This window comes from Bidens hawaiensis, unplaced genomic scaffold, assembly GCF_021521415.1.
Source record: "Bidens hawaiensis isolate Kalapana, Puna unplaced genomic scaffold, B.hawaiensis_p1.1 tig00000702_1, whole genome shotgun sequence".
NCBI lineage: Eukaryota > Viridiplantae > Streptophyta > Magnoliopsida > Asterales > Asteraceae > Bidens > Bidens hawaiensis.
The window spans coordinates 2,383,514-2,527,692 of NW_027491042.1; the positions used below are offsets into that span (position 1 = coordinate 2,383,514).

The 144,179-nt window shown below is 37.7% G+C and overlaps 3 protein-coding genes and 1 long non-coding RNA gene across 7 annotated transcripts; 1 reads left to right on the forward strand and 3 right to left on the reverse strand.

Annotated features, from left to right (window-relative positions):
* Nucleotides 1–12,410: 12,410 nt before the first annotated feature.
* LOC143533058 (uncharacterized) lies at nucleotides 12,411–77,193 on the reverse strand. 2 transcript variants are annotated; one of them, XR_013135290.1, is made up of 4 exons: nucleotides 77,150–77,193; nucleotides 77,013–77,066; nucleotides 76,339–76,595; nucleotides 12,411–12,426 (listed from the first exon to the last, which is right to left on the reverse strand). It is a non-coding gene; the product is annotated as an uncharacterized LOC143533058 (long non-coding RNA). The 2 variants fall into 2 exon arrangements; XR_013135289.1 differs by having other exon boundaries at nucleotides 76,339–77,066.
* A 26,460-nt stretch (nucleotides 77,194–103,653) lies between these two features.
* On the forward strand, nucleotides 103,654–105,042 carry LOC143533090 (ras-related protein RABA5e-like). The gene is made up of 2 exons (XM_077027965.1): nucleotides 103,654–104,031; nucleotides 104,624–105,042. Exons 1-2 carry the CDS (start codon nucleotides 103,698–103,700, stop codon nucleotides 104,944–104,946), a joined length of 657 nt encoding a protein of 218 aa, XP_076884080.1. The 5' UTR covers nucleotides 103,654–103,697; the 3' UTR covers nucleotides 104,947–105,042.
* A 492-nt stretch (nucleotides 105,043–105,534) lies between these two features.
* Nucleotides 105,535–113,185, reverse strand: LOC143533069 (DNA topoisomerase 3-beta-like). Of its 3 annotated transcripts, XM_077027940.1 has the most exons (14): nucleotides 112,983–113,185; nucleotides 112,809–112,865; nucleotides 112,369–112,472; nucleotides 112,158–112,251; nucleotides 111,555–111,654; nucleotides 111,225–111,465; nucleotides 110,443–110,605; nucleotides 110,249–110,368; nucleotides 109,700–109,779; nucleotides 108,753–109,031; nucleotides 108,511–108,679; nucleotides 106,922–107,050; nucleotides 106,388–106,780; nucleotides 105,535–106,287 (listed from the first exon to the last, which is right to left on the reverse strand). In XM_077027940.1, exons 1-14 carry the CDS (start codon nucleotides 113,001–113,003, stop codon nucleotides 105,643–105,645), a joined length of 2,595 nt encoding a protein of 864 aa, XP_076884055.1. In that variant the 5' UTR covers nucleotides 113,004–113,185; the 3' UTR covers nucleotides 105,535–105,642. The 3 variants fall into 3 exon arrangements, with proteins under 3 accessions (XP_076884055.1, XP_076884063.1, XP_076884071.1); XM_077027948.1 differs by lacking the exon at nucleotides 112,983–113,185 and having other exon boundaries at nucleotides 105,536–106,287; nucleotides 112,158–112,246; nucleotides 112,809–112,866; XM_077027956.1 differs by lacking the exons at nucleotides 112,158–112,251; nucleotides 112,369–112,472 and having other exon boundaries at nucleotides 105,536–106,287.
* Nucleotides 113,186–115,769: 2,584 nt separating this feature from the next.
* Nucleotides 115,770–129,414, reverse strand: LOC143533100 (putative UDP-N-acetylglucosamine--peptide N-acetylglucosaminyltransferase SEC). The gene is made up of 28 exons (XM_077027973.1): nucleotides 128,997–129,414; nucleotides 128,270–128,415; nucleotides 128,090–128,188; nucleotides 127,938–127,988; nucleotides 126,567–126,683; nucleotides 126,427–126,483; nucleotides 126,215–126,334; nucleotides 126,033–126,095; nucleotides 125,863–125,941; nucleotides 125,670–125,779; nucleotides 125,537–125,590; nucleotides 125,352–125,419; nucleotides 125,164–125,266; nucleotides 124,869–125,071; nucleotides 124,701–124,797; nucleotides 119,416–119,487; nucleotides 119,231–119,307; nucleotides 119,032–119,148; nucleotides 118,866–118,950; nucleotides 118,611–118,778; nucleotides 118,424–118,534; nucleotides 118,232–118,318; nucleotides 118,009–118,136; nucleotides 117,841–117,923; nucleotides 117,643–117,748; nucleotides 117,053–117,199; nucleotides 116,840–116,960; nucleotides 115,770–116,757 (listed from the first exon to the last, which is right to left on the reverse strand). The coding sequence occupies exons 1-28, from the start codon at nucleotides 129,178–129,180 to the stop codon at nucleotides 116,644–116,646; spliced, it is 2,967 nt and encodes a 988-aa protein (XP_076884088.1). The 5' UTR covers nucleotides 129,181–129,414; the 3' UTR covers nucleotides 115,770–116,643.
* Nucleotides 129,415–144,179: the final 14,765 nt, after the last annotated feature.

The following is a 144,179-nucleotide window of genomic DNA, read 5'->3' on the forward strand; positions in this document are numbered from 1 at the left end:
ACATCGACGGTCCACTTAAAGAAGTTTTGGAGGTATTAACCCTCCAAACTTTTTAAATAAGAAATTAAGGAAACAAGATCTGGCCAAGACCTTCACAAAACTAGGCCTTGTAAATAAATGTTATATATATATATATATATATATAGAAAACCACGGGGGCGTGCTTTCAAAAGCACGGTCCCGTGTCTAAAAATGCGGGCCGGCATCTACGCTGCAAAAATCTCAGTCAGACTGGTTTGTAACAGAATTGTCAGAGCGAAAACACGGGGGCGTGCTTCCAAAAACACGGTACCGTGCTCGGTTTGCTGTTTGGTTATAAAAGGCACCCTGTGTCATTGCATTTATTGCACAAACCAAAACCAAAACCCAAACCAAAAACCTCTGAAAATTCAGCATGCCAACTGAGATGAGTGAAGCAATCCCCGTTTCCCGACATCCGAGAAACGATGCCCGCCATGTTTCCAAAACCGATCTTCTCTTGAAACTTTAAGAAGTCGTGAAAGAACTCACCGAATCCTTGCTGAGATGCGTCTCGTCCAACTCACCGAATCAGTGGAAAACATGAAAATGGAACTCCGAGACATCAATGAACAACTCCAGTTTCAAGTTCTCGGTTTCACGTATTTTCCACCACCAGGACCATTCGGAGGAGGAGAGCCTTTCGGGGAACTCTAGGAAACTTAACTTTCTGTTTTCATGTATAAACAAGTGCATTAAGCACAATGTGTTAGGACTTCGGGCTTAACCCGATTATTTTCTTTTCTTAGGAAACCCGTGCTTATCCCGTAATTGTTCTAGGACCTTTATTTAATGAAAAGTAATTTTTAGATGACCAAACTTCCAAATTATCACAATAAACGTCATTCTAAAAATTCCGGATCTTGAATCATGCTGAAAATTAAAAGGAAATTCACTGTGACAAAAAGCACGGGCCGTGCTTTCCTAAGCACGAGGCCGTGGTCACCCCAGAATCTTCAGCATGATATGCGCTGACTCCGTACAATTCTCTGACTCAGAAACCTTTATTCCTCTAGCAACACGGGGCCGTGCTTTTAAAAGCACGGGGCCGTGTTCAACTTTTCAGTCTCTATATAATGCATGCATAAATTCACTATTTCGTTTACACCAAACACAAACTACCTAAATGGAAAGAAAACGGGTTGAATGGAGGCCAGTGAAAAAGGGGAAACAACATGAATCCTCCTACCTTGAGGAAGAAGTCATGAGACTCCAATGCATCGTAAGAGATCAAGTTGAGAGCAACATGCAAACCGAGGCTCGAGTAGTCGAGTTAATTAACAAAGTCAACCTGCTTAGGTTCGAGAACTTCCGTGTTGTGGATGACCACCACAAAGATGTGACTTCCAAACTTAACTTTCTCTACCGAGAAATCGTTACGCTTAACAAAAAGCTTGACGAACTTTTGGAAGCCAAACGAGCACCACCACACATCCAGGACTTGTTCGGAAGTGGTGGCCGTTGAAGTTCTAACTTTGTTTCGCGTTGAAGTTGTTCCCGCTAGTACTATGTGTTAGGATCCGAGAGTTGTTGTTGTACTTTTCATTTCATCTATATTTAATTATGTCTTTAGTTTTATGTTTTAATGAAATCTAGGATTTTTAATTACCAAGTTAAAGTAACCAGAAAATAAAAACCAGCTAACCAGTTCGACAAATAAACAAAATTTAAATAACACTGTCTGCAACAAGCAGCACGGTACCATGCTTCTAAAAGCACGGGGCCGTGTTTTTGGTCACAGGGCAGTTACGAGTTTTAACGTAATAAAATAACTTTCTCCAACCACCAAACCTAATATTCAATGCGTTCTGAACCGAAAAACCGCCGACCTTCAAATATTTTGCTAATTTCTTCATCAAATCTTCGATTCTAAACCTAAGGTATGTTAATTTAACAATTTCATTGTTCAAATTCATCATTTTATGTTTAGTTTAACCCAAAAATCGCCCAATTCGACCGAATCGGGTCAAAACCCGAAGAGGATATGGGTTAATTTGCTTGCATATGATGAATAGACTGTTGAATGTTTAATGGTTAGGGTTTAATTGAAAGGGACAATTCGGGTTTTGGGTGTTAGCATAAATACCCGACACACCATTAAACACAATTAATATAATCGGTTAGAAACGAGGGTTCGAGTCTGAGTAAGTTAGAAATCAATATTAAAAACACGAGCCGTGCCCAAAACAACACGAGTCGTGGTCAACCAAAAAGTCAAACATCAAAGAAAACTGGACCAGAGGCACCAGCACGGGGCTGTGCTTCTGAAAGCACGCCGCCGTGCTTTTCTCTCTGTTTCAGCAAATTGAAAATTTTTCACGAATTTTGACTAAATTGGGTGTAAATTGCAGATGGCTGAGTATGGAGAAGAAGTTCATGCATGCCTAGTCTTCGGAAACCGCAAGATAAAGGACCGACAGGCAAACACGAGATTAACTTATCTCAAAAACAGGTATCCAGAAGCCAACTTCCATGCGTGTGAAGAAACTCTGAGACACGTCAACCAATGGGACCGTTATCAGAACATTGTGAAGGGACCTTGGAGACGGGTTTTGGACCAAACGGGGGATTCAGTGACGGAACTTACAAAGGAATTCCTGGCCTCGTTCAATATGAAGAAGAAAAAGTTTGACATGTGGGATAACGAGGCAATCGAATTCCAATGTGGGGGTGTATGGCATAAAACTTCTGTCACCCAACTAGGAGTTGATTTGGGAATTTACACGACCGAGGAAACTGACTCAGACATCTGGTTCGTGGCTAAAACAATATTTACAGATGAAGGTGATGATGATGAAGCTGAAGCAGGTGCCATAAGGGAAGAAGCTTGGGAACAATTGAGTTATGGAACAACAGAGTATAGACCGGGCGTTTCAAAAAGCACAGCACTGCGTGACCCGCTCATGAGGTACATCCACCATTTGCTGAGTCACACCATCACAGCTCGAGGACATAGTGAAGGGTTGTCAACCTGAGGGATCTTTGGGCATTGTACTGCATGAAAAACGAAATACAATGCAATATCACTATGCTATTTTGCAAACTTTTCATGTCACATGCTACTGCCCGAGGAAATACCCCGATCTTCGGTGGTCTCTAGATCTACAACCTCTACAGGGCTTATGGTTCAGACACAGAAGGAACTCCAAGCCCAGACCCGATAGCTCTCAACCTTGATTACTGTGAAAGCATGCAGATGATTCAGCAAATCAGCCCAGGTGTGTGGATATTTTGTGATAAGAACAACCAAGTTTGGGACCCAGAAGACCCGACAGAGATGATGATACAGGATGTGCATGAGAGACGACAATCACCACCCAGACAACAGCGCCGCCGAAGTTACCATCAGAGAGGAGGCCCATCTTCATCAGGGACCGGCCCCAGTTCGTCACACGATAGTCGATACTCTTTCGAGGGTATATATGGACTTATTGATCAATTCTCAGCTAACACTACCGCCTCATTTAACAGGATTACAGAGCAGAAGGCTGCCTCAGATGCACAGTGAGCAGTCGAATATGCAGAGACGAGGCGAGAGATTGATCGTTTGGGCTATCGCATGGACAGGCAGTGGGGACCATTTGACCCGGACACGGGTAACTGATGACTGGCGACACTGGTAGGTCAGGCACGGGCATGGGTTGGTAGTACTTTATGAACTTATTATGTGTGTTTTGAACAATTTACTTTCCGTCTTACTTGTTTGTTTGTTTTTATGTTGGTTTGGATACTTTTATGGACGTGGGTGCCAAAGACATTATGTTAGGTACTAATTCAGCCCGATAGGGCAAGGGATGGATGATTCCATACCCAATTTTCAGCAGTTTATGCTTGGTTGTTTGTGGATGTTTGCAGTTTTATATTATACAGGTACAAAAACAGGAAAACGGTCGAAAAACAGGGGACGCTCTGTCGAAATTTCGTTAAGCCGTAGGGAAGTAACTTTCCATTTTTACCCATAATACTCAATGAGAATTTTTATATTTTCATGAATTTTGTCACATTGAGGACAATGTGGGATTCAAGTGTGGGGAGGGAAATTACTTGACCAATTGTTTGTCCAACTAATTATAAAAATTCTCTAAAACAAATATTTTTGCAGCAAACAAAGATTATTCAAAACCTGAAAAGAAAACCAAGAAAAATTTTTGCAAATAACCAATCATTAAGTGAAAAAAGTAAAAAGAAGTTTTGTAATATTGAGAATAAATTTATGCAAAATATGGCGTTAATACCTAATTCCTCCGTTACTATGAGATAAACCTCATGCCATATAAATATTTTTTTCGGAAGCTTTGAGTGAGTCATATGTTTCGTGTGATTTAGAAATTGTCGCAATTATTCATTTCAAGACCTCATGAAGCGTTGTATAAGGAAGAAGGTAATATTTACACAATTCCATCAAACCCATTATCAAATTACAAAACCCAAAAACCCGATAACTTTATCCATTTTCACCAGTAAAATACAACATTGGTCTTTTACCGGCAGACCCTAAATAACTGGAAATGCATTCTTTCGATTTCAATTTCCTTTGCTGCATACACTTCACAAAACCTAGGTTACCTACATAACTTATGGAGAGAATCTTTCTCTTTAGCAATGAGGTGAGGAAAAAGTGGCGCCAATACGAACAAAGGCCACCATTCTGTGGAATTTCCAAAAACGCAATGAAGAGAAGAGCAAAAAGATATGAACGATGCTTAGGTTGCGGAAACTGGTCCCACGAAGGAAGATGTAGAAAAAGTCAAACTCAGTCTCAGCATGAATATACCGAACTAATGTGGGTTGGGGCTATTAGGCTCAAATCCGAACGATCCATTAAAGTTGGAAGTTATATTCAGAACAGGATTGAGGAAGAATTAATCCACATCCTCGATAAATGCATTCTTTCGATTTCAATTTTCTTTGTTGCATACACTTCACAAAACCTAGGTTGCCTCCAGAACTTAGGGAGAGAATCTTTCTCTTTACAATGAGGTGAGGAAAAAGTGGCGCTAATACGAATAAAGGCCACCATTCTGTGGAATTTTCAAAAACGCAATGAAGAGAAGAGCAAAAAGATATGAACGATGCTTAGGTTGCGGAAACTGGTCCCACGAAGGAAGATGTAGAAAAAGTCAAACTCAGTCTCAGCATGAATATACCAAACTAATGTGGGTGGGGGCTATTAGGCTCAAAGCCGAACGATCCATTAGAGTTGGAAGTTATATTCAGAACAGGATTGAGGAAGAATTAATCCACATCCTCGATAAAATTGGTCTTGACGATCTGACCTTAAAAGAGTCATTAGGTATATAAAAAAACCTCGGAAAAAGGGAGAAGACATCCTAAGACTCCCGACAATCTTGGATTAAAAAAGCGTGAGGCGAACAAAAGCGAAGAGGTCCTCAGCCGAGGCGAAAAAAGAAAAGCGACCGTATTTAAAAAAATATTTAATTATTTATAAGCTACATATTATATACAAACTGCATTATAATATATATTTAACGTCTAAAACATCAACATATATGTGTCCTAAAATTCCAAAAGTAGTGTAGTACAATTTTTCAAGTGCCACATTACTCGCCCAAAATATCAAAGTAGCATAAAAACAAGTTATCGAGTATCAAATTACTCAGAATTGTTTTCAAAATAACACTACTCAAAAGTGTTTCAACTTTCAATAGTTTATTGTCAAATATGAAAAGTCTAGAAATGAATAATTATAAAGGTTATGTCGAAAATGGGCTAACCGGTCGCTTTTTGTACATAAAGCCTTCACCTCTTCGCCTTTTGCTTCGCACAAAAGCGCAAAAAGCGTTCACTTTTTTAACAGGCTTCGCCTTGGGTAGGCAAAAGCGTTGAGGTGCTCGCCTTAGGTCGCTTCTCGCCTCACCTCGCCTTGAGCGTGCTTTTTTAAACCAAGCTGACAATTAGTGAAAGTTGTATTTACCATCCTCATTAACCCTTGAACCGCCACAAAATACCAATTCCTACTCACACTAAACCAAAACCCTTTTACCTTATGATCTATGCAACCCTTCAAAAGGTGGAGATTTGAACTTGTTACAAGCTTATTTATCACAGGTTGCATTTTAGCTAAGAGTGTTCACATACATCACAAGTATGAACAGATATAAAACCGAGTGTGAGTTAACATTGTGAGAACGTGACATTTTGCATAAACGGAAGCTCATATAAACAAAAGTTCTCTCTTATTTATCACTAACATAAAGATTGGTTATTTTGTTTCGTCTTCTTGGAGCTCACTTAAGGGATAGCTATAATCTAAATTTGGTGTTTTTAGAGGATATTTATAAGAAGATTGCTTGAGGACAAGAAATGTTCAAGTGTGGGGATGTTTGATGTACATAAAAATATACATCTTTTCGGCATCAAATAATCTCTAAAAACTGCAATTTCTATCTAATAACATAACATAAAAGGCTACTTATCATAATAAAACATAATTTCAGGTGAAACCAAGCCCCAAACGAAGAAACAAGCAAAAAGCCGAAGAAAAACAGAAGAAAACATAAGAAAACAATGAAACACGCCCCCATGCCTCAAGAAACACGCCCCCATGCTTCTAACACAAGAAAAGACAAAATCTGGAAGCAAAAGCACGGGGCCGTGAACGAGAATACAGAAAAGACAAAGAAGAATTGAGCACATGTCACTAAAAAACACGGGGCCATGCCTACCAACCATGGGGCCGTTGCCACCTCACAGAAAAGACAAAACAAATCTGGCACATGTCATAAAAATGCACGGGGGCGTGCTCATCAAGCACGGGGCCGTGCCTCACTATCCAGATTGCCTATAAATAGTTGCTCATGTTGCACTCATTTGGTGTGCATTGAAAAGAATTCAATCCGGTTTTCTTTTATAAAAACACACACTAACACTCACATAGAAGATTTAGTGAAGAGTTTGAAGACTTGGAGGTCATCACCATCAACCATCATCATCATCTATCATCACCATCATTAAGAAGGAAGATTCATCTACATTTGGTTAGATTGTTCTAAGTTTAATCATGTATTTGTTATCATCATTCATCTTAATGTTTATCATCATGCTCATTATTAGCTAAACTCCTTTTACCATCTAAAATCTATGAAGAAGCTTTGTTTTACTTGATAATTATATAAAACGTGTGGTGTAGTCTAGTAAAGTACATGGTTATATTACAATTATCTTTTGATGAGAAATGTTTCACCATCTTAAATCACTAATTCAAAGTTGGTGTTGTCAATTCTATTGGCAATCGTTCATGATCGATTCATGTTCTTGAAAGATAGAAATACTTTGATACATTAACGAAACATGGATCCTTATATTGTACTTAGATATGATGAGATATAAGTTATGATGTATTTTTCTAAGTCTTGGTAATCCGAAAATAGCTTTGCTTAGGATATCATTTTATTTAAAGAAATCATATGTTAACGGAATGTGTAATTATAACCTACATAAATCAACCAAGGGGAGGTTGTGTGACTAAACTACAACCACCCAAAGTTTTTAGAATTGGTATTTGAGAAATCGGAGTCAATCCTAATTTTTCTACTTTACGAAACTACTTGCCAACTTAAATTGACATCATTGACGTGGCGTGACATTAGGAAATGGTGGACTTTAAAATGCGCACGTTAAATCCTTAGTGCCAAAGATGCTCACTTAAGGTTTAAGGAGCTATCTATCATATATTTCTACGGCAAGTTTATCACATGTTTACATATTAATTATCAATGCTAAAATGGAGTGGATTCTTGATCTTAGATGGTAACCTTCGCATAATTGAACAACTCATTTAGAATCTCTTGTCTTGGTCACCTATATATTATATATAAGTATTTATATTTTATAAAAAGTTCAAAAATTAACCCCAAAATGATTAAAACCTCTGATTGAAGTAAAACAACGATTTATTATTAGAAACATTTGTGTCCACGGATCCATACTTTGTTCTTACCAATACTATTCTACATATACGATGGGTACACTTGCCTATTTTGTGTGTGTTTAGTCTTTGTAGATATCACTTTTATAAATTTAAAACACGATCTTGTGCAAAAGTTAAATCATCCCATCCTTTTATATTTTATACCACACGCACGCACGCATCACGTGACACATCTAAGATCTTTCCTGACCAATATGTGTCGCGTTACGCGAAGAATGATTCCTTCACCCTTCGTGATATTGGTGCTGGAGTTCGATATGGTTCGTGCTGGAGGTGGTGGTGGTTGGTGCCAGTGGTTGTGGTGAATGTGGGCGGTGGATGGTGGTAGTGGGTGGTGTTTAGTATGATTGAGGATATGTAACCCATGAGACGATGACGTTGCTATCCTGTGACAACTGCCAATTTTCAAGTTAACTTCGTTAACTAAACCCAGTTAAATCTTGTTGACTATGTCTGTAAACCCATTTAGTTCTGTTAACTACGTCAATGAACTTTCATGCATGTAGTGTCATGTATGCATGCATTGAGTTAGTGGTGTTGTGGGTGACCTACGTAAGAGTAACTAGTTGTTGGTAACTAGAATAATAAACTTGTCACACATGTTATAATAAACATGATATGTTACATGTATAATATATGATAGATATAATTGTGTTACATGCTTAATATGCTACATGATTAGTTATTATATACTTATATTTTATTGTAAGAGAGTTGAATAATTGAAATAATACAACATATGATGTGTTACATGACAAGTAACTAAATGAACTATTAACCTTAGGTTAAACAATTACTTAGAAATGCTTTTAAAGATTGTAACATGCCACACTTAAATAAAATGAAATAACCTAAAATTTAATTAAATTAATTATAACTTAATGGGTGTGCAAATGAGTGTGTAATGATAAGGGGGGTTATGACTCTTCTTTCCTTTCATCTCTCTCTTGGCCGTCCACTTCACAACACACACATACACTTTCATTTTTTCTAAGACACTCTCAAAGTTAATAAGAAGTTTGGTGATTCTTGGAAGCAAGGGTGTAGGATTTGGAATCAAGCAATAGGTAAATATTGTTTAGTACATATTCTTATTTATATTTTGATTTTTATTCATGAAAACCTAGTATCCAAGGATGATCAATGTTGGTTGTTTAAAAGGAACTTGTATTTCGTTGTAAAAGAAAAGATGAAACTCTTTTGTATATATAAAAGTTATTTTATAATTTGGAATAATATTGGAAATCATGAATTTTGATTATATAAAATGTATCCTTGATGATTTAAGATCATAAGGATAAGAATCATGATTTTTGTGAGTTTTGGTTTGGATCTGCTTATTGACAGATTCTATGTTTTAGATTGTAGATTGTATAACTTGTATATAAGATGGTGTTTTTGATTTATTTTTGATACTATGATTAAGTACTTTGAGTCTAGTTTTCAAAAAGTTAGAAATCATAATTTTTGGACTTTGTTTGACTAGTTTTTATTAATTTACAAAATTAGGTTGCAATCCTGATTGAAAGAGATATTTTGTGAGCTGTGTTGTAAATTGTATAACTTGAGATGGAAAATAGATAATGATGTAATTCCACTTCTGAAAGGTCATAATTGAAGTAGAAATCTAATCCAATTGGTCTGAATCAATTGGATAAATATGGAATTTTTGGTAAATATTTTTATACTGTTGTGTTGAAATAGAGATTGAAAATATGTTGCTGGTGTGTGAATTTTTTGTACATTTGTGAGTATTGAAAAATTTTAAGAAACATATATATTGTACGTAATACTTGAAATTAGATGTGAGAATTATTTGGTAATTTAATTATAAGTTTTGGTTGGTTGTAAAAATCAGTATTGATGATTGAAAACTTGTTACATGATTAGCATATTGTTTAGTAAAAATAATTATAATTTGTAATAGAATGGTTGTAGTAAATTGAATTTTGAGTTTATTGGTTAACTTGGAACTATTTGACTAAGTGTTTGGTCTTACTTGAGAATTATTGAAAGTGGTAAAACTTGGACTTAGTCATAGGATTGTATGAAAAGTGACTACGTGCACATAACATGATTTGTTGTTAAGTTGTAACTAGGAATATCATGTAACTATTGTAAGTCTAGCTAATTAGTCAAAAGCCACCAACGGGCAGTCGGTCAACATTTTGGAACGTTGGTCAACATTTTGGTCAACGGTTAACAAAACTCAATTTTTAGTCTTCGGTCATCGAGACTTGGACTTTTTAGTCAACGGTCAACAATTTGGACCTTTTGATCAAAAGTCAAACAAAAAGTCAAACTTTGGTCAAAGTCAACAAAAGTCAAAATTTGGTCAAAGTCAACAAAAAGTCAAACTTTGGTCAAACCTTAAATAAATAATTGAATTGTTTGGATACTAAGGGTTCTAGGAATCACTTAGCAAATACTTATAGTAGTTGTATGATTTAGGCACTAGAACAACTTTGACTTAAGCAGTTGACTTTCAATTTGAACTGCATTCGAGGTGATTTTCATTGCCCCTCTTTTTACTTACTCTTTTTGGTAGAGAAAGCATGCAACATACAAACTTTTTGGATAATTGTAGACATTTTAATACCTCATGTGTATATAGTGAACATAAACTGAAGTCCCCCATACACATTGGACTGTTAACAATTGTGCATTGGCTGGGTAATGAAAGGTAATACTACTGGGTTTGATGAACCCCCTAGGGGCTCTCGGGTGAGGGAGTCGCCGGGCGTCTCATTTACTAGAAACACACTAGTCTTATATTAGACTCCGTGGGTGGCAAACAAACTAACAAGTCAGCCTCGGTCACAATGGAACTTACACTAATGTAACATGATCGCTAGCCTAATTAACTAGCGGCATTACTAATGCATACATTATCCATGCTTTATTATTTACATTGTTTACTTACTAAATGGTTTGTTTGACAAACTTGTTTTTAACTCTGAAATTGTTTCCCCAAATATGGGACAATAAAGTTTATTTAAAATATTTAGAAGTTGTTTATTGTAACTAATGATTGAGATCCTGGTTTTTCACGCGCCTCGTGATAAAACCCCACACGTGGAAATTGAGGGTGTGACATATCCCGTATGATGACCCTGATGATTGGCCCAATTATGATGATGATGATGCTAATATAATGATACCCACATGAATACATGGATATGACAACTCGTGTTGGTGGTGATTATCCTAATGATGCTGATAACCTCTATGGTACAGTTTGCTTAAGCTAATCCATACGATGGAGACTATAGCTTGTATGATGATTATGATGTCTATGATGATGATCACACATATATATGATGATGATCGATGATAGGTACCTATATGAAAATACGTCACACAGACACACACACACACAGATTATATATATTGTTGATGATGATGATGACGGTGACACCGATGTTTAATGATATGTAACCCGTATGATCGACGACGACCATGATAACATATACGCTGATCATACTGATGGTAGCCCATACGATTGATGATGTCGTTTGATGACGACAACAATTCATAAGATGGTGCCGACAGTGATCGCTAATATTGGGTGTTTTGTTTACGATAACCCATACGATTTTGATCACTGTCGGTATAACACATAATAATGATGATAATTTTACGATGTTGATCATCAGCATAACACATATGGTGATGATGATAACCTAAAAGATGATAATGACGACGACAATGATGATGATTCCCATAATTAAGATGATGATGATGATTTTTATAGCCCATATATATATATATATATATATACATATATATATATATATATATATATATATATATATATCGGGATGACGATACGATAATGCCTTAGCTAGCCGTGTAGTATATACTATATATAAAACATGTCACCCATTGGTCACATCCAATAAACTGACAAATAGTGCGATCTCGATATCTATAAACCTAGCTTATAGGTCTTATGGTCCGTGGGTGCTATAGAACATTTTAACCCATGTCATGTGTTATAAGCTATATTATGTAACGTTTTTATGTAACTTTGTGTATAATATTATATATATGTTAAATTTAGGTATTGTTTTTTCTAGGGTTGACAATGTGGTTCATGTTATATTTTTATTTATTTCTAGTTAAGGTTTAATATAAAGTTTAAACAATCTAGTGAAAACTCTAGAAACTCATTCTTAACAACATATATTTAATTAAAGTTTGAATCATGTGGTTCACAATTAAAGTTAATAAAAAATGTAAAAGGAATCTTAACATTTTCTCTCCTGAAAAACATGTTTTAAAAGTTTAATATTATTGTAAATTTTATAAACTTTTTCCATTTTTTCATTAAATAATTTCATTGTCCTACATATAAAATAAAAAATCCAAACCCACGATTTTTTCAACACCCTTTTATGAACTTCATAAAACCCCTTTCCAACATACTTGATAAAACTTTTTCCAACTTCATAACCCTAAATCGAGAATCTAAATACCGGGTCAACAAATTGAATCTCATACCAACATACTTCGCTGTAATTGTACGTTACAAGCTTTCTGGTAATAAGAATTTAATTAATTTATTTTCTAATTTTAGTGTTTAGTTTTCATCTTATTTCACCTGTTATAGAGTTTGTTGTTGTATAATATCGATCAACATCTTCTAAACCTGAATATTTGTAATTCGTATTTACTATGATTGATGTATTCAATGATATTCGTAAACATCGCTTATCCTGGTTAATTTGTTCTGAACATACATACTCGTCTGACATAAAAATGCCACGTCTCAATAATGGAGTTAAGTTTCTGGTAGATATCGACAGCGATTCCATGAGTAGGATGGTATGTTATCAACAATTTTTTTTTTGATGAAACATTTTATAGTTTTGCAACATATACATTCTATGTACATTTTTTGTGTTACTTATAGCTCATTCCTAAAGCTGGTCAACCAATGTTTGTTGACATTAAATTGAATACCGACTTTTGTTTGATTTATGATCAAAGTGGTAGAACATGTTCTATAGATATAATCAAAGTACTTGATGACTTTTATTTTGGAACTGGTTGGACTGAAATAATCAGAGCATGATGTATAGAAGCTGGAACATATGTTGTATTTGAGCTTAAGTCAACATCTATGTTGAATATGTTTACTTTCAAAAGAAACGTAAATGATCAATCCGGTACTATGTTATGCATTCCAGTCAGAAACCGACACGTCCATTACTTGGTAAGTTTTAATTTCTGTTTTTAATGATTGTTTCCAAATTCAAATGTCTATTAATTAACATGTTTAACGGGATTTCCCTGAGTGGTACGTGATTCAAGAATTTGGTGAAAATTACATGAATTTTCTTTTCGATCTTATTGCTCGGTTTCATGTTATTGGGATGGAATGGGTTATAAGCTAGAGAATGGATGGAATGAGGTTTTTAAACAAACCAACTTGAAAGGTGGTTCGTTTGTTGTGTTTGAAATCATATAAGATATTACATTTCATATTAATGTCTTTCATGAAAATGACATAAAATTTATCCTTCCTGGTCCAAATCAACTGTTTCTCAACTATCAATTAAGCATTCAAGGTAGTTCCTAAAACCCAATTCATCTTGATGAGTAAAATGATGACTCTAAAATCTTATTCCACGTGAACGTCACCAAGAAATTGGTAAATTGGTTTTTAAATTTCTTTTTTATTTACAAGTATATTTGTTTAAATTTTAACAGTATCATCTTAACTTTATTATATATTTGAAATTTGCTTTTCACAGCGTTTTCCGTGTCACATTGCTACCAAGATTGATGTCTATGATGAAATGCTAATCACTTTGGTCAATCCCGAAGGTCGTAAAAAAATGAAACTTCATGGTGAAGTGTCGAATCTGAACTTCAGATATTATTTACTAAAATGGAATGATTTCAAGGAGGCAAATGAATTACAGATTGGTGATAAATGCATATTTGAATATGACTTCAATGAAGGTACTTTGTTAGTTTCAAAAGTTGATTAGTGCAAGAATGCGCGTTGTGTTTGGTGACTTTTGGAACATTTGTGATTTGGTGACTTTGGGAACTATTTGTATGGTTTATTTTCATGTTTAGATGGTTGTATTGATACATATTTTAGTTTATTGTTTTGAATGTTGGTTGGTTAGTGTTTAAATGCTTACTTTTATAGGTTCTTGTAACATCTATTTTGTTATTCACTCACACTAACATTTTCAGAAAGATAATAAAAATGTATTCATGTGACAAAAACGTGAAGAACATGGTGAAAACAAGGATGTGTCTTGAAAAAGGCAGAGTACGGGTGACGTTTGTTTCTCTCTTCTTTTGTTTCATGGGATGTATTGTAATGGTGCTTTTTCTATGAAAACTTTTAGTGAATGGTAATTATGGAGTGTCTTAAAACAAATCGTTAAAACAAAAAACAATTTGTTAAAAACGCTTGTGATGCCCTTATCTAAATCGTAAACAACACTTTGTTAAATCTAAAAATAAAAAAAAAACACTTTGTAAACGAATAGGTTAAAATATGTTATATATTTGTTGAAACGAGTCTATTACGCTTGTAACACGCTTATGTACAAAAACATATATAAATATTCTAATACGCTAGTAACACGCTTATGTACAAAATCAATTATTGAATAATTGATGTTTTTTGATTAATTGGAAACAAGAATAAAAGTCTATTACGCTTGTAACACGCTTATGTACGAAAACATATATAAATTTTCTAATACGCTAGTAACACGCTTATGTACAAAATCAGTTGTGTGTGTGTGTATATATATATAGAAAAGAGTTAAAAATAAAAAAAATAGTTTCCTAAGAATGGTAAGAAGGGCATAAAATTTGAAGTTTGGAAACTATGTAGCCCAAATTCTAGATCCTAGGAAACTATTGGACATTTTGAAAATTAACAATCACATCTACTAGATCTTAAATCCAATGGTTTAGATCGATTCTTACTCTTCCTAGAAAACTATCTTTTTTTAACTTTAACCTACCCATATATATATACATACTAGTGGAAGTACCCGCGCGTTGCGGCGGGGACTCAACGAAGATTCAATGTCCTGCATGTACCTTTTTGTTAGAAATGCAACAATATATCGCAGTAAACGTACTAATTAAGTAACTATTACACCCTTTGTTTTTTCCATATGGTATTGTTAGACAATTTTAGGCCCAGTTTGTATGTATACCAGTGGATATGATTTAAGAATTTGTCAAATTGTGCATATTGTAATAAAAGACCGCATGCTAGCATAACGTGTAGCATACAATGAGTTAAAAAAATATACACTTTTAGTGCTTTTTTGTGACCTGACTATTATTACAATTAGAACTACAAAGGTATGACACTATTGCTAGAACCTTTTCTAATGAAATTTGCTTTGGCAGTTCAAAAAATAAAATCATACAGCAGTTTAAAATATCCAATGGAAATTTTCACTTACAGATAGAGTATTAAAGATTGCCTTTATTCAAATGATACAATAAACCAAAGAATTAATGAATAACAAACAAAACTCAGTAATCAAGAAATGCCGTCTACTCATGTAAATCTAGCATGCTACAGGTTCTTTTTGTTCCTTTTTTTCTTTGGTAGGCCTTGTTTAGAGTTATAGGAAGCAGATGAATCAGATTCTCGATTTGAATAAAGATTATCCATACAAGATGTATACTATATTATGCTAATATTCAACATTATAATTATATATATAAACAAAAAAATACATTAATAAGGTAACTCAGATAATTCCAACAGAGAACTGATTATCAACTAACAGAGCAACATATGCTATGAATTTGTGAAACATTATATTAATATTAACAAGTTTGAGACCAACGACTGATGACAGGTTTGTTGGTTAAAAGTTAACCGACAGCTACCATCACAAGACCCGAAAACGCACACATTACATGATTACCACTGAACTGATTTCACATAAAACTTGCTACAAAATTGCTTTCTATGAATAAGGAGAATCGGCTAAAATTCACTTGGTACTATTCACCTTTTGGTTCATGGCGTCATGATAGTAGAGTAATACACACATGGGTTGGACCAAGAATGCTAAGGATGCACCAGAAGATTATATTGCCCACCTGCATTAAAGTTTCGTAATTAGACCTCAATTCATGGTCAACGAGAAGACGATAAGTCGATAATTAGATAGAAACAATATGAGATACCATTGAGTTTTGAAACTTGTTCTGCAAGTAATTCGTCAGTAAAGGTTGGTAAATGGTTGAGTGAGTGACAGTTTTAACTCGTTTTGACTTACACAAAATAACCCACCCCACTCATTTTGCTAGGCACGGTTTTAGGTGCTGATATTACATATAACTGACGCATGAAGCGAAAAAAAGGAAGGAAGAGCATTACCTGAATCATAATCCTGATTAAGGCCCCAAATTTGAAAATGTGGCAGGGAACAGCAATACAAAGCTTTAAAAAATAGAAAACAAAATAAAAAAAAATATCCATTGTAAACGTAATGTGGCTAAAGTAAAAGACTAAATAGATGAAATGTACCTCATGGAACACATCAGACATGAAAAATGCAATCAAGATGGCAGAACCATGAATCCAAGGGACGGCACAAAGTTAATTATATATTATGAAAAACAATTATATAAAAAAATATGTATTAGCATGTTACAGTAATAAAAGATGATTTGTTTTCTGCATTAATATGATAAAGGAATAAGTAGAAGTCAAACAACAAATCATATTTTCATTTCTCAATTTCTAAAACAAGCGCATTAAATTACTAATCTACATGCGAGTAATACATTCTTATAAAATTCACCATCATGCTTAACTATATGATAAAAAAAAAGAATAAAACCAAGAAATATACGACTTTTCCATTACCATTCCCGAAAGCAAGATTAGTCCTGTGGTGTACCCACCCAACTGAACACACACTATCATTAATCCCTAAATCACACCATTTTCTTACCTGTATTTGCATTGAACTTTCATAATCATCAAGATTCAATACTGATCTATGTATAAAATTTAATCAAGTTTAAAATTAATCTTACAACAACAAGCATTCCACATCCAACACATTGTGAGAAGACCATTCAACAAGGTTTGATAAAAATCATCTTGCAGTGAAGGAACATCCAAAACCTAAAAATAATCCCCCAAAATTAAAATCACAATTTAATAACCAATTATCTATAAATTAGTAATAATTAATCAAAATATATGAAAAATGTTAACCTTACAATTAAAGAGATCTGGGGACTTTTCTCAGAGCTTTGACCGGTCTTTGACTGACCTCAGGTGACTGATCATCACACTAAAGGAGACAACAAATGCAAACTATATCTAGTCACACTCTTAAACCGGAAAATATTCCAATTAACCGGCATATTATTGACCAGACAACTCTCCTTATAAGGCGTACTGAGTGCAGCACCAAACCTTAGATGAGTTGTGGTTCATAAACACCAAATTCAGCCCCAAGTTCATGTCATCAAATCAGAAGAAGGTGAAGGATGTGGGTAAGTCTTGGAAGATGGATAAGTCTTGGATGTCAGTAGGCGACAGGTGCAGTTAAACATATAAAGATGGTGTTAAGGCATTTCCAGATTATGCAGTTCGTAATTTCAAGGAGACATCACCACCAATTTCTATTTCATGTCCATGTGTTCAGTGTGTGAACCACGTATCTCTTAGTGTAGATGATGTAGAACATATCTTGTACAGCTTTGGAATTGATAAAACTTATACTACTTGGATAAAACATGGAGAAGCCGACACCAACATTCCAACTAATGTTAATAATATTGGGTTTGCCTGCACCAGCATTCCAACTAATTATGATAATAATACTGAATTTGTTGACACCAACATTCCAACAGATGCCTGTGAAATTGTAGAAATGGTAAATTCTACAAAAGACAATTTCAAAGGCGACACGAAGTATCTACAGTTTCTATAACTACTTGTTGACGCTGAGAATCCCCTGTATAAAGGATGTCCTGACTTCACCAAGTTTTCTGCACTAGTACAACTACTCAACTTGAAGAGCAAGCACGCGGTATCTCATAAGTTCTTTGATGAAATTCTGAAATTGTTGAAAAAGATGCTACCTGCAGATAAGGAAATGGTAAATAAGATGTATGAGGGCAAAAGGATGATGAAGGCAATGGGCTCAGGATACGAAAAGATACATGTGTGTATCAATGACTTCATTATTTACTATAAAGATTACAAGGATTTGGAAGCATGTCCAGTTTGTAACAAGTCAAGGTGGAAGGTGGATGAGAAGACTAACAAAACTTACATAAACACGCCCACTAAGGTACTGTGGTACTTTCCCATTCTTCCACGATTTAAACGCCTCTTTCAATCGAGTACCAATAAACCCAGTGTTTTACACCACCCATCAGATTCACCAGCATGGAAAGCCATAGATGACAGGTACTCCGATACCATCAAAAGCGATCAGAGAAATCTTCGTCTAGTGATTTGCACTGATGGGGTCGACGTACACAGAGGCCACAGAAACCATGGTGTGTGGCCTGTTTTAGCAGTCATTTACAACCTTCCACCTTGGATGTGTATGAAAAGAAAGTTCATCATGCTTTCCTTATTAATATCCAGAATGCCAGGAAACAATATTGATGTGTTTTTACAGCCTTTAATTGACGATCTAGCATCTTTATTTGAGGTGGGGGAGCCAACATATGATGCATATAAACAAGAAATGTTTACAATACATGTAGTTATGTTATGGACAATTATGATTACCCTGCTCTTGGTACACTACGTGTGTTCGAATTTATCACACAAAGAAGCAGAGTTTTGCATCCCACCAAAGGTATCTATCACATGACCACCCTTTTAGAAAACAAACAAAGACGTTCAACGGAAAAGAAGAGATGAGAACCGCTAAAGAGCCTATGACAGGGGAAGAGATATACGACGAGGTCAAAAACATTAAGATGAATGGGGAAAGGGATCAGAATCTCTAAGTGGGAGTAAGAGAAAAAGGGATAACACAACGATGCAGCCACATTGGAAGAAGTTCAACATATGGTACTAAAGACTCAGCTATTGGAAGCATTTTCTTGTCCAACATTGTATTGATTTGATGCATGTTGAAAAGAATGTGGCAGAGAGTATTGTTGAGACGTTGCTGAACATTCCCGGTAGGACAAAAGACGGATTGGCAAAAGGAAACAATACAGAACTGCATGCAGCATGCTTCACATTATCAGCATAAGAAAAGGACATGTTTCTTGAAACATTGTATAAACTGAAGGCTCCACTAGGGTATTGTTCTAACTTCTCTTGTTTGGTGAATCTTAAAGAAAAGAAGCTACAAGGCCTTAAATCACATGATTATCACACGTTTATGCAACAGTTTCTGCCCCTTGCAATACGGTCCATCATGCCAGAACCAATGAGAAATGCTATAATCAGGCTTTGTTTTTTTTTCTCAAGTCAATTTGTAGCAAAGAAATCATTGTAGAAGAGCTTGATAAGATGCAGGAAGAGCAAATAGTTACACTGTGCATGCTGGAGAAGTACTTGCCTCCATCATTTTTTGATGTCATGGTTCACTTAATAGTGCACCTTGTCAGAGAGATAAAATTATGTGGGCAACCATGATTTCGTTGGAAGTATCCATTTGAAAGGTGTATGAAGGTTATCGAAGGGAATGTGCGAAACAAAACTTATCCAGAAGGATGCATTGCTGAGGAGAACATTGCGGAAGAAACAATCGAGTTTCTCAGCGATAACAAAAAAACATCAAGAGTATTGTTGGTATTCCACATGATAAGCATGATGATAATGGGGAGACAATTCCTGTCACAGGCGCTAAATCAGTTGAAGTTTCTCCTGATCTCTTTAAGAGAGCACATTTCTATGTGCTGCAAAATACGCACGAAATAGCGACGTATATCAAGTAAGTATTACTAACATATATACACTAAATTATATATATATATATTAATTCACAATATATTATACTCCTACTTGTAGACAACACAAGACCTCTTTGAAAAACCAAATGCTTGGTAAGCGACAAGCATTGCTGGAGAAGGAGCATACCTTAAAGTTTGGTGACTGGTTACGCGAAAAGGTAGATCAATTTATTAAGTCTTTTACAATTTTTAAAAATATTTATAGTTTCTGCAATGTAGGTGAATCTAATCCTTGTAATGAAATTCAGGTTGAAAGAGAGCTAGCGGTCTCCCCAGGTTCTATATTGGAAACCGTAAATTGGATTGCACATAAAGCACACCGCAACGTATACAAATACGACTCATACAACATCAACGGTTTTGCATGTTGTACAAAGTCTCATGATGGTAGAGTTTAACAGAACATCGGGGTTGGTGTAGAGGCGGATGACATGCACATCAAAAAAGACGTGGTGACCTATGGACAAAACTTTTATTTTTGGGTTTGCAAGGGATATGGGTCCTACATTATCATACTAAAAGAATTCCGGCCTTCATTTGCCGATGGGTTGACCGTAAACATGTCAAACATGATATTCTTGGTTACACGTCGGTCGACCTAAACAAATTTGGCCATAAGGATTATCCGTTCATATTGGCCTCACAAGCACGCTAGGTGTTTTATGTTCAAGATCAGCTGGATAGAAAAAAATCATGTTGTCCTCATGACTCCACCCAAGAATTATAGACATTCGTATGACGAGGTCGATGAGGAATTTAGTACGGTAATTTTCTCTCATGAGGTAATAGATTGCCATGTGTACAACCAAATCAACTGCTTCGTAATGAGTAACCGGATGATTACTTGAGACCCGGGGAAAAGCCTACAACTACTCGTAATGGAGATTGAACCCTGCATAGAACTGTTGTTTCAAAACCAACAGTTCTGTCTATTGTTACAGAACTGCTAGTGAGGTCGTTGATCATCAGAGAAGATGTGCAATGAGTGTTGTTTTTACAGAGCACCTGCAAAGAACTGCTGGTTACAATAACTGAGGGTTACATATATAAGAACTTCTTGTAAATTATATATAAAAGTTTGAAAAAAAATAACTGAGGGTTCCGGAAGACATATTATGGCAATGTACACTGATGTCGGGGTTGTCGACCAACATTTTATTTTCAAACCCAGCAGTTGTGTACATTGATACAGTAGTTTGTTCGCCTAGTTAGATGCCAATAATGTTTAAATTTAGTTGTGATACATGATATCGCCATTCTTTACTTTGTACTTATTAATTCAAACTAAAGAAATATTGGCTGTTTTTAAAACTATTACTACTTATACAAGCCGGTTTGTTGAATTCATTTCATCTTCTGGCTTTTTTGGTCAATTGGTGTCAAGTTCAAATAGAAGTGAAGGTCTATTTCATTTGGTTAAGTTCAAACAGACATTAACTAAATAAACACATTCAAACATCAAGTGTAATGTTGAATCCAAATAAGCAAGAAATATAAAATACAACATCATATTGTCTAGGTTTGTTCATGGTTAGGTTCAAAACCGCGAAAAACCCTCCCAAAGCGGCCATCAGTGATAGTCATCATTTCTTCGCCTGATGGTTTTGTTTCTTGCACAACCTCTATTTGTTTATATTGCTCTTCTGTTTCTAATTCAACATACTTTTCAACAGCTGGTTTTCCAGCAAAACATTATCAACTCATTTTATAAAAAAAAGACCATTATGCCCTTATTTTCACTAACCTGCGTACCTAAATTGTACCCTCCATACTCAAATCTTTGACCAAAGCATCTGTGGGTCTTAGACTTTGAAGAAGCCTTTGAATAAATAAAATTCAGTTTTGAAAAAACCCTTCCAAACTCAATGCCATCACCAGTAACCTAATTTAAGATATGGTGATAACATCGAGTTTTGGAATGGATTTTATCAAACTTTAAGATCTTTGGGAAGTTTAAGATCCGTGGAAACCTTAGATGTTTTCTGCTTGGCCAAGTTTGGAATTCACATAACATATATATAAGCCTAATAAATTTCAGTCAGGAGTTTTATTGCAGCCGTTAAAGTCTCAGTTGTTTTATAGTTGGTTGTTGAGTAACTGCATACTACCTATCAAAATGGTTTCCACACGTTTTGGAAACGCTCACAAGCTAATTAATTACATTTATACCTACTACCTGTCAAAAATCTTGGAAATATATTTATGTAATGATAACCTACATTAAAGTTAATTACAATAAAAAAAACTATATCTCACGCTTGTAGTACGCTTTAAATAAACTATATCTTACTAGATAGGCTACAAATCAACTTAACTACATTAAATTACTGGCTCAACTACCAAAAATTAAATTTTAGGTCTATGAATTGTAACATCTATTTTGTTATTCACTCACACTAACATCTATTTTAAAGTTAATTAAAAAAACTATATCTCACGCTTGTAGTACGCTTTAAATAAAACATTACATTTATAGTTAATACTTAAATTACATTACATTATAAAAAACTAACACATAGCATCAGATTCCAGTTCTGAATCTACATCAGTTTAATAAAAGTTCTATTAATATATATATATATATATGTGTGTGTGTGTGTGTGTGTGTGCGTATAGGATCAGGATCATGAGAAAACCTTTTTGAAATTGAGAACTATGAGAACCATTTTAGACCACAAAAAACCCAAAAATAAAAAAAAATCATAAAATAAAAAAAACACAAAAATCAAAAAAGTAAAAAAACTAAAATTTTTATTTTATCATCCCGGTTTCATAAAAAAAACTCGGTTTGGCTAAATTATATACACATATGTATAATATATACATATATACATTTACATGTTTTTTTTGTACACATATGTATAATTTAATATAAATGATACTATACATATGTGTATATTACGTAACTAAAGATTATATAAAATTATACATATGTGTATATTACGACGTTTTTTTAGTTTTTTTTTTATTTTTTTAATGAAACCTGAATGAAATATAAGAATTTTGGTTTTTTTATTTTCTTAAAATTTTTATTATTTTTTGTTTTATGATTTTTTTAAATATTTTTTAAAGGTGTTTTTAATGGTCCAAAATGGTTCTCAAAGTTCTCAATTTGCAACGAGTTCTCTTAGGATCCTTACTGTGTGTGGGTGTGTGTATATATATATATATATATATATATATATATATAAATGACAGGCTCGTTTAGGCTCGTGAGCCGGCTCGAGCTCGATAACTAAAGCTCGGGCTCGGGCTCGGGCTCATTTTTTAAACGAGCTGTAACATCTCGAAATTTCCAAGAATAATATTTAATGTATTATTCGTTAACAATGGAAAAGTTTACTAGAATTGGTAGAGAAATGATGACGTAATAATAAGGTGGTTCAAGTAGGCTAAGTAGATGGAATTAATTATGGACCAAAAAGGAAAGATGGGCCTTAGGCCCATGGGCTTAAGGGAGTATAAATACCCCTTAAACCCTAATCCTTTCCATTATTATCTATCACTACACCAAAGCCTACACCTTGAGAAACACACACACCATCCTTTAACCCGAGCCTAGATTCAAAGTTGAAAACCGGAGCTTGTTGGTGCTAGATCGTCGTGTCGACCTAAACAACATCAAGACTAGCTCATGTTTGTAGAACGAATCGTTTAAAGTACGTTTATATTTAGAAATCGTTCATATAGGTTCGGTTTGGTTTGGGAAATCATAGATCTGTGTTAGTATGATTATAACGAATCTAATGAAACAAACCTTACTGAATTTGATTAGCATTTGATAGGTTATTTGTTAACATAATATAACCCGTAACTAGATGCACAAATCGCACCCCTTAAACATGAATGTTTGGCCGATTTGATGGTTAGGGTTTGTAGGCGCTGCATAGACGATTCCGATGATACCAAAATCATGATATTTCGTTAAGAATTGAAGGTTTAATTGCAGATCTAAGATATGTTGACTGTTATTTTTCTTGACGATTTTGACTTTGACCCTTGAGTCAAAGTCTGGATAAGAACTAGATGATTTGTTATAATTAAGATAACGAATCAGGTAGTTCGTTACTCGCCCATTCGTTCTGTCAAGATAACGAATTAGCTACCCAGTTCGTTATGATTCAAATAACGAATCAAGCGATTCGTTACTTGCCATTCGTCATAATTCAGATAACGAATTAAGTTGTGTCTGGGTAACGAATCAGATGAAGATAAGGTAACGAATCAGTTAGCGAATCAGACTCAATTCGTTATAATTGAGATAACGAACTAGGCCATTCGTTATAGCGAATGAAGGAGGATTTGGTAACGAATTAGACAGTGAATTGATAACGAATTAGCCAACGAATTAGGCTTAATTCGTTATAGAAAATGAGTTAACGAGTTAGATAGTAATTAAAAATCTTAATGGAGAATGTGTTAAGACAGTTACTGTAATTAAAAATCTTAAGACAGCTCGACCCCAGCCAGGGGCTCTGCCCCTTGGACCCTGCTAGGGGCTGCCGCCTCTAGAACCCCGCTGTCAGGGGCGCTGCCCATGAACCCCCGTTCGTTGAGGGTAATAGTTTAACTAGAAACACGATATGAAAAGTGATAGTGATCAGTACGCATAATTGTTATATAGTTAGCCGTGCACAGCCAAAGAAAGGAGTAACCATTAACGGAAGAAGTAACCGAGTTCAGGTGAGTTTCTAGCCCCACTTCCTTGTTATGTTTTCGGGGTTGTGTGCATACTTGATGTGACAGTTAATACACTTAACTTAAATGGTAAGTGTATGCCATGTATGATATATGTGTTAGATACGATTGATTGCTTGTCGGTACGTGAACGATCTTCGGATATTGCATGTACCTTTAGGTTATAAATACAGATATGGATATTGTATGTAATGCAGGGATGATTACTTGTCGATATGTGAACGATCTTCGGATATTGCATATATTGCCAAGAATAGCGATGATTGTCTCCTTATATGGATATTAAATGATAACTTATATATAGAGTTCCCTCTACTGATAATACATAGAGTGTTCCTTAAATGGAAAGCATAGTATTCCTTTAATGGAAAGCCCTGTGTTCCTTTGATGGAAAGCATAGTGTTCCTTTAATGGAAATCATAGTGTTTCTTTAATGGAAAGCATAGTGTTCCTTCTATGTAAGTATATAGGATGTTCCTTCTATGAAGAATATATATAGAGAGTGTCCTCATATGGAGAATATAAATAGTAGGGTAATAGTAATAGTTCTTTTAATATATATTATGTGAGGTCCTCTTATGGATATTTATACAAGGTTAAGATATATATATATATATATATATATATATGTGTGTGTGTGTGTGTGTGTAAGATATGTGTATGTATTGTATGTCGCTTGATTAAATAGAACTCGCTCAGCGTAGCTAACTTTTAGTATGCACGCAGGTATATATGCTTATCGAGAAGGCATGAGGATGACACATGGCATGGATTGAAAGGCTGGCATCTGAAGATGGAAGAAACGATGTTTCAAATTGATATTTTATGTTATGGTTTTAAAGAAAAGATTAATTGTTTTGTAATAAAAGGTTAAAGTTTTATATTCCGCGAAAGTTTTAATAAACTCTGATTTGTAGAATTGTGTTTATGAGTAAATCTGAAAGTGAGGCACTGGGAACAGGGCCTTACAAGTTGGTATATGAGCAAAGTTTGAGAGATTTAAGCATCCTACATGCTTAGACTCGAACAGAGATTGGGATTTCAGTGAGAAAAGAAAGAAGATGCTGGTTCAAGATAGCCATGTGTCACTCAAGCAAGCTCAGTAACAGTATGGTATATAGTTAATAAATGATAATGTTAGATTAATTGTTAAAGAAAGAGCATGTGACTGATAGGGATAGGATTTACTGATTGTTTGATTGATTATCTGTTTAAAAGTAGAAACTAGCACAAGTGAAATCATAAAGGGAAGTATATAGAACCTGAGGAGTAATGCAAATAGTTAATTACACTTGGCCACTGTCATTAACTTCTTACCTTACGAATCATGTGCTAAATAATTCCTAGAGTGATGACGTTTGTGTTTTCCATTTAGAATACGATGGCTGGAGCAAGAAGGTTTGTTGGGAAATGAGGTCATACTGGACGTCCTTGTGGGCCACGTGTTGCCCGGTAACCTTCTAAGAAACCAGTTACTACCACGAGGAGGGAGAAAAGTGAAACTCTGCAAGGACCAAGCAACGATGAAGGGTATCAGCTGGATCATGTTACGTTGTAGCTGCTGCAGCGAAGAAATTTCGTCCTGACAAGTCTGCGGAAAGCTATGCAAGGGCCACTGAGGGTACAGGGGAAGACAGTAAGAAAGTTGATGGTAATAAGGGAGGGGCAAAAGGAACCAAACGATCAGCAGATGTCGGGGAGCATGCAGGGAGGAAGGCACATAAGGGGGCAAACAAGGAAACATGCAAAGTGTCCAGAAAGATGCACGGTGGTGAGTGCAGATGGGGTAAGGGTACCATCGCTTGTCTTAAGTGTGGTAAAGCTCATGGTGGAGAGTGCAGGCTTGGATCGAATGCCTGTTACAAGTGTGGAGAGGTGGGGCATTATGCTCCAGAATGCACTGCAAGGCCCGCGTGTTACAAATGCGGTAAAACTGGTCACATGGCAAGAGAGTGCAAAGGAACGTAGGCGAGATGTGCGAAAGGGATATGAGCATCGGCCGAAGGAAAACCGCAGAGAGGAGCGCTTGATGAAGGAATAATTGCTTAGACAATAGTTTAATTTTGTTTTCAGTATGATTGCCTAAGAACTTGTTTTGCGTTAAAGTTTAAAACTTATGCTTATATATGACGTGTAATATAGCGATTTTGGTTATGAATGATTATTTATATTATGATAAAATGTCGTACTAGACAATGGTGTTAAATGGTAGGATGAGCATCGTAATAGACACCGTTGTGTTTTTTTTCCTTTTAGAATACGATGGCTGGATCTAGGGCAGTTGTTGGAGTAGGAGGCCGCACGGGACGTCGTGGCAGGCCTCGTCGTGTCCAACGACCTTCGGTAGAAACAGCTTCTAACACCGGAGCTGAAGGAAGCGCAGCTGGAAGAAACCCTGAGAACAACGAAGGAGTTCAACTCGATCCCTTAATCCAAGCAACTATTGTCCAAGAAGTAGCCACAACTGTGAAGAATATGAACCCGGAGAGGTCTGCTGGAGATCATGAAAGAACCGTTGAAAGGGAGGAAGGAGATGGTAGGAAAGATGATGAAGGAGAGAGGGAGGCTTCGAGCGTAGTGAGGTCTGTGAAGGCTGATGACAGAAAGAGGGGCCTAGGTGGGTGCAACTATAAGTCCTTCAAAGGCTGTGACCCGCCGAAACTGACTGGTTTGAGAGACGCAATCGCTACTCTTCAATGGATAACTGCCATGGATAAAATTATCCGAATCAGCGAGTGTCGTCCCGACCAAGCTGTCGGTTATGCCATCAAATCGTTTGAGGAGGAGGCGATGTATTGGTGGGAAAGTGTGGAACAGAGAAAGACCCGGGATGAGATTAAGGCCCTGAGGTGGGAGGATCTGAAAGAGCTGGTGATGAAGAGGTTCTGCGCTGATACCGAAGTTGAAAGAGTGGAGATGAAGTTTCTGAACTAGAAAGCGGGAAAGATGACACAACGGGAGTATACTACTGAATTCAACAGCATGTCTAGGTTGGTACCTGACATGGTGAACACCGAAGCTAAAAGGATCAAGTGTTACGTAAGGGGACTTCCACGGAATGTTCGCACTTTGGTTAAGTCTAGTAAGCCCGCACCATTTGACTTGGCCGTGGAATTGGCCGAGATGATTTATGAGGACCTTGCCATCTGTGAAGAGGAGAAGATGGAACCAAAGAAAAAGGACCCAACCCCAGAACCAAATGAAGCCAATGAGGTGGATCCACGTAAGAAGAAGGCAAGGCAGGAGGAGTTCACCGCTTGTGAAAATGTGGGAAGAGACACACGGGAGAGTGCAGAATGGGATTAGGTGTTTGCTACAGGTGTGGAAGAGCAGGACATTCCTCTTGGGAATGTAATGATTACCACAGGTGTCACAACTGTGGAGGACGTGGGCACCTAGCAAGGGATTGCACGAAGCCGAAGGAAGGACATGAAGCAGAGAAGAGTGCTTGAGGTTTAACAGTTTCCTCCGTATGCTTAGAAAATCCGTTCAAGAAGGCTAGATGCTAGCCAAAAGTATTAAATCTATGTGTAACTTATTGATGACTCGATGCGTGTTGTTTTATGTTGATGTTTAGACTGGTGTTTATTAATTATGGTACGAATTGTCTGAATGCATGTTAGTCATAATAAATTGTTGTGTTGTGATAAAGTGTCGACTTAGGCTTTAGCATTAATATGATATAAGACAAAGCCCCTTGAAGATCGAGACGAGACTTGGTACATCGAGGGCCTCATGGACAAGCTGCCGTAATAGCTAAAACATATGAACACCACTCGATGACTACAATTCAGGAGTAAGAAGGAAAACCCAGAAAGCAAAGACGATTAGGAAGTGTTCCTTTCACAAGGAATAAGCTAGGTTTCGGGGGACGAAACCTCTTTAAGGAGGGAAGACTTATAACATCCCGAAATTTCCAAGAATAATATTTAATGTATTATTCGTTAACAATGGAAAAGTTTACTAGAATTGGTAGAGAAATGATGACGTAATAATAAGGTGGTTCAAGTAGGATAAGTAGATGTAATTAATTATGGACCAAAAAGGAAAGATGGGCCTTAGGCCCATGGGCTTAAGGGAGTATAAATACCCCTAAACCCTAATCCTTTCCATTATTATCTATCACTACACCATAGCCTACACCTTGAGAAACACACACACCATCCTTTAACCCGAGCCTAGATTCAAAATTGAAAACCGGAGCTTGTTGGTGCTAGATCATCGTGTCAACCTAAACAACATCAAGACCAGCTCGTGTTTGTAGAACGAATCGTTTAAGGTACGTTTATATTTAGAAATCGTTCATATAGGTTCGGTTTGGTTTGGGAAATCATAGATCTGTGTTAGTATGATTAAAACGAATCTAATGAAACAAACCTTACTGAATTTGATTAGCATTTGATAGGTTAATTGTTAACATAATATAACCCGTAACTAGATGCACAAATCGCACCCCTTAAACATGGATGTTTGGCCGATTTGATGGTTAGGGTTTGTAGGCGCTGCATAGACGATTCCGATGATACCAAAATCATGATATTTCGTTAAGAACTGAAGGTTTAATTGCAGATCTAAGATATGTTGACTGTTATTGTTCTTGACGATTTTGACTTTGACCCTTGAGTCAAAGTCTGGATAAGAACTAGATGATTTGTTATAATTAAGATAACGAATCAGGTAGTTCGTTACTCGCCCATTCGTTCTGTCAAGATAACGAATTAGCTACCCAGTTCGTTATGATTCAAATAACGAATCAAGCGATTCGTTACTTGCCATTCGTCATAATTCAGATAACGAATTAAGTTGTGTCTGGGTAACGAATCAGATGAAGATAAGGTAACGAATCAGTTAGCGAATCAGACTCAATTCGTTATAATTGAGATAACGAACTAGGCCATTCGTTATAGCGAATGAAGGAGGATTTGGTAACGAATTAGACAGTGAATTGATAACGAATTAGCCAAAAATTATGCTTAATTCGTTATAGAAAATGAGTTAATGAGTTAGATAGTAATTAAAAATCCTAATGGAGAAGTATATAGGATGTTCCTTCTATGAAGAATATATATATAGAGTGTCCTCCTATGGAGAATATAAATAGTAGGGTAATAGTAATAGTTCTTTTAATATATATTATGTGACGTCCTCTTATGGATATTTATACAAGGTTAAGATATATATATATATATATATATATATATATATATATATATATATATATATATATGTGTGTGTGTATGTAAGATATGTGTATGTATTGTATGTCGCCTGATTAAATAGAACACACTCAGCGTAGCTGAATTTTAGTATGCACGTAGGTATATATGCTTATCGAGAAGGCATGAGGATGACACATGGCATGGATTGAAAGGCTGGCATCTGAAGATGGAAGAAACGATGTTTTAAATTGATATTTTATGTTATGGTTTTAAAGAAAAGATTAATTGTTTTGTAATAAACGGTTAAAGTTTTATATTCCGCGAAAGTTTTAATAAACTCTGATTTGTAGAACTGTGTTTATGAGTATATCCGACGTTAAAGTGAGGCACCGGGAACGGGGCCTTACACGAGCTTTCTTTTAGGCTCGAGCTCGGGCTCGTGATCGTTTAAGCTCGGATCAATCGAGCTTTTTCACGAGGCAGCTTCGAGTAGCTCGCGTCGTTTGCGCCCCTAGTGTATTTCATTTGGTTAAGTTCAAACGTACAGATATTAACTAAATACACACATTCAAACATCATCAACATATATACAATACATGCATGCAACATCATCAACACAGTTAATAGGATAACCAAAAAATATTAATTATATTTATAGTTAATAATTAATTTACATGCATTAAAATATTAATATAAAAAAACTACTTACTAATTATTACTAAATAAGTCCTACCATCAGATTCCATATCTGAATCTATCATCTAATCATTCTCTTTTGGAGTACGAGAGGGCATGATCCTCTCCCACATGCCGTCTGAGGTGTAGGTGGAGTCCTTTAACCTTTGTAGGTGAAGTTGCACCTCAGTACAGAATGTCCCATAAGCGGACACAACCTTGAAGTCCTTGATTCCGTTCAACCCGATCCATGCGACCTCGATGCCCCGGGCTTCCATCACAATGTTGAAATAGTCAACAGTGGTGTACCCAAAAACCTAACCATTCGGTAAGTTTTTGATACTTGAAGGATAGAGGGTTGACATAGTCAACATACCTCACCCTTTGATTCTTCCGGACGGAGCCGAAATCAAAGTGGAAAACAAGGGTGAAGAAGGTGGGGTCGTAGTAGATAGGTGGAGCCTCACCCTTTTTTCGTACAATACAATTTGCTGGCACCATAATAGTTTCGGAAATCGATCGGAAACCGTGAAGAAGATGGTGAAGAAGGCGATGAGGTCGATTGTGATTTGCTGGAATATTGGAGGCGATGTGGAGGAAATCGGAAACCGTGACTGGTATTTAAACACCATCGGAAACCTGTACATCTCCCTGACAATTTGAAATTGGCGGCACAAGGAAACTTGAAAGACAATGATTACTTGGCCACTAGTCAATTCACCGTGTTGCCAATAATTAAGTTTGGACACACTAAAAATATTTAATTATAATCATTTATCACTTATAGCCACACATAATAAGTGTATCCGTGACAATAAAAAACTTAGGAAAAATAAAAATAAACTACTACACAACCTCGTATAAGTGGCCAAATGTTTTAAGGTTTTAGCTACATTACTAATAAATACAATGGTTGTGCGTCATATTCGCTACATTATTAAAAATGTGGCTAGAAAATGTGATATTAGGTCACAGTGTCACACAACGTAATATAAGTAGGTATATCTTTTACCTTTCAGACACATCTCTTATCAATAAAATAGCTATTCGTCACATTTGGCCACACTATTAAAACATATTGCTAATTAAGTGTCACAGTTTTCCCTTAGAGTGTGGCTAATACATGTGGTTTTGGTCACATGTATCAAAAATCAAACAAACTATGACTGTAGGTCACATTTAGCACACATTTTTATAATGTGGCTAGCTTATGTCACATTTTTTTTTCAAAATGTGGCGAAAAGTACTTGAGTCGGTATAGAATGGTCACATAAAGAAAACATGCGTGGCCAAAACTCTTTGGAATGTTTTCAAACGCGGTCAAAGAACTTTTAGCCATACACTTAAGCCGAAGTGTGGCAAATCGTCTAGACCACATGTGTGGCTAAAAGGCGTTTTTCACTTAGTGGTTAAAACATGAAAAAATGGATATAAAATATATTCAAAGAATTCATAACGTAAACGCATTGAATACATCTATTTTATCAGCAAAACGAACAGTCCATTACCATGGAAACAAGTTCCACTCAGCAAGAAGCTAAAACCAACAAAACACAATATAAAGCAACGGTTGTTTGCCTAGTCTACTACATCCAACCTTAGTAATTCTTCAGACAACCAATAACTTCAAGTGTTTCTGGATCACATGAACATAGGCGTTTTATGGGTCGGGTCATGATAAGCTCAACTTTCATTTCCTTCTCATGGTTGTTGAACAATGATTTTATCGCCCTCTTAATTAAATTTCATGGACAAAAAGTGTTGAAAAATAAACTTTTGGTACACATACCGAATATTTTTTGTGAACTGTACGATGTAATTTTTAGAAAATGTTATATCGACAACCGGTATCGTATGTGTATCATACTTAATCGTGTAACAAAATTAATCGTATAATACTGAATTTTATTGAAAATGTAGAACCACCATTAAAAAAAACTAAAACCTACAAATGTTTAACATTAAATTTCCGTTAATGTTGACTACAATACGAGTGCGCAATAAACCAAAACAACATTAAATAAAATTAAAATTAAATGAAATGAATAAAGAAAACAGTACTACAGAAATAAAAGAAATGCAATATAAAATGGGTGTTGACTGAGGATATTCCTTATAAAGAGGTCACATGAGACAGAGTTTTCGCCACCTTGGTGAACACCGTCTGTCTCCTAGAGAACAATAGCAGAAGCGATACGTACTACCGGGATTAACCTGGCACCCGAACTAAACCTGGATATTGAGCGTGCGATGGATACACATGAACCGAAATATATTGTGGTGCGTGGTGTGGTGATGTATGTGTGTTGAAAGTTGTATACTTCCTCTTTCCACACACTATCTGTTACAGCCATAACCTATGATATGTCATCGAAACATGTCACACACTCCACTGAGGTAGGTTATGGCGTTTTCTAATGCTACCAAGTTTGTCTTGTCCAAGAAGAATATAACCATATTAGCTAACCTCCTTACAAATTTGTTATTCTATAAATATGGGACAAACCATTTTCCATTTCACCAATGTGGAAGAAACCCATTTTTCGTAGTACACATTCTTAATCACATATTTAGTGTCTCGATATCGCATTCACCCATATTCTTTGGGCTTGTTAATATTATGTTTATTTAGCCCAAAAATTCCAACAATAAATGCTATATACACATTCATACAATACTTTCCAACAAATTTGTAGTATATTTGGATGATGTCGATATTTAGTTTTAGTTTAGGAGGTTACATGAAGTTCTTTCTCGAATCACCATATTTAGAGACAACAAAAGAAAAATAAAAAAGTTTATACATACAAATTTGTTGCACTCACAGTCGATAAACATTGTGTAATCGTGATCGATGTTATATGTAAAGTGCAACTATTAAAATCATGAAGCCGTTTTAGGTAAAATTAATTTTAGTACTAATAATGTGTAGAAGAAGGTTCAACATCAGATTGCGAAAGACAATAGATTAAAATAAAAAAAATTAAACAGAGTTGTGTTTAATATTGAATTAAAAGTATTTAAAAATATATTTCTTTAATAAAAAGACAAACTAAAATTATTTTTCAAATATTAAAAGGGTTTTATTTTGTTATAAAAAATATAGCTCATCCAATTAAACTATTAATGAGAAAAATTTTATTAAATGTATACTCTTTTGATAAATAATTTAAAACTAACACTAACTTTGTCAACTTTTCCCTCCAAAAATATTTTGAGAAAAAAACTATATTATTCAATAACAAATGTTGAAGAAATCAATTAATATCGTTGACAAAATATTTCTCATGTCTACAATGTTATAAATTTCATGTATTCTTATTTGAAGGCCATACCACACTCTTAATATTGGACACTCTTTAGTTTGAAGATGGAGAAAAGCATCATGTCTTTTATCATTATTTACATCATACGTTCAAACATTATGACTTGTATTGCTACTCGACCCGAGGAACAGTGCAAGGAGTATGGTAATATTTTATTGAAACCTACCTATTTTCTTCATTTAATATGTATACAACTTTATATACTCAATAGTTTTGTTAATTTATTTTTGTTGACAACCAGGTGTTGATTTGTGTGGTTATTCTAAAGATCATGTAACATATCACACATTTGCAACGCAGATTGTGTTAGTATTGTGCCACAAGGTCAAGATATAACAAACCAATTATGTTAGGGCACTATTTGTATTTGTTGCGCCACAGGAGAAGGATGTCCCAATATTTAAGTAGCTACTAAAAAAGATAAAATAATATAAATTATTATAGTGTTTGTGTTTGAAATGGTGAAAACAATAAGTCTTTCTTAACGTATAATTATCAGAAATTCTTAATGATATTGTCCAACAAGAATGTGAGTCACTTGTTATCACTTTCTTAGAACCAATTTGCGTATATTACAATTGGCAATTTACATGCATTCACTTCCTGTAAGGCCTCGTTACCGGTGTCCTACATTGGACGTTGGATTTACTCATAAACACAGTTTTAAATATCAGAGTTAATTAAAACTTTACGCGGAATATAAAACTTTCATTAAACCTTCATAACATTTCATGGCTTGCCTTAAACCAACATCTTGTCTTTCATTTTATAAACATTAAACATAAAAACATCATAAGTCTCCAGATGCCAGCCTCTTATTTTTCTGTCATGTATCCCGCTCAAGCTAGCTGTCTCATTCTACTCACCTGTGTGCATACTAAAAGTCAGCTACGCTGAGTGAGTTCTAGTTAATCATACAACATACAACACATACATACTTACATACTTACATTCATACTTTCATATTTTTATTTCATACTTACTTAACTTCATATCTTACGTTATAAAGAGCATTACGCCCTACTTCCTTGAGTTTATTAGGGCTCGGTCCCTCTTACCTCGAGTATTATTAGGGCTCGGTCCCTCTTACCTCGAGTATTATTAGGGCCCGGTTCCCTCTTGCCTCGAATATTAGTAGGGTTCGGTTCCCTCTTCGTTACCATACAACCATACCTTTCCTCGAATATTATTAGGGTTCGGTTCCCTCTTCGCTACCATACAACCATACATTTCCTCGAATGTTATTAGGGTTCGGTTCCCTCTTCGCTACCATACAACCATACCTTTCCTCGAATATTATTAGGGTTCGGTTCCCTCTTCGATACCATACAACCATACATCATTTCACATTCATACATACATCATACATACATTATTCATAACCTTACAACCTATCAGTACGCGCAATATCCGAAGATCGTTCACGTATTGACGAGCAATCATTTATACCTTTCACATAATCACATAAGGCATACATATATCACTTAGGATAAATGTATTAACAAACACATCGAGTATGCACACAGCCCCAAAAACATAACATAAAACGGGGCTAGAAACTCACCCGGATCCTGTTGCGTTCACCGTTAATCATTATCCCCTTCTTTAATTGTGCACGGCTAACTGTTATATAGATATCCTCGTTAATTAAGCGTATAATTAATTTAGTCGGTATTTTAATTAACTAATGTATTTTCTAAGTTGGGCTTGTTTGTTTAGTTTATGATGATGGACTGGCTGCTTTAGATTGGACATGGGCTTTACATCTAGGCTAGGTCAAACCCGCTGTCCAGTATGGCTTCTGGGCCAACTAGGAATCAGGCCCAAAGTCCACCACAGGACACTAGATGTCCGAGAACTCAAGAACAGAGAACTCAGCAATGAACTACTGGCCGAGAACTCAGGTTTGACCGAAATCTCATGTTTGACCGACAACTCAACGTGACCGAGAACTCACATGGCCGAGAACTTGACTGAAAACCATCAGTCTTGACTGAGAACCCTTGGTTTGACCGAGAACTCTCAGCTTTGACCGAGAACCCTCAAGTCAGATGTTATCAGCTCGTCTTTCTTATCTTTTCGTTTCATCCTTAGCCTAGTAGGTCCATATCATGAATTTTAACCACCATTCCTAACCGTTTAACACCCATTAACCCCACGGCTTCAAGATCTAACCCGTTTTAGTCCTAAAGTTTAAACCTTTATAGTGTTAAAACGTCATAGGCTAGTTCTAGGGTTTATCTATGAGCCGTATATTGCCATAAGCCCACCAAGTTCATTTTAATCATCAAGTTTGCCACTTTATCACATAATAAGGTCCGATTCACTATCCTACTAAGTTTCATGCAAAACCGACTTCGTTTACCCGTTCTTTCACAAACCGAACACTACTCGTTTTACCCGAAACGAACTAAATAACCCGTTTACTATCAAGTTCATTATTTTATAAATAATCATGACCTGATCTATCATCCTACCAATTTTCATGTAAATCCGTTCATGAAAAGTAAGCCTTTTTAACAAAAACGTACATTTGAGGTTTTTGTCTAAAATCACTCGAGAGGCTCAAAACCATATCAAACGAACTCCGATTTGAGTGATATAAGCGGCCACGGAACCTTCATGTCCAGATATACAAACCCAACAGCTCACCTTCGCCAGAAAACGCCGCTACATTCGCCGGAACAGCTGAACAGTCGCCGGAATCTTCACTTTAGAGCTGCTATGGTTTTTCTGATAAAAACGGGACTTCCCGACTTCTGATCGAAGATCTTTTCGGTGGAAAACTTCATTTATATTTCATGAATACTCGATTAAAATTTGAGACCGATCCGACGGTTAGATCTCCGAGAATCTTCGTGTGTTGGTGGGTATCATCTATTTTGGTAAAACAGGTGAAATTAAGTTTTTTTTTTGTTTTTTTTTTTTTTTTTGAAGTTTTGAGTACTGAAATGTCCATCTAGTAGATGATCTGCGTGAAAACATGAGACATGTTGAATTAGGCCATTTCTTAAATAATCGTGTAGGATTATTAGGGGTGATGACTGATGATTGCAACCTAGTTACCTATAAAAAACAAGATTATGTTTCATCTCTAATAGATAAAATTTCGAATATTAGCTCAAATGAAAAATGAGGTTGAATGGTAAAAGTTGGGGTAGGGTGTATTTATGCATAAACTCATAACAATTAAATCTTTATTGATATGCCATAAATTTTTAAAAACAAATATAAGGAATTACCCGTTAACCAAGATGTTATATCGTGATTCAATAGGCGATTTATATATGTTCATAAAAGAACATATATATAATTTATTTGTCAACAGAGTTCTTTAAATTATAACTTTTAAACAATTAAATAAAGTATTAAAAATTTGCTAAAATAATAAGTACAGTCTGAAACCAAATTAATAAGGATTACCTAAAATGTAAACTCAGCTAATCGCCTTGGTTCGTCTCGGCTTTAACACGAACCATAGATCAAACATGACAACCAAGAATACAAAAACTGTGGTCAAGTTAAACTCGACCTTGAATTTTCTAGTGCGTGTCGGTTATTGTAGTGTTCACATACTCCACAAACCTACAACATATGAATTATCAATATTATGAGCAAACATATATTGTTAATGTGAAATAACTAACCCTTCGAAAGCACATTCAAGACGGGTTAAAAGTCTCAATGAATCCACAAAACGTAGTTCACCAGCAACTAAGGGTGTTCAAAACCGGATATCCGAAGTTTCGGATATCCGAACTTTGGATATTCGGACCATTCGGATAGTGGATTTCACTATTCGAATCTGAATCTGAAATTTCGGATATCAGAACGGATAGTGAATCGGATATCCGAAGTTTGAAAAAAAATTGTTAAATATAAACTCATAAGATGCCAATAATCCAAGTTTTTCAATTCAACAAACTAACTACAAATTGTTCAAAATACAAAAACATTAAGAAAATAACACAAAATCGATCGTTCATAACCACAATTCATTGTTCAAATTAAAGAATTGTGAATGGAGAGACGGAGATGGTAACGGACGACGATCGTCGAGATGTGAGATGAGGGCTGGAGCCTAGAGAAGGTGACGGATGATGGTGTTCGGAACGAGGACGTTTCATGGAGTTGTGGTGGCTGGTGGGAGACTAGGAGTATGGAAGGATGGTAACAGAGAGCAAATGTGGGTGGAGGTAGCCGCTAGATGTAGGTCCTCTTTGGATGGACCTAACAACTTTACTCGGATAAATCCGTGTTGTTAGCTAGCGAAAATCACTAACAACACTCGGATCTCAGATCTTAGTTTGTAAGAAACAAAAAGAAAAAAGGTAGAAAATGGAGGTTTGGTAGAGAGAGAATTCTCTTTATTTCCAAGTGGTGTTTTTGAATTATGAAGAGTTATGAAGGGTTGTGGAGAAATGGGTTAAGTGACCTTTTATATAGGTTCCTCATTTCTCTAACTTTTACATTTCGTCTTACAAAATAAACGTATTGAGGTATGTAATACGCCGACTAAAAGGAAATATAAAGACATACACAATCCTAAAACTAATATAGAATATTGGCCGTACACTAGAATAGTAGATCCGTGGCATGTGGTTTATGTTTGTTTACAAACAAAATTAGGGTTTCATCATATATTATTGTGGTATATAATTTAAAACTAAAAAATATTAAATTAATATTTCGGATAGTTCGGATATCCGAACTATCCGAAAAATCCCAAAAATACTATCCGAATCCGAATCCGAATTTTCGGATATCCGGGGTTCGTCCGAAATGTCGGATAGTTCAAATACAGATGGTCGGATAATTTGGATTTGATTTCGGATTTTTGTAACACCCCTACCAGCAATTGTCGAGATATGAAGAATAATATATAGAAATTATCTTATTAATTAATTATCACATATTAAAAAGAGCAAATTTTAATATTTAGAAGATATCAAGACTTTTAGCCTCTCTTTCAACGGCTGCTTTGAGTTAATACCAATACCATCTTTAGATTACCCGATTTTCCCCAATATTGTTCTTGTTCTGAAGCTAATAAAAGCCTTATCTATATATAATAACAGTACGTCAATTTATACTTTTAGCATACATTTACTAATAAAAAAAATAACCAAATGTATACATTTCAAGTTCTTTATGCTCCGTTCCATAAACTCAGATTGTTCTCACTTAAGAGAAACAAAATAGACCATATTAAACCAAAAATTACTGAAACAGAAGAAACTAAGTTAACTTGACAATAAAACATGATTAAATACTCCCTCCGTTCCATTATAAGTGTCCACATTTCATTTTTTATTTGTCCCATTACAAGTACTCACTTTCAAAATTTATTAGTCAATTTTCAAATTTACCTTTAAACACACACAACTAATATTAATAAACAATATTGATGGACCTACTTTTCAAGGGCATTATTGTCATTTGGTAAGAAAAAAAGTAATCATTCACTCCACCTTAAACTTTATGTTTTTCAAACTTTGACACTTTTAATGGGACGGAGGGAGTATCAAGTTAACAACCACAATAAACAATCAAACAATCGATGTTGCTTACCTTGAGCCATTCACCTTTGAAGCATTGAGCCATTTGTTTGGACCATGTATCATGAAGATATGAACGGTCAAATTCCAAGGTCTACCAAAAGTCGGGTTGCTGCTCTTCTTGAGGATAGTAAGCCACTTTTATCCAGTGGTCAATGAGTATGTGATATGCGTGTTAGTTTCAAGAAGAAGAAGCCATTGATCAATAATATTTGAAAAAATTGTCATTCTTTTCGATGTGACTGACTTGACGGAACATTTCAGGATTAAGTTTGTTTAAAGGGCATTGTGTTATATAGTGTTTTGCAATTTTCATTTTTCTTGAAGTTGATGCTATTGTTTCCTTTGTATTTTATCAATAATCTTTCAAGAATTCAGTAACACAATAAACAGTGTATCACCATTAATTGCAAATTAACGGTTAATCTAACCCTAATCTCATAAGTTAGTTACAGTTTCACCATCAGCACATTAAGTCGCTCTAAAAAGAAATTCATCACCGCTAATCCAAATTAAGTTGCTCTAAAAAATAAAAAATAAACCATTACAACTAATTGCTGAAATTACAAACTATGAAATCAGGTATACAGTTGATACGAATTGGAATTTTGAAATGTGAATTTCAGTCGAAATTAATTATCTGGATAATGGCAATTGAAGAACGATATTGGAGGTTAAAGGAACGAAAATTGGGAGGTTAAATAGGGGTTGCGACCTCATAGGTGTAGGGATTGAAACGCAAGGTAGGGTTATAAAGCGACGTTGGTGGTTCGCGTTCATCTTGATGCGTCTGAATGCTTGCTTGGACTGTCTTATTACGTAACGTCACCAAAGTGAAATTGATGTTCGCCGGCATAAGATCGGTAACATGCATTAGGTCTTCGCCGAAGCATTAATATGCATTTAATTTAACGGTGTCCTAAGGAGAGAGAATCAGGGAGTTGAAAGGTTGCCTATTTGTATTATAATGTAATATATATAACTAGGTTATTAACCTGTGTACGACACGGGTGGAAATATAGAAATCGTCTAACACATGTAATTTAACAGGACAACATAAGTTGTAATATATTTTTTGGGACGATAACATGATATTTAGTCATAAATAAATAATACTAGTAAGAAAACAAATGATTGTCAAACACAAAGTTAAACCAAATAACATTCAAAGTATAATGTTTAGAAACATAATTGAAAGTTGAAAATGTAAAATTTATAAGCTATAAACCCATGTGATACACGGGTTGAGTAAAAAATATTCTAAAACTTAAAACGTTTGATAATAAATAATTACATTTTATTTATATTTGAATATTTTACATTTTCAATTATGTATTGATGTTACATTTGCAATTTATAAACGTATAGATGCATATTTAAATTTGAAGAAAATAAATACTATATAGTCATGCCATACTCTTAGAAGGTAGAAAAGGAAATAGAATGAAATTTCCTAAATGAAATATAGATTAATTTATATCGTATCATTACGTGTGTGTGTTGGGGAGGGAGTGGATCTTTTATAAAGTGGAGTTGTGCATGTGCAACATGATGTCAAAATGAATCTTTAGTTTTACCGATAGCAAGGCCACCATTTGCAAAAGTGTTTTACAAACAGACTTTGTACCTAACATCAACTCAGAATAATAAAAATTTACATTAGGATTAACAACATGCATAATGTCAAAGGTTGAGTTGACCCGATACACATAAAATCTAGCTTTATTATTTAGAACTTACATTGTTACATTATATTGTACGGAGTAACATTTTTGTGAATAAAATGATTTGTGGAGTTAGCACAATTATTATGCATTGGAGATAAAAACATGGGTCAATCAATTTATCTGAGGTCCAAATACCACATCTAATAATAATGTTTCTCAATTCTCATCATTTGAGCTTCACTGAGAAACACAATTTGGACAAAATTCAGAGTGTGTTGTAGAACAAAACTTATTAACAAAAGAAATATCTCAAATGTCAAATCCTAGTTATTGGTGAAAAACCAAAAGAAGGAAGCAAGTAGACAAAAACCCTAAGATTAGTATTGACTTCTTCTCCATAAAACCTTGGACAAATATATCCCTTTTACAAAAAGTTGGAAATATAATCAATATATTAGTATTGAATGAGAATTATATGATATAAAATTTCACCCCTCTCAATAACATCCAAGAATGAGAGTGTGTGTTACCGCAACAATATAACAAATGTTTTCATATTTTATTCTTTTGAACTATTGTAAGAAAATAGTTTATATACGCTAAAAACGATAGCAAGATAACCAGAGTGGCTCTTATAATTACTCATTTGGCCCAATTTCCCTCTAGGGTTAAAAGAAAAAAAATCCGCTCAAGGTTAAGGTAGACCATACACATTACTTTTAGCCTATTTAAACGCCCTATTTGAGGTGGAATTGGTCAAGTCAACTTACAGTTTTAGAGATCCCTGCTAACAAAGTCTGGTAAACTAAGAACACAATTCCAACCTAAGTCCCTACTTCAAAATATAGTACCTAATTAAACTAATTAACTCCACCATGAGCCATAACATAGACATTCATGTGCTAACTACAAATTAAGGAACAAAAGGACTGGGATTGGTACATCATAGTAAGATTCAACAAATAAATTGGTTGCAACAGTAATATTCAATACATTCATTCCTGTTGTAAAAAAACAAAGTAACTAAATTATTGATAGTAATGCACAACAACAGATGTCACAAAAAGGAATGAAATGTCAAGTTTGATCTTAAATTACAGCCCGTTTTGTAGTCATATTTACACACAACATAAGTACACAGCCTAAATTTAGGTTGATGATCACGAAACAGTTCGAATATACTAACCTGCCAAGGCTGTTGATCGCAAAACTCCCAGATGAACGCAAATTGTAAATAAGGTACGATAAAGAGACTCGTTATATGTAAACATTAAATCAACTTGTCACCTATTACAAACAAAAATCAACCAATAATCAACAATAGTGCATTTGAATAACCTTGAGATCGAGTTGTAGAAAGTATGAGGGATATACCAAGGGTTTGACGACCCGATTGAATGGTTTTGGTAGCATGGTTATGACGTGTACGATAAGTGAGTCGTTGCACCATATCCGGACCAGCGTAAAGGAAGATAATCATATACTGTAAATATATAATACACATAAACGGTTACACTCATTGCGATTTAAATTATATATATATGATTAAATACAATTAACAAAATATAAAAGGAAAAAAATAATAAAACTAATAATAATAATAATAAAATATGTACATATTAAGATGAAATCATCAATCCCAGTGCCCTAAACCATGTAAATGAGAAAATACAAATCTATACAAAAAAAATAAATAAATAAAAAAAGTAACTGCTATAAAGATCAACCTTTTGAATAAGAAATAACTTTGAACTTCATCATCATAATTTTTGCATCACGGCCATTCATAAACACCAATACTCTTAGGAGCATAAGAAACCATATAATCAATGAGACGGTGTTCATACCTATAGTTACAAAAAGTTGATGGTAAAGAAATGAGAATTAGTAATTTTGTGATACAAATAAAATTGAATACTTTAGCTACTCACCATATTTCAACATCCTCAAACTTTGAGTTCCACATGGCTTCATAGGCTTATTGAGATATGTCCTTGAATCTTTATAAAAAGCAAACGAATATATCAATTAGTAATTTCAAATATTAGTAACTGAGTATGTAACATATTAGCAATTTCATAAAGTTATGAACATATGATGAAATTTCATCACAAGTGACTTGTGTTTTTTTAACCAAATAAACCATCAGGTCAAACCAAAATGTGTTTCATCTGTCTAAAATAAATAAATTAAAATAAAAATGCATAGAATAGAGCAATAAAACAAATTAGTTCTTAAAACTCAGTATAGAAAAAGCATTACCTACCAAAGACATAACTTGGAATATGTAACTTAACGAAACTTTGTGTCTGTGAATGGTCTAAGTTCCTGAAAGTTTAAACGCTTGGATAATAAATTAAAAAATACAAATAATCAAAATATAAAAAGCCTTTACTGAAAGAACATAAACAAATGAATACACATTAAAGAACGAACGTGTTATTAGATGTTCACCAACATAAATGAACAAACACGACCTTACCGAACAGAAAGAATGAAGCCTGTGTTATGTTCGCTCGTGTTCGTTCTTTAAAATAGTCCTCCGACATGAAAAACAAAAAGACCGCAAATTTTGTAAACGATAATTATGATGTCATGATTGGCATTCTTTTAATTAAATAACTTTACTTTGTATAACCTACCTTTTGAGATATGTCTTATTAAATCTTCCATTAACTTTTCAATCGTTGTTCGAAACATCCAAACCGTTGAACATGGTAATGTTTGATGCTTCCATGTTGTTGTGTAACAAATAAAAAATTTAAGCAAAGATTCAAGAATCAGTAAATAACATTTAGATGAGTGAAAAGAAATATTTATGCGTATGAAAGAAAATGAAAAACCTTGACAATGATAAAAATATGAAACGAAGACTAAGTAAGTGAGAAGTGTGTGAATATCTTTATTCTGGTGATAGTATATATAGATAAACAGTATTTGTTACAAAGTTTGAATTGTTAAAAAAAAAAATTCTAAATACAGTTAATTTAGGGAATACAATCAGGGATTTCATAATTAGTATTGATATCAACTTATTTTGGTACTACTATTTTGCTACTACTAAATATAGTAAAAGTAAAGAATATATTAGGGATTTGTATTTGTATAATAACCGATTAATAAATATAGTAAATTTGCATATGTAATTAGGGATTTATTTATAACCAAATCATAATAACTCATAAGTCATAGCTGATATAATTCATGTTTACAAAATTAGAAATTAAGTTGACTACGAATTCAAATTTCGAATTTGAAAAGTTGTTAGGTATTATTAATGATATGAATCAATACAAATCAAAATAATATCATTGTAATTTGGAATCAATTAAACATTAAAAATTTAACAAATACCAAAATTAAAAATTGGAAACAATGATACATTAAAAATTTAACAATGAAATATTATGTAATTGAAATTGAAATCTGCAATGACACATTATGAAGTATAAATTAACTAATAACCATAAACTAATAACCATAGGAAACATAGGACTTATAAATTATAAATATCAAGTAACATTAAAAATTAAGATTAACAATATAAAATACTAACCTAGGTAAATTACACATACCTTAACGAATAATATAAAATACTAACCTAGGTAAATTAAACATAATATCCTAACAATATAATATACTGACCGGAAAAAAAAAATCGATTGACGGCAGGGCAACCGTCTTGGAAGATCTGATTAACAATCGACATGGATCTATCATTGTCCGATTGAGATGAAGAATCGTCCGATTGAACTATCATTGTCCGATTATGATGAAGAATCGTCCGATTGAACTATCATTGTCCAATTGTGATGAAGAATTATCATTGTCCACAATCGCCCTTACTTAGACGGAAGACGGTGTAAATTGAATATGTCGGATGCAGAACTATCATTGTCCGACTGAGATGAAAAATTATCATTTTCCGATTAAGATGCAGAATTATCATTATCCGATTGAACTGAGAAATAATAGTCGATGGTTGATTTTGTTGATTAGATAAGGTTGAGTATGAAAAAAGGGTGTAATACGGTGGAAAGGATTGAAACCTAAAAACCGGAAATATATTGAATATTAAATTAAATGAATACATTAACTATTTTAAGTATTAGGAATATAATTTATTTTTGATTTATTTAAATTATAAGAAAAATAGAGAAGTGGAGGATATTTTTGAAAGGATAGAAAATCGTCCAATAGGCAAAGGTCATGTGACGGCAACCTCATTTGTTTTAATATATAGTAGGATTCGAACACAATTTTAGTACATTGTAGTTATTAACCCGTTTTGATAAATTTATTAACTTGACTTTTTTTTATGAAAAAATATTTAATTTATCATTGAATATTTGTATTAGTTATAATATAATATTGTGTGTATCAACTACATATTAAATATTTTGAAATCCTTTATTATTCTTTCGAATATTTGATCAAATATTAGTTAAACTACAAATATTTATTTATTTTCATAAATTCCTTGTTTTCCTATTATGAAACACTCACATTAATAAATTCGTTGTATGATATTCTTAAACAACTAGTTTGATCCTCCCGTGTTACGGGGGTTTATTCAAGTTTTTGTTTTTAATAGTTTTGCTATTTTATGATGATTTATTTTATTTTTTAACATAGGTTTGTTTTAATTTAATACATATATATTACTTTGATATTATATTTTTAGCGTTTGGGTTTTTTCAATTGAGATGTGTAGGTTTTTTATATTATTAACGAACAAACATAAATGAACATGAGCATGTTGAATTTTTAAAATGAACAAACATAAGCACAAATATTTGTCCAATGAAAAGGGGACGTTGATGTAGTTGACGATGGTAGGTAGTATCGGAAGTTAACCGGCGATGGAGATGATAAGACAACAACAGAGAACATATAAAGGATATAAATTAAATTAGGGCTTAATGATGAATGTGTGTAAAGACCTACCAAGGATCTAGCCGCGTCGATACATCGATTAAACAATCCGAACATGAATACTTTAAATACGGTTTATTGATAAATAATGAATAAATTGCATAATAAGTTACGGAGAGCATAATAACTTAGATCTAGGATCTCACACCTCTCATATGTGTGATCTCACTTAATTATGAGCATGGAACCACCTATTTATAGGCCATATGCTCCATTCGTTAAGTTAACTCTAATTCGTTATGCCTCCATAACGAATTAGACTCCATTCGTCAACATTCCATGACGAATGGTAATAACTTAACGAACTAGCCCAGATTACTAACGAATGGACCTCATTCGTTATACAAACCATAGAGAATGGGCCATTTACAATAAATATTCAATCTAGAATAAGTATAACTTATTCGAATGCTACGGACAACAAAACGGTGCACTAACAGACACCCCCTTTTCCGTAGCTATCGAATACTTTAACCTTGAATACTTTAACTGCAAATCACCAGTCAAAAAACGTGCACTAACACTAATAAATGAGATCTTATAACCCATTTGAGGGCTATTAAGGTTTGGTAAGACTTATAACCTGTGGAAATTATTCTTTGATGATTAAGAGGTTCTTTCGCAAATAAATGAGATGTTATAACCCGCTTAAGGGTTATCTGGGTTTGGTGAGACCCATGACTCGCAAAAATTAGTGTTTGATTATGAAAAGTTTCACAAATAATTGAGATGTTATTACCCATTTAAAAACTATCCAGGTTTGGTGAGACCCATACCCGCGAATTCGGGTCAAATGCATGAGAAGCCTACATTTAGAAATCAAGCAATCCGGTGACTCTAGAGAATGTGGGGAACAACCTGAGAGCGACACGTAGAATTTCATGATAGGCAATTATATAGACAGGTAGATAATGCAATGATTGTCATTATTATTGATAGTAATATTTATACTCATCGATATCTATTTGATTTACGACCACTAATTATTTTAATTACAAAGACATTAAATATTTATCACAATTAAATGTTGATATTTAGTCAATTTTGATAACACTAACGGTCTTTGACATCTCTAAATTCAAATTATTGATAGAATCACAATTTCATATAAACTACAACTACAAAGTTATTTAAACAATCAAAATTTTCTAAAAATATGTAACTCCAAATTTAATATAACACCAAATATATATCATAATTTTCTTATCTAGTCAACTACAAATTTGTTTATTAACAAGATTAAGTATCTCTTTCATATTCCGACCGCCTTCATCATCTATTTCTTCAATTTAATGTAAACAATTTTGATCCAGAAGATACAAGGGGGAACTGGAACTTTGGCTGAAACATATTGTTACATCTTATATTTTCTTACAATTTTTTTTACATATTCAATTTCTATCATTTTGTTAAATATGATTACTAAGATATGTTTGTTATATTGGTCTAAGATATGAATAATGAATTTTGAATGAATGGTTAACTAAACATGTATAGAGATAGGAGAGTGTTTGCATGAATGAAAAATCATCTTGCAATTGAAAGCAAAAATATTAAAAGAACATTAAAACAGTAAATTAAGATGAAAATGATTTAAAGTCTAATAAACATTGAATACGTTAAGTTAAGTTATTATTTGTTATATTTAATAAAACCATGCATAAAACATGGGTCGCAAGCTAATATCTTATTAAAACAACAAAAAAACTTGTTCAAAAAATATCCTAAAAAGTAAGTTAATAACCCTAAAATCTTACCTATTAATGCAAAACGGCATGGAAATCCCATCAACTATGCAAATGTTAGGATGAGATTTTATTTAAGTTTTCGGTCAATGAAAAACTAAAAAAATATCTAGAAAACATATCATAAATGATAACATTTTCCATCATTAATAATTTAACATTTAAAGACTTTGTTTGAAAATTAATAGTTTTAATCTTTTTTATGTAATCTTAAAAATAATTCAAGTCATCATTCACTTTTGACTAAATCTATGAAATTAATTACTACCATACAAAGTCATTAAATCAAAAATATTTCACATTAATTAACCCTTTTCTTATAAGAACCTGAAGAGGTAGGTCCAAGCAGAGCCCAGTTGGACCGCAAGACTCACCTTAAACAGGGACGTCTGCGCAGAAACCAACTGGATCCACAGGACCAACCATGCTCAGAGACATGACGTCCTTACGCGCAGTACGCAAGCTGGTCCCGCAGGAAATGCCTCTCAATGGTGAAGGACTCCGCCTGTCCCCGCAGCCTCGGATACAAGCCATTAGGGAAGGCCACCCGCGCAGCAAGGCTACACGCACAAGGCACTTAGCTCTCAATCGTTCAGTGTCACCTGAAGGAATGAGCGAAGCCGGGAACAATCCCGCACAAGGGCGGGAGGGGGAATACTTCCGCCCAAATAAGCCAGTCCGTACGATACGGGAAGATCTTCTGTACTGTACCTGACGAGGTATGGGAAAAAGATCCGACTAAAGATACGACAGCTTATGGACAACAGTATGGCGAGCAGCATGCTCCTACACTGTATGTCACTATTAGCCGCTGCCTACTCACCAACTCCTGTCATACCACGTGCGTAGCCGGCAGTTGGTGGAAAAGGAATAGTATACAGCAGGCCTGGTCGCTATCAGCCGCTACCTACCCACCAACTACCAGCAGGGCACGTGCGTAGGCTACTGTTGGTGAACAGGAACACTGTTGCAGCCGGCCATACCTCCTTGGAAACCTACCTTCGGCTATAAATACCACAAATGGTATGACCATCTCATCTTATCATATCTTATCACATTATCATCATATTATACCTGATATCTGCTCTAGCAATCTCTTAATATACTTTTATATTTAAAGAGCAATCTAGTCTGATTCTCACGCCGGAGGGTGGTCACAAGGAGGAACCCCCCCCCCTTCTCAGTGACGAGCTCACGGTGTCTGTTTTGCAGGTTATCAGAAGAACCATCTTCAAAGGGTCTAACCCCTCGTGGGAAACATCTATCTAACCCCCAGGTTACCCGTAATCTGCCAGGGGTCCGGTTGGTGTTTCTTCATTGGCGCCATCCGTGCATAAAGCTAGAACTACATTTTTCTCCAGTTTTTTTCAAACTTCTACAAAGATGGTTAGAGAAATTCCGGTAACCACAACCCCAGCTACTGGGGGAATACCGGTAACACAGTTTTTACAAACACTACCCCGGTTACCCAAGCCGGGGCAAGTGAAGTAAATTTTACGAACACTACCCCAGTTACTCATGTTGGGGCAAGTGCAGTAAATGATCGCCTACTGGGATCCACTGATACCCAGGTTGAGAGACGAAGACTCCCCCGCCAAACTCTCGATGAAGTCAAGGCATGGGCGGAAGCACGACAAAAGGAATTCCAGGCCGAGTTGAACGAACGCTTGCGTTCCGTACAACAGGCCGACGAATTCGAATACTGGGAGGATGACTCGGAGGAATCCGACTCCGACGCGAACCCTCGCCATAGGGCAAAAGGGAAGCGTAAGGAAATGGAATCCCAACCGAAAAGGCATTTTGGACAAGCCTTCAAACCAAAAACCACAGATGGAAGTCCACGAGACTTCTCCAAAACGTTCAGACCAAACGTTGCAAATGCAGGAACGTCCAAGTTTGCAAGGGACATTGCGGAAGCAATCGCCCCAAAGAGTGCCAAACAAATGCCTAACATAGGCACATATGACGGTATATCTGATCCAGACGATCATTTGAACAGGTTCATAGCGGGGGCAACCGTCAGCAATTGGACGGAACCCACGTGGTGCTACATGTTCCAAATGACGCTTGTTGGGGCTGCTAGAGCTTGGTTTGATCGTCTCCCGGTCAACCACATCTACGACTGGGCAGACTTCCAGCAGAAGTTTGGCCAACACTTCAGCCAGCAACGGAAGTATACCGAGGAGCAATGGACAATCCTCAAATGCATACGAGAAGAAGATGAATCTCTGCCAAACTTCATCACTCGCTTCAACTCAAAGAAGCTAAGTTTGGGCAATATCAGTGAAGATCTTGTTCGCGCTGCCTTCATCCAGGGCGCACATGACCCAGAGCTCATCCGCACCCTAACGGGTAAAGATGGCATGCCATCCACATGGGATGCCATCATGACAGCAGCAAAACGCTATGCGGAAACGGAGAAGCAACTGGGTAGAGATCTCCCACAGAGCACAAACCTCTACACTCAGAAGACGAGAGAAGACAATGTCCTCACCGCCCGATTAAATAAAAAGCGGAAGCTAGGCATTTGGCAGTCAAGGGTAAACTTTGACACCTCATCCGGCTTGCAACATCGATTGGGCGGAAAGGATAATGTACAGCCGCACCGAAACTCCAGATGGACGCCACTCACCAAAAGCGTCACTGAGATATTCGCCACTGAAGAGCTCCCGTGGCCAAAGCCTCCAATAATCCGACATCGTCACGATGCTGATCGGAGCAAATACTGTGACTTTCACAAGACAAAAGGCCACAACACTGAAGAATGCATAGACGTAAAAGACATGGTTGAAGCATTCGTCAGAGATGGGACGCTCGCGCACCTCGTGGCGCAATAAAGGCTGAGCAGGCGGGTGCGTGTAGAACCCCAGCTGGGGAAAACACGAATAAAAATTCCAGCTTCAATATCGAGACTACATGCTGCGTAAAGAACGAGATCCCGAACCAGGTGCGTATCGGCTCGATGGCACTCCCATCCCAACAACATGGAAGGGAGCTCATTTACACAGTTTGCATGTAAATCAATTCCAATTTGTAAAGAAAAGGCCAAGAGCCACTTCTAATGGAAATGATTCTCTTTAGAACATCGAAGCTGATGATTTTACTTTTCCGAACACTAATATGACGATATTCACATCATGTGAAGTCGTTGCGTGGGAAGGCGGTTCTACCCGCACAAACCCAATAATGTGAAAAAAACCTTCACGCAGGTCAGTTGAAGGAGAGGTTCAGCACCCAAAAATGAAAGTGCCGGTCTATCCGCACGAATCATAATGGGGAAACTGAACAATAACCTATCAACAACCGCGCGTCGAACGGTTAAACTATGCAACACTGGTAACGGCATTCACATTACGTGAAGTCGTTGCGTGGGAAGGCGGTCCTACCCGCACAAACCCAATAACAGGAAAAAACCTTCACGCAGGTCAGTTGAAGGAGAAAGGTTCAGCACCCATAAATGAAAGTGTCGGTCTATCCGCACGAATCATAATAAGGAAACTGAACACTAACCTATTGACAACCGCGCGTCGAACGGTTCAAAACAAAATTCTCAAAAGGATGAGGAAAACCTACACGCAGGTCAGATATGGGTAAAGTTTTGCCATCCTACTAAGTGCAAGTGACGGTTCTACCCGCGCAATCACGAAAGAGGAAGCAAAACTTCACACCTATTATCAACCACGTTCAAAGGTTAACTTATCCTCAAAGGATGAGGAAAACCTACACGCAGGTCAGATATGGGTAAAGTTTTGCCATCCTACTAAGTGCAAGTGACGGTTCTACCCGCACAATCACGAAAGAGGAAGCAAAACTTCACACCTATTATCAACCACGTTCAAAGGTTAACTTATCCTCAAAGGATGAGAAAAACCTACACGCAGGTCAGATATGGGTAAAGTTTTGCCATCCTACTAAGTGCAAGTGACGGTTCTACCCGCACAATCACGAAAGAGGAAGCAAAACTTCACACCTATTATCAACCACGTTCAAAGGTTAACTTATCCTCAAAAGATGAGGAAAACCTACACGCAGGTCAGATGAAGGTTAAAGTTTAGCCATCCTACTAAGTGCAAGTGACGGTTCTACCCGCACAATCACGAAAGAGGAAGCAAAACTTTAACCCATTATCAACCACGTTCAACAGGTTAACTTATTCTACACTTGGAAAATTGCTAATTTAAACTAAGTATGCAAGTCATAAGTTTATAAAGCAAGAAACCCAAAGAAGGAAGTAACAATCTTATACGCAAAAAGATTTGTATTTCACAAACGAATTATTACAAGAATGGCCGGGTAACTACCCGCCTGCGAAAAGAAAATAAATACATCTGTACAAGACTATCCTAGCAATGGGAAGGGATCTTCAGGATCAAGCTTCAGGGCCGCTTCCACTTGGACCCGCTCCATCAGAAGAACGGGGCGGTTCGAGGAAGGCTTTAAGGATAGCTAACCCATCATCAGCAGCAGCTACTTGGTTCACCTTCTCCACCACTGGATGCGGGAAGGCGGCGTATTGATTTACTGCTTGGTCGTATATGGCTTCAGTATCAACATTGTACAAAGGGAAGTTGGAAGGCGGGAAGCCTTTCTCAACGAACCCTAGACCAAGCAGGAAGCCGGCCCGTTCCCCATCCTCGTGAGAAGTGTTGAGGGCTGCGCTCATGGCATCATCGTAAGTAGTCTCTGAGAAGACCCGATGCACAACCTACAAAGAAAATATACAAGTGTCAAACACCTTTTCTATGTACAAAGGAAAGCGTGAAGACGCAAAGCTAAACATACCTGAGGCAACGCTTCTCGAAGAAGCCATTCCTTGGCAACCAGAGCTTCTTGGAGGGCGGCTTGAGCTTGGGTACGGGCGCGTTCGGCTTCGCTTTTGTTAAGGTTGGCAAGTAGCACTTCCTTTGCAGCAGCCTCTTCAACGCCCTCAAGCTTCCGCTCGGTGTGATCAAGCACGCCCCTCTGGTCCAGGATCTCTTGAAGCTTCTTGGCATCCTCCATCGCCAAGGCATCATGAGCACGTTGGAGAGCCTCCAATTTGGCCTTGAGCTCCTCGTTCTCCACGCGTAAAGGCTCAGCAACGGCTTCAGCCTTGGTGGCCCTCTCGGTTGCGTTCCTCGCAGTCTCCTTAGCCAGCCGAAGCTGTTCGTTAACAGCTTGGGCAGCCTTGGAGCGGGCCTCGAGTCGCGCTTGAACCTCAACCTCGAGGGCCTTGAAGGCCTTCTCCTTCTCCGCAGCAGCAGAGGCCAACTTTTGGTTCTCCCGAAGAGCCCGCGCTTGAGATACTTCCTTGGCGCGAGCTGCTTTTAACTTGTCGTTTTCACGACAAAGCAGCTCGACGCGCGGCTGCATCCGGGCCTGGAGAACCCGAAGCTCATTGGTTAGCCTACCCTCCTGGTAGCTAGCCATGGCTTCCCCCAACGCACCATGGGGAGCAGCGTGGCGAGCCCATTCCACGCACTCCACAGGGGTACGAAGGGTTGTTCCTCGGCGTATGTTCCATCGCGGAACATACACTTCATTGGAATCCGACACTGCAAAAACAAAAAAGCAGTTAGGAAAAGATGATAAAAAATAAGTGAAAAAGGGCCAAAGGAACCCTACGCACCTGTAGGGTCTATAACAGGCCGATAGCCGCCGAACCCATCACCTGAACCCAAAGGAAACCCATCCAAAAGGTCAGGCAGATGGGAAGGTGGCAAAGATTGGCGAGTACTCCCATGCGTACCTGATGGGCCGGCGATCGGTGCCGGTGGCGGGGGCATGGTGGCAGCCGCCGCAGTCGCTGCCGCAGAATCCCGCAGCAATCGTAACCGCCGGCTCGGTGAAAGATGCTGTAAAAATCGCACTTACCACCGGCGGTGACGTCATCTTGGCTGGAACAGTCGGATCAAGGGACTGAGCAACTGATCCAGCGGAAGCAGGCGCAGGCGCCTGGGTCGTCGCCTCAGGTAGGCTGACCGAGCCTACCGTCATCGGCTGAGAGGTACTCCTCTGCGCTCCACCCTGGAATGCGTCAACATCCACGCCTGCACAAGAAGTGTTAATAAATTTATGAAGTATGATAAATCTACAAAAACAAGGATGTTTGTACTTACGGGTTTTCTTGAGCCTGAACGTACGGACGGGCGGGGACGAGCCCGATGGAGCCGGTCTCTTGATGCCGGTCACCGTCGTCGTCAATGGTTCTCCGGAGGTAACAGTCGTAGCCTCCGGAACAGTGGTCTTCTCACCACCGGGGTTCCCCGCCACCTCTTCACTATCTGACTCGGTGTCAGATAGGAGCACCGGATCAGCTGTGGAGGCCACCTTCTCCTTCCCTTTCCCACCGGCAGCCTTCCTCTTCCGCACCAGCGGAGGACCATCTGCGGATTCCTCAGAAGAAGACAGGATGTCAGGAATTCCAGCAGCGGGTACAGCATTCAGGGGTTGAGGATAGAGTATCGCCTTACCTGGCCGCCGTTGGCTCAGGATCTCGTGGCCCAGCGGATAGACCTCCACAAACCGATCCGCCGTTTGCTCCAGGATGGGCAACTCATTCTCTTCTAGAGCACGAGTGCCCACCCGCACGGGACCGTCAGCTTCCCGCGGGTACAGGAGCGACTCCAAATCGTTCCCCTCTGAAAAGAAAAACAGTTAGAAGACAAACTCATATCAGCAAGAAAGACAAGACATACCATAAGGAATAGAGTTCAAACCGTATTCGAGAAGGATGGGAAACCGGGACGCATCCTTCCATACCCGGCTCATCCCCAGCATCACCATCCCGGACTCCGCAAACCGGTAAACCGGAGATTGGACCCGGGATATCTTCGCGAACCATTCCGCTTCCTGGTAGCTGGAAGCATGAAGGCTCGGAAGCGCTTGCCCCTTCTTGAACTTCATGGCAATAGGGATGGCACGGGCAGAAACGTAGAAGAACTCCCGCTTCCACGATCGGAGACTGCGCTCGGTCACGCAGATCTTCAAACCCTTAATACGGGTTGTCAAGGTGTACCACCCCTGGATGCACCTCCAAGTGTAGAAGGTCATCAGGCGGTCCACATAGGGCTCAATACCCAGAATCCGGCACACCCACTCGAAGTGCCGGATCTTGGCAATCGCCATCGGATGCAACTCGGTTAGGTGCACACCGTGCCTCTCCAGGACACGGTACACAAACTTTGTCAATGGGAACCTAAGGTTCCCATAAACAAAGAATGCAGCATATACCCCGATCTTGCCACTGGGGGCATCGTACACAGTCTGGTGGGGTTCAGGAAACTCAGGCTCAAGAGACTCAAGCATGAATTTCCTAACGACATACTGGTACTGATCGACAGGTAGAGCACACTGGCACTCGCCAGCAGTACTCCTATCGTCGGCTACAGCTTCAGCATCATGGGAAGACATATTGCAGAGGAAGAAGAAAACGATTTCGGGAAAATGCTTGCCTGAAAAGGAGAGTATTTGCCGGAAATCGCTAACAAGAAGAGAAGGGTGAAAGTGTGGATTACAAAGAACCCTCTCCCCCTTTATATAGTAATCGCAATTAATGCGGTGAATTTAATGCGGAGGAGAGAGAAATCGAAGGTGCAATGAAACTATGACACGTGGCAAAAAGCAAGCTGGAAACAGCTGTTGAAAGGACGTGTGCCAGTAATTTCGCGGCCACGCGCCCGAAAATCGCGCCCACGCGCCTGAAAAGCGTCTGGAATGACCATGTACTGTCACGTCACCATAACTTCCTGCACGTCCTGACACAGTCAGAAGAAACCGCCGCACGACGTTTCAGAGGTTTGGACTGTTCCTATCTTTCCACCAACCCTTCGAATTTCAAAATTCAAATTTTGAAAATATTAAAAAGTAAGCGGGAAAATACCCCTTACATTGGCAAACAAGTAACCGTAAGACGGATGCGGGTACAGTGTAAAGGCAAAACCCTTCACGTACCTAGCACCCGCAGGGAATTGAAGCCAAGTAAAACCTTGGCAAACAAGTAACCGTAAGACGGATGCGGGTACAGTGTAAAGGCAAAACCCTTCACGTACCTAGCACCCGCAGGGAATTGAAGCCAAGTAAAACCTTGGCAAACAAGTAACCGTAAGACGGATGCGGGTACAGTGTAAAGGCAAAACCCTTCACGTACCTAGCACCCGCAGGGAATTGAAGCCAAGTAAAACATTGGCTAACAAGTAACCGTAAGACGGATGCGAGTACAGTGTAAAGGCAAAACCCTTCACGTACCTAGCACCCGCAGGGAATTGAAGCCAAGTAAAACCTTGGCAAACAAGCAACCGTAAGACGGATGCGAGTACAGTGTAAAGGCAAAACCCTTCACATACCTAGCACCCGCAGGGAATTGAAGCCAAATATTCCTCGGCAACCAAGTAACTATAAGACGGGTGCGGGTACAGTGTAAAGGCAAAACCCTTCACATACCTAGCACCCGCAGGGAATTGACGCCAGGAATACCTTGGAAGTAAAGTAACCGTAAGACGAGCGCTGGTACAGTGTTAAGGCAAAACCCTTCACATACCTAGCGCTCCGCTGGGAATTGAAACCAAGAAGGATCTTCTGGGCAATGCTTGCGGAAACGGAAATAACATCCCCGCATAGCGGGAACGTCGAGAACTACGTTGTTTGAAGCTCCAGGATGGAATTGGTGGTTTTAACATAATTGATCACTATGTTCAAAACTACCAAAACCTCATGGAGAGTCCACACAAGTGGGACTCAACGCTCCTGACTTGCGAGGAGGTTACAGACCTACCCGCATCATACCCAAAGACCAAGCAGGAAACTCGGGAATTTCTGCAAGTGACAAGGACTTCCACGGGAAGAATCCCCATGGAAAACCTTAAAAAACCCTTTTCAAAACCCTATGCTTAAGTCCAAAAGTTCACCTCACTTTATTAAACACGCATGAGAAGAACATTGGACTGGGGGGACTTGAAGAGGTAGGTCCAAGCAGAGCCCAGTTGGACCCGCAAGACTCACCTTAAACAGGGACGTCTGCGCAGAAACCAACTGGATCCGCAGGACCAACCATGCTCAGAGACGTGACGTCCTTACGCGCAGTACGCAAGCTGGTCCCGCAGGAAATGCCTCCCAATGGTGAAGGACTCCGCCTGTCCCCGCAGCCTCGGATACAAGCCATTAGGGAAGGCCACCCGCGCAGCAAGGCTACACGCACAAGACACTTAGCTCTCAATCGTTCAGTGTCACCTGAAGGAATGAGCGAAGCCGGGAACAATCCCGCACAAGGGCGGGAGGGGGAATACTCCCGCCCAAATAAGCCAGTCCGTACGATACGGGAAGATCTTCTGTACTGTACCTGACGAGGTATGGGAAAAAGATCCGACTAAAGATACGACAGCTTATGGACAACAGTATGGCGAGCAGCATGCTCCTACACTGTATGTCACTATTAGCCGCTGCCTACTCACCAACTCCTGTCATACCACGTGCGTAGCCGGCAGTTGGTGGAAAAGGAATAGTATACAGCAGGCCTGGTCGCTATCAGCCGCTACCTACCCACCAACTACCAGCAGGGCACGTGCGTAGGCTACTGTTGGTGAACAGGAACACTGTTGCAGCCGGCCATACCTCCTTGGAAACCTACCTTCGGCTATAAATACCACAAATGGTATGACCATCTCATCTTATCATATCTTATCACATTATCATCATATTATACCTGATATCTGCTCTAGCAATCTCTTAATATACTTTTATATTTAAAGAGCAATCTAGTCTGATTCTCACGCCGGAGGGTGGTCACAAGGAGGAACCCCCCCCCCCCCCTTCTCAGTGACGAGCTCACGGTGTCTGTTTTGCAGGTTATCAGAAGAACCATCTTCAAAGGGTCTAACCCCTCGTGGGAAACATCTATCTAACCCCCAGGTTACCCGTAATCTGCCAGGGGTCCGGTTGGTGTTTCTTCAGAACCAATATCAAATCATTGAAAACCACATACAAATTTCTCCGATTGCATTGCCTCTTTGCCAAAATTGTTGCCATGCCAAGAACCGAAGTGAAGCTTGCTTTCATTGAGAATAGAAAGGCACGAAAAAGCTCATTCATGAAAAGAAAGTAAAGTCTGAAGAAGAAGGTACGTGAGATGTGCATATTATTCGACGTCGAAGCATGTGTTATCTTGTTTTACCCTTATGAAGCTAAGCTCGAGTTGTGCCCGATAACATGAATGTTTTCCAAAATGTGTTGGAACAGTTCTAGAACAAGACTACCTTAGAAAAGAACAAGATTATGTTGAATCCGGAGAGCTACCTCAAGGAAAGGATTAACAAGGCCAAGGAGCAGCTCAACAAGCAAAAGATGGCGAACCGGGAGCTTGTGATGGACAATATGATGTCAAAATGGTTGAGTGGTAAAGTCTCAGTAGCTGACTTGAACTCAACAGATTTGAAAGAACTTGTGTCCTTTACTCGTTTTAAGGTCTCTGAAATTGATGAGAGGATTGAGCTTCACACAAAAGGTGACGTCCCTACAACACACGCCCCACCACAATCAGAGCAGCCACACCCACCAGAAGTAGTTGGTGCTACCAACTCCGGTAATAATATGGCGGTAGAAGGAACAGACATAGAGCCCTATGTACCGGTGATGAAGAACACTAAAGCTTTGGATGATCCGGAAAATACGGATTGGTACCCACCTGGCTGGTAAGAGGTTGATGGTTTGGATCTAGTGCCAAGGCTTGACATGATGAAATCATTTCCTAAAGTTCCTAATTCTTCATGGCCTGACACATGTTTCCCTAAATAAGGTTGATTCTATCGTTGTATGAGGGTTTCCATTATAGAAACCGGCTTCTTGGTCATGAAAGATTTGGATTTCTTGATATCATTTTTCATTCCGTTTTTCTTTTCCTTGTTCATGTTGATTTTATTGGCTTATTATTTTATGTTTGTTATTCTTTTTACTAGATTATCTATTGGGAAATCTATTGTTGTCATACTTTGATATATTAGTTCATGCTACATTTTGTAATCTTAGAATTCAATTGAAGTATTGTTTATTTTTTGTGCATTAATGAATACTTTCTTTTTGGGAAGTTTAGTTAAAGATACCTTTTCTTTATTAAAAGGCAAACGAAGAAATTCATTAATTATAAAAAACCATTACACATACAACCAATGGCCTAGCAAGAAACTAGACTCAACCACCCACAAAATAGACCTTAACACCCGATTACAACTATTCTCGCCCGACCCGGTTACACTTTGAACAAACACCAATCCTCCCACAATAATGAAGTTTCACCCGATCTATGTTTTATCCAAAGGTAACCAAGCGTCTTGATTTCCCCCACTATGCTTTCCACCATAACCGGTTTGCCATTAAAAACCAAATCATTTCTTGCATTCCAAAGACACCAAATCGACCCTAAACAAATAGCATGAAAAATCTTTGCTTTACGCTTTGGAAAATTAGTAAGTTTATACAAATCCAAAAGATCATGAATGTCGAGAGCAAAGATGCTTGGAATCCTACACCATGACGAAATCGCCTGCCACACCAAATGTGCCACCCCGCAAGACACGAAAAGGTGTTCGACCGACTCATCCATATCACCACAAATCGGACAAGAAACCGAACCCACATCAATGTTTCTCTTGGCCAACAATGTCATTACTGGTATCCTCTCCAACTCAATTCTCCAAGCCAAAATTTCTACCTTTCTCGGGACCCAATTATTCCATACGAACCTGTAGTTTGGAGTCGATTGTGTTAACTCTTGGATCTTCTGTTTCAACCCAGCCACAGAAAAATCACTTGAATCATTAATGGACCAGCATGTCCTATCTAAACCATCCCCAAGCTACACATTTTGACAAACCTGGAGCAACAAAAACAATTCATTTATCTCTTGTATAGACCCCAGTCTACGCCTCCAATCCCAAACACCGCATAACTCCCCATTCACCATCACAAGTCTGTCTGCCACACAACATTCCTTATATTGTTCCAACCTAAACAGTAAAGGAAATGTGTTGCATAACATCTCCTCACCAATCCATAAATTAAGCCAAAATAGGGACTTTTTCCCATCTTTAATCATCATTTTCATCATATAATCCATCTTAATTCCTATTAAGCTTAATTCATCCGCGGTTTTTTTACCATTTTCCACGGGCCCGGTAAAGATAACTTAATAGGAATAGGCTGCCATGCTCTCGAAGTGTGATGGATTGACCAAATTACCCTTCTCCATAACCCCTCACGTTCCCCATTAAACCGCCACCACCACCTAGCAAGAAGTGCCGAGTTTATATCCCGAAGTGAACCGAAACCTAACCCGCCATATTCTTTAGGAGCCATTACTCGTTCCCATGCGACCCAATTTATCTTCATTTTGTCCTCTGTTCCGCCCAAAAAAAACACCCTTTTTAATCTCTCAAGTTTTTTAATAACTCCATCCGGAGCCCGGAAGAGTGAGAAATAGTAGGTGGGTAGCGAGTTCATGACCGACTTCAATGCAACTGTCCGACCACCAAACGATAATGTTTTCGCCCTCCACGTCGACAACCTTTTCTGGAACAACTCCACCAGTGGGTCCCAAGATTTAATTAGATTCATGTTCCCCCCTATTTGGAGACCAAGGTACTAAAAAGGAAAACTTCCAACACGACATCGGAACATATCAGCCATTTCTTGTTTTTCCACCTGGTTCACACACGTACCAAAAACCTCGCATTTAGCAAGATTAATTTTCAGACCGGACACTAAATAAAATCATCTGAGAAGCCGACACAGATTACACGCATTTTCCCCAACCCATTCTCCAACGAAGACAACATCATCAGCATAAACCAAGTGTGATAACATCGGCCCATTCCAACCACATTGCAAACCCCGGAAAATACCCTCATCCGTCGCCCTTTTCATGACCCCAGATAAAGCCTCCACAGCTATAATAAAAAGAAACGGCGATAACACCTTGTCTTAGACCCCGGGAACAGGAAAATTCCGGTGTATGAGATCCATTGACCAGAACTGATGACCGACCCGACGAAAGGATTGCCAAAACCCACTTCCTCCACAAAATAGGGAAATTCATTTGACTCAAAATCGAATCAAGAAATCCCCAATTTAAGGAATCATACGCCTTCTCTATGTCCGCTCTGAAAATCATTCCCCGTTTTTTTGACTTACGCAACCAAGCCACCAACTCATTTAGCATCAACGGCCCATCCAATATACTCCTTTTTGAAAGAAATGTTGTTTGTTTATCTGAAATCAGCTTCCCGATAACCGTTTTTAGACGCCTTACCAACACTTTCGATATGACTTTATTAATACACCCAATAAGGCTAATCGGTCTAAAATTTCCTAAACTTGTCGGATCTTTTACTTTTGGTATAAGTGAAATAAAAGATGACAAACACCCGTTACTAACCGAACCGGTATTAAAGAATTCTGTAAATAGTTTTACAAAATCATCCTCAAAACATCTCCAAAACCTTTTCAAAAATTTAAAATTAAATCCATCAGGTCCCAGTGCTCGGTCTCCATCACAGTCCCAAACCGCGTACTTTATTTCCAATCTAGTAAATGGTTTTACCAACGCCTCCGCCTCTCCCGTATCTAACACCGCAAGCCCCGGACAACAAAGGGTAGGTCTCGAGTATAGAGGTTCCTTAAATTTTTCAGCAAAAAAATTAAATGCTAAATCCTTCAAAACTGTTGGGTTATCCATCCAAACACCATCAATATACAAACCATGTAACCTATTATTTATTATATTAGCGTTTAGAATACCATGGAAATAACTTGAGTTTTCATCCCCTTCCATCACCCATCGGACCCTTGATTTTTGTTGAATATCTTTAATTCTAATAAACTCAAATTCCTCCACAGCCCTCATACAACGGCCCCGTTCCTCCAATTCTTCTTGCAACAATTGTCTAGACTCAGCCTCAGCCTCAAGCAAGTGTAATTTTTGTTTTTTTTCACGTAAATCTCCTTCTCTAATTTTATTATATATTGCCAACCATCTTTTAATTTTGGACTTAAGCCACCTCAGCTTTGTAGACACAGCAAGATCAGCGGGACCTGAGAACCTAAAGTTACCACATTCGGCCTCAACAAACTCCACAAATCCAGGAAACTTCAACCATGAATTGAAAAAACGGAATGGATAATGCCCACCATTCACAACTATCGAAGTTAAAAGAATTGGCTTATGGTCCGAGCAGCCCTTAGCCAACGCCGTTAGGGACGCCGAGGGCCACCCACTCATGAACTCACGGCAAACCAGAATTCGATCCAACTTACTTAATTTATCCCCACGATCGGATACATAAGTGAACATACCTCCCCCCATTTGATACTCCACCAAACCCGCCTGTTCTATAAAATGGTTAAACGCGGCTGCATTTGATGCACAAAACTCTGAGTTGCGCCTTTCCGAAGAGGCCCAGACCTCATTGAAGTCCCCTAAACTATCCACATACCAGGTAAAACACCTATAATACAAAGCAGCGTATACCACAATGCTCGCCGTTCTACTGCATCATTTGGGGCATAGATATTCACCACATTAATCATAGTGGTCGAGGATTTAATTACCCCACTCACCACCAGGAACCTACGATTTCTAATGATCCCTGTTTTATTGAAAAAAGATGGGTCCCAAACAGATAACAGGCCACCTGATCTCCCAACCGCACCAACCGACTCGAACTCGAAGAGAGACCGACCCCAAAAACGGCTTACCCTGTTACTTTTTAACTCACCCAGCTTAGTCTCTTGAACTACAACGAAATGCGCCCCATGACTAGTTTTCAGTCTGCGAATCCAATTCTCTATTTTTATTTCACCCGCCCCTCGACAATTAATGGAGATTATATTCATTGGATAACCGTGTTCTCACCTTCGCCTAATACAATCTCTCTTAGTTGCTACATATGGTTACCAACGTCGGCCCCGAATTTTAGACCAACCTCCAATGTCTTTGCCACTTCGTCCTCAACCGGATCAATAGATCCCGTTTCTTGGCCAACAACCCCCACCTCTGTCCCATGAGAATCAGAGGAGAAGGTCCCCGTGAAACGATTCTAACACCTGGCGGAAATGCTCTAAACTTGGAGCCAACTGAACAAGAATGAGCTCTTCTAAGGAAAGAATCTCTGATTATGTGTCTCCCTCTCATAGTAGTGTCTGGTAAATTCCTCTTAGAGTTTTTAGGTCTTGGAATATCACTGATAGTTCGTGAAGAAGAAGAAGTATGACCAGGTAAGGTATTAAAGTCTGGTACTTTATGAAGAGACCCAGAACTTGAAGCCACAGCCCAATAAACCATCAGACCCACCAATTGATGGTACACATACTACTGGAATAGATCCACCTTCCTTTAAAAGGCAATCTGAGAATAAGGCAGGCCATTACCACTAGGTCCAACTTCATTAGGCCCAGCACCACGAACAGTTATGTGCTTTACTTTTCCTTAAGTCAGTTTGACTTAGCCTCTGCCCTCTGGATATATCAGACACAACTTTTGTTTTACCTTGCTTTGGAGCAGAGGTCTGTGCACCAGGTGAGCCGTCGACATGAGGAATAACCATATAATTTATGTTCGATAAGTCAACGCAATCTGTCGGACCAGTTTTCGAGACAGCATCATCACCACCGGAGTCATCAGGATCAGAACGTACAGCCGGAATTTCTGCCGAATCTACAATTGGCGAACTCTCCCTGAACACTGGTGCCCACTCCTCTTGTTACCCAAACCTGGAAGACAACACCTTTGCATCTTACCTCAAAATTCTGATTGATGAACTTGAGATGGTTCACCAAGACACATGCCCTCCCATACGAAATGTTCTTACCTCAAAATTCTGATTGATGAACTTGAGATGGTTCACCAAGACACATGCCCTCCCATACGAAATGTTCTTATCCTCATCCGAATATCTTTATCCAAGCGATTCGAACAAATGATTTATCCCACCACCTCGCCCAAGTGAACCATTTAGACCAGCGATCCTTGTCGTTAAGAAGAAATTTTCCACCATCTTCTTTGCTTTGAAATTGCACAAGAACATTGAGCCCTCCTAAATATCTTGTTTTACAATTAAAGAGCCCATCTATTTTCATCAAAGAGAAAATGTTTGATAGAGTATTGACGTTCTTAACCTCACCCACCACACATAAGTCTAGCCAAGCAGGAGGTTTAGGGGAAACAGAATCCGGAATGCAAATGACATTGTCACTTACCTTCTTCACCATGGGTTTCCCACATTGTGCACCCACGAGTCCGCCTCTCACAACATCTGCAAAGGTTCTCCCATTTGACTCGGAAGTTTTGAACACTGGTGGGCGAGTGTTCGTGTCGCCCGAGTGACAATCTCTGACCGAGCTAGTAGAATGCCCTTGAGGTTTTGCCCCTGTACCCACTTCTATCCTTCGGTAAAACTTTGAAAGATTAGACACCAAAGTTGTATTGCCAAGACAAATTCCATTGAGTTGTTCTTCCAATGCCAGAGGATCCTTTATATTGCGAAATCTGGCGAATCCAAAGGTACCCCAGTGATGTTTTTCTTTTTACAAGGTAGACATCCACAAGCCTACCCAAAATCAGTAGCTTGAACCAGATTCTTTTAGAAGTAAACCCATGTGGGATGTTGGTAATGTAGTAGTTTGAAAAATTTCGATTGAAGCTATCGCCATACTCCGAGTGGTTGAACCCATTAGGTGTCTTACTCCGCCCCTGAACAGTTAGTTCCCCAGTGAAGAGTTAGGTCCCAGCAGAGCCCAGTTGGACCCACAGGACTCACCTTGAAGAGAGACGTCTACGCAGAAACCAACTGGATCCGCAGGACCCACCATGCTCAGAGACGTGAAGTCCTTACGCTCAGTACGCAAACTGTTCCCGCAGGAAATGCCTCCCAATGGTGAAGTACTCCGCCTGTTCCCGCAGCTGCGGATACAAGCCATCAGGGAAGGCCACCCGCGCAGCAAGGCTACACGCACAAGGCACTTAGCTCTCAATAATTCAGTAGTCACCTGAAGGAATGAGCAAAGCCGGGAACAATCCCGCACAAAGGCGGGAGGGGGAATACTCCCGCCCAAATGAGCCAGTCCGTACGATACTGGAAGATCTTTTGTACTGTACCTGACGAGGTATGGGCAAAAGATCTGACCAGAGATACGACAGCCCATTGACAACAGTATGGCGAGCAGCATGCTCTTGTACTGTATGTCACTATTAGCCGCTACCTACTCACCAACTCCTGTCATACCACGTGCATAGCCTGCAGTTGGTGGAAAAGGAATAGTACACAGCAGGCCTGGTCACTGTCAGCCGCTGCCTACCCACCAACTACCAGCATGGCACGTGCGTAGGCCACAGTTGGTAGAACAGGAATACTATTCAACCGGCTATACCCTCTTGGAAACCTACCTTCGGCTATAAATACTCCAAATGGTATGATCATCTCATTTGATCTTGTATCTTATATCTTATACCTGATATCTGCTCTAGCAATCTCTTAATATACACTTATATTCAAGAGCAATCTAGTCTGATTCTCACGCCGGAGGGTGGTCACAAGGAGGTACCCCCCCCCCTTCTCAGTGACGAGCTCACGGTGTCTGTTTTCCAGGTTATCAGAAGAACCATCTTTGCCGGGTCTAACCCCTCGTGGGAAACATCTATTTAACCCCCAGATTATCCGTAATCTGCCTGGGGTCGATTAGTGTTTTCTTCATTGGCGCCATCCGTGCATAAAAGCTAGAACTTCATTTCTTTTCAGTTTTTTCAAACTTCTGGAAAGATGGTTAAAGAAACTCCGGTAACCACAACCCCAGCTACTGAGGGGAATACCGGCGACTACACAGTTTTTACGAACACTACCCCGGTTACCCAAACCGGGGCAAGTGCAGTAAATTTTACGAACACTACCCCAGTTACCCAAGCTGGGGCAAGTGCAGTAAATAATCGCTCACTGGGATTCACCGATACCCAGTTAGAGAGACAACGAACGAGGCTCCCCTGCCAAACACTCGATGAAGTTAAAGCGTGGGCGGAAGCACGTCAAAAAGAATTCCAAGCTGAGTTGGATGAACGCTTACGTTCACTCCAACAGCCTGAGGAATTCGGAGAGTACTGGGACAATGATTCGGAGGAATCCGATAGTGACGCAAACCCTCGTCATAGGGCGAAAGGGAAGCGTAAGGAAACGGACTCCCAACCGAGAAGGCGTTTTGGAGAAACCTTCAAACCAAAAAACGCAGGTGGAAACCCACGTGACTTCTCCAAAACATTTACACCAACTGCTGCAAAGGCGGGAACGTCCAAATTTGCAAGGGACATTGCGGAAGCAATCGTCCCGAAAAGTGCCAAACAGATGTCCAACATCGGCACTTACGATGGTATATCTGATCCGGACGATCATTTGAACAAGTTCATAGCGGGGGCAACCGTCAGTAGTTGGACGGAACCTACGTGGTGTTACATGTTCCAAATGACGCTTGTTGGGGCAGCTAGAGCGTGGTTCGATCGTCTACCGGTCCACCACATCTACGATTGGGAAGACTTCCAGCAGAAATTTAGCCAACACTTCAGCCAACAAAGAAAGTATACCGAAGAGTAATGGACAATCCTCAAATGCATTCGAGAGGAAGATGAATCTTTGCCAGACTTCATCACTCGCTTCAACTCAAAGAAGCTAAGTCTGGGTAATATTAGCGAAGATCTTGTTCGCGCTGCTTTCATCCAGGGCGCGAACGACCCAGAGCTCATCCGCACCTTAACGGGTAAAGATGGCATGCCATCCACATGGGATGCCATCATGACAGCAGCTAAACGCTTTGCGGAAACGGAGAAGCAACTGGGTAGAGACCTCCCCCAGAGCACAAACCTCTACACCCAGAAAACAAGAGAAGACAACGTCCTTACCGCCCGACTAAACAAAAAGCGGAGGCTAGGCATTTGGCAGTCAAGGGTAAACTTTGACACCTCATCCGGCTTGCAACATCGGTTAGGCGGTAGGGATAACGTACAGTCGAACCAGAACTCCAGATGGACGCCACTCACCAAAAGCGTCACCGAGATATTCGCCACTGAGGAGCTCCCATGGCCAAAGGCTCCAATAATCCGACATCGTCACAATGCTGATCGGAGCAAATACTGTGACTTTCACAGGACAAAAGGCCACAACACTGAAGAATGCACAGACGTAAAGGACATCGTCGAAGCATTTGTCAGAGATGGGACGCTCGCACACCTCGTAGCGTAACGAACGCTGAGCAGGCTGATGCGTGTAGAACCCCAGCTGGGGAAAACACGAATAAAATTGCAGCTTCAATGCCGGAGACTACATACTGCGTAAACAACGAGATCCCGAACCAGGTGCATATTGGCTCGATGGCACTCCCATCCCGACAACATGGAAGGGAGCTCAATTACACAGTTTGCATGTAGATCAATTCCAAATTTGTAAAGAAAATGCCCAGAGCCACTTCTAATGGAAATGATTCTCCTTAGAACATCGACGCTGATGATTTTACATTTATACTTATGAACTTTCCACACGGATATGCCGGTCTTCACTGCATACATAAGTGTGAAAAAAAGTCGTTGCGTGGGGAAGGCGGCAAAACCCGCATAAACCCAAAAACGGCAAACCTTCACGCAGGTCAGTTAAAGGTAAAGTTCAGTCATCCCACTAATTGAAAGTGCTAGTCTATCCGCACGAATCATGATAGAGGAAACTGAACACTAACCTATTAACAACCGCGCGTCGAACGGTTAATTTATTCAACACTGATGCCGGTATTCACCGCATACTTACGTGGAAAGTCGTTGCGTGGGGAAGGCGGCAAAACCCGCATAAACCCAAAAAACGGCAAACCTTCACGCAGGTCAGTCATAGGTAAACTTTGGTCATCCCACTAAATGAAAGTGCCGGTCCTAACCGCACAAATCATGATAGAGGAAACCGAACTAACCTATTGACAACCGCGCGTCGAACGGTTAACTTATTCAAAATACTTAGAAAATTTTTAACAGAAGGATGAGGAAAACCTCCACGCAGGTCAGATGTAGGTAAAGTTTAGCCATCCTACTAAGTGCAAGTGACGGTCTTACCCGCACAATCACGAACGAGGAAGCAAAACTTCAACCTATTATCTACCACGTTCAAAGGTTAACTTATTCTAAACACTTAGAAAATTTCAAAGGAAAAGATGAGGAAAACTTCCACGCAGGTCAGATATAGGTAAAGTTTAGCCATCCTACTAAGTGCAAGTGACGGTCTTATCCGCACATTCATAAAAGAGGACGCAAAACTTTAACTTACTATCTACCACGTTGAAAAGTTAAATTATCTAAGTACTAAAGAAATTACTAAGTTAAATCAGAATATGCGTGAAATAAACAAGGCAAGGGATTGGCAAATAATCTTTATTCCATCGAAATTCAAATATTACAAAGATTGCTGGGTACATACCCGCATACAAAAGAAGCTATACAAAAATAAAAATCTACTCTAATGGTGGAAAGGGATCTTCAGGATCAAGCTTCAGGACCACTTCCACTTGGACCCGCACCATCAGTAGAGTGTGGCGGTTCAAGGAAAGCTTTAAGGATAGCTAGCCCATCATCAGCAGCGGCAACTTCGTTTACCTTCTCCACCACCGGATGCGGGAAGGCGGCATACTGATTCACTGCTTGGTCATATACAGCTTCAGTATCCACATCAAATAAAGGGAAGTTGGAAGGCGGGATGCCTTTCTCAACGAACCCTACACCAAGCAGGAAGCCGGCCTTTTCCCCATCCTCATGAGAAGCGTTGAGTGCTGCGCTCATAGCATCGTCATAAGACGTATCCGTGAAGACCCGATGCACAACCTACAAAAAGAAAAAATACAAGTATCAAAACCTTTTCTATTTACAAAGAAAAGCGTAAAGACATTATGAAGTTAAGCTTACCTGAGACAACGCTTCTCGAAGAAGCCATTCCTTGGCAACCAGAGCCTCTTGGAGGGCGGCTTGAGCTTGGTTACGGGCGCGTTCGGCTTCGCTTTTATTGAGGTTGGCAAGCAACACTTCCTTTGCAGCAGCCTCTTCAACGCCCTTTAGCTTCCGCTCAGTGTGGTCAAGCACGCCCCTCTGGTCCAAGATCTCTTGGAGCTTCTTGGCGTCTTCCATCGCCAAGGCATCATGAGCCTGTTGGAGCGCCTCTAGTTTGGCTTTAAGTTCCTTATCCTCGAGGCGTAGAGGCTCAGCAACAGCTTCAGCCTTGGTGGCCCTCTCGGTTGCGTTCCGTGCAGTTTCCTTAGCCAGCCGAAGCTGTTCGTTAACAGCTTGGGCAGCCTTGGAACGGGCCTCGAGACGGGCCTGAACATCAACCTCAAGGGCCTTGAAGGCCTTCTCCTTCTCCGCAGCCACTGCGGTAAGCCTCTTGTTCTCCTCCCGGACAGCCCGCGCCTGAGCTACTTCTTGAATACGAGCTGCTTTTAACTTGTCGTTTTCACGACAAAGCAGCTCGACGCGCGGCTGCATCTGGGCCAGGAGAATCCGAAGCTCATTGGTTAGCCTACCCTCCTGGTAGCTAGCTATTGCTTCCCCCAACGCACCACTGGGAGCTGCGTGACGAGCCCACTCCACGCACTCCAAAGGCGTGCGAAGGGTTGTTCCTCGGCGGATGTTCCATCGTGGAACATACACTTCATTGGAATCCGACACTGCAAAAAACAAAAAGCAGTTAGGAAAAGATGATATAAAAAAAAAGAGGCCAAAAGAACCCTACGCACCTGTAGGGTCGACAACAGGCCGATAGCCGCCAAACCCATCACCTGAACCCAAGGGAAATCCATCCAAGAGGTTAGGCAGATGGGAAGGGGGCAGAGGTTGGCAAGAAGCCCCAAGCATACCTGAAGGATCGGCCGTAGCTGCCGACGTCGGAGGAGGCATAGACGCCGCCGCGGTAGTAGAAACCAACGGAGGTGAACTCACCGTAGGTGAACTCACAACCGTGGTCGCCGCTGCGGAGGAATCCGCAGAAACAGTCACCGCCGGCTCAGTGAAAGATTCAGTAAATATGGCACTGACAGCCGGCGGTGATGTCATCGCAGTTGGAACAGTTGGCTCAACTGGGTGAGCAACTGAACCAACTGAAGCAGGCGCAGCCGCCTGGGTCATCGCCTCAGGTAGGTTGACCAAACCTACCTTCATGGGTCCGGAGGTGCTCCTCCCCGCTCCACCCTGGAATGCGGTAGCATCCACGCCTGCACAAAGAAGATATAAGTATAATGGCGGAAAGATATGAAATTAAAAAGTAAAGGAAGTTTGTACTTACGGGTTTTCTTGAGCCTAAAAGTGCGAACAGGCGGGGACGAACCCGATGGAGCCGGCCTCTTCACGCTGCTCACCGTCGTTGTCCTGGGCTGCTCGGAGGTGACGGTCGTCTCAGCCTCCGGAGCAGTGGTCTTATCACCACCAGGGTTCCCCGCCACCTCCTCGCTCTCAGTCTCTGAATCAGACCGAGGCACCGGATCGGCAGTGGAGGCAACCTTCGCCTTCCCCTTCCCGCCGGCAGCCTTCTTCTTCCGCACCAACGGAGGACCATCTGCGGATTCCTCATCAGAAGATGACAAAATTAGAGGAATTCCAGCAGAGGTTTCAGCATTGAGAGGTCGAGGGTTGAATAACGCCTTACCTGGCCGCGTGGCGCTCAGAATAGGGTGGCCTGGCGGGTAGACCTCCACAAACAGATCCCTCGTTTGCTCCAAGATGGGCAACTCGTTCTCATCGAGAGCACGAGTACCCATCCGAGCGGGACCATCACTCTCCCGCGGCTGCAGGAGAGACTGCAAATCGTTTCCCTCTGAAAATAAACAGGAAAGAAGTTATAAGTGATTCTAAATCAACAAAAAGAAATGAAGCATACCGTAAGGGACAGAGTTCAAACCGTATTCAAGGACGATCGGGATCTTTTGCGCCTCCGCATCCTTCCACACCCGGTTCATCCCGAGCATCACCATCCCGGACTCCGCAAAGCGGTAAACCGGAGATTGGACTCGGGAAATCTTTGAAAACCATTCCGCCTCCTGGTAGTTGGAGGCGTGAAGGCTGGGGAGTGCTTGCCCATTCTTGAACTTCATGGCAAGGGGGATGGCGCGAGCGGAGATATAAAAGAACTCCCGCTTCCATGAACGAAGACTGCGCTCGGTTGCGCAAATCTTCAAACCCTTGATCCGGGTTATCAGAGTATACCACCCCTGGGTGCACCTCCAAGAGTAGAAGGTCATCAGGCGGTCGACGAAGGGCTCAACGCCCAGAATCCGGCACACCCACTCGAAGTGGCGAATCTTCGCGATCGCCATCGGGTGTACCTCGGTCAGGTGTACACCGTGCCTCTCCAGAACACGGTACACAAACTTCGTCAAGGGGAACCTAAGATTCCCATAGACAAAGAATGCGGCATATACCCCGATCTTGCCTCTGGGGGCATCATACACCGTCTGGTGAGGTTCAGGAAACTCTGGCTCGAAAGACTCGAGCATGAACTTCCTGACGATGTACTAATATAGATCGACAGGCAGAGCACACTGGCACTCACCAGCAGTACTCTTGTCATCCTTGTCGGACGTGGATGACGGGTTCTCGGTGTACACCCCAGCCTCCTCGGCTGTAGCCTCAAGATAGCGAGCAGAAGACATCTTGCAGGTATGAAAGAAGAGAACGATTTCAAGAGAATGCTCGACTGAAAAGGTGAGTATTCGCCGGAAATCGTTTTGAAGATGAAGAGAAAAGTGAAAGTGTGGATTACAAAGGACCCTCTCCCCCTTTATATACTAATCGCAATCAATGCGATGAATTTAATGCGGAAGAGAGAGAAATCGCAAGTGCAATGAAACTATGACACGTGGCAAAGAGTAAGCTGGCAACAGCTGTTGAAATGACGCGTGCCATTAATTTCGCGGCCACGCGCCCGAAAAATCGCGCCCACGCGCCTGAAAAAGCGTCTGGAATGACCATGTACTGTCACGTCACCATAACTTCCTGCACATCCTGACACAGTCAGAAGAAACCGTCGGACGACGTTTCAACAGTTTGGACTGTTCTTATCCTTTCACCAACTCTTCGAATTTCAAAATTTCAAAAAGATTCAAAAGTAAGCGGGAAAATACCCCTTACCTTGGCAACCAAGTAACTGTAAGACAGGTGCGAGTACAGTGTTAAGGCAAAACCCTTCACATACTTAGCACCTGCAGGGAATTGAAGCCAAGAATACCTCAGCGACCAAGTAACTATAAGACGGGTGCGGGTACAGTGTTAAGGCAAAAACCCTTCACATACTTAGCACCCGCAGGGAATTGACGCCAGGAATACCTTGGAAGTAAAGTAACCGTAAGACGAGTGCAGGTACAGTGTCAAGGCAAAACACTTCACATACCTAGCACTCCGCAGTGAATTGAAACCAAGAAGGATCTTCTGGGCAATGCTTGCGGAAACGGGAATAACATCCCCGCATAGCGGGAACGTCGAGAACTACATTGTTTGAAGCTTCAAGATGGAATTGGTGGTTTTAACATAATTGATCACTATGTTCAAAACTACCAAAACCTCATGGAGAATCCACACAAGTGTGACTCAACGCTCCTGACTTGCGACGAGGTTACAGACCTACCCGCATCATACCCAAAGATCAAGCAGGAAAGTCGGGAATTTCTGCAAGTGACATAAGGACTTCCGCGGGAAGAATCCCCATGGAAAACCTTAAAACTAAACCCTTTTCAAAAACCCTTTGCTTAAGTCCAAAAGTTCACCTCACTTATTAAACACTCATGAGAAGAACATTGGACTGGGGGGACTTGAAGAGGTAGGTCCCAGCAGAGCCCAGTTGGACCCACAGGATCACCTTGAAGAGAGACGTCTGCGCAGAAACCAACTGGATCCGCAGGACCCACCATGCTCAGAGACGTGACGTCCTTACGCGCAGTACGCAAACTGTTCCCGCAGAAAATGCCTCCCAATGGTGAAGTACTCCGCCTATTCCCGCAGCTGCGGATACAAGCCATCAGGGAAGGCCACCCGCTCAGCAAGGCTACACGCACAAGGCACTTAGCTCTCAATAATTCAGTAGTCACCTGAAGGAATGAGCAAAGCCGGGAACAATCCCGCACAAAGGCGGGAGGGGGAATACTCCCGCCCAAATGAGCCAGTCCGTACGATACTGGAAGATCTTTTGTACTGTACCTGACGAGGTATGGGCAAAAGATCTGACCAGAGATACGACAGCCCATTGACAACAGTATGGCGAGCAGCATGCTCTTGTACTGTATGTGATTAGCCGCTACCTACTCACCAACTCCTGTCATACCACGTGCATAGCCTGCAGTTGGTGGAAAAGGAATAGTACACAGCAGGTCTGGTCACTGTCAGCCGCTGCCTACCCACCAACTACCAGCATGGCACGTGCGTAGGCCACAGTTGGTAGAACAGGAATACTATTCAACCGGCTATACCCTCTTGGAAACCTACCTTCGGCTATAAATACCCCAAATGGTATGATCATCTCATCTGATCTTGTATCTTATATCTTATACCTGATATCTGCTCTAGCAATCTCTTAATATACACTTATATTCAAGAGCAATCTAGTCTGATTCTCACGCCGGAGGGTGGTCACAAGGAGGTACCCCCCCCCCCTTCTCAGTGACGAGCTCACGGTGTCTGTTTTGCAGGTTATCAGAAGAACCATCTTTGCCGGGTCTAACCCCTCGTGGGAAACATCTATTTAACCCCCAGATTATCCGTAATCTGCCTGGGGTCGATTAGTGTTTCTTCACCCAGCCTTCATCTTCGTCTCTCACCATCTCAACTCCAGCTATCTCAACTCCAGTTAGTTAAAGATACCTAACACTATTCGATGAATCTAAATGTATATAAAAAAGTTTTGTATTTCTATTAAAAAAGAGTTCACTTTTGACAACGTGTAAAAATCAAAGTTATGGACTTAGTTAAAGATATAAAAAAAATTGGAATTTCAAATTGCAGCTATAAAAAAATTACATGCTAAGTATATATGTTAATTAAGTAGAATTGCAAGCATAGAAAGAAACAAAAATCAAGTATAATATGAACTTCAAATTTCAAATGTGTATTATTGAATATATCATAATCAAAAGTGACCGTTAGCAATCCGAGGAAGAAAATATTTCAAATACGTAATTCTAAGGAATGAAGCTTAAGTTTTCACAGAAAAATAACATATGATATTTGATTGTATGATCTCTATGAGAAAAATCACACAATTTGATCATTGACTAAGCATTGCATTGTCACCGTAGGCTTTGTAAATTGGTGTGGATCTATATCAATTGCTAAATTTCGACACTTCAGATACTGTGGATTTTTTGCGCACATAATTTTTCTATAACTATGATACCTAACAGGGACGGACCTTCAACAAATGATAATTGTGTTGCCGCATGACTTAAATGTCATGGTTCAGTTCCATTAAAACAAATCAAAAGCTGCAATCAATTGCTATCGGTTATCTTTTGTGGTATAAGTATGGCCAATGTTTCATTGCATTTCTTCAACCCCCCACAATTGCAAAAAGCATGTATGTATTTCAGGTCTCAATTTTTATTTATTATTTATTTTTTAAGCTTGTAATTCGTTCAACAGGAATTTGAGGTCTTGCTATCCAATTAGTTACAAACATAACTTTCACTTTTCTTGCTAAAGGTCATTAGACTCATATAATTGTCATAACTTCACACCCGATTTTCATTCAATCTCATTAACAAGGAATTTATGTGTTCCCAGCTCGCTTGTAAAAAATCCATGTTAGCATAATCGAATGAAAATGTATGATTATGTGATCGAGATTCCTTTTGAAATTGAAAGTTAAAAGTATAAATGGTTAAATTGTAAATATTAATTATTATTTGTAAATAGACATTAGATTATTATATTTGAATATTCCCTATAAATACTATTTTTGATATTTTGGGTCAAGTTATTATACAAAGAGAAATAAAAATGAGAATGATGAGAAGCCATAATTAATTGACATGTGTCAAGTAGAGACCAAAGGAAAAAAGGTATAGAGGTAATTGTACACATTTTCTCTCTCCACATGCAAGACACATGTTAATACCCCCATCATTTTATAACTTTTTCATATGATTTTTTTTAAATAAAATTCACCATAATAACAAGCGTTTTTTTACCTTTAATATGAGTATAATTTTGTTATATAAGACTAAAAAATAATTTACATCATTGTGTCTTTTTACTTACCATTGTGGCTTTTTGTTCATTATTGTGTTTTTTCGTCATTGTGTCTTTCAACTGATTATTGTGTTTTTTTTAATACTAAAAACACCGTTGTGTAATACTAATATGTAAATGTAATGAAAAATACCAACAAATTATCTAATACTAAACACAATGATGAATACATATTACACATTAACATGAAACGTAAAACACAATAATGGATACATATAACACAATGACCTGAAACGTAAGACACAATGGTAAAATACATATAGCACAATGACGTGAAACGTAAGACACAATGGTAAAATACATATAACACAATGACCTTATACGTAAGACACAATGGTAAATACATATAACACAATGACCTTAAATGTAAGACAAAATGGTAAATACATATAACACAATGATCTTAAACGTAAGACACAATGATAAATATATAACACAATGACCTTAAACGTAAGACACAATGGTAAATACATATAACACAATGACCTTAAATGTAAGACAAAATGGTAAATACATATAACACAATGATCTTAAACGTAAGACACAATGATAAATACATAACACAATGAATTGAAACGTAAGACACAATGGTAAATACATACAACACAATGACCTTAAACGTAAGACACAATGGTAAATACATATAACACAATGACCTTAAACGTAAGACACAATGGTAAATACATATAACACAATGACCATAAACGTAAAACACAATGGAATCTACATATTACACAATGGCTTGAACGTAATACACAATCAACATAAAGCAAATGTTGAGCACAAAGACACAGTGACGTAATCTTTATTTTAATTTTTATCTTTAATATGAGTATCAGTTGAAAAACACAATGACCAAAATATATAACACAATGCATAGAAAAACCCAATTAAAAAACACAATAGACAACCAAATAACACAATACAAAAAAAAACCCACAAACTTTTTTTTATTTTTATATAACAATATGATATTAATATTAAAGATAAAAAACGCTCGTTATTTTGGTAAAAAAAATTCTAAAAAAACGTCGTATGAAAAAGTTATAGACGTTTTAAAATGGTGGGGGAATTGACATGTGTCTTGCATGCGAAGAGAGAAAGTCTTCATAAATGAGTTATTACCTTCATGCCCTTCTCATCTATTTTTATTTAATTTTTATTCTTAAATTAATCTCCACCATTCAAATATAAGATCAATTGATTAGATTTCTTCTCACCCTTCTCATTTTTGTTATTCTTTACATCTAAAAGTCTAATTTAGAACCCACGAACCGTTAATATATTTGGCTTCAATAGGGAGAATTTTGACGCTACTAGAAACACAAATGAAAAGAAAAAACATATAACACAAAAGAAAACCTAAAAATCAATAACTACATAAACGAAAAACCCAACCAGTATACATCTAAAAGTCTAATTTAGAACCCACAAACCGTTAATATATTTGGCTTCAATAGGGAGAGAATTTTGACGCTACTCGAAACACAAATGAAAAGAAAAAATATATAACACAAAAGAAAACCTAAAAATCAATAACTACATAAACGAAAAACGAATGAACAAACACGGGGGAAACGATCGCAACATTAGTTTGACAAAATAGCCATAGCCTTCTTCTGAACACCCATTGCCCCACCTGCTGCTTTCCAGCCCTAGATGTGAAAAAACATGCACAAATAAACTAAATATCAAGGCATACGAAATTAAAAGCTCACTAATTACAACAAACAACATTCAAAAAACAATAATTACAAAATAAGGAAGTTAATGCTACAAACTTGGGTTATTAGTAGGGATGCTCACGATTCGGTTTGAAACCGCGAAGTCGCCCGAACCTGTCATCGGTTTGGCTTCATGGTTGGTTTTCTTAACTTGTGGTCATCGGTTTTAAAATGTTCAAACCGTAACAAACGGTTTTGTTTATGGTTTAAACTGGAAACCATAAGAAACCGTCACTAATGGTTTCCATAAACACCATTAGTTATTAGGTTATGCAACTTTTAAAAGCTACCAAACGGTTGCTATATTTGCCAATAAACTACAGTAAAACACACTTTAAAATAGACTACCTTTTGTTTAGGAGAATTTGAAACACCAACCACCAATCAATTGTAATGTATCACCTAATCGAATCATACAAATATGTTAACTTACATTAAGAACAAAATATAGCCACAAAACAGACGAAATAAAGAAAAAAAATTACCTTGAAAGTTTCTGTAACAGTTAAAAGCGCTTAAACAAAGGACCAGCAAAGTAAAATTAACCCATATAAAGATTAGTTTACCAGAAATCAACTATTTCTACTTCTCATTACTAAAAATATGTTTCTAATTAGATTATTTGTAAAGTGTATAGCATAGCAGTTACTTCAATGAAGGACCTGGAAAGTAAAATTTAGCTTAAACATTTGTATGCAATCTCAAAAAGCATGAAAGATAGCAAAAATCTCATAAAACAAATCGATGTTACTTTGAAAAGCATGTACACAATAATTCACGCCTAAAAATCAGTTTGGAGAATTCTAAAACCCAGGATTAATCCTAATTTGCAAATGTGTTACAGGTTTAAGGCTATTCACTTAAAAACAGTTGGATACCGGTAACTAACAACACATAAAGATTGTCATAAGTCATGCAACACTAACAAAACAACAATCAAAACACCTAATAAGACACCGACATATATGAACAACCTAAAAACAACATAATACCTTTCATATACACAGGATCCACTAACAGAGAGTTCAAAAGATCTACATAATCAACCAATCATCAACCCCAACCATGGATTCAGCTATACTACTAATGCTTTAATTGGGGACTTTGGTGAGCAGCAAATAAATAGTTAAAAAGCCCACCAGAGCACTGAACAACCACACAACCTCCACAGGTGGTTCGCGACCACCACTCCGGCGCCGCCAAGGGTTCTGAATCGGAACCCGACAACGATAGATGGCGGGTCCGAAAACGGAAAATGCACAGGCCATTTAGGGTTCATAAAATAAAGACGACATCGGCCACGGTCACGAAATCATCACACACCAAGAGCTTCAAATCGGCACGTGTAAAGGAACACACTATAAATGTAACCCAGAAAACATGTAAGGTATGATACAATGAGCATTGAAATTAAAAGCAAAAGGAATATAAAACCAATCGATTCATATGTTACAACCAATTCAAGCTTCCAATTAGGGGCCCAAATAATTTCAAGATCAAAGATCTTGACTAACTTGCACATCTACTGATTACCTTATAAAATTCAACAACAAAATAACAAAAGGTGTACAAAAGTCAAAATTAATAAGTCTATAAAGTCAAAGATCAACATAGAACTACATATGCATGAACTTGTGTTGAGGTTTTGAGTTTTGACAGAAAAGAACCCCACCTTGTTCGCTATCTCCAATTGCAAAAGTAAAGTACTATATTAATTTTGCAAAAGTAGCTCAAAGAATGCGGAGTAAACTCGATTGGGAACATCGGCTCCGCCGCCGCGATGGAAACCACCGGTGGTGACAGGCGCCGATCTCCGCCATTGCTGTCGCCTAGGGTTCCAAAATGAAACCATCACGGCATCGCAGTCGCCTAGGGTTTCCAAAATGGAACCCGGCAACATACGATTCGGATACGCGACAGTCAAAATCAGAGAGATTTCCGTCATCCCGATACACCTCCTGTTGGAATACCGTATGCCCGAGACACATAATTAGGTTAATGTGGCTAGCCGTGTTTGATCCAAGTCGGGTTATACCCAATAACGAGTTAGACACACACCAATTATGTATTTGTTGAGATATAATCTATAAAACAAATACAGAACACGACACATTCAGAAATCGGGTTTCTGAATAATTACTTGAAAGTGTTAAATAAATTAATTGGTTAATTTATTTATTCAAATAATTATTATTGGAATGATTATTTAGACATGTGTTCTTTTATAAAATGATTTATAAAAGATGGGGTGTTTATATATTTTATAAAGTATAAAATATATCATTTAAACATGAGTCACACACACACTCCATAAACTTGGTCAAAGTTGGTAAAGTTTTGTTGGAGATTGAGTAAAGTTTACTTGACCAAAAATGAACCTAACCATAGATTTGATTGAGATATGATCTCATATATATAAGAATGGTTCAACACACTTTCAAATATATACCACTCTCTTTCCTTCTTGTTTTTGGTTCGGCCGAAGTCAAGAAACAAAAGAGGTTCGAGTCTTGGTTTCTCGTGTTCAAGCTTCCTAACATAGCTCGGTGTGTGTTGGAGGCTCGGGGGATCTTCCGTTTGAGGATTTTCCCTTTGAAAGTCTAGCATCAACATCATCATCTTCTTCAACCATCAACTACATCTCTTAAGGAGTTAAGAATGTAAGTTTTACAAGCTTTGATAGTTTAGTTTTTCCGTATTATTTGATCCTTGCCTCGGGTTTCTAATATATAGATTATTGGTAATCTTATGACATGAATAAACTAGGTTGTTCATGAACACATATCATATAAACTTGTAATATATATATATATATATATATATATATATATATATACATATGGATACATATGTTTAAGTTTGTGATTTTCACGCTTCCGCCTTAATTAATGACTAGTTAAATGGTTAACTAAGTTTAAAATATCCATAGAAACCCAACAATTGGCATCAAGAGCCGGGATACGGGAAACTAAGCTTCGGGTTTTCGGTTTTATATTTTCCCTTTGAAAGATTTTATACAAAAAATTAACATGCATAATTTTTGTATTTAATCTTGTTATATTTTTGGCTTTGTTCAAAAAAAAAATAAATAAAACCGAGCAAATGGGCCGAAGCCCAATTCGGGAGTTATTGGGCCGAAGCCCACCTCATTTGGTTAATGGGTTAACCGGTAAAGGGGAAGAAAGTTAAGTGGGGCCGAAGCCCATGAGACTTTCTTATGGGCCGAAGCCCAAGAACAAGTTATTGGGTCAAGCCCAAATGGGTTGGGCTAGGCCCGATAAGGTCAAAGGGTTTTGGAACGGGATCCTAAAACATAACGGGTTATGTTTGTTATTTATTAAAACTAGACCGAGCCGTAGACCAAAATGGATGTTTGTTTGTGGTTGATGATTGTAATTGTAATTAATTATTCAAGTTTCGTTTTGTAATAATTAATTAGGGTCAGTTTTGTAATTTTGTAATTATTTATTCATATGGGTATGTAATAAATAGATTATTTGTAATATCTTTATTTTATAGAATAAAAAATGTATTAGGACATTTGGTTTTGTAAAATTAAAGAAGATTGCAAAATTGGAAGTTTGGGCCTTATTGGGCCGGGTATGGTGATAATGGGCCTCACAAGCCCATTAAGGGGATTCAAGCCCAAAAGGACCTAAGCCCACCAATTGAGCCCAAATGGAAGCTTATAGAAGCTAAGGCCCAAGTTCAAGCCCAATGGATTACAACGGGGTTGAAGAAGATGCTTGACGCATTTGGATGCGGGATCAAGTGGGAGCTACAACATCCATGTGTCGTGTGTCTCTTAGGATCGGACTTAAGACACACACTTGTTTCGGCTAACAAGTGTGGTCTAACTTAGTGGCTCGTGTCTAGTATAATTGTGTATGCTTGTTAATTGATTGTTTGATTATGTGGTTGTTAGATATTAGGATATCAACTTCGTCACATAGAATTAATTAACAAAGCATAAAACGGGTTCTAACAATTATCGGTAATCACGTGACACGTAGTTTAATAAAATGGATTTATTAACTAGCCGTCTCACGCCCATAATAAAATGGTTTTATTATAAATTAGAATTTTGAAAATGGTTTCAAAATAATCATGTTACTAAATGCATGTTAGAACATGATTTAAAGTTTTACAACTAGAATTATTAAAACTAAAAATCCCTTTTAAAATTAAGGATAACAAGTTAAACACCATCCTTTTGTATAACGCTTAACATATTAGTAAGCTCTTAGTGGGAAAAAGGTCACCTAACCGCATAGAGTAAATTAATATGTTGAGGTAATATTGGCATATAAATGGGAAAAAGGTCACCTAACCATTTGTATGTTGATATTACAAGTTGATACAAGTAGGACGACTCAAATTAGAACCATGTGAAGAGGGTCACCCAAGCATGGGGTATAATAGGTGTTGATGGGATAAACATGCCGACACGAAATATGATTTCGAACCGGTCCCATAAACTCTAGAAGTTGCAAAAGGGTTTGCAATTGTTATGAATAACTACCTTGATAAACCGACAATGGGAAAAAGGTCACCTAACCGGAGTCGGGTTTATCGTTGGATTCTAGATTTTAATTATTAATTATATTTGGTATATATAAAAGGGTATTAATAATTAAAATAAGTAAAACACTAAAATGAACTTAATTAAAATTCTGCAGATGGCCGCACACGTCGACGACAACATAATCCCTAACGTCCAAAATGTATCTCTCCGATCTATTCTCGCTAAAGACCGTCTTAACCACAATAACTTTTCGGATTGGTTCCGAAATTTAAGGATTGTTCTAAAACAAGAAAAATTATATCATGTTTTGGAAACACCTATCCCCAACGAACCGGAAGAGGGAAGTGAGGTCGAATACATGAATTGGGTCCAACACACGGAAGATTCCATTCAAGTGTCATGCCTCATGTTGGCGACTATGGTTCCCGAAATCCAAAAGGATTTCGAAAACCATAATGCGTACGACATGATTACTCAACTTAAGGAAATGTTCCTTAAGCAATCGAGGGTTGAAAGGTTCGAAACGGTTCGAGCCTTGCATGCATGTAGAATGGATGATAATCAACCAGTTTCAACTTATGTACTTAAGATGAAAAGTTACATTGATCGCCTCGCCAAGCTCAATTGTCCCATCTCAAAAGAGTTAGCAACGGATTTGATCCTTAACTCTTTGTCGAAAAGGTTCGACACTTTCGTGTTAAATTATAACATGAACGGGTGGGACAAAAACATTGGAGAACTTCACTTAATGCTTAAAACAGCCGAGGCGAGCATGGGTAAAAGGGTTTTACCCGTGTTTGCGATCAATGAAGGTGGATCCAAGAATCGATCTCAGCCCAATCCTAAGGCTAAGGTAGCAAAAAGAAAGGGTCCTCCTGTGCATCTTAAGGGTAAGGGCAAGGCACCGGTTATGGCAAAGAAACAAAAGGTTGTGGAACCGAGGGGTCATAAGGATGATCCTTGTTTTGGTTGTGGGGAGACCGGACATTGGAAACGCAATTGCCCGGTCTACCTAAAGGAGCTAAGAGACAAGAGGAATGCGGGGCATGCCTCGGGTAATGTCTTTATGATTAATATTGAGCTAAATCTTATTTCTTCTAACACATGGGTATTGGATACCGGATGTGGAACTTACATTTGCAATTGGTTGCAGGGGTTCAAAAGGAATGAAGACTTAAAGAAGGGCGAAGTGAGTCTTTTCATGGGCAACGGTGCAAGGGTGCACGTGGTCGCTAGAGGAGACTTCACTTTATCGCTTCCAAGTGGTTTGGAAGTTGTTTTGAGGAATGTTTTGTATGCTCCTAGTTTGACTAGGAACATTATTTCCGTGCACCTTATTAGACAATGTAATTTTGACTTTAAATTTGTAAAATCAGAAATGCATGTATCATCTAATGGTATCTTTTATTTTAAAGCTGTACCAAACAACGGTATTTATGAATTGGTTCATGATAATACCTCAAATAGCTCATTATATCAAACTTCCACCAAAAGACTCAAAAAGGATTTGAGTGATTCCTACATTTGGCATTGTCGCCTTGACACATAAACAAGAATCGTGTAAATACTCTCCAAAAGAATGGTCTTTTGAAAACAAACGAGTTAGGTTCGTTTGATGAGTGTGAATCTTGTATTCAAGGCAAGATGACCAAAGAGCCTTTCAAAGGTACAAATGAAAGGGCTAAGGACTTGTTAGGTATCATACATACGGATGTATGCGGACCTCTCAAGCCCACTAGTAGGAATAGTGAAAGGTACTTCATTACCTTTACCGACGATTTTAGTCGATATGGGTATGTGTATCTAATGAAACACAAACATGAAGCCTTTGAAATGTTCAAGGAATTTCAAAATGAAGTACAAAATCAGCTCGACCGAACAATCAAGGTACTCCGCTCCGATAGAGGAGGCGAATACCTAAGTGATGCTTTTCAAAGTCATCTTAGAGATTGTGGAATTGTTTCACAGCTCACTCCTCCTGGTACTCCTCAACATAACGGAGTATCCGAGAGGAGGAATCGAACACTGTTGGACATGGTTCGATCAATGATGGCACGAAGCTCCTACCACCATCATTTTGGGGATATGCACTACTTACAGCAGCTCGTATTTTGAATATGGCCCCGACCAAAAAGGTGGATCGAACACCCTATGAAGTGTGGCATGGAAAGGTTCCATCCCTTTCATATTTAAGGGTATGGGGATGCAAAGTTTATGTTAAACGTGACACCCCAAATAAGCTTGAGGCTCGATCCATCAAGTGTATCTTCATAGGATACCCAAAGGATGATATAGGATATATATTCTATGATCCTAGTGAACAAAGAGTGTTTGCTTCACGCAAAGGATACTTCTTAGAAACTAAGTTCCTTATGGAAGGACCTAGTGAAAAGAGAGTGGAACTTGAAGAGGTTCAAGAATCACTGGATGATACACAGTTGGTCGATACTAGCTTTCAACACGAGGATGTTGAAGGTGATCAAATGGTTGATCACACACGTTGCTCGCAGATCTAGTAGGGTTAGTCAACCTCCCGAGAGATATGGATTTCTCGTGGATGATTGCTACTTGGTCGATTCGGATGAACCGATCTCCTACAAAGATGCTATGTCACAACCTGATTGTGAAAAATGGCTTGAAGCCATGAGCGCCGTGATGCAATCCATGCACGATAACCAAGTTTGGGAATTGGTTGATCGTCCACTTAACTCCAAACTGGTTGGATGTAAGTGGGTCTTCAAGAAGAAGACCGATATGCATGGAAATCTAGATACTTACAAAGCACGACTTGCAGCAAAAGGTTTCACACAAACTCAAGGGATTGATTATGATGAAACCTTCTCGCCGGTCGCGATGCTTAAGTCGATCAGGATATTATTTGCCATTGCAGCTCATTTTGATTATGAAATATGGCAGATGGATGTCAAGACCGCTTTTCTTAATGGATATCTTGAGGAAGATGTCCATATGGTTCAGCCTGAAGGTTTTGTCGATCCATCTAATCCTGACAAAGTATGTAAGTTAAGGAAATCAATCTACGGGTTGAAACAAGCATCACGGATGTGGAATCATCGTTTTAATGAAGAAATCAAAGCGTTTGGTTTCGTCCAAAACGGTGATGAGGCGTGTGTGTATAAATGGGCTAGTGGGAGTATAGTCATGTTCCTTATTTTGTATGTCGATGATATACTTTTATTTGGAAATGATATACCAAGTATGGAAAACGTTAAAGCGTGGTTAAGTAGTCGTTTCTCAATTAAGGATCTTGGAGAAGCGACATATATCTTGGGAATAAAAGTCTATAGGGATAGACAAAGGAAATTGATCGGAATCAATCAAAGTGCGTACATTGATAAAATCCTGAAAAGGTTCAGGATGGAAAACTCTAAGAAAGGTTTGGTACCTATTCCTAGAGGAACCGTGTTAAGCTCATCCCAAAGTCCTAGCTCTAAGGAAGAGCAGGATAGGATGAAGCATGTTCCTTATGCTTCGGCAATAGGATCTATTATGTATGCAATGATGTGCACTAGACCGGACGTCTCGTATGCTTTAAGCATAACGAGTAGATACCAGCACAACCCAGGTGACAGTCATTGGATGGCTGTCAAGAATATATTAAAATACCTTAGAAGGACTAAGGATATGTTTTTAATATATGGGTCTGGTGAGGAGGAACTCGTCGTAAAGGGTTACGTGGATGCGAGTTTCCAAACTGACCGAGATGATTCTCGGTCACAGTCGGGATATGTCTTCATTTTGAATGGAGGCGCTGTCTCTTGGAAGAGTTCGAAGCAGGATGTTGTCGCGTTATCCACTACAGAATCTGAGTACATCGCCGCTTCAATGGCAGCCCAAGAGGCTGCATGGATGAAAAAGTTCATCATGGATCTAGGGATTATCTCTACCATTCAGGAGCCCCTAGAGATATTCTGTGACATTGAGGGTGCTATTGCACAGATCAAGGAGCCTCGTGCTCATCAGAAAACGAGGCACATTGAGCGCAGATTCAACTACATAAGGGATGAAGTTGAAAAGGGAAAGATATGTATTCATAAAGTTCATACCGATCAAAATATTGCGGACCCACTCACGAAGCTCCTCGATAGGCCAAAGCATGAGGGTCATGTTTGTGCATTAGGACTTCGGTATTCTAGTGAGTGGATTTAATCTGTGTTTAGTGTTTGTATAAGAACGAATGTAATGGGTATCTCATGAAAATTAATTATGTTTTAATTATTCAATGAGTTATGTTCTATATTTGCATGTTTAATCCATGAATGACTTATGTTGTTCTAAACGTCCGTAGTCGATCATACTTGTGGGAACAAGTATGAAGGTAAGACTATTATGAACCCGGATTGGTTGATATTCATGTGATGAATATAGGGCATAGGTTTGCCACCAAAGTTCATAGATATTTGTGGGATACAAATATTGGACTGACCCGCTCTCAAGGATCACTGCATAGAGTTAGTGTAATTGATCATAAGTAATCCTTGAGTAAAGGCGAGTATCATTGTGTCCTTTGACCTAAGATGCATATTGGATCTGGTTTTTCATCAAGTCTGATAACTTAACTCTCTTCTTTGTTATTTCGGTAACACGATAACGTGTAAGAAAGAGCTCAGATATCATACGAGATCCTCTTATGTGTTGAGAGTTTAGATGTCTAAGGCCTGTTAAGTTAAATCATTGAGAGAATGATCACTCTGTGTCTCTTCGATTTGACAGGACATCTAGTAACAAAGGGATGTAATGATAAGACTTACCTATATCATATCAAGTATGGACTTGAAGGGGATGATGTTATTGAATGGCACTTAGTCAAACACACTAGGGATGGTGACCTGTTGTTAGGCGGTATTCACCATTAGCAATAACTTCTCATGAGTCTCGTGCAAGTGGGAGATTGTTGGAATACCGTATGCCCGAGACACATAATTAGGTTAATGTGGCTAGCCGTGTTTGATCCAAGTCGGGTTATACCCAATAACGAGTTAGACACACACCAATTATGTATTTGTTGAGATATAATCTATAAAACAAATACAGAACACGACACATTCAGAAATCGGGTTTCTGAATAATTACTTGAAAGTGTTAAATAAATTAATTGGTTAATTTATTTATTCAAATAATTATTATTGGAATGATTATTTAGACATGTGTTCTTTTATAAAATGGTTTATAAAAGATGGGGTGTTTATATATTTTATAAAGTATAAAATATATCATTTAAACATGAGTCACACACACACTCCATACACTTGGTCAAAGTTGGTAAAGTTTTGTTGGAGATTGAGTAAAGTTTACTTGACCAAAAATGAACCTAACCATAGATTTGATTTAGATATGATCTCATATATATAAGAATGGTTCAACACACTTTCAAATATATACCACTCTCTTTCCTTCTTGTTTTTGGTTCGGCCGAAGTCAAGAAACAAAAGAGGTTCGAGTCTTGGTTTCTCGTGTTCAAGCTTCCTAACATAGCTCGGTGTGTGTTGGAGGCTCGGGGGATCTTCCGTTTGAGGATTTTCCCTTTGAAAGTCTAGCATCAACATCATCATCTTCTTCAACCATCAACTATATCTCTTAAGGAGTTAAGAATGTAAGTTTTACAAGCTTTGATAGTTTAGTTTTTCCGTATTATTTGATCCTTGCCTCGGGTTTCTAATATATAGATTATTGGTAATCTTATGACATGAATAAACTAGGTTGTTCATGAACACATATCATATAAACTTGTAATATATATATATATATATATATATATATATATATACATATGGATACATATGTTTAAGTTTGTGATTTTCACGCTTCCGCCTTAATTAATGACTAGTTAAATGGTTAACTAAGTTTAAAATATCCATAGAAACCCAACACCTCCACCATAAACAACCACATTTCACCGGTGGCCGATGATCTCTCAAACAATATAGAGATAATCCGGTAGGTAAAATATATACAGTCATACAGAGAGAAAATGGTGTTAGAGCATTCTCATCCCACCCCTCTTTTTATGTTAAGGGGTGTTTTTATAATTTAGTGAGTGATTTAGGGTATTGTGAGTGAAAGTTTTTATATTTTAGAGATAGCAGTGATTTTTCTGTATATTTGAAAAGTTACTGTTCACCCCCTATAATTTTTTAATATATTTTGAAAGTGGTTGTGAGTGAAGGAAAGAGAAAAGGTAATGATAAAAGGTATAAAAAGTATTATTTAATTGAAATGGAGAGAGAAAATATAGTGAGTTTTAGTGTAATTTTTGGTTTAGGGATAGAAGGTGGGATGAGAATGCTCTTATAGAGAGAGTAGCGGTGGTATCGGTATATACAAATTTACAATATAGAGATAATCCGGTAGGTAAAATGATTATTGTGTGATATAAGTAAATTTATGTTAAGTTTTAATTGAAGAAGAGGCACGTGTAAGGTAACAAGGTATACGTGGAGCATGCTAAGATTGTAAGAAAAGTTACAGCTTCTTGTATAATTAAGGTGTTGTTTGTTTTTGAAGATAAAAATTGTTTGCAATCTGATTTTCATCTGATTTTATGTCTGCAACTGAAGATGCGGTCTGAAGATCTGCAATCTGAAAATATAATATTGTTTGTTTTATAAACTGGATATTGTCTGCATAATGAGTGGAAGGGTGGTGTACGAACTATAGAAGTGGGTGGTGGTAGGCAACTGTGGTAGGCGGTGAACGGTGGTGGTGGACAGTGGGTAGTGTCGGTGAACGGTGGTGGTGCACAGTCGGTAATGGCGATGGACGGTGGTGGTGGACAGTGGGTGGTGGTGATGTACGGTTTTTGTGGGTGGTGGAAGGTGGTGGTGGTGATGGGGGGTGGTGGTGGTGGTGGTAGATGGTGGTAGTGGCGGCGGACGGTGGGTAGTGGCGATGGATGGTGGTGGTGGACAGTGGGTGGTGGTAATGGACGGTTTTGGTGGGTGGTGGACGGTGGTAGTTGACGGTGATGGCGTCCGACAGTGGGTGGTGGTGGTGGTGATGAACGGTTGTGGTGGGTGGTGGACGGTGGTGATTGGTGGTGGTTGTGATGGATGGTGGTGGTGATGAGTGGTGGTGGTGGTGGCGGACGATGGGTAGTGGTGGTGGATGCTGGTAGTGGCGGGGGACGGTGGGTAGTGGCGGTGGATGGTGGTGGACGGTGGCAGTGGGGGATGGTGTTGGCGGCGTACGGTGGGTGGTGGTGGCGGACGGTGGTGGGAGGAGTGGATGAGAGGGTGGCTTCAAAGGGATAAGAGTATGATTTTTTTGCGAAGATGTTTTAAGCAATATTTCTTTGTTTTTCTTTTAAGATGAAAGAAGATAACTTAAGATCAGTTTTAAGAAAAAAAAACAAACAGTCTTCAAGGGTAATGTCTGCGCGCGTGCAGACATTAGCTCCCTTGAAGATGTTTGAAGAAAAAACAAACACCCCCTAAGTTAACTAAGGTTGTGTTTGTTTTTGCTTATAAGGTCTGCAATGAGCCTATGTTTGCGGACGTGCAGACATATGCTCCTGAAGACTGTTTGTTTTTTAAAAAAAAAGATCTGAAAACTGCTTTTATGGTCTTAAAAAACATCTTCACACTTCTTAACATCACCAAGTACCAACACCCAATGTCCAACACCACCACCACCCACCGTCCAACACCACCACCACCACCATCCACCGTCCGCCGCCACCACCACCCACCACTGCCACCACCCACCGTCCACCACAACCACTACCCACCATCTGCCGCCACCACCACCGTTCGCCACCACCACCGTCAACCACTCACCACCACCACCGTTAACCACCCACCACCACCACCAACCATCACCACCACCACCCTGTCGGCCACAACCGCCGTCCACTACCACCACCACCCACCTTCCGTCGCCACCACCATCCACCACCACCCGCCATCCGCCGCCACCACCACCACCACCCCCGTAGGCCACAACCACTGTCCACCACCACCCACCTTCTGCCGCCACCACCATCTACTGCCACCACCCCGCTACCACCACCACCACCCGCCACAACCACCCGCCACCACCGTTCATCATCACCACCTCCCATTGTCAGCCACCATCACCGTCCACCACCCACCATCCACCGTTCACCGCCTACCACAATCATCTACCACCACCCACTTCCATAGTTCGTACACCACTACCAATTATTTTAGCAGTCTACAAATGTTAAATGACTTTTATCTACTGTAATGTATATGATAGGTAACTAATTTTCAGCTTATGCAGACAATATCCAGTTTATAAAACAAACACTATTATATTTTCAGATTGCAGTCCTTTAGACCACATCTTCAGTTACAGACATTAAATCAGATGAAATCAGATTGCAGACAATTTTTGTCTTCAAAAACAAACATCACCTAAATGTATAACTCTGAAGCAACATGTTACAATCGTAACAATAAAATTATACACAAAGGACTTGCACCAAAGTTGTAAATTAATATATATAATAATTTCAAGCAAAAACTAATCGTGCAAAAACCAAAAATATATACCAATTCACCAATTAAAGTCTAAACCAATTATTATTCAAAGTGACAATATCAACCAATTAAAAAAAACTGAAATTATTAACACCTCGGATCAATCTCATATTTACATTCTTAAAGCCCATTGCAGTGGCATGGCTAATACGGTCTTCCAATGCGATCTTCACAAGCTCTCTTACGATGGCGCCAAATACTAACCGGGTTGCTCTAGACACAAGTTTATGTTTCTTCTTTATCTTTCCATCATTGGAACCCTTATTGTCAGACCGGCTGTCCTCACCTGCACAAAATTATATTAACTTTCATTATACATAAATTTTCAAATTGATTTTATTTCAAAAGTAAAACCAAAACCTAAACCAAAACCAAAAAAATCAATTTTTAAAATTTAAACTTACTTGAGCTATCAGTTTGGGATCCTTCAGAACTTGATATATTATAGCATGCAGGCTTATTTTTTCTTACAGGAGAAACACTCGTAGATTCTGGGAAAATTCCTAAAATAATTAAAAAGATATCTTAAAAAGCTAAATCCATAAACCAAACCCGGGAACGCTTCCAATTAGAAATTCCACTTGTAGCAGACTTTGGTTTACGCACCAAGATGTGTTTTTCTTTGAGTCCACTCCCCCACCCCCGGGCACTAAATCATATAACGAAACTTTGCAAAACGACGATTGTCTGTACTTTTTGTAATCCCTAAAGTAATTAGAATATTTTATTGAAAGATCTATGTGAAGGAATAATGTTTTAGCCTTAGCTATCTAATCATTGACTAAAAACCGAATTAACTGAAACCCATTCTATATTTACACCCGATTCCATACGACATGCAGGACAGCAACAAAAGCACATAAATAGTGCGATCAAGAAAGTCATGCGGTTTCAAAAGACAAAATCGAGTGATTTAAGAGGCGCCTAGTTTCTTATTGGTTTAAACATTTTAATATTGTTCCATTTAGAAAAAAAAGGGAATAACTGAAACCGATTGTTTTGTCAAAAACTTTTAACCAAAAAATTCGGGTACAATGGTTATGGTTATTCGATCATCGGGTTAATGGGCGCCAATTCATCTTACCCACTAACTTCAATACCATCGGCTAACTTAATTCGAAAGTTTGGTTTTCGGATCAGCTTACTAGAGTCGTCGTCGCAATTTTCCAAATTTGGCATTCGCCTGTTTTAATGACTTCTATAAGCTTTCGGGTGATTCTCAACAAAAACAATCTTCGTTCCTCTTTTATCACCTAAACAGATTGAAAGAACATTACAAATGAAATTTGATTTTATTAGAAACAAAAAACAAAACCGAACCAAAAAACAATTTTTAAAATTTGAACTTACTTAAGCTATCAGTTTGATATCCTTCAGAACTTGATATTTTATAACCTGCAGGCTTATTCTTTCTTACAGGAGAAACAATCGCAGATTTTGGGCAAATGCCTAAAATAATTAAAAAGATATATTAACAAGATAAATCCCAAAACCCGACCCAAGAACACATCCAATTAGAAACTCTCTGACTTTGGTTTTACGCACCTAGATGCGTTTTTCTTTGAGCCCCCCCCCCCCCCCCAACTAAATCATTTAACGAAACTTCGCAAAACGATGACTATCTGTACTTTTTGTAATCCGTAAAGTAATTAGAATATTTTATTGAAAGATCTATGTAAAGGAATAATGTTTTAGCCTTAGCTATCTGATCATTGACTAAAAACCGAATTACTAAAACCCATTCTATATTTACACCCGATTCAAGACGACATGCAGGAGGGTAACAAAAGCACATAAATAGGGAGATCTACAAAGTCACACGGTTTCAAAAGAAAAAATCGAGTGACATAAGAGGCGCCAAATTTCTAGTTGGTTTAAGCATTTATAATATTGTTCCATTTAGAAAAAAAAGGGAATAACTGAAACCGATTGTTTTGTCAAAAACTTTTAACTAAAAAATTTGGGTACAATGGTTATGGTTATTCGATCGTCGGGTTAATGGGCCCCCAATTCATCTTACCCACTAACGTCAATACCATTGGCTAACTTGATTTGAAAGTTTGGTTTTCGGATCAGCTTACTTGAGTTGTCGCCGTCGCGATTTTCCAAATTTGGCATTCGCTTGTTTTTATGACTTCTATAAGCTTTCGGGTGATTCTTAACATAAACAATCTTCTTTCCTCTATTATCACCTAAACAGATTGAAAGAACATTACAAATGAAATTTTATTTTATTAGAAACGGAAAACAAAACCGAACCAAAAAACCAATTTTTGAAATTTAAACTTACTTGAGCTATCAGTTTGGTATTGTAAGGCCTCGGTTCCGGTACCCTACTTTTAACGTTGGATTTACTCATAAACACAGTTCTAAACATCAGAGTTAAATAAACACACTTACTTTCCTTATGATTTTATCATGGTTTTTATGCTTATTTATTTATTTTATGAAAGTATTTGGGGCTAAGTGCAATAATTTACAAAGTTTAAATGTTAATTGTAGGTTTATGAAAGATGGTGAAAAAAGAGTTAATTTGGAAGATTCTAGAGGTCTTGTTGGTCAAGTTTTGAAGCTACAACTCAAGGCCCAACCCAAGCCCACAAGTTAGAAGCCTTGTATAATATTATATTAAGATAATTAATTGAGTTTCCAGCCATAATTCAGCGAAGAAACCCGAAAATAATAAAACCCTAGCCTCTTCACTAGTTCCGATCGGAACAGCAGCAGCCAAAGAAGAAGAAAAAAAAGAAAGTTAGGCGGCGGCTGTGGAGGCTGTGGCGGCTGGAGAGGAAGAGGAACATCAAGGGGCATCTTGGTACAGCAGCTAGGCATCTTATACATCATAAATCTCAGCCATACTCTATAGTAAAACACATCTTTAAACTTTACTTTTTGTTCAAGAACCCTAACTTTGTTGAATCGGTCTTTTGCTTTGGATTGTTTTGCAAGTAATTGATAGTTTGACTTGTGATTGCTTGTGTTTGAATCTTGAATGAATTTGATCATGTTTAAGTTGATGTCTGTGATGTTTTTCTTAAGTATACATGGCTGTCCAAAATCTATGAGTAGCTAAACTTGCTTGTTCTGCCTAGGATAGATGATTGTTGAGTAGTTTAGACTTGTATAATGGATTGTTAATGTTCAAGACTTGAATTATTGATGTAAAGTTTAACTAAACCATAAATTAGATTGTGTGTGATGGCTGTGTTTTATGTTTTATTACTTATAATCCTCTTGCATTAATTAATTGAATTAGTTTTGATTAATTGATTGCTTGTTAGACTCTTGACTTGGTGTTTAGGGTTTATTTGCGGGGTGTACAACCGTAGGGATAAGTGGGTAATATAAATCATCTAAAATAAGTTAAAATACACCTTCTTTGAGACCGAGAGGTGATAAGAAGTAATATTGTCTCATTGCTTTTACTTGTTAGAATTAAGACCGCGCGAGAGCGGGTTTTTGTCTTGTCGAGTTTGAGTGTTTATGTGCAGTGTTTATGTGCAATTAGTTGGTTTAATTTGGGTTAAGTTAAATTGTTCATCTATCCTTGGTGACATAGTATTTGTCTCCATTAGGATAGTGTGTCGGTGAGACCGAGAGGTGAGTCGACAATTGAACACGTTAATAATTGTTTTTCCGGTTTATTCTTTAAAATCAACTAAGATAAGTTAGAGATTGTTAGAGAGACTGAGAGGTAATTTGACTTTCTTAAACAAGTTTTAGTTGTGTCATCTTTTATAACCGGTGTCATGAATATTTTCAATCCGTTGTCTTGTTATTTCTATCAACATGATTCGTTCCTAGGTAGACGTCTTTATATATTGAATTTAAACCAAAGTTTTCAAAGTTTTGTCAAAAGTTTTCATTTAATTAAGTTAAGTAGTTAAATTAAATTCTAAAATAAATCAATTAAATATTTTGGTGAGTCTTGGTTAGAGTTTAGTAATTATAAACGTTTTCACATGTCTTCGAGTTCGATATCCGGACTTTCCTCATCTGTGCTCTACGCGACCGGTACACTTGCCGTTTGTGTGAACTAGGATAGATTGTTTGGTTTTTAAAGCTTAGTTGCGACTTGTGTTTTATTTATATATATATTTTCGCACATCACGGAATATTAAAACTTTCGTAAAACATCACATGTAACTTCTTAAACATGTCTTAGCAAACTTTCTTATTTTTTTTCAAATTAAACATAATAAACATAAAAAAACATCTTGAGTCTTCGGATGCCAGTCTCTTATTCATCTGCCATGTGCCCTGCTCAAGCCAGTTGTCTCGTTCTACGCACCTGCGTGCATACCAAAGGTCAGCTACGCTAAGTGAGTTCTAGTTAATCAAGTAACATACAATACTTTCACATGCTTACATGCATACGTATCAGAAGATACATATCCATACTTAACCAGTTACCTTTCTATCATACATACTATAACTTACCTCAGTCCACCGAGAGTATGTTCATAGTCCGCCGTCTATACCTATATTCAAGGTCGTGAACACGTAAAAGGTCCGCAGTCCTTACCTATGTTCACCATTCATGGTACGTGCAAGGTCCGCAGTCCTTCCCTATACCTTCCTACATAAACAACATGTACAAGGTCCGCAGTCCTTCCCTATGTTGCAACCTAATTCATAGCACGTATGAGGTCCGCATTCCTCCCCTATACTACCACAATACAATTACAACACGTATAAGGTCCGCAGTCCTTTCCTATGTTGGTTCCTATCTGAAGTACGTATAAGGCCCACAGTCCTTATCTACGCTTTCATTTATCATCTATAACCCGTATAAGGCCCACAGTCCTTAACTACGCCATCACATGCCACGTCTATGTCCAACAGAAGTTAGAGGGATTTGCCATCCTAACTTACTATGTCAGACGTAGAACTCACATACTATTCATGCATCTGCTTACACACACTTCACATATACAATAATTACATTATAGCATACGAACACTCTAGGCGTTCTTCACATCATTTATTTAACAATCATACTCCTTGACGATACGTACAATATCAGAAGATCGTTCACGTATCGACAGGCATTCGTTCATTACATTCATACCTTCTATCACATATACCGTATATAGCATACACCTGCCACTTAAGTTAAGTGTATTAATCATTCATATTGAGTATGCACATAACCCCAAAAACATAACAAGGAAAATGGGGCTAGAAACTCACATGTCTCCGGTTTCGTTCTGATTTAATAGTGATTCCTTTCTTCAATTGAGCACGGCTAACTGTACATCAATTACACGTATCAATTTCCTAATCCTATACTCTTTAGGTTGCACCAGAAATGGTTAAGTCTGGTCTATTCTAATAGCATTATATTTGAATATCTTGTATTCGAATGGTATTAAAATATTCTAATGATCACATTGTAATCTAATGATCACATTATATTCTAATGATCACATTTTAATCTAATGATCACATTGTAATCTAATTATCATATTGTATTCTAATGAGTCAATTATAATTGAATGGTTCATTGTAATTGAATGATCCATTGTAATTGAATGAGTCATTGTAATTGAATGATCCATTGTATTTAATGAGTCATTATAATTGAATGAGTCATTGTAATCGAATGATCCATTGTAATTGAATGAGTCATGGTAATTGAATGAGTCATTTTAATTGAAATGATCCAGTGTAATTGAATGAGTCATTGTAATTGAATGATCCATTGTATTCGAATTTAAGATTGTAATCAAGTCTATCATTGTAATCGAGTAAGAGCATTGTAATCGAATCCTTGCATTGTAATCGAATTCCAACAGTGTAATCGAATATAAGTTTGTATTCGAACGAGCTGAATCTGTTTGGCCTTTTTATCACTCTTATCATTACATTTCATGACCTTAACACCCTATTATGGTTCGGTATTAACCCATAAATGTTTCCCTAACCGTTTTCGGCCAAAATTTGACCTGTGCAACCATAAAGCTTGGACCTTTATGGTTTAAAACGTCCAAAGGCTAGATCTAGGGTTTCTTTATGAGTCATATATATTCGTGAGTTCGTTAAATCCATTTTTAACATCAAGTTTGAAACTTTATGGTTTATCTAGACCCGATCTACTCTAGGTTTAAGTTTCATGACCATCCGTTCATAAAAACGTAATCTTTAAGATAAAGAACATACCTTTAACCGTTGGTTATGTAATGGTTAGCTTCGATTATGAACAAAGATCTTGTATCTTGCTTGTATATCAAATATCTAACAATATATAGCTTGGTTTGGGTCTTGGATTCCTTCTTCTAGCTCACGATCGCATAAGGAAAGTTATGTGTGTGTTTTAGAGTGTGTAGGAAGGCTATGGTGTAGAGATGGATAAGAATGGAAAGGATTAGGGTTTAAGGGGTATTTATACTCCCTTAAGCCCATGGACCTAAGGCTCATATTTCCTTTTTGGTCCATAATTAATTTCACCTAATAGCCTACTTATCTTTCCATCTCTATTATTTTATTTCTTTATTATTTCTCTATTAATTCGAGTAACTATTACGCCATATATAAATAATATTTTAAAATTTATTCTTTGAAATTTCGTGATGTTACAGGTATCCTTCACAACTTGATATTTTATAACTTGCAGGCTTATTCTTTCTTACACGAGAAACACTCGCGGATTTTGGGCAAATGCCTAAAATAATTAAAAAGATGTATTAACAAGCTAAATCTCGAAACCCAACCCGAGAACACATCCAATTACAAACTCCACTTGCAGCAAACTTTGGTTTTACGCACCTAGATGTGTTTTTCTTTGAGCCCCCCCCCCCCCCCCCGCGCACTAAATCATATAACGAAACTTCACAAAACGACGATTGTCTGTACTTTTTGTAATCCCTAAAGTAATTAGAATATTTTATTGAAAGATCTATGTGAAGGAATAATATTTTAGCCTTAGCTATCTAATCATTGACTAAAAACCGAATTAACTGAAACCCATTCTATATTTACACCCGATTCCAGACGACTTGCAGGAGGGCAACAAAAGCACATAAATAGGGAGATCTAGAAAGTCACGCGGTTTCAAAGGACAAAATCGAGTGATTTAAGAGGCGCCTAGTTTCTTGTTGGTTTAAATATTTTAATATGATTCCATTTAGAAAGAAAAGGAAATAACCGAAACCGATTGTTTTCTCAAAAACGTTTAACCAAAAAATTCGGGTACAACGGTTCTGGTTAATTGATCATCGGGTTAATGGGCCCCAATTCATCCTACACACTAACTTCAATACCATCGGCTAACTTAATTCGAAAGTTTGGTTTTCGGATCAGCTTACTTAAGTCATCTTCGTCGCGATTTTCCAAATTTGGCGTTCGCTTGTTTTAATGACTTGTATATATTATAACCTGCAAGCTTATTCTTTCTTACAGGAGAAACAGTCGCACATTATGGGCAAATGCATAAAATAATTAAAAAGATATATTAACAAGCTAAATCCCGAAACCCGACCCGAGAACGCATCCAATTAGAAACTCCACTTACTTGTATCTTACTTTAGTTTTACGCAGCCAGTTGCGTTTTTCTTTGAGCCTCCCCTTTAATTATATAACGAAACTTCGCAGCACCTCGATTTTTTGTAGTTTTTGTAACCACTTACTAATTAGAATATTTTATTGAAAGAATTATATTTAAATGAATAATGTTTTAGCCTTAGTTATCTAATCATTTACGGAAAACCGAATTAACTTAAACCCATTCTAGATTTACAACCGACATGCAGGAGAGCAACAAAACCACGTAAATAGTGCGATCTAGAAGGTCACGCGGTTTCAAAAGACAAAATCGAGTGGTTTAAGAGGCGCCTAGTTTCTTATTGGTTTAAACATTTTAATATTGTTCCATTTAGAAAAAAAAGGGAATAACCGAAACCAATTGTTTTGTCAAAAACTTTTAACCAAAAAATTCGGGTATAACGGTTCTGGGTATTCGATCATCGGGTTAATGGGCCCCCAATTCATTTTACACACTAACTTCAATACCATCGGCTAACTTAATTCGAAAGTTTGGTTTTCAGATCCGCTTACTTGAGTCGTCGTCGTCGTTGCGATTTTCCAAATTTGGCGTCCGCTTGTTTTTATGACTTCTATAAGATTCCGGGTGATTCTCAACATAAACAATCTTCTTTCCTCTTTTATCATTTAAACAGATTGAAAGAACATTACAAATGAAACTTGATTTTATTAGAGACGAAAAACAAAACCGAACCAAAAAACTAATTTTTAAAATTTAAACTTACTTGAACTATCAGTTTGGGATCTTTCGGAACTTGATATATTATAACCTGCAGGCTTATTCTTTCTTACAGGAGAAACAGTCGCACATTCTGGGCAAATGCATAAAATATTTAAAAAGATATATTAACAAGCTAAATCCCAAAACCCGACCCGAGAACGCATCCAGTTAGAAACTCCACTATCTGACTTCAGGTTTACGAAGTCTGATGTGTTTTTCTTTGGCCTGCCCCTTTAATGAATAATGATATAACGAAACTTCGTAGCACCTCGATTCTCTGTAGTGTATGTAACCCCTTGGAAATTACTATATTTTATTGAAAGAAAAATATTTAAATGAATAATGTTTTAGCCTTAGTAATCTAATCATTTACTGGAAACCGAATTAACTGAAACCCATTCTAGTTTTACAACCGACATGCAGGAGAGCAACAATACCACGTAAATAGGCCCCGATTCATCTTATCCACTAACTTCAATACCATCGGCTAACTTAATTTGAAAGTTTGGTTTTCGGATCAGCTTACTTGAGTCATCGTCGTAGCAATTTTTCAAGTTTGGCGTTCGCTTATTTTTATGACTTCTATAAGCTTTCGGGTGATTCTCAACATAAACAATCTTCTTTCCTCTTTCGTCATCTAAACAGATTGAAAGAACATTACAAATGAAATTTGATTTTATTAGAAACTAAAAACAAAACCAAAACAAAAAAAACAATTTTTAAAATTTCAACTTACTTGAGCTATCAAGTTTAGGATCCTTCAGAACTTGATATTTTATGACCTGCAGGCTTATTCTTCCTTACAGGAGACACACTCGTAGATTTTGGGCAAATGCCTAAAATAATTAAAAAGATATATTAACAAGCTAAATCCCGAAAACCTGACCCGAGAACGCATCTAATTAGAAACTCCACTTACTTGTATCTGACTTTAGTTTTATGCAGCCAGATGCTTTTTTCTTTGAGCCTACCCCTTTAATGATATAACGATACTTCGTAGCACCTCGATTTTCTGTAGTTTTTGTAACCCCTTAGTAATTAGAATATTTTATTGAAAGAATATATTTAAATGAATAATGTTTTAGCCTTAGTTATCTAACATTTATTGAAAACCGAATTAACTAAAACCCTTTCTAGATTTACAACCGACATGCGGGAGAGCAACGAAACCACGTAAATAGTGCGATCTAGAAGGTCACGCGGTTTCAAAAGACAAAACTGAGTGATTTAAGAGGCGTCTAGTTTCTTATAAATCATTTTTACGTCAGTGTTTTGGCTTATCCGGAGGCCAGTGTTTAATGATTCGTACTTATCAATTGCCAAATTAGTCGGAGATATTGAGTCAAGCTCTTTCCTTTGGGTTAAAAACCGCTCAATTAAATGAGAGAAATGAAGCGCCTTCAACTTTTAAAATTTACTTTTGTAATTCATTGTTATTTTTTCCTTTATTTTGGGCTGCTTGTACTTTTGCTAGCTTCGTGCTAGTGTTTTTTTTTAAATAACCTCTGTGTTTTTATAATAACAAATCTTATATAATTCTAATACTACACCTCCTGATATAATTTATTTAATCTTTTGGCATCACTAGATCTTCAAAATATAGGAAAGGACATTGGAAATAGTTCATTTTTTTAGAATAACTTATTAAAACCGATAAACTAGCAAAAAGCTAGAAAAGAGAAATTACACCAATCTTTCAAATTTAAAGCTTTAATCGAGGACCTATTTTTGATCCAAAGATAACTCGACGACTTGATATCTTCTTTTACCTTTGAAACCGCAACTAATTTATTTTCAAAGATAGCCTCGTTTCTCAATTTCCAAATACCTCCAACACTTGTCATTATGATTTCGTGCAAAATGTTTTTGCTCTTGTTGCTTATTAGGACAATTTTATGAATTTCTAGTTCGCGAATTGTAAAAGCATATAAAGGGAGGATATTGCACCACAAATTTATAAAACACCAAACATGGGCATTGGAAACTTGGACATCTGATATAGCTAAAGTTGTGATAATTAATCATGACCATTAAAAAAAACATGCAAATTATCTTTTCAAGAAAGGAATGATATTATATCAATTTGATATATTTTTCTTGCTTAATTGTTTAATTATTCTCAGAACTTTCTATTGTTATTTCTAGTATTTATTAAAAGGATCATAATAAACCAACCACATTTATATGCCAAAATAAATGATGGACATGGGCAGCTGTTCATGATGGACATGGAAACGTGATCACAACCGTCACGCTTAATCAGTTCGGTTCCCATTTCTTCTCCATTCTCTCAACATGTCACGCGCACGCCCCCAATGTTTCTCTCATGTAGTGTTAGGGCTGTAACCGGATAAGAATTTGTCTGTGTTCGTCCATTAAGCTTTTGTAGAACAAACAGACGGTTCCTAAAAACTCTACCTAACGAAAATTTATGCATCTGTTCGTGCATTAATGAATTGAGTTTGTCTATGTCAATGAACAAATGAACACACAGACACTAATGGAAACACGAACGTTAATAAACATTTATTGACAAACATACATAAACGTCTGTAATCAACAAACAGCATAAACGATTACATACTAATTGAAAAAAAATAATCATAAATCCACAAGGTTCACCCATAAATCTGGAACTACATCACATGATTTCTAAAAAAGCATAACACTTAAAATAGTAACAAAAAACATAGTGATATTAAAATAATGTCTTGGAGTTTATGGGTATGTTTGGCAAAGAGCTTTTAGAAGCTTTTAGGAGCTTCAAGCTTTAAGCTTTTAAAAAAAAACTCATATTTAATAAAAAGCTTTGTTTGGTTGAAGTACCTTCAAGCTTTTAGATTGGTAGAAAAAGCTCCATGTTTGAACGCTAGTATTGATAGGTTTGAGAAAAAGCTAGCTACAAGCTTTTACATTTTAATTTACAAGTTTGGTACTTGAACTTATATCAACTTATGTTAATTTATATAAAAGTTACACAATCAACCCCTATTCAAAACTAACTACCCCCCACGACTTTTTTAGGAGCCATAACTTTTTTATACGTTAATTATGTTTTAAACAAATTACATCATAAAAACGGGCATTTTATTCTCTTTAATTTGAGTATGATATTGTTATACTTCTTTACCTTTAAAAAATGAGCATGTACGTGATTATCGGTTAGGATCGGTAAAAAGTCGAGTCAGGCGAGCACGAGTCATGTGTAAGACCAAATTAGGAGTCGAGTAAGATGAACTTAAGTCATGTGTAAGACCAAATTAAGGTCAGAACGAGTCGATACAAAAATGATTAAATTAGTGCGATTCGTGTTGGTACGCTTTTGAGTCAAAATGGATTAGGTCAGAACATGTTTCAAATTAGAACAGTGCATGTTCATAAAGGGATTCATATCAAAATATGTTGGTTTAAAAAATTATCTATGAAATTACTGTATATTTCAGCTTTGTTCCTTGATTTTCGACATCATTTACAAGCTTACTGCTTTTCCATGAATCACACGTCTACATTCAGGTTATGTATGCACCGTCATTAGGTGAATCATGTACCGACACTGATTATGCGGTTGATGTTCGGTTGTGCGCCCATTCCGCCGCATCACGCGGGCACCCAACTAGTTTTATTAAAAGCTTCTGCTACTCTGCCAAACACTTTAAAAAGCTACAGCTAACAGCTACTAGCTTCCAGCTTCCAGCCTTCAGCTTCCAGCCTTCAGCTATCAGCTAGTTTTGCCAAACATACCCTATATCCATAAATCTTCTACTGTTTCACTGAAAACAAACTTCAAATTATTTGTTCTTTATGGATTTGTTAACATACAATATTATTTTCATCATTTTCCTACAATTATCTATACTATATACTACCTCTGTCCCATTTTAAATGTCATGGGACCTAAAACATACAAATTAAGAAATGTTTGATCATTTTATTTTATAAGCTATAAAATGACAATAATGTCCTTTAAGTTATTATGACTAAAAACCATTTTTCTTCCTTGACAATCTAGTATATGTAATAGTAAAGGCACAATTGAAAATTAAATTTATATGTATAGAAATAACATTTGAATTGTGACAACAAAAAATGGAAAAATGGACATTTAAAAAGGGACGGAGGGAGTATACTATAGCAATGAAGGGCAAATTAAGATGGTGATTTTAAGCACTTTACAAAGTTTCAAGCATATTATACAAGTTCAAAAAAGGACAAAATAGTCTTTCTACCATAAAAACTCACAGTGTATTCCATATTTTTCCAAAATTTACAGCATTTACCTCTTAACTTTTATAAAATTAATGGATAGTTACAACTTTGATACTTCGTCTTTTATGCATATATTTTTTATATTTTCATTTTTAACCCAAATACCCCCGCGATTTTAAAACGTTCATAACTTTTTCGTACGTTAATATTTTTTTAAATAAGTTGCACCAAAAAACGAGCATTTAATTCTTTTTAATTTGAGTATGATATTGTCATATTTTTTTCCAGTTAAAAATAACATTTTACGTATATGTGTTTGTGGTTCGGTTTTGATGGTTTTAAATTAAACCGTGAGCCAAGTTGTTAGCAACGCTTTTGTCGCCGAAAATAAAAACCGGACCGTTGAAAATTTAACTCAACAAAACCAAACCATTAGCAATGCTTAGGTTCCGGTTTCGTTTGTACTTCGATACTAAATTGAGTATAAAATAAGAATTATTAATCTAGATATACCAATAAACGATTTCACGATTACAAACGGAAAAGTGAACACCCATAAATCTATTACGTGATTAATTATCAAGATATTTCCCGCTACATCTCCCGGGCATTCGTCTAGTCAAAGTATAAAAGTATTACACATTAAAAAGAAAATGAAAATTAGTTGAAAACAAATAGTATTACCTTGTTTTCTTTAAACCCGTAGTAATGGCAATATCAATAGCATTACTGGACGGACGAACATTACTGGACGTAATCATATGGAAATTACCGAAAGTTTATGAACACTAGTGAGTGAATGCGGCATCTGTCTGTGTTCGTCTGTTAGGTTTACAGAACGATGTTTTTATACTAACAAACATAAACGAACATCCCACCAAACGAACGATTAGACGTTTGAATCGCTTACAACCATGGCAATTTCACTAAACTTACAAAACAGATAAAATGTAAGTATATTTAGCCTAACGTAAGTTACTTTTGTTTACAAGAACCAAACAACAATTACTCTAGCGGTAGTTCCATGACTATATTATGAAAGATTGTAGATTGAAGTCCCGCATATAAGGCATTGTGTTATGGGTTGAGCGAGAGGGTTTTTCAAACTGCGAGTTTCCTCCTGTAGCCTTTTATAGATTCTATTAAAATGTTACATCTGATTCAGTCAACATTGTGTATTTGGTTCAACAGAATAATAAATTTGAATCAGTTGGCAAACTTCTTACCCATTAAGTTTCAAAATAATGTTAAAAGAAAATTTTACTCGTTTTTTTCTTCACTTATATCTATTAAACTCTACATGTAGAAAAGAGTATTCGTATCATAAATACAACCAAGATGATTTGTCTCAAATATATAAAAATCACCATATTTATTACATCATCCCACTTACCGCCAACCGACCCCACCTGTCTGTCTGTCTCTGACACCCTTTTCACTTCTTCTTCTTATTCTTCTTCTTCTTCTCCTTAAAACCAAAATCATATCTTCGATCATAATCAGTTCCACCGACAAGACAAATGGACTCATCGGACGATGAAGTTGAGGAGTATTTATTCAAAGTGGTAATAATAGGAGACTCAGCCGTTGGCAAGTCAAACCTGTTATCTAGGTACGCTAAGAACGAGTTTAATATGCACTCTAAGTCCACTATTGGAGTTGAGTTCCAGACTCAGACCATGGAGATTGATGGCAAGGAGGTTAAGGCTCAGATTTGGGATACCGCCGGCCAAGAACGCTTTCGTGCGGTCACTTCTGCTTATTACCGTGGCGCCGTTGGTGCGCTTGTGGTTTATGATATTTCCAGGCAGACGACTTTCGATAGCGTGTTGAGGTGGCTCGAAGAGCTTGAAAGTGAGTTTATGTTCGTTTATTTATGTTCGTTTTAAGATAGATTTATTAGTTATTAGTATTTAGTAACACTAATTGTTATATATAGTCATTATGCATAGTGCTATTACCTCAATTAATTTTTGGAACCAAGCGTTGGGTGATTGGCTAACTACCGAATAAATGAATTACAACACGCTTGTTTTCTTTGTTTATGTTCATTTATTTACGTTCGTTTGAACACGATCATGATCATCGTCTTAACAAACAAGCATGAGCAAGAAAGTTCGTACATTTAAGTGTCCATGTTAGTTCGTTTGTTTTGTTTAAGTTAAATGAAAAAAAAAAATTAACTTATTTGTGTTCCTTCGGTACGTTTACAGGCCTAGCTAGCCAAACCGGTCGTGTTGGTTGGACAACTAGAAATGGCGAAATGCTAAAACCATTCGATCTTGACATTTCGAACAATTTTTTTTCTTATAAAATGTGGGTTTTTATTAAATATTTTGAAATGATAAAGAAAACAAGTTGATATAATTCAAATACACATATGTGTATAGTACTATAAAGTCTCAAATTATAATATGATATGGTTATGACTTGATGGTGTTTGCAGCTCATTCGGACACAACGGTGGCAAGAATGTTGGTAGGAAACAAATGTGATTTGGACAACATTAGAGCTGTAAGTGTGGAAGATGGCAAGAAGCTAGCAGAGGAACACGAATTGTTCTTTCTGGAAACGTCTGCACTTGATTCCACCAACGTTAAACCAGCGTTTGAGATGGTGATTCGAGAGATCTACAACAATATTGTTGGTCGTAAAATACTGAATTCTGACTCGTATAAAGCTGAATTGTCGGTCAACAGGGTAACACTTTCAAACGAGTGCTCTGATGAATCGAAGCAAAATCAAACCAGATATTCGTGCTGTTCTTGAAGTCACTCAAAACAGAATTGACTTTTTCGACTCGTATTTTTCTATTAGACTAAATGTTATTCCATATTTTCAGTAATTAATTTTTTTAGAACTTCATTGGTTTTCTCTATTGTGTTGATTTAACCATCTAAAATAGCACTTTCATGTAGGGTGAGAAGAAACCAATTAACCTAATCAAAAGCGTACTTTTTTTAACGGCCTTCAAAATCGTATTAACGACGAAACCGAATCTAAATAACCGACCAAAACTAATACTCAACAAATGGTTTTGTTTTTTTGAACCTGTTATAATGTTTTTTAATGGATTTATGGTATTATTTGAGGTCTAAACAGTCTCAAATTCACTAGTTAATACATAACAAAAGCTTTAAACCAACAGTTTAAGCCTAAATTCATTCTTTTGAGTCATGTTTTTTGGGTCCAAATATTTCAAACCCATATATAAAACTACTAATCAACTCATAACTAATCATTTTCCTAAAATCAAAAAAACCTAACCGATCAATTTTTAAAATCGAAAAACCGAAATTTTGGTTTCAGTTTGTTTGAACCTAAAACCAACCCATAGACACCCGTAAGGTGTCGTGTCGTGTCATACATCAGGAAAAAAAAATCTATAGTCATTTGTCGATACAACTATCCATACATATAACAAAAAAGTAAAGAACACGTAATCATACAAACTCGATAATGTTTTCAAAAATCTCGAAAACTCATTTTCGGGTCTTGTTGTTTCCTACCACCCCGTCCACGCCCTCTACCTCTCCCCCTCCCTCGCCCTCTTCCTCTCCCCCCACCCCGTCTAAAAAACGACTTTCCGTGCTTCATTTCAACAAGTGAATGTAACAACTCATCACAAAGAATACACCCAACATGCAATGTAGCTCCATCTTTCAACGGTGTTGTTTTCTTATTAAAGTCCACCTCTATTATAGTGGACTCGCACTCCGGACATCTTTCCTTAGTTGTACTAATCCTATGCGCCCCTTCCGGTAACAAAACAAGACAATTACACATGTTGCAATAAAGCCTCCATTTTGGAGCACTGACCGGGTCAAGCACAAGCGTCCCATCACATTCCGGGCAGGCACACACCCCTTTTGATATTAATGAGTGACGACAAGTAGGATGCGGGCAGAGGAAACAAGGCATGCCGACACCTTTACCTAACTTGACCGAACCACCCCCGGTTTTCGGGGCACCAAATAGCGTGTCGATACCTTCAAACGGAGGGTTGTTGTAACAATAAGGGCAAAGTGGAAACGACTTCCCGTCAGGTCCCGCCATTGAAAACAATAAAAGCTCAAAGTTGTCTAGTGGACATGTGAGTTCTTTGTACAGCTGTCAAATGAAAACAAAGGGAAGTAATTAATAATTAAAGTAATTACTAATTTGTCTATTTGACCAGTTTCAATAGTTTATGAACATATAAACAATTTACCTTAATTGTGCCCTTTTGAGGGACATAATAAACTTCTTCACATGTATTACAATACAACCGTGCCGGAAGCATGGATATATACTTCATATATCTCAAACATTTTCCACATTTACTAAGTGATCGTCCCGTATCCGAAAGTGGGGAAAATTGGGCTTCAAACAAGGCATCCATATTTTCAATCTGCTTTACAAAGTAATTGAATTTCTGTTTGAACTGTTCAAGTACATGTTGCACAACAAGTGAATGATCCGCTTGACCTTTAGAAACCAGAGTGATTTGATGTTCTATGAAGCCACGAATGTCGGGTAAACAAAGATCCGGGTCTATAGACTGATAGCCTCTTATGAGACTAACACCCAAAACGGTTGGAACCAACCTTCTTCCTGCCTCTACCTGTTTAACACAAGATGAGAAAACATTAATTTGCCGGTCCCTTCGCTAGCTAGCAGGTTATTAGTGGACCCCGTGAAATTACCAGTGACGGGATATCAGAGTAAAGTAAAAAGTGAAAGTGTAGAGAGTTAACATATGTACCTTTACATAGTTGCGTTCACTTATGTTGTTGATGTGCACAGGAATAGATGCATCTGTTCCTATTCCATGTTTTTCCATCAAGGATATTAGCTCACTCTCAGACAGGTAATCTGGAGGCGCGGTTTTACCCTGGAAAGTTGCCAGACACGGTTACCAACTGGAAGGAAAGGTCAGGCTAAGTCTGGCAAACTGGGCGGGTCAGGCGGTTTTGAGCATAGTCACATGAAACGCGGTATGGTTCGGTACGTGGTACGGAAACTGGTACGCGGTTCGTGCATTTCAAAAATTCGGTACGAGAGGGGGTAGGTTCATTTGGAACGCCAATTCGGTACGTGGTACGGTGTACCATATAGTCGGGTACATCGTATCATATACAAAACTATATAAATAGATATTTTGTAATAATTTATGTAAGTTTATAAAATAAGTTAAGTAAAACTAAGCTTTATTTATGTTTTAACATATAAATAACATTTATCTTTAAAGTTAAGGGTAAATGTTAATAAAAACTCTATCTTCAAGGGTAAAAAGTGTAAACTCTAAATATAAAATGTGTACTAATTTCCACAGTTGATGGCCGCTTTTTTCTGCTTTGTCTTCTCCGGCAACTCTTATCCACGTTCTTCTCCGATTTGAGTTACAAAAGTGCTCGATTTGCCCATGTTATGGCCAGTTCGCGTTTTTTAACGGTCCGAAACACCGATTTTATTAACATAAAACGTGAATTTGATGAAAATTGTCCGATTCTTGTAACAAACAGGTACGGTTAATTTCACCGATCCAGATCGCGTTTCCGTAGCGATCGGTACGATTTTGTACCCGTTTCCGGTACGAACGATCTGGAACGTAGATCGCGGGTGATACCACGTTTCCTGTGACTATGGTTTTGAGTTATGGGTCAAAACAGGTTCCAAGCAAAATGAATTCGGGTCAATACGGGACCATCTTGAAAACGTATCAATTTGGTTTGGGTCAAAATGGGTTTGGCCAAATAGGAATCTGGTTAAAATGAGTCATTGTAAAAATAAGCATCCACCCTTACCCCACCAACGCCACCCCGATTTTAAAATGAGTCATTAAGAAAAACAGTACCCATCCACCCCACTGTGGCAAACTGGGCGCAACGGAGGTGGAGTGTCGCTGGAGGTGGTGATGGAGTGTGAGTATCAATGATGGAGTGCCGTGCCAGTGGTAGCAGTGACAAGTTGGTGAAGACAAACAATGGTCATGAGTGGTACTAATCCATTTGGACCTTTTTTTAAGTTAAGAAGTTTTATAATAGTTACCCATTTTGAACCGTTAACTAATTTAAGGTAACCCAATTTGACCCGTTGATTGATTTAAGGTCACCATTTTGACCCATTGACTAATTTAAGGTGACCAGATGAACCCATATACAATTGGTTTTGCCCAAAATTCCCAAATCAACCATTATTTGAGCAATGGGTCATGATTACCACCTATAGGTCAGACTGTGGTCGTAAAGGATTATATTTAGCACAGTCGAGTTGGGTTATGCTCATTCGGCAAGTCCATTAACATGAAAGGTAAAACTAAAATGTAGAAAAGTTAAAATTAGAAAACCGTACCTCGTATAACTCAACCTTTAAAATCTGTATTTTCTCCCCTTCTGTAAACTGAGGTAAATTTTTCTCGGTAACCGCCAACCATGGCATTATTGCTGTAAATCCTTTGACGATGACACGTTGTCCAACACACTGAAACAATTCTCCACCGACAGAAAACTCAATTTTCGTCCTATCAAAAATTACTGCCTGTTAATTAAACAATAAATTTATTACAGAATAACCTACTGTGACAGATCACTTACTTTACATATTTGCAGTCAGGAGAGAGAGTGCCAAGAAAATGCTGACAGACATACTGATAAAGCCTCCAAGCATCACCACCTAACATGTCTTCATTAGCCGAACGCATAGGAGTTATTGGTGGGTGGTCCCCTGCATCGGTTCCTGATTTAGGCTTATTGTAACCATTGCTGAGCAGTGTTTGAACATAACCGCCCCAAACTGGATTACTTGCCAAAGAGGCAAGAGTTCCTTTAAAGTCAAATGACGAAGGGTATGCTGTACTCTCTGTCCGTGGATAGCTGCAACATGAAAAGGGTAAAAATGTCAAATATTATAAATTGATTGGACGACATGGCAGATTTTTTGCTCAAACCATGTGGGAAATTGTTAGCATGATATGAAAGGAGTTAGGCCTGTATTGAACCCAACGTTCAGTGAACATTTCATGAATCGTTCGAAAGAGTGTTTGTTTATGTTCATTTATATAATAATTGAACGAACATCAACAAAAAAAATTGTTCATTAGTTAAACGAACAAACATGAACACATGCCTCATTCATTCATTCATTCATTCATATATGCTCGAGAACGTTCATTCAGTTTGTCTGTTCATTTACATTTAATTTATGTTGCTTAGATTACGCATGTTTAAGCTTGTTCATTAATACACTCATTTAATATTTTTTGACCAATCACAACCTAGTCAAGTTTTTATAAACTTTTAGACCCAACACATTGTTCTTCACGCTATTTTTAACTCAGTTATGTTCATGAACAGTTCCTTTATACCGATAACGACCAAACATAAACGAGCATGAACATGCTCATGTCCTTAACGAACAAACATGAACAACAAAACCCCATTCCTTTAACTGTTGTTGTTCAATCGTTTGTTTGTTTAGAGTTAAACGAGCGAACACGAACATGCTCTGTGTTCATTCGTTTCGTTTATGAGGCTAGGAGTACCTGATAAAACCTTGGGTATACAAACGCTCAGCCAATTGCATGGCCAAATGAGGACCAAACCCTAATGCGCTTGAAGCAACCTGGTTTGGGAAAAAGTAAACAAACAGTCACTATAATTTTGATATAAACACACATTAATAACGTAAGCAAGCATAAAAAGTGGTATGCAAAGGATAACATGAATCAATAATCTTAGGTAATAATAAGGTCTCCTGTTCCTGATAGGATTGTAAACGAACTGAACGAACAGGAATGGAGCATGTTCGTGTTCGTTCGTGTAACTTAACTAAACAAACAATCATACACAAACAATTAAATGAACAAGGCTTTTTTTTCATGTTCGCTTGTAAAGGAATGGACATGTTCGTGTTCATTTATATCCGCCCGTTAACAGTATAAACAAATAGTTCACGAATGAACATAACAGAACATAGATGAAAGAACATAACTGAGCTAAAATTAGTTAAAAGTAATGTGAAAAACATTGCGTTGGGCCTAAAAACGAGTGTTCACAAACATAAATGAATGAACGAGACACATGTTCCTAACCTTCAAAAGGTTGACTGTATTAAGACCAGAAGGGCGACCTTTGGTATCTTGTTTTTCAGAGACACCAGTAACTGTCACAACTGCATTTTCAGTTATTAGTTTCTGAAACATCTCTGCAACCTGTTGAATGTTATAAAGTCAACAGCAAAAACATAATGAAACTGAAATGAAGATTGAAGCAGTGAGAATCTTACATCATGATCAAACAACCTATTACGGTCCCATTCTAGCTTCAGTTCAAAACCGCTCTTCATTATGTAAGGAAACACAATCCAAAACTTTTCAGGCTTGAAAGTACTAATTTGAAGGTAACGTTGTACACAAAATCCAAGGGTTGGAGTTTGGCACGGGCCATATCTGAGAAAAGAAAACATCAAATATTATTGGATTTATATTAGTAAACAAATAGAACGAGCACGAACGGGCATGCTCATGTTCGTTTATTTAAAACTTCAACTTTAACAAAACAAACAAGTGAACAAGAACAATTAAACAAATGAAGTTTTCTTGTTCGTGTTCGTTATGAAAATGAACATGTTCAGGTTCGTTTATGTTCATTTGTTAATATTATAATGAATGGTTCACAAATGTAAATGAAGACAAACAAACATAAACAAACACAAACAAACATAACTCTACATAGATAAATAAATATAAACAAACATAACTGAAAAGACACCAGTTAAAAGTAAACATGAGCATCAATCTATTAGGCTTAAAAATTAATAATACTAGACTAAATTATAACGAGTTATATTTAATTTCAAAAAACTAGACAAAATTATAATGGCCCCAAAAGTTTTTAACAAACAGATGTAAATAATCGTAAACAAAAGAACATAAACGGACAAACTTAAACGAACGTTCACGAGCATAAATTAACAAACGAGAAATGTGTTCATGTTCGTTTGCTTATTAAATAAACAAACATAAACGAACTTTCCACCAAACTAAAAGGATGAGTTAGAGCACATACGAGATAACTCTAGAATCAAGATTTCCATATTTCCCTTGAAAATAAGTCGTTTGAAACCGTGTAAACGCGACTCCAACTTTCAAATCTATTTCTTGGCGTGCATCTACAGCCAACGCCTCATCTTTATTGGGCTGAACAAGATTCTTCATAGCTTGTGTAATATCTTTCTCGGTTACAGAAGAAAACCGTGCACGATGAATTCTTCTACCATCATTGGGTTTAAATCCCGTGCACTCAATAACTGGATTCAAGAAAAATGTGAATTGAGAAAATCAAAACACTTGAATAGAACTACTGAAGCCACATGTGCAGTTATAGCAAAAAGAATACCTTCAAAGCATATATTTTCTCCTTCGCGGTCACAGTCCAACCATAGTACCAAATCTTCACAGCCGCGTGCCTCTCGGTTTAAATGTTGGCGAATATGAGCCTTGTTATAGTTAAAATTAAGGTTTTGGAGAGGTGGTTAAATATAAACAGAAATAAAGTGGTTATATAGCTTAGGCCAGTAAACAAACCGAATGTTCAATGAACTGTTTGTGAACCATCGACAGCAAGTTCGTTTATATAATAAATGAACAAACATGAACACACGTCTTGTTCATTCATTTATGTTCGTGAGTATTCGTTCATTTAAGTTCACTCTTGTATATTCGTACGCACAATTATGTTCATTTATGTCCGGTTATGTTCAATTGTTTATTACACATATAAGAAAACCTCGTTCATTTAACTGTCCAAGTGTGATCTTAGTTTGGTTAAAGTTAAACGAACCAACATGAACATGCCTCGTTCATGTCCATTCGGTTTGTTTACAAGCCTATTCTCAGTTGATAAAGTAGATTTTTGTAGGTTCTAATATTAAAGATTTTCAAATTGCAAACAGATAATTGTACAACTGTATAATAACTGAAATTTACAACGAGATGGCACCTTTGGATTTGATTCTGATTTGACAACTGGAGCCTGAAAAAGACTAAGAGGATCTGTAGCTGCCCAGTCTTGATAAGTTGGTGGAAAATCTACACTAGATTTGCACAAAAAGAAATAATGACATTCAAATATGTAACAGATCAATTTTAATATCCGTGTATAACAAAACTTGTACAATTGACCACATATGATGGTTTATAGGAAAGTGAACCTGAAAACATGACCAATCACTGATGTCACTTTATATTGCACTCGATATCCTAGAAATGTGCCATCAAATTCATGAACCTCGGTACTGCCCCTTCGTGATGACATCTGTAAAACCAAGCAGTGTTGTATATTATAGTTAGAAAATAATAAATCAAAGATTCTAACTCTACTGATTGTATTGAAATTAGAAGTAGAAGAAAACTCTAGACTAGTGGCATATGAAATAAGCCAAAGGCATCAAGCATATATGTTGGTAAAAATAATATATATATATTATTAATTCTGAAATGAATGCCCTATGGTGACAATACATCAGTGAAAAATGAATGATTACATAGTATTGGACATTATTCAACATTATTCAACATTATTCAGCAGAGTATAATCACATAATAAGCAATTAAAAAAGTAGTGTGAATTTGAAAGCTAGGAAAATAATACCCGACCACCAGAGAGTGCTGTGGCGATTGAAAGAGCGATGCTAGGCTTCTCTGCAACCTATTTAATTGAAGCCAAATGTTAACAGTTAATAATAATAATAATACAAATTAATTTAAGAGAGAGTTGAAAACCCTAATAATAATAATAATAATAATAATAAGGTTTATCTCTCACCATGAGTACTTTACTCGCCATTGTTAACCAACCTGCTTCCCCAACTCTCAAATTCTCAAATCAATCAAATAAACCCTCTTCCGACCCGACCCGACCCGACCCGGCAGGCTCAGGTGCGGTTCAGCTCTTCCGAATCCGGACCGGGTCACTGGGTCATGAGATGAGAATATGGGTTGTTAGTAATCGGTCAACTCTTTGGTTCACCAAATCCGAATTAGTAAAACAATCTCTTACTTTAAAATGATGGTGAATGAAAAATTTATCCATTTATCCCTTCAAATATATTCCTAAGTCCTAACCCTCAAATTGTCACTCACGCGCTACCTTCGTGACCCAACACCACATCGTCGTACTCAATATTTATTGGTTCAAAAGTTGTCAAATATCTCCTTACACTAAGTATTGATTTTACGATAGGTTTTTTTTTTATTTTTTGATATGTCGGTTTTAAAGTTTTTAAACCATGATAAATAGTTTGATTTACAATTTTAAAAATAGGGGGCGTGCATGGGTTTGCTCGTTTTTGAGACTTAATCGTAACTGAAACCAGTATTTCTAGATGAAATCTTGATTAGCCTCTAGCTTAAAAGTCTTCGGCGCTTTATGGAGTTGGGAAAGAGGGGGTCATTTTTGCTAAATCATTAATTTGTGATAAGTAGCATATACTCTCTGCTTATTTGGTTGAGACCTTATGAACCGTTTCATTTAGTTTTGATTCGTATAATCCCATCTAGAGGTGCACAAATCGGGTTTTTTCTAATACACGGGTTCGGGTATGGAACCGGTTTCGGGTATGATCGGTATTGGAAAATCGGGTATTGAGAGAAACCGGGTAGGGTTCGGGTAGGGTATTGAGGAGAAAAACTCAACCCTATGTACCCGGGTAGGGTATAATCGGGTTCGGGTATTGGAACCGGGTACGACCGGGTATTAATACCCGGTTTTGAATTTGTAATTTTTTTATACATGTTTTAATTTGTTTAAAATTTAAATTTGCTTTGTAATTTATAAAAATAATTAAACGATATTACAAAAACCATAAATCCACTTAATTACAAATTATTTACTTAGTAATATGCATACAAAAACTTAAACATAAAAGTTGTGAAGTAAACATAAAAATATACTATAAAAACTCATGTATTATTTTGGGTATTAGAAAATTGATATCGGATATAACCGGGTATCGGGTATAGGGTATGACCGGGTCCGGGTATAAATCGGGTACGGGTATTGACTTCAAAATGCATACCCTATCCATACTCTACGGGTAGGGTCGGTTCCGGTTTCGGGTATAGAATACCCGGGTATAAAAAAAACTGGTTCCGGGTATTTTTTTCGGGTTCGGTTCCGGGTACGGGTTTTTTGTGCACCTCTAATCCCATCTACACGTCTTGTGTTTCACAAATCAAGTATGTATGTATATCTTTCAAATCGATGAGACATGGCTTCTCCAGTGATGTAGGGATGTATGAGAACATGTCATATTGTTAAACTGATTTGTCTTGTTTATTTTTCTAAACATCATCACTGCCTTTCATATTTCAAAAAGACATGGTTCATTTTGCAGTTTTGAATGGAATAAACATTAGTATATCTTATTTGACAAGGTTGTGGCAATATCCATCCTTTTCAAATCTTTGTGTGTACATGTTGCTCATTTGTTTCACAAGATTCAAAGGAACTGAAATTTAAATCCCACAACATTGCGTATTCAATTCAACAAGAGATGTAATTGGAATTTAATTGAATTCAAATTATAGAAGGTTGATAAAAATCGATGGAATAGCCCACACCACCCTATCACCACCCACCCCCACCCCACAGACACCGAGAAAAAGGAAAGAAGTTAAAACTTCTTTTTTCTTTACTTTTAACAAAAAAATTTTTTTTTGAAGTTTTTCTTTTGATGGGTGGGGGCATAATCATCACCACCACCACCATTATCATTTTTATTTTAGTAAATTTTATTATTTTTAAGGCAATGATATTTTGTCATATGTATTTCGTTTTTGCGTCTTATTTTTACTATCAAACATAATAAAGTAATGATTCTTTCGTTTAACATTAAAGTAAATAAATATTTCTTACACTGAACTTATAATGATTCCTAAGTTAAAAATAATCTTATATATCATTACAAAGATTACAAACTACAAAAATAAGTAAATCAATCTTTCTTAACAGGGGAAGTCTTCATCGGTATCAAATTGCATAGCATTAGCAACTTGGTCTTCATCATTTGTAGTTTACTTCAGTCTTAGCAAGTTTACTTGGCAAAACTTGGCTTCTAAGCATAAAGTTAATTTCAGCAACAACTTATGCTTTTACTTTCTCACAAAAGGGTTTGCAGCCCAACAAAAGGGCTTAAAGGGTGTTTGTCCCCAAATGATTGAGAGTACCCATGGCAAATAAGGTGCAAATTTAAAATGTACACTGAGAATGCACACGTGTGTATAAATGAGTTAGTTGTTATAAAGAAAGTAGAGACACTAAGATAGTGTTTGGTACACACGAATGACTAGTATGGAATCGACCATAGCGAAGGAATGAAAAGGGAGCATGTTTGATTGGTTAATGAAATAACCACCTCGTCGGCATCTCCACCATTACCATTTTTTTTATTTTAGTAGTTTTTTTATTTATTTTAAGACAATGATATTTTGTCATTTGTATTTCATTCTTCGTCTTTTCGTGCCTACCAAACAAACATAAACTAATGATTCTTTCAGTTCTCATAGTCTAACCAAATAGAACAATAAAATTGTAATTAATCATTTTGTTCCCTTATGTATTGCATTCTCTCGTCTATTTTATTATCCCGTACAAAACACACCCTTAGTTTAACATTAAAATCATGTTCATCATTAGCTTGTTATCGTCAGCAAATGTGGACCCTTCGGTGCTAATATTGACAAGTTGCCAATAGCAGCAACTTGCCAACATTTCATTATGTATCCACCTATCAACACCAAGTCCTTTAGTGGTATGTTAATGTTATGATCATAAACTCACTCCTTCAGCATTGAGAATTGCTATCAGTAACAACCTTTGTTTATCATCAGTAAATCCTTCAACCTTATAAATCACCTGTTAACAGTTAGCAACTTCATTTTGATTTTGCATCAATCAATTTTAGAAACCCTTCAGTGCAGTTGTACAACTTGTAACATTTTGATGTGTTACGGCAATCGCCTTTTGTATTCGAGGAACATGTGTTACCTCCCCAATGCTTTTCCCCTTAATTTGTGTATGCATTAAACAACAGCTTCTCTTTTAGATGATGTTTCACCAAACCAGAATACTGTCGTTTTGATATAAAGAACACAAACACACTCAGTTTTGCCTCGACACAAGCGATAACCCTTTAATAAGTTGATGTGGTGACGACAGTCAACACATTGGTTGGCACCGAAAACAACCAAAACGTTATAAAGCTTGATGCAAAAGGCAAGACATATACGGGCTTTACTTCCACCAACAATCAGAACTGGTACTTTGATTAAGATACGAGTTAACCATCTCATATAACTCCTTGCAAACATACACAACAAACCAACCAACTTTTAAATACTAGGTGCCCACGTCATCCTAAAAAACCACAATATAACAATGATATACATTATCTTCTTACTCGCAACACACCCTCCTTCACCTACCATTAACGATCATAAGGATACTCTGAGTCATTCTCACTCACTTTAAAGTGCTGCGGTTGTTGCCCCGAACAGTGCAGATCCCACATCTTGAAGTATGACCTTTCAAGATTCTTCACCTTTAAATTCACATCCACATCAACAAATATTTCACCATAAACAGGTAAACATATTCCACTATCAAGAACCAAAATAGATTACCCAGCGGGACGTGTCAAACAGAGGGCAACTAAGGCGGGTTAGTTTAAGTTTGTTGGTCAACTCTTGAAGCTTTGACCGGTTTAAAGCTAAATACACCGCCCTATCTTCATATTCCTTCATACTTCATATACAAAAAGGACAGGTTAATTAAAACGAAAACCTAAAAATCATAATTACAACTTCTATATTTTGTTAAGAAATTGGGCCACTAACCTGTTGACAATCATATCCTCACCGACTCCAGTGGCTAAGCAGAGTGAACCCGCAACTCGAGTTGCCATTTTCTCGAGGGGGAGAGTCACCATTGGCAGACCAGCCCAAAGGACATCAGTGCCCGTTGTATGTGCATTGCATAAAGGTCTACTCAAAACAGCATAATAAGTTAGCTAGTAGTGGGTGGCTCTGGCCCATATAAATCCGTTCTAAGTTGGCTAATTTCATAAGATTTTGACTTATTGTTCAATGTGTAGCCAAACAAACCCATTTAGCTGAAAAAAGGCTACCAAATCAAACCATTTATTGAAGAAAATGGGTCATGATTAGTTGAACAGGTCGACCGGCTAAGTGCTAACCTGTTTATGACCCATTTAAACCATTTTTAACGGCATGGTTAACATGTTTACTGCTTTATTGTGTTCGGGTTACACGATTTTAAGTGTGTGCAGGTTGGGGTTGATGTTTTTGACACTTGAAAATATAAATTGGCTGTGTTCGGGTTTAACAATTCAACCCGCCAACCCGACACGATTGACACCCGTCTCACGATTCCCATGTATATATTAAAAAATAAATAAACGACATACGTGTCAAGGCATAGATCTGCTAAAGAACTGCGTCTGATGTGTTCATTTTTCATAGCAACATCAGTGAAAATAATTTGGTCCGGCTGCACTCCCTGCGCGGCAGCATCTGCAGTAGCAAACATAAAATTATAACACAATTACAATTTCATACACATGCATATAATAGAATACGAAAATCAAAAATTAAAAAACGCATACAGGCACGAAGTCTCATTTCACCAGCAGCTGGGAATCTCAAAAGCCAAAGTGCACTATTTGGAACACGCTTTAAAATATTGCACCTGAAACATCAACTTAAGTGTTCAAAAACTACTACTAGTGACATGCAATTGTCAAACTTCAGTAATTCACAAACTGATATCATACCAAGTCATAAAGATTTCAGGATCCATCTTGTAAAGCTGATTAAAGCAACCAAATATAAACTTGTTCTCGGGCAATCCATAAGCTGACCGCTTTGGTTGACAGTTTGGATCTAGCACGTCAAGGTTTTTCTGAAACCAACCATAATAACATAATTAGTGAGTATTTTATAAAATGAAGAAATCTATATGAACATTTTGAATAATTTTGGTACTCAATTGGCTACCTGTTTGTAGTCGTTTACAAAGTAACAATGAGGAAGATGCACAAGCTTCTCAGAGTATATATGAGCAAACCTAGTTGGAGATACAAACTGCAACACAGGAATTATATTTCAGTTAAAAATAAGGTACACAAAATAATAATAATAATAATAATAATAACAATTATAACAACAATATAAAAAAATGTCTCTTACTTCATCTGTGACCAGATATTGTATGTAGCTAGCGCCAGTTGTACCCGGAAATCCCATATATGAGACCTGAATGGGAGCAGGCTGCAGAGCAAATATTTCATTTCTAGCTCCCTGAAATAACATTATGAAAAATGTAAGATAGATGAAAACTGGAAACTGATGACATGGCGGTTAGGTTAAAGCATACCTTGGTATAACCATTGAGGTTGATAAGTATTTGTATTTGATCTTCATTAATCAGTTTGGCAATCATATCAGAAGTCATTGCTGACACGTCCTTAAAGTGTTCTGCTTCAGACTGAATACGGAGCCTCCATTCACTCCCATCATTTGGACTCAAAGCATAGCAGAATACCTAAATTTCAAACATATTTTTATCTCAACCCAGAATTTAAATCTAAAATCATAAAAAAGTAAACCATAGAATAGTGAAGTAGTGAACCTCAACGTTTTCTCTATTATGCATGCCAAATACTGATCCCATCAAATGTGACAGTGGATGGTTTCCAAAATCACTGCTGACATATCTATACAAGCAGCAACACGTATTTCAGTAAGCCATCTCTTAATTTAGATCCAAAGGAACTAAATCCTATATAGATACATACCCAATTTTCAGCCGATTGTTACCCCCTGTAGTTTTTATTTTCAATGGAAGAGGATGGTTGAAAGCAGGAAGAGAAAAACGGCTTGCAATGACAGAACAGTGTGACGCATACTTGCGACTACAAAAAGAAAACAAATCAGAAACTTAGTCATTCATAATTCCAAGTTACAACTTACAACTAATGTAAACTACACACATACCTGATTTCAAGCGCAAGCATTGGATCAAGGGGATATGCAATTGCATGGAAAGGTTGGACACTTGGAATAACAGACATCTGGGTAGAAATAATGAGCTCATTAAGGGTTAGAAGTTAGAACTACGCTACAAGTGTACACAAAATGGTTACTGAAAATAAGTAATTTCAAGATGACACGGTTAAAACCTTGATCTGTCTTCGAAGTATGCTTTCCACTTCAATAAACATTCTTTTCCTGTCATCCCAGTCACATACACACTAGGAAAAAAGAAAACAAAAAGGACCAAGTCTCAGCTGTTATGTTGTGGTCTCCGATCCATCATGGGTCGGGTCCGGTTTAGACGAATAGACAGAATTAGGTGATTAAGCTGTTTGAGTTTTGGCCAAGCCCAAAAGCTCTAATCAGGCCCAGTTTAGTTAAAGGGTTAAACCCTAATTGTCTAGTCTATATATTCTCTCCTGTACTTGTAAGTTTGTATCACTCAATAATAAGAAAACCCTAGTTATCGACAGTGGACGTAGGTCATACACCGTGACCGAACCACTTAAATCCTTGTGTCTCTTTCGTTTATTCTTTCGGTTTTACTATTGTATTCGTGTTTGTGTGTGACTCCGAACTTAACAATTGGCATCAGAGCCTGGTTCTCGATTATACACACAGTTCCGCCGCCGCTGCTCCGCTGCTACAGTTCCGCCGCCGCTGCTACAGTACCGCTGCTGCTGCTACAGTACCGCCGCCATAACAGTACCGCCGCCGCCGCTACAGTACCGCCGCCGCTGCTACAGTTCCGCCGCCGCTGATTAGGGTTCCGCAGCTGCTGGTTCGTTTTTTCTGATCAGTTTCCAGTCCTTTTATTCCTTGGGTAGTTTGGTTGTTTGCTGTAATCAAAACTCAGTTTGGATAATGGCTGAGGACGGGAAGATCAAGATTGAGAAGTTTGATGGTCAGGATTTTGGATGGTGGAAAATGCAAATTGAGGATTTGCTATGTCAGAAAGACTTAATGGAAGCACTAGAAGAGAGGAAACCGGAAAGTATGAAAGATGATGAGTGGAAAGTACTTGACAGAAAAGCCATAGCTGTTATTAGACTCTCACTAGCTAAGAATGTGGCATTCAATATTGTAAATGAAACTACCACGTATGGTCTTATGAAAGCCTTGTCAAATATGTATGAAAAGCCTTCTGCATCAAACAAGGTATTTCTGATTAGACAGCTAGTTAACACCAGAATGAAGGAAGGGGCATCTGTTACCTCTCATATTAATGACTTCAACACTATTATTTCTCGTTTGTCTTCTGTTGATATCAAGTTTGATGATGAAGTTCAAGCGTTACTCTTGTTATCCTCGTTACCCGAAAGTTGGTCAGGGACTGTTACTGCAGTTAGTAGTTCTTCTGGGAATACTAAGCTTACTTTTGAAGGAGTCCGGGATTTGATTTTAGGGGAGGACATAAGAAGAAGGAATTCTGGTGAGACATCTAGTTCTATATTGAGCACCGAAGGGAGAGGTAGGAGAAGAGAGAAAGGTAATGGCAGGGGTAGGTCAAAGTCTAGAAGAAGAAGTCAGTCAAAGCCCAGAAAAGACATTGAGTGTTGGAATTGCAAAGAAATGGGGCATTTCAGAAACCAATGCCCTAACCCCTCAATTTCAAAAGAAAAGAAAGAATCTAAGAAGGAAGTTAATCTGGCCACCGGTTCAGATGATTCAGAAGGTTCAGAAGAGACTCTTATCTGCTGTGTTGAAGAATCAACAGATTCATGGATTATGGATTCTGGTGCATCTTTTCATGCCACTTATAGCACGAAGAAGATGAAGAATCTCCGAACAGGTAATTTTGGTAAAGTTCGTTTGGCTAATAATCATGCTGTTGATATCACGGGGATGGGGGATATTGAACTAAAAACTTCATTGGGCACCTCATGGACTCTAAAGGATGTTCGGGTCGTTCCTAGCCTTAAAAGAAAGCTAATTTCTGTTGGGCAGTTAGATGACCAAGGATATGATGTTATGTTTGGTGGGGGTCAATGGAAAGTTGTGAAAGGGAATCTTGTGATCGCCAGAGGTAAAAAGAAGGGCACTTTATACATGGTTGAAATTCCAGCTGATGGGGTAAATGCAGTGACCAGTGGACCGAGTCAGTCTAGTTTGTGGCACCAACGACTCGGCCACATGAGTGAAAAAGGGATGAAAATGCTCGTTGCTAGAGGAAAAATTCCAGAACTGAAGAAGGTTGAATCTGAATTTTGTGAACCATGTGTTTTCGGTAAAAAGAAGAAAGTATCTTTTGTGAAGACCGGAAAACAACCGAAAGCTCAAAAATTGGAGCTTATTCACTCTGATGTCTATGGACCAACTTCAGTCTCTTCTTTGGGAGGATCGCACTATTATGTCACCTTCATTGATGATTCGACACGCAAGGTATGGGTTTACTTTCTTAAAAATAAATCTGATGTTTTTGATACTTTTAAGAAATGGAAAACTGCTGTTGAATTGGAAACTGATTTGAAGGTGAAATGCTTGAAGTCGGATAACGGTGGTGAATACGTTAGCAAAGAATTCCGTGATTATTGTGAAGAATACGGTATTCGGATGATCTTTACAGTCCCTGGCACTCCTCAACAAAATGGAGTGGCAGAACGAATGAACAGGACGTTAAATGAAAGGGCAAGAAGTATGAGACTTAATGCCGGGCTTCCAAAGACGTTCTGGGCAGATGCAGTTAACACTGCAGCTTATTTAATTAACCGGGGATTGTCAGTACCGCTGGGTTTCAAGACACCAGAAGAAGAGTGGAAAGGTAAAGCTGCAGATTATAAGCATTTGAAAGTCTTTGGGTGTAGCGCTTATGATCTAGTGAAAAATGACAAGCTTGATGCTAAAGCTAAAAAATATGTTTTCATTGGATATGGGTCAAACGAAATGGGCTACAGGCTTTGGGATTTAGAAAGCAGAAAAGTAGTCAGAAGCAAGCATGCAACTTTTAATGAGGCTGAGTTATACAAAGATAGAAACACTTCAAAATCAAGGGTTCAGAAAGAGCAGGTTGAATATGAAATTGATGCTCAGAAAAAGACAGTTGAGTCAGCTACCGAACCCGAGACAGAAACTGAAGAAACCACAGTTCCTGAATTTGAAGATGATATTGGTGGAAATGAAGAGTCAGAGGGAGTCTCTGACAGTGGGAGTTCAGAGTCTGAGGATGAACAGTCTCCACAAGAACCTGACCCGCCTCAGCACTGGGTTAGGAGGTCCACCAGAGTTTCTAAACAGCCGGTACGTTACAAACCTTCAGTTAATTATCTCCTTTTAACTGAAAATGGTGAGCCAGAGAGTTATTATGAAGCACTTAAGTTGAAAGATTCGCTCCAGTGGGAGCACGCTATGAAGGAGGAGATGAACTCTTTGAGTAAAAACCAGACATGGGTTTTAACCAAGTTTCCACCAGATAAAAGAGTTCTACAGAATAAATGGGTCTATAGAGTCAAGGAAGAACATGATGGGTCTAAACGATACAAAGCTCGTTTAGTGGTCAAGGGTTTCCAGCAAAAGAAGGGAATTGATTATAATGAAATATTCTCTCCAGTTGTGAAGATGACCACCATCAGATTGATCTTAAGTATTGTTGCTGCAGAAAATTTACATCTAGAGCAATTAGATGTTAAGACAGCATTTTTACATGGTGATCTTGACGAGATCTATATGGCACAACCTGAGGGATTTCAGGTTGCCGGGAAAGAAAAATGGGTCTGCAAATTGAAGAAAAGCTTGTATGGTCTGAAGCAGGCACCTAGGCAATGGTACCTAAAGTTTGATGATTTTATGGTGAGAACTGGGTACAAGAAATGCGAGGCCGACCATTGCTGCTACTTAAAGAAGTTTAAAGGCTCATATATCATTCTACTTCTTTATGTAGATGATATGTTAATTGCAGGATCTGATATGAAGGAGATTCGCAAGTTGAAAAAACAGTTGTCTGATGAATTTGAGATGAAAGATCTTGGTCCAGCCAAACAGATTTTGGGGATGAGTATATCCAGAAAGAAAGATGGCTCCATAACACTATCCCAAGAGAAATACATAGGGAAAGTGTTAGAAAGATTCAGGATGAATGATGAGAAGACTAAACCGAGAAACACACCTATGGGAAGTCATTTCAAACTTACCAAAGACCAGTCTCCCAGAACAGAGGAAGAAAGAACAGAGATGGCTAAAGTTCCGTATGCATCTGCTGTTGGCAGTCTCATGTACGCCATGGTTTGTACACGGCCAGACATTGCTCATGCTGTCGGGGTAGTTAGTCGTTTTATGTCGGATCCGGGAAAGGAACATTGGGAAGCGGTGAAATGGTTACTCAGATACTTAAAGGGTACTTCCAGTTTGGGGTTATGTTTTAAGGGGAAGGATACAATTCTCAGGGGTTATTCAGATGCTGATCTGGGTGGATGTAAGAAGACGTTTAAAAGCACTACTGGTTATGTTTTCACAGTTGGGGGAACAGCAGTATGTTGGATGTCCAGACTTCAGAAAAGTGTTGCTTTATCAACCACTGAGGCAGAATATATGGCAGCAGCCGAAGCAAGTAAAGAATTAGTATGGTTGAGAACTTTTCTTGAAGAGTTGGGAAAGAAACAGGCAGAGTTCTTATATTGTGACAATGAGAGTGCAGTGAAACTTGCGAAGAATCCAGTCTATCATTCGAAGACTAAGCACATCGGGAGGAGATATCACTTTGTCAGAGATTTGATCAGTGATGGTGTTTTCAGTTTGAAAAATATCTCAGGTGCTAAGAATCCAGCAGATATGTTCACCAAGCCGGTGATACTGGATAAGCTGAAGCTGTGCAGAGCTTCAGCAGGCCTTCAGGAATAATGTTGAGAAGGCGAAGGGTAACTAGGAGGTGCAAAACCAGATGGGTTTTATTTTACATGTACAAGGCAATGCAGGTGAAGACATTTTACGTCTCCAAATGGGAGCAGGTTGAAATGTTTGACGCATCCAAGTGGTGGTTTAGAGAAGATGTCTCGAAGCCCAAGTGGGAGATTGTTATGTTGTGGTCTCCGATCCATCATGGGTCGGGTCCGGTTTAGACGAATAGACAGAATTAGGAGATTAAGCTGTTTGAGTTTTGGCCAAGCCCAAAAGCTCTAATCAGGCCCAGTTTAGTTAAAGGGTTAAACCCTAATTGTCTAGTCTATATATTCTCTCCTGTACTTGTAAGTTTGTATCACTCAATAATAAGAAAACCCTAGTTATCGACAGTGGACGTAGGTCATACACCGTGACCGAACCACTTAAATCCTTGTGTCTCTTTCGTTTATTCTTTCGGTTTTACTATTGTATTCGTGTTTGTGTGTGACTCCGAACCTAACATCAGCAATGTCCAGTTGGCAAGTAGTATATGAACAAACACAGTCAAAACACCAAAGAAAAAGACTCGATGATCCGAAAAACTGTTAAAACCTAATACCTGTAACGTATGCAGCAGATTACAAGTTGCTTCGGGGAAGTCAGGGCGTATGGCCAATGCTTGCCTGTAGCTTTTAATAGCTGCTTCCACATGTCCGCTACAAAACACAAATTTTAATGTTAAAATTTGTTCCAAAATGACAAGAAACAAGTATGAACCTAAAAGTACCTGTCTTTATAAGCTGAAGCCAAGTTTGCATGAGCTTCAGCCATGTTTGGGCGTATAACAATAGCATGTGAGTAGTCTTGAATTGCTTCATTAACTCTTCCAATCTCCTTGTAAGTGTTTCCACGATTAACAAGACCATCAGCTGCCAGTGGATCGATCCTAAGAACCTCATTGTAGCAAGATATAGCATCCGCATAATTACCCTGTTTGTTATATCACATATTTGTAAGTTATTTAGACCATAAAAAAGAATCTTACGAATTTTAACCAAAACCCTGATGGAAAAATCTGTTACCTGTTGTTTGTAAATTATTGCAAGATTGTTAAAAGGGACAGACAATCCTGTGGTTACAGTTAAAGTTGCCTTGTAGCATTGTGCAGCAGCCGTCATCATATTCCTAAGAATCAGAAACTTCTCCTTAGAAACATTAACATATATATTATAATATCATATCATAAATCAGCATGTATGTTAAAACATACCATTCCATGTATATGTTTCCAAGATTAGTGAGAGCTTGAGGATGGCTAGGTTGCAAAGAAAGACATTGCTAAATTGCAAAAAGTTAAATACAGTCAGCTTTAAGTCAATAAACAGCTTCACAGTAGAATAATAATATTATATCAATGGAAAATGATAAAAATAAGTTAATAACAATATAACATACACGGTAGCAATGAATGGCTTCTTCAACTTTTCCAGCATCCTTAAGTGCATTTCCCTGTAAACATAATATATTAAGAAACATACATAGGCAAACAAAACCAAAATTAACAACTATAGACGAGAAACAAACTCACCAAATTATTATATGCTTCCAAAAATCCAGTATCACGGGCAATAGCCTGCCTATAATGGCTGATTGCCATCTCCAAGTTACCTTGCTCATAATATATGCTAGCTAAATTACCTGAAAGATACCAAAGTACAACAGAGAATGAATTTTTATTCATGTAGAACATAAAAAAAATAATGAGATAATTTATTACTCACCAAAAGCCATGGCATAATCTGGTTTAGACTGAAGAGCATGCTGATAACATACAATAGCTTCTGGAGCCATTCCCAAAGCCTAAAAATGCAAAATAAACCTACTTTATTAAAACTTCTCTTAACGTGTATATCTGCCAAAAAATGCTAGAAAAAATCAACAAAAGCTTCACCTTGTAAACATTTCCCAGGTTCAAATAGGCATCAGAAAAAGTCGGTTTAAGCTTGACCGCCTCCTTCAATGTGAGGCCCGCATCCATGAGTAAATTAGTCCAAAAAGTACACGATATACATTTGACATAATGATCAGCTTAAGAAGAACCATTAGAAGCAACAGAGCATTGAGCATATATACCTTGTAATACTGGAGTGCCCTATTAAGATCACCAGACTCCATGAAAAGGCCAGCAAGATTAGACCAAGCAATGGCAAAAGTTGGTTGAATTCGAAGTGCCTCCACATAGCAATTGTATGCCTGTTAAAAACAGTTAAAATATTACAAAAAAATGACATATTTCAGCCAGCCATATTAAACACAATTACAACATGCTGGTCAAATTTTCTTACTTGTTGAACTAATCCTTGAGCTTTCATCAAGTTCCCAAGGTTGCTATGAGCATCAACCTATAGAAACAGACAAAATAACTAATTTGTTAAGAAGAATTGAACAATAAATCAAAAATATAGATTGGTTTTAAAATTCTGACCAATCTAGGGTTCAATGAAAGAGCTTGACGACAGCATTGAGCAGCTTCAGTTAACCTTCCTTTCCGCATATAAGCACTTCCTAAGTTTGACCATGCATCCGCAAAATTGGGACGAAGCTGCGTTGATCATACTTGCAGAAATAAGCATTAAGCAAAAAAGAAAGCTAACATATTTTACCATAATATAATGCTTTAATATAAGGTTTTTTCCCTATCGCTGTGTTCCCAAGTTCATTTATTGATGGAAAAGAAATGAAATGGAAGGGAAGAAAAACACTGTTGTGTTCTAAAGGTTTTTTTAAAGAGAAAAAAGAAAGGAAATTGGAGAAAATTGTGGTTTCATTAAATGTAAGAAAAAACAGCAGATAGAAGGAAAATAAGGAGAAATAAAGACTAAGTTGTATGGAAATGTTTTCTTTCCAATTTGGAAATAAAATGGAAAGAAAGAAAGAAAAGGAAAAAGGAGAAAGAAAATTAAAAGAAAAATTTTCCTTTCCTTTCTTTTCTTTTCTCTTATTAAATTGAACTTGGGAACAGACCATATATGTTTGCAAAAACCATATCATTGTTTATACATACATAATCCGTTGAGAAAGGGAGCATCAAGCCGTCTGATCACAGATGAGGCCCATCTCTAAAACAATACTAACCTTGTGCGATTTACCATTTGTAAAATATATATTAAATATCCATCATTCTTATCTCTTTCAATTCAAAGTTATCTTATACTCTTATTTTAAAATTCTAACTTATCTTCTTCAAGTTTTTTACTTGGTAGTAAGTTCATTCAGTCCAGCTGTCTAAGCGTCTAGCCAACTTTTACTATAGTTTTCTAATCGGTTCAAGATTCAAGGCTTCAATCTTTCTAATCGTTGTGTTCTTCTGTATTTTATAGCCATCTGCTTATGTTATTATTTAACCATCAGTTTAATATACTATATTCAGATGCATTAGTTTTAATAGTTAATGTTTTGATCAGATGTTGAGTTGAGTGATGTTGAGGGAGATGAAACCGTGCCCGGTTATGATGATTATTGATTAGAGGCTATCATTCATGTTTTTTAAGAATGTATAAGTGAGTTCCAACTTCTAACTATGTTTTTATGTTTAAACTATGTATCAAGTATGTTATAATTAAGCTTTATATTTCCCTAACTTTTATTATCCTATGTTCTCCTCTCGCGAGGGTCAGTCCTTGGTTTTAAAATTAATGCCTGATGCACGAGGCGGTTACTGGTAGATCCCTTGGCCTATTAATTGTCATAATAACTAACATTTCCCTATACGGATATACTTTTTGAATTTATCATGTTATAACTTGTTTCAAAAGCTACTAAGTTCAGTACAAATATAGCTAGAATGTCAACATACCTCGATTGCAACTAAATAAAAACGGATGGCAACGTCAATATTCCCCTTTTCCTGTAAACATAATTAATGCATTTAACACTTTACACAACGCTCGAGGATGGATAAACAAAAGCTGCACCAAAAATTTCATAAACAAAGTTTTGAGTTTTCACCTTCCATGCATTTGCCATATTCCCATAACACTCTGCAAAATTTCTATCAATGCGAAGGGCTTCTTCATTCTTCGCAATGCACATATCAAAGTCATGTAGCTACAACAACAGTAAGCAAAACTTTTGTGAGAACCATGCGTTAAACTGCATAACTCACGTGTAACCAACCAACCAACCAACCTGATAATATATTGCCCCCAAAAGAAGAAGATTATCTGTCCGCGTAGGGTTTCTGTCATATACAGTGTTGCTATGATCTAATGCCTGTCTAAAGTCCCCAGATTTGTACTTGTGATGAGCCAGGGACATGAGCGTATCTTCATCAGCTGTAACATGTAAACATTATCGTCAGCTTCAAAGCCATATAGCACAAAAGAAAAGACTAATGCTTTGCCCACAGTAATCTAACTATCATCTTCAGGTAATCACATTTCCAAAATTTGGTCAAATTGTGTTTCAAACTTATTAAAGGTATAGGGACAAACAGAATTGAACCAACTTGTGATCCACTAGAAACAAAAGTAAGCCACAATTGAATAATTGATCAGCTCAGACACAAAACAATAACCGGATATTCCCCTACTAATTCCTGAGTTACAAAACCCTAAATCAAACTTCCAGTCAAGCCAAACATTATATTCTCCGGCTCTGACACGTAAGCATTATCTTCAGCTTTCAAGCTAATAATATGCAAATTGATCAGCATCTCAAGTAATCACATTGCCAAAAAATGTGTTTCAAATATATAAAAACAAAAACCACAATTAATCATCTAGGGCATGCAATACTCTAATTCAACTTTCAAAACCCTAATTTGAAACTACTTACACATAAACCCTATGTATCAATCATCCTACGATCTATCTACACCGTAAAAATGAAACTGAAATCAATCAAATAAACAAACCTTCACGAAAGTCAGCTCCTCCTTGAGACAATTTGAGAGTAACGCTAGCAGCCGACGACGAAGGATAAAATTCCGTGGACAATACATGATGATGATCGCCATTATTATTATAGGAAACCCTAGCAGCTAACAACTGCTGCTGGTGCTGCTGAAGTTGCCTTAGATCAGGCTGTAACGACAGCATAATTAATTAACCGGATGGATAATAATCGGAGATCCGATTGAATTTGTTTGATTTCAAAGGTGAATCATGGAACGCGAGGGTGATGATGATTGTAACGACTCCTCATATAATAAAATCTAAGTATTAATGAACAAGCAAAGATAATGATGATTTTGATTTTGATTTTGATTTTGATTTTGATTTTTGATTTGATTTGATTTGATTTTCTCTCTCTGTTTGTTTCTCGATTCGTGGGGATCTTTACGTACAAGAGAGAGAAACTATTGTGTGGCTAAATAATAATAATAATAATAATAATAATAATTACAATATTAATATTACTAGCTTTAGAAGCCTGTGCATTATACGGGATAAATTATGTATAAATTACAATAAATAATTTTATATAAATAAAAAAATATAATTAAGTCTCTTTATATTATGTAAATAAATGTATTACAAATATAGTTGTTTTATATAATAAAAAAATTGAATTTTAAATCAAGAATGAGTTGTTCTACTGTCGGTATACAATAATAAAGTCATGCTACTGGAAGCAACCTTTAAAATAATGAGGCCTTTCGATGTGAAAGATGTAGTAAAAGTCTTTCACAAAAATGTTATACGTTTCATACCCAGCCATAGACAAAAAAGACACCAGATTTTCCTTTTTAAGCATCTTTTATGTTGTCTTTAAAAACACACTGTTATTCAACTATCACAAGAGTCTTATAATGAATATAAAAAATGGAAGATTTGTCTATGATTTTTAAGACTACATATTTGTTTAAAAATAAAAAAAAAAAGTTTATTATAGCTTTCTTTAATACAAAGATGTCTCAAAAAATTAAATATTAATGTACTTTTTAAACATAAACTTTTTTATATATACATTTCAATCTTAAAGAAAATATATTTAGAGAAAATTGCCAAATGAGTCCCTGTGGTCTTTCTCCGGAGTCACAATTAGTCCCTGCCAGAAATTATGAACTTCTTACATCCCCATGGTGTACAAACTGAACTATATGAGTCCCTTCATCTAACATCTGTTAAGTTATCCATCCAAATAAGCATGAAATTACTCTCCTACCTTTACTGATTATAACGAATAAATTATGCCTCTTTCTTGTTCACTAATCAATTAACAGATCCACCTTGTTCAGCTATGGAACCCTAACAACCATTCTTGTTCATCGATCAGGTAATCCTCCAACCCGTCATCGCCTTGTTCACAGCCCGTCAAGCAATCCTCCAGCAGCCGCAATTATTCCGGCGACCTTTACAGTCAGCGCCGACGCCGGCGCTACCCATCAGCCGTTCAATAAACCTGTTTTATGCTCTTTTTATCTGTAAATGATGTTTTTATGCTGCAAATGCTGTTTTTAATGCTGCAAATGTTGTTTTTTGTGCTGTAAATTGTTGTTTTTATGCTATTAAAGCTGTATTTGTTGCTGTAAATAATGTATTTGTTGCTGTTAATGCTGTAAATGTTGTATTTGTTGTTGTTAATGCTGTAAATGTTGTATTTGGTGCTGCTAATGTTGTATTTGTTGCTGTTAATGCTGCAAATGCTGTTTTTAATGTTGTTGAACGGCTGAAGGGCAGCGCCGGCGTCGGCGCTGCCTATAAAGGTCGCCGGAGTAATTAAAGGTTGTCGGAATAATTGCGGCTGCTGGAGGATTGCTTGACTGGCTGTTGACGGGCTGTGAACAAGACGATGACAGGCTGCTTGACGGGCTGGAGGATTACCTGATCGATGAATAAGAATGGTTGTTAGGGTTCCATAGCTGAACAAGGTGGATCTGTTAATTGATTAGTGAACAAGAAAGAGGCATAATTTATTTGTTATAATCAGTAAGGGTAGGAGAGTAATTTCATGCTTATTTGGATGGATAACTTAACAGATGTTAGATGGAGGGACTCATATAGTTCAGTTTGTAAACCATGGGGATGTAAGAAGTTCATAATTTCTGGCAGAGACTAATTGTGACTCCGTAGAAAGACCACAGGGACTAATTCGGCAATTTTCTCATATATTTATGACACATAATTATTATATTAATAATTTTTTATATTAAGTATGTTTAGAATATAATGTATTGCATTAATAATTCAATGGAGATTAATACTATATTTAGAACCAAGATTTTTTTTTTCTTTTCCATCAATAGAAAGTGATTTTGGAGGGAATTTGATAGTGAGAATCAACCTCAGAATGACATGTGTCAGAATTATTTTCTTTTATTAGTATAGGTAGATGATTCATGAAATCTTTCCGACCCACCGCGTTTTAATGGTGTTCAAATGCATCTCACTCACAACCACCGGAACATACTTGTTCTCGCGTGTAATAATGCGGTTTCAAGTTTGTACTCGATTTTAACCGGGTTTTATTATATTCGACGTTTAGATAGCAAGTTTTTCTTATATTAGGAGATAGGGGTGGCTAGACTTTTATTCGTTCCAAGAAAAATAAACGAACCCGAACGTTTGACGAATTATATGTGTACTTCTTTACAGGAAGTTTGTTTATGATCGTTGGTTTAATCAAGGAATGAAAACAAACAAGGAAAAGAAATTTGTTCGATCTAACTAAATGAGCGAACACAAACAAAGACCGTGTTATTTCAATTGTTTTCTTTAACGTTTGACAATGTGTTAATTTAGATTCGTTTAAGATTGTTTACGTTTGTTCATTAGTGATTTTAATATTTTCTAATCGTTTTTCTGTCATACCCCAACCTACGGCGGAATATGCTGGGGCGCGACTAAGATTCATATCATAGCTCAAAGACATTGTTTTATTTAGTGACAATATCTAATCATCTCATTATCAATCAAAATACACAAATCATTTGAATAAACAAAAACAACCATGTATTGTTACATTATCTGAAAGAATAACACAAAACAATTGTCCTTTTATTTTAATAACCTAAGGTCCAAACTAAATAATCTTCAAATTTTCACATATCCAAAGAAGCGGCCTGTAATATGCGTAAAAATAATATATTTTATCAACAACATTTGTTGAACGAGTAACCACAATTTGATATAATATAATAAATAAAGAAAATAACCAATTATGTTTACGATTGTGAACTACCCGACACTAGGCTAAGTACTCGAACGAAATATGATCCTACTATGAGGATGATGATGCGGATGAGATACCAAGCAACCAAAAAACAATAAACATCAAACCATATAGCACGTTGTTGGTGCATTTTTTTTTCAATAAACAATTTCATTAAGTGGTAATAGCAACAATGATGTAAATAATCAATAAACATGCTAGTTAAAAAGATATTAAAAAGATGTCGGATATTAAAAAGATGTTAAAAAGATGTAAATAAACATGTTTAGGCGAAGGGTGGAACTCGGATATTAAAAAGATGTCGGATGTTGATGTTTTGACACTCGGGAATGAGAAGCCCGTGTGGCAGAAAGCTAGTTCCATGACTCGGTGTCGGGGGACGATTCTCGGTTGTGCCGACTTGAGGATTTAGGGTTCTATATATTCGGGTTTTATTGTTTTGATGCTTTTGTTTAGAATAAGGATGTTTTAAGGTTTCGTTTAAGAAATGACATGTTTTTAACATGAACCTGCTTTAAGTTATTGATCAATATGCGTATGATATATATATCATACATGTGGTCAAAAAAAATGTGTGTTATTGAGACATTCTAGAGTTCATAATGTTAATACTTCTCAATCAAGATGTAAGAAGGAGAAAGGGAAGAAGAGTCTATAGAGTTGTGTACTTACTAGTTAATCAGACACTACGGGTCGAGGTCAACTCGGGGTGACTTGGGGAAAGCCAAATATGCTTTGAGAATAGATAGGAGGCATCATAATCTCTGAGCTGTTGCCCATTTAAGTTTTGAGCTTAATTGAACCTAACCCGTATCACAGAAGCGATGAAAACCATTCTAAGTTATTTACCTGCTTACAACCTGTTTCTTTATGTCATAATACAGCTGAACACGGATCTGTGTGACAGTCACTTAATTAGTATGATTCCTGTTCGGATCTTTTCTAAAACATGGTAGTCCTTGTCGAGACTGAAATTTGATCCCGTGTACTTTATTGTTAAAATTTTTTTACTTATGTAGTTGTATGATTTTATACATGGTTACTTGGTCTTGATCGTATCATTTAACTCTTTAAAGGATGTTTTAAAACTTAATTGCAAATTGTTCAAATTATGGGGTTTGTTTTGTAAATTTTCATATCGGTGAAGTTATCCATAACTTCGCCTGCAATAGGCAAAGTTATCCATAACTTTGCCTGTATAACCTTGACCCTATATAAAGGATTTTTCTGGTCAAACACTTTATTATTTTCAAAAACCAGCGAACTTGTGAACCCTAAGCGAACTTATCTTCCTGAAACCTACAGCGAACTTATCGTATCGAATCATCTGTTTTGATTTTCTCGATTACTATTCCGATTAAAGGTGTGTAGGGTTGTAGTATCGTATAATCTATGTCATTGATGTAAATCAAAGGTCGTATCGACCCGATTCGCGACCCGTTTTGTCGAAACCTTAAAACCCGATTTTCAAACTTGTAATGACGTGGTCGTAATCAACTTGATCGTCTAGATTGTCTTAAAATCATGTTTTACGAGATCCTCCATCTCCAAATTCACCAACTACACGTCGATTGAACAACCTAACTGTTGCCGATTCATATTCAGGCGAACTTACAGTTTAGGCGAAGTTATCCGTAACTTCGCCTGAGGTTTAACTTCGCCTGATAATTAATTATGTAAACAGTATATGAGGCGAAGTTGTGGTTAGGCGAAGTTATCATTAACTTCGCCTGGCCCTTTTAATTTTAATTAACTGTTAACATGCGAAGTTCAAGTTGAGGCGAAGTTGTTCCCAACTTCGCCCCACCTCTAACTTCGCCTATACAGAATAAATCATAACTTCGCTCATGGTAACAGGCGAACTTGTGATTTGCCTTGACGTTTATCTAACTTAGCCTGTTTGTTGCAGAAATGGCAGCTGTCGCTGGAGCAGGTGGTGCAGGTGGTGATGAAGGTGGAGATAACCAAAGACAGTTTTTTTTCGGGTCATAACATGTACATAACATTAGACCCGGATGCGAGCGGTGTTGATGATTTCCGCGAGATCATCACGTTCTTACTCCGCTCGCTTATATTCCATGCGATTACCACAACACTGCCGATATCTTTGCCAAACATCGAAGATTTCTGGCAGACCGTGGAATATGACTGTCGTGTCGAGCCCCCGGTTATGCGACAACGGTCAACAATCAGATTGTTCAGTTCTCATCTGAACAGATCCGGGTGGCTTTGCAGTTCGGAGATGAAACGAGAGACGACCCGACAGACTTTGTGGCTCCATTCCGAGATGGTGCGTTTCTGAGAATGGGATACTCTGGTCCCTTGGTGGACACTCAGAGACGCAAGGGGTTCTTGCTAGACCAGTGGCGCTTTCTCATGCATGTGATGATAATGTGCATGTCAGGGAGAAAGGCTGGTACTGATGGGATGGGCGCGACCATGCAGTCGGCGATGACTGCTCTGACTTACAATAAGCGATACAGCTTTAGTTAGATGGTATTTTATGAGATAGATCGTCAGAGAAGGGCGGTGGCGCGTGAGAGATTTCTTATGTATCCAAGATTCATTCAGATGATCTTGAATCACGTTGCTCCAACGTTACCTCAGCGCCGCCCGATCAGATATGTAGAAAGTGTTAGTAAAAGAATCTTCGTCCAGTGCAGATCTTCCAGTGCGAGGAGTAAACCTGAGCTCCGTCCTCGACATACTCCTTTATTCGGGTACTTGATCAACCCAGAGTATGTGCCAGCTCGTGGGGACGAGTTTCGGGACCCTCAACCACAACAGGTTGGAGCACCTCAAGCTATACATGCTGCTCCTGTTGTGTCACCGGAGGAGAATGTAGACCTTGATGCTGCATTTGGTGGTCAAGGCTTCTTTGATATGGATCGGGTTGATCCTGAAGAAAATGTGCAAGTATCATTTGAAAGGGTTTCGAGTGTGAATGTGACTAGGGCAGCTACAACGGTGGCTGACTCTGATTCTGATGATGATGTGGGTGAAGCGAGACGAATTTTGGTAACTCAAGAACGAATTCATGGGAAAAGAGAAAGAGCTGATGATGACAGTGAGTCAGATTTTGAGGAAGAAGTACATCAGGTGATTCGTAGATTAAGAAGGGAACGGGCAGGTGCAGGTTCGGGAGCTGGTGAGAGCTCCAGAGTGGTACGTTTCACTCCACCAGCACTGTCCGGTATGACAATGGTCCCTTCATCATTACAAGTTACAAGGTCAAGCGCCACGGATGTTCCCGTGGTGGCTACCTCATCCTCATTTGGCCTCCCACCCACTACATTCCAACTTTCGGCTCCTGAGATTGTATCGTTGCCGCCTCCAACTCTTACTCCAACGGAGGTCGTGGCAAGATTTATTGAGTCGACGGTTGTATCGACTGCAGGGTTGTCAGTGACGATACCTTCTGCGGTTACGTTTACGCCTACTTCTGAGGTCCCGGTTACATTGGAAATCCCTCCTCAGTACACTCAAGATATATCACATCTGAGGTTTGATTTCGATGCAACCTTATCAGACTCAGAACGAATAGCAGCGCTTGAACGGGTCGTGGCAGAACAATCAAGGGTAAATCTTGTAACACCCCGCAACCGCAGCGGAAACGTAAACGGGGTGCGACAGACTCGTCTGATATCAACCGCATTGTTTATAAAGAAAACTGAATACATTAATATACTTCAAATTACATTATCTTGTATTTCATTACCGTCTAGGTGATACACACATCATACAATACGATACACATTTCTATTTGTTATAATGTATCCTAACATCCTGCACGCAAATCTTACACACATCAAGCACTTAGCACGTAAGCAATCACTTCATCTTAATTGTACCTGAAAAGCATGTGAGAAAACGGGTCAACTACGAATAGTTGGTGAGTTTCACAATTTGAGTAAACCATGATAAATCCATATCAAAACATAATATTATCTGGGGACACTGTTAACCCAGTACCGTACTCATTCCGGGGGCAATGTTAACCCAGAATTACGATGTAATTATGCTGAGCCCACAAGTGAAACCTCTGACTATCACACACAACCCCCGTGGCATATCCCCCGCCCACGGGCCCGTGGCATATCCCCCGCCCACGGAACTGCCCCAAATCGCTATGTCTAACATTACATAGCAAAATATATATCAACAACAAAATAGACATGTGCAACTGGCTGGGAAATATGAGCAAATCCATGCCGGACCAGTTGGGTTTGTCAGACCAATAGTACTATCCACACTCTACCGGCTTTCAGTTAATCACTCGTGTTCCGGGGCCTTAGAATGTTAGCAACTCAGACAATTACCATCTTATTACATTTCCGTACGATTCCCGTACAATAAAATATATATAAATCCACGCAAGTCCATGCGTTCAGTATGTATTTAAACATTTCAGTAAAAACATGCTTCCGCCCCGAGAAAATATTCGAAATCAGTTCAGAAAAAGGGGCTCGTGAAACTCACCTTAGCACATGCAAGCAGGTAACAACAATCATTATCAGTTAACACGTCCAATCTGTAATATGATCCCTACGATCGTTACTATACACTCATTATTAATATAACTTTAACAAGTTAACCGGTACATCTGGGGGCACTGTTAACCCAGCACTGTACCCGTTCTGGGGGCAAGGTTAACCCAGAAACACTTCTCCGGACTCAGATTGTGATGTCGTTTAGAGTTCCATGGTCACATCTACTATTAGTCGTTTTTCTCGTTTTGCGTGCCTAGCAGGTTATCCGTTTTTATGTTTCAAAAATGAGTTTGGTCACACACGACCCGAAAATAGTCGTTGACTGATAGTCTAAGTAAAGTTATGAAATTTGAGCTCGGTTTAGACGCCCCGTTTGGCCGCGGGACCCGTTTCCGTCTTTAGCGTACCGGAAACTGTTAAAATAGGTTAAAATTACTCAAATCATCCGAATTATTTTCGGATGATTTATTTTTACTTGTTTAACTCATTTATATGAAAATAGTTCATTTTTAGGGTTTTTATACACCAGTCAGCTCGTTTAAGCGAACTTCACCGGTTTACGCGTTTTAACTTTAAAAGTTTGATAATTAGCACAAATAATTATCCGTTTACTCTCGGATCTTGAAATTTTGTACAAATCACTTTTTAACAGTGGGGAATTTAATAAAAATATTTCCAGAATTAATTCTTATATTTAAAATTTATTTATCTATTTTTAAACACCATTTAAACACTAAATATGTCGTAAATACCAAACGATCTTAGAAAAATCCCAAATTTTACCTGGATGTCCTCTGCCATCCACATAGTCCCCTGTAATTTTTCCAGAACCAAAATCTTCTTTTACATGCCATTTTTACTAAAACCGAGTTAGAACACCCTAGAACTCGTTTAACCGAAAAGCCTACTTAGACTTCTCCAACTGACCTCAAATTTTGTGTGTGACTTATGCATATATAAAAAGCTTATCTACAATTTTCCAGAATTTTTCATGATATTTAACTATTTTTCACCATTTTTGGCCAAAACCGAGCATTAAATTCACCAAATATTCATCCTTTATCCAAAAATTACCAAATATTCACAGAACTCATATTTTTATGTGTTTAACACCTCTGTAAAATTTTATGACCTAACTCTAAAGCATCAACAATCTGTCCAAATTTCCCAAAACCGAACATAACCGAATATACCTTTCGTTTTCCGCCACTACAAGCTACAAACTCGTCTTTCCGCCTTATCTACCACTAAATACAGAGCCTACAAACAACATACCACAATACCAAGCAAGTTACACTCACGATCAAGCCATTTCTTTTATGGTTTCGGTTATGATTCCAAAAACAAAGATTTAACCGTAAAAATTCGTTTTTGATTCGTTTAACTCATTTCTTGGACCAAGATCCCTTTTATAACCCGTATACATCACTTGATCATGCAAGAATCGGTTTTCATCTTTGAAACCTCATTTTCTTGCAAACAAACTCAAGAAACGAAGATGAACACGTATATAACACGATTTTTACCTCGGTTTTCTTGCTCAATTTCCGGATTTTGGATGTTAAAGTGGAAAGGATTGAAGGATGTTGAGAGATTTGATGAGAAAAAAGAAAATAAGAATGGGAATGTGGACTTAAGGTCCGATCGGCATAAGGGAGGGGTGGGGTGGGACCCACCTCTCCATTTTTAACCACATATTCGGATATCGGAGATCTGGATAATGTTTTGGATAAGCTGGTTCCGTTCGTTTTTCGGTTAAATGTTTAATTCGGCTTAAAACGAGGCTAAAACGGTCGTTTTTCGGCTTAAAAATGAAATTTATATAAAACTGATTTAAAAACTTTAAAAACTTAAACCATGACTTTTATTAACTTGAAACATCATATCATTAATTATCGTGCATCTTTTTCGGCTTGATCGATCATCTCTTGCTCGGTTTGGTATTAAAGGTTTCGTTTAACGTACCGACGTACTATTAAATCGAAATCCTTTTTCTATGCTTTAATCCACTTATCCCGAAGCTTTAATACTTCGTAACATCACTAAATATCATATATCTCGTCTATAATTAAACCCTCGATTCGTTCGGGTTTCAATAACAATCGATAGATTGATCGCATATTCAATACGGTGAATTATATATTCACGTACAATCAATACAATGAACCATGTATTCTCGTATGATTAATATGGTAATTCATGTACCTGACATTAAATATGACGTAACTACAGTCTACCGGTTAGGGTATACCGGGTTTCGTCGGAATCGTTACATTCTCCCCCATTAAGAAATTTCGTCCTCGAAATTTTTACACGTCCACTATCCCCTTCCTAGAGAAAGGTGGGGGGTTTTTCCTTCAGAATTCACCCTCGCGTTACCAGGTATAATCTGGTCCTCGCTGTGAATTCCACTTATCTCAATAAAGCTTGGTATGTCCAAACTGTTTAGTTTTCCCGTCTACTAACTCTACGGAATTATTTATGATATCAAGCATGTCTTCTATGAGTATCTCCGTTACTAGTACTTTCGTTGCCTCATCGCTTAGGCACTTTTCAATCCGTATACATGGCAAAACATCATGTATAGTACTTAGCCCCTGGAGTACTTTAATCGATAAACTAAATGACCAATCATGGAGATAGTCTCATGAGGTTCAATAAATTAAGGAGCTATTTTCGGTTTTGTCAAATCTCATATCACCTCTCTAAGGTGATGTCTTAAAAATGCCTTGTCACCTCTTTCCGGTGACAATGGTTTCCTTTGAATGTTGGCATAAATCCTTTGCCAATCTCGCGCTGCTTTCAACTTCTCTTAAACATTATAAATCCGATTGGTTGTTTATCGAATCAATTCAAATCTTATGGCTTGATCGACGCCCATTTTCAATTTAACAAATTGGTGATAACTACTTCACCCATAGAAAGCTTCAAGCTCTCAATGCTTCCTTCCCCGCCTTCCAATAATGGAAGTAGGATGACTATTTCGATCTGAGATCATTGAAAATGGTACTCCACGACGAGATACCATTTCGCCATTAGGAATTTGGACGAGAATTCATTGTGGTAATCGTCATGGATTGGAATGAAATGCGAGGATTGGTTAATCGATCCGCGATTACCCAATTTACACCATGCCTTTGATATATCATGGGCATTTGCGTCCCGAAATCCATTGTAATTTATTCCCACTATCATTGGCGAATTTTCCTGTCGTTGTAGCGTTCCCTAGGGTTTTCGGCGTGCAGCCTTTTCTCTTGCATAACTTAAATATTCACCAACATACGTAACCATATCTTTCTCCAAACTCGGCCATTAATACAATCCTTTCAGATATTCGTATCATCAATAGTCTATTCCGATCCCGGATGTATGGAATATTTCGATCTATGCGCTTTGTCCATGATTAATTCACGAAGGTCATGGAGGGTCGGGATCCAAACCCGATTTTTGAAGTAGAGAATTTCGTCCACGCGCTGTTCAAAATTCTTCTCATTGCCGTAAAGTTCCTCCTTTTCGTTGTTCCTCTTTCAACGCCTCACGTTGAGCGACTCGAATCAGGTCCGAAAAGTTCGACTGGACTATCATCCCTAGCGCTCGCACTCGCAATGGCTTAACCCGATCCTTCCTACTCAAGGCATCGGCTACGACGTTAGCCTTGCCGGGGTGATAACGGATGTCACAGTCATAATCGCTTAACAACTCGACCCATCTTCGTTGAATATGAGACAGCGGTCTCTCATCATCTATAAAATTTGTACATTTGCGTAGTACAAAGGATTATGAATTGGGTAATGCTAAAAATTCTTCAGTCAACCGCTGATAGTCTCCGGCTAGTCCTAAAAATTGGCGCATTCCCTTTTGGTGCCTTGGGTGACTGCCAGTTTTAATGGTTTCTATTTTATTTGGGTCTATGTGAAATCCTTGTTGCTTTACAACATGACCAAGGGATTATGCCTTCTTTATTCAAAATCATATTTCGAAAACTTCGCGTACAACTCCTCTTGCTTTAACACTTCCACAATTTTCCTTAACCGTCGTTCGTGCTCTTCCTTACGTTGCAAATATATCAAAATATCATCAATGAATGTTATGACAAATTTGTCAAAATAAAGTTTATAGACTCGGTTCATGAGGTCCATGACCACTGCCGGTGCATTTGTTAGCCCGAGAGGCATAACTAAGAATTCATAATGGCCGTAACGAGTCCGAAACGCTGTTGTTGCAACGTCCTCCTCTTGGATTTTTCATTTGGTGATAACTATATCTAAGATCAATTTTCTAAAAATAAATCTCCCTTTGCAGTTGGTTAAACAGATCGTTTACTTCGAAGAAGTGAATACCTATTCTTGATCGTCACTTTATTCAATTCTCCCTAATCAGTACATAACCTAACACTTCCGTCCTTCATTTCCCAATTAACACTGGTGCACCCCATGGCGGCTAACTAGGTCGTATAAAACCTTATCCGATTATTCTTGCATTTCAGTTGGTGCAAGTCGGTAAGATGCTTTAGCAACAGAGCCAGCTTGAGGCATTAAATCGATTCTGAATTCGACCTGTTGGGTTGGCGGTAATCCAGGAAGTTCTTCTGGGAAAACTTGTGGATATTACGTATCACCGGGAAATCTTCCATATGTTTTCTTTTAAATACTTTGGCAATCGCGTTTGTTACATACACCACGTCTTCTTTGTCGTAAATATTATAACATCTCGAGATGAGATTAGAGTGGTAACATAATACCGTACACTTCTCTCTGTATCAAATCGCTTCATCGTCCGAAGGAGATCTTCTAATCATCTTCTTTTCATATTTGATTTCAGCTTCATGTTGAGTTAGCCAATCCATGCTAACTATTACGTCAAAACTTCTTTACTTTACTGGTCGTAGGTTAATAAGGAAAGGTTAATTGTTCAGAATAATAGGGCAATTCCGAACAATTTAGTTAACCATTAGGGGTTTACCGTTAGTGATTCTACAGTATAGGGTTCTATAGTTTCACTAATCGGTATCTTTCCGAATGATAGGAGGTTAACATGAACTAACTTCTATCGACGACCGTAAAAATTATCACTGAAGTCTATTGATTTAAAACTACCACATACTTAACACCACCTTTGGATCATGACGTGCTTTATTCAAATTACTCACAAAAGCACGGCTCCTTGCTTGATCAGAGGTTGATGCTTGTCATGAGGTTCGTCTTCAAACGACACCTTGGTTCAACTTTGGGCAATTTCTCTTGAAACGTTATGTACTGCCACATTCATAGCAAGTACAACTGTTTGGCATAATTTGGTTTCTTTGGATGGATTGTTATTGAAGTTGTTGGGTTCGGAGTGGTTGTACACGAATGGGTTGGGGTTGCCGGCTCACATGGCTTCAATTGGTTCTACAATTGGGGCATTACGTCCATCTTTACCACACATGTGGCCTACTATCACTCGACATTCTTCTTCCTACCGATAACCATATTTTCCACATTTAGGGAAGGACCCTTCATGCGGTTCATGTTTTCACACCAGAACTAGTCTTAGTATAATTCTGGGTTGTAGGACATGCCTACTTATTCACAAGTCTATCTTGCACTATACCTTTATCATTTCTCTTCTTTAACACTCGACGTCTCACCTAACGTCCTTCCAGTCCGCTTCCCATAGAGTAAAATATATCAATGCTGGCTTGCGACACAACCCTTCCAAAGGTTGTATATTTTACAGGATTGACTATACTCCTTATCGATGGAGTTAATCCCCAATATTGCGCTCACTTCGCTTAGTTTCAGGAGTAACTAGCCATGTTACCAGACATGACAATTCCTTCAAACGATTAGTGTGTTCTAAGTGATCAGCACACAACATTTCTATCTTTCATAGCTCAGTTTCCAATCTCTGAGTTTAATTATTCGAATAAAAGTGCTCTAGCACAAGAATTTTAAATTCTGACCATATCATCTGAGTAATAATTTTCTAACTATAATTTTGTACCATCGTGTTCCATCACGATACAACATAATCTACCAACATATCTGTAGCGTATTTCACTACACAATGTTCTGGACTCTTACCAATATCCTTAACCATTTCGATCTTTTCTATCCACTCGCTAGTCTATTCCTCCCTTTACCATCAGTAAACTATTAATAATTTCCTTAACACAACCAACAGACATATCCCTCATACCGGATCTAATTCATTACGACTACTATTCATGTTTAGCTTATAACTAATACTTGTAGTCATAATTGTATTCGGTGGAACAATATCACTCTTAGTAATAACACTAAGAATTGAAATATTCATAATCATGTGATTGCTCGATCTATAATTCTGCGATCACATTTGCATCAACACTAGCAGTGATCTGTAATACGACATTCGGTATCATCATCTGCTATCTTTGAGCAATCAACTGAATCATATCAATCTCCATCATTGGAGTTACTCTTTTTATGTCATTCTGTCGTACTCATCCCGTACGCAGTAATCAATACTAATCTCACCCTATAACTCGTTACCAGTTCAATCATAACAGCAGGTACACATACACACCAAATATTATCATACATATTACACATACCAGTATCTAGTATATATGTCCCACAAGTATAATAACATATGGACTTAAGCTGACGTCGGTTAACTTTTAAATATGCTTCATAACCCTTGTCACCAACTGACATAGAGATCTCTCTCAACAAAGATCAATGTTTAATATGCTTGATTTCAATATCCTTCTGCATGTCAGCATAACCGATACATGCTCACCGTGAGCACCAAACGATTACGTACCACGGAGTTATAAAATCCGTGTCTATTTGTATATCCGGCATACACGGTATACCATCTACAAACGAACAACCAACTATGCTATAAGGATTCCAACCCTCTTTGTGTATGGGTAATCATTCTATTCGGGTATTCATGGGTATAGGCATCTAACAGATGTAAGGGTAGCATAGGGAGCTGCAAGGTTCAAGGTAATCGTGCAACATGGGTTGCCTTCAAATATTATTAATTACTATCATGGGAAACTCTATCACTTGCTCAGTCAATGTCCTCGGCGTTCTAGGTTCGCTAAAATCGGTGATTCTCGATCTGAAGGTGGTATGACTCATATGTTTGAGAGTGAGAAATATATATATATATTTCTATATATTATTTTTATCTGCTCATTTATTATCAAATTTACTATTATTATTATTATTTTATTTTATTTTATTTATTTATTTATTTATTTACTCCTTTACCTTAATGGAATAAGAATGGGTTCAGGTACAGGTCCATCCGTACGTGAGGGTCGGCGGTTCGGGTGAACATAGGGGGTTATTAGGATATACGGTACCGGTGTTGGTAGGGTAAGGGATTTAATAATTTCGGTTGGGAGTGACGGTTACTAGATATTTCTGGTTAATGTCAAACGGAAGATCTAACTT

Excerpts from the sequence above, each read along its gene's own strand:
- LOC143533090 (XM_077027965.1), top strand. The coding sequence starts at position 103,698 with ATGGACTCATCGGACGATGAAGTTGAGGAGTATTTATTCAAAGTGGTA. Across the intron at positions 104,032-104,623 it reads GTGGCTCGAAGAGCTTGAAA|CTCATTCGGACACAACGGTG; the intron begins GTGAGTTTATGT and ends TGGTGTTTGCAG.
- LOC143533069 (XM_077027940.1), bottom strand. The coding sequence starts at position 113,003 with ATGGCGAGTAAAGTACTCATG. Across the intron at positions 110,606-111,224 it reads CTTGATTCTAGAGTTATCTC|ATATGGCCCGTGCCAAACTC; the intron begins GTATGTGCTCTA and ends TTCTTTTCTCAG. Across the intron at positions 108,680-108,752 it reads CCTGACTGCAAATATGTAAA|GACGAAAATTGAGTTTTCTG; the intron begins GTAAGTGATCTG and ends AATTTTTGATAG.
- LOC143533100 (XM_077027973.1), bottom strand. The coding sequence starts at position 129,180 with ATGCTGTCGTTACAGCCTGATCTAAGGCAACTTCAGCAGCACCAGCAG. Across the intron at positions 128,416-128,996 it reads AGGAGCTGACTTTCGTGAAG|CTGATGAAGATACGCTCATG; the intron begins GTTTGTTTATTT and ends TACATGTTACAG. Across the intron at positions 126,684-127,937 it reads TTTATTTAGTTGCAATCGAG|CTTCGTCCCAATTTTGCGGA; the intron begins GTATGTTGACAT and ends TGATCAACGCAG.